The sequence below is a fragment of the Vigna radiata genome, chromosome 8 (assembly GCF_000741045.1).
Source record: "Vigna radiata var. radiata cultivar VC1973A chromosome 8, Vradiata_ver6, whole genome shotgun sequence".
Lineage (NCBI taxonomy): Eukaryota > Viridiplantae > Streptophyta > Magnoliopsida > Fabales > Fabaceae > Vigna > Vigna radiata.
Window position 1 is genome coordinate 35,859,759 of NC_028358.1, and position 144,179 is coordinate 36,003,937.

Sequence of the window (144,179 nt, forward strand, 5' to 3'; positions counted from 1 at the left end):
TTGACTTAGACGGTGCAAGACTTAAAGGTCCCATCACTGAGGTTTCATGGGGAAATTTTTGCAAGTTACGTAGTTTAGACTTGTCATCAAACCTTGAGATTGTTGGTGATGTTGAAGGACTTGTGGAGGCTTTAACAATATGTACTAACAGTAGCATAGAGAAAATAAATTTGTCCTTCAATAAACTTACAGGGAATTTACCAACCTCATTGGGTTACCTTAAAAATTTGAGAACCATTATGTTAAAGGGTAACAAATTGTCTGGTTCAATCCCTTCATCCATTGGAAATTTGTCATATTTGACATTTCTTGACCCTTCTCACAACATGATGAATGGGACTATTGCACCTAACATAGGTCAGCTCACTGAACTGGTGACACTGAAGCTTGATGGGAATTTTTGGGAAGGCTTTCTAACTGAAAACCATTTCCATAACCTCACAAAGTTGTCCACATTTTGTGTCCTCCAAAAGGGGGTCTTTAACTTTCAACATCCCACAAAACTGGGCTCCATCTTTTAATGTAGTGTATCTGAAAATTCAGGACTGTCAATTAGGCCCTGAGTTTCCTGCATGGCTCAAAACTCAAAGCAACCTAATAACCATTGTTCTTAAAAACACTGGAATATCAGATACAGTGCCAAATTGGTTTTGGGATTTCTCACCACAGATCACTACTATGGACCTCTCCTACAACCAATTGAAGGGAAGCCTTCCAAAGTCCTTACACTTTGGTGATTTTGCATATGTTAGTTTGGGGTTTAATGCCTTGGAAGGGTCAATTCCAGTTTGGTCTGGTGTGATTTTTCTTTATCTAAACAACAACTTTCTCTCTGGCTCAATTCCTTCAAATATCGGCCAAGGCATGTCACAGTTGGAAGGTTTGGATCTTTCAGGGAACTTTATAACTGGCAGCATACCTTCATCCATGAGTTTGCTAAGTGATTTGACTTTACCTGATCTTTCAAACAATAGTTTATCAGGGAAAATACCTTTATATGGAGAGGGACACAAGCTAAGCCTTTTTACTATTGATCTATCACGAAACAATCTATCAGGAGGAATCCCTGCTTGGATGTGCACAACACCTTCACTTAGCATAGTTCAACTAAGCAACAATAATCTGTCTGGGGAGATTTCATCTGTGTTGCCCAATTGCCCCCATTTGTACACAATAGATCTTGGAGATAATGCATTTTTTGGATCCATAACAAAGTGGCTCGGGAATAACAGAACTTGGATAGATGAGCTGAGACTACAAGGCAATGCACTCACTGGAAACATCCCTGAAAGTTTGTGCCAACTACCATATCTTCATCTTCTTGATCTTTCACGCAATAACTTATCAGGCCATATCCCTCCATGCTTAGGCAACATGACAGGTTTCAAAGAACCAAGGGATCATATTGGCCTCCCCCCAGATTCTGTAGTGTACTCCGAGCACATGGATTTGTATGTGAAAGGAAGATCAATCGAATACACATCACAGATGCATGTTATAAATCTTATTGATCTTTCCTGCAACCATCTATCTGGGGAGATCCCACACTCACTGACAGAACTCTCATGCTTAGTTTCCTTGAACCTGTCTTGGAACCAATTAACTGGAGGCATTTCAACAAACATTGGAGCGCTACATCAATTGGAAAGCCTTGACCTTTCCAACAACAATCTCTCAGGTCCAATACCTCCAAATATGGCTTCCTTGACTTTCTTGGGACATTTGAACTTGTCCTATAACAACTTGTCTGGTGAAATACCAACAACAAATCAGTTCCATACTTTGATAGATCCCTCCATCTATGAGGGCAATCCACACCTTTGTGGGACACCTCTGTCTGTTAAGTGCTCAGAGCATGTTGATGAAAACACCACAGCTAATGACACAGATGAAGATCAAGACAGTTCCCATGATAAACTATGGTTATATTTGAGCATAGGACTTGGCTACATTGTCGGTTTTTGGGCTGTTTGTGGCAGCTTAGTGTTGAAGAAATCTTGGAGACACGCCTATTTTCAGTTTGTTGATTCCATGAAGGATTGGATTTTGCTTGCTACAATTGTGAATTGGATTAGAATTAAAAGAAAACTGAACCTAGAAAAAGATTGAGACTATCTCTCTTTTTTACCAGTGATTATTTGTAATTTGTGATTCTGGGAATGATGAATTGAAATTTTCAGGCTTGATGAAACTGAGTGTGATAATTTTTTACTTAACTAAATTTGTTCACCAAAAACATTTGATCATGTATGTTATGAATGTCTTTCAACGTTAACTCAGCTAATATGATCTTAAGATTCTCCCATGGAAGATTTAAAATTTAAGCACCATCACATTCGCTGAATAACGAAATCAGGATTAGGTTTTGCATCATATTTAGTAAAAATATTTAGATCATTACTTTCTAAACTTAAATTTGGTGGTGATTATTTTTTAATTAGCAATAAATTTATGAAAATTAAGCTAATCTAATTTGTTTATTAAAAACTATCTTATTACATAACAATTCATTTTAGACAAGCAAAATAAAAGTTATATATATATATGATTACTTTTATTTTTTTTTATCATGATATTTATATAATTATATTTTTTTAATATTTGATAATAGAAAAAAGAAAACATGATTTTGACATTTAATATTAAATGCTATGATATATTTAGGAAATATTTAATTAATATTTAGAACGTATATAAAAGATAAAAATGAAATAAAAATTCTAAAAAGCATGAGAACGACTTTAAAAATAAAATAGTCAAGTCAAACTTAAACTTAACCAATCGCGTTCAGTACCATGTATGTTTGATTATTCATCTTGCCTTTCAAACTTTTCTTAAATAACAAATAACACAAATTTCCAAAATCTAGAAGTGCCAATAAATGCATATACATGAACCACATAAAATATTATATTCATGGAAGATGTGAATGTGTTGGGTTTCTGGGCAAAAGCCCATTAGAAAGATTGAATATTTGCAAATGAAATTAATATTTATAAATATTTATTATTTTTATATAATAAGGATTTTAATATTTATTTATAAATAAAATAAATACAGATATAGTATTATTTGTATCTACATGTATTTATTTCTTACGAATAATTAAATTAAAAATTAATTTATATTTTATCAAATTAAATTAAATTATAATGTTAAATGTAAATTTTCCATTTAACTTTTCAAGTCAATGGTGAGACATGTTGTCCCCCGAGATGGTTAATGTTCGTTTCTGGTCAAAATTAGTAAAGAAATATGCAGATTTCTGTACCCAATTTTTCATACTTTAGTAAACATATATGTGAAACACTGCTTTTCTGATAACATAAGAAGATATTATTTAAGGATCACTTGGTAGATCAATACGTACAAAAAAGTTTAAAATTTATTTTATAAAATTGATTCAAATAAATACATTTAATACAAGTCTAACTGAAAGAAGATGAGTAAATATAAAAGTTTTTGTACCGTCGGATGACCATGGTAATAAGCCATACCAAACAAGTCGGATGACCATAAAAGACAGGAAGCAATTAAATAGAGAATGAATGTGACAGAATCAATAAGCGAGGCCAAGGCCGAGTGGTTAGGAATAGAAACATTAAACTATAATGGATAAACAAAATTTTTCTACAAAAATTAAGGTAATTGATAATTAGAGATAGTCTAGATTAAGGTTTCACTAATATCAAGCTTATATCAAAAACTATAAATATAAGTTAAAGATAAAAGGTGAGTGATCACATTTACTATACATTTAATGTCATTGCTCTGAACTTCCATACTGACAATTTATTAACTTAAGCATCATAGAACCTTTCACATCTTAACAAAGATTAATTACATATTTTATCAATACTCTAAAAGTAATACTCAGTAATCACTCCATACATACCCTTATTTCCATTAACAATTTTTTCTTAAATTAGGAGTTTCTCTTCAATTTTCGAAAATAATATCTCAGTACTATTTTAATTATTAGTTACAACAATGAACCACATATTGCTGTTTTCCATCATAAAGGAACATCAATAATTTAGTTGTAAAATTTTGAATAGGACAGATCACAATCAGTCAATTTGGAAAGGAAGGAGTGTTCAAGAGATAAGGCCTAATATTAGATAATTATTCAAAGGAGTTAGAGGACATATTTTGGTAAGCTATTTTTACAATTTCCTTTACTAGTTAAACATTCGTTTAATCCTATAAACCATGTTTGATAAATATTTACACTTTGTAACATTTTTTATACATTATTTAACAAAAAATTCTTAAATCTCAGGTTCTAGTTGTTTATATTCAATTTTTTATCATTACTATCATATAAAAATGATTTATTTATCATTTTATTACATATTTTTATTCTAATTGTGTCTTTAAGTATTCATTTTGAGTGATTTTTCATTTTAAATTTTACCGTTTTTTAAATTCAATTATTTTCTATAAAAAAAACAAAGAAGATTTTCCATTTTGATGTACACTTTTTTATTCCAAATTTGTCCTTAAATATATTTTTAAGTGATTCTTTTTCAAATTTAATTGTTTTTTTAATTAATCAATTTTTAAACTAAAATAAATTTTTATAATAAAAAATCATCTATGAAATAGATAAAAATTATTTTTATTTAAATGACATTTTATTACACACACACACACATATATATATATATATATATATATATATATATATTATAAATAAAAATGATTATAGTTTAAAAGTAATTAAATTTTAAAATTATATTTATTCCTCAATATATTTCATTGATAAAATTAAGGTATATTTGATAGAAAATATTATTTAAAATTTCATATATTTGTAGACTATTTTACTAAATGATTTGTCAATTGATTAATTAAAATAAAATTAATAGCTCCTGTAATCTCATTGTAATAAGGTTAGGATTCTATATCAGATTTCGGTCTTCCAATATAATAAATAAATATATCATTTTTTTTCAATATTAATATTTTAAATTGAAGATAATATTTCAATATTTTATACAAAAAGGTTAATGACTATTTCTATCGAATCATTTATGACGAAAACAACAAAAGCAGTAATTTGGATTGGTACAGTTTTGTAGAAATATTACAAAACCTACAAACATAATTATAGCATATTGTGTTCCACGATCAACACTGTTAAATTTAAGTATGGCAGACAAATATGTAACATGATGGCGAAGGGTTCATGCATTTCCCCCACAAATTTGTACCAAAAACTTTAAATTAGAAACAGATTCCGTTTCATTCGTGAGAAAACCATATCATGTTTTTTAAAAATTGAAAAAAAAAACACAAAGAAGAATCACATTATATTTTAACTCTTTTTTTCTTGTGAAAACATACTGTTATTTCTAATATTTTATCACTACAAAAAAATAATATATTACTAGCAAATTATTATGTATAGTTAATGATTTATTAGTAAAACATATTTATGGTTTGAAGTGCAGAATGAGTTTCTATAAATAAATCTATAGTTGTCGGTAATGAACTTTGTTACGTACGGGTGAATATATCTGTCAGTAATATCATCGATAAACATTATCAATCATTACTGATGAACAATGATTGTTGATAAGTTCTTCGTGTTTATAAAATTAAAACCTGGTTTCCCTCTCTCACAACCTCTCCTAATTATGTACAAAAGATTATGTATCTTAATATATGTTTGATTGTCTGATTGTTTGAACGTGGATTGTTTATGATTTTGTACTGGTCTAATGATTAAAGTGCGATAGACAAAATACAAATTGTATTGAACTCTACTTAGAACTTACTGACAAGTATATCCTTCAGTAATTACCAATGAATATATTTACCGGTAATTACTGACGATCTATATCTTTCGATAATGATTACCGATAACAAAATTACAACAAATATTTGATCGTTGGTAAATCGTCAGAAATAAACTATTATGAACAGATATTGGTTGTTATTGGTTGTTATCAATGTATTTTGCCTATGAGTATTTTGTGTTTTTTTAGTGTGCCAAATATACATTCAAACAGACATCAACTTTAAATTATTCCCATAAAATAAATTGATTTCTAAGATAGAAATTTACTTATATATATATATATATATATATATATATATATATATATATATATATATATATATATATATATATATATATATATATATAAACATATATACTTAAAACGTGATATTAAATATTTATGATGATCTAATATTAATAGTTTCATTATCAAAAGAATAATTAAGTAAATGATAAATTTTGTAAAAATATATAAATTTATGATGGTCAAATATAATGTGAATTAATAATTCTAACAAATAATAAATTTTATTAAAATAGATTTTACCATAATTTTCACATCATATTAAATAATAAATTTAAGCTTAATTCATTCCTGAGTGTATAATGTGAAATTTAGATTCATTCAAATCCATTTGATATTATCTTTAATGAACTTAAAATATGGAACCTTTTGTCCTTTTTTAGGTTTATAGTTAGAAGATGATCCATCTTTTTCAACACACTTTACTAAGAGGTAATTAATAATGGTCCATAGTTTTTGAATATCCTTATTGGAGTGGTTCATGAATCCTACAACAAAACCTAGTGGGATGACAAAAGTAAAGGGTGACGTGTTTGATCGATCGGTACATGAGTAGTTACAATGTATTCATACCTTTTATAATCTTTTTTTTTTTTTATGGAATCAAAGTGTAAGTAGGAGGTATGAGATTCCTTAATAAGTTTATTTTGTTATAAATTAATGACGAATTTTTGTAAGTGGCATAATGATGATAAAAAGCACTGTTAAGAGTTGAACACAAAATCATATTGCTAAACCCAAATTGCTCTCAAATTAATGACAAATAGTTTGTAGCTACTTTAAGGAAAAACATATGACTAGTGTTTTAGAAGCTATATTAACGTAATAGACATATTTTAGGTGTCTGTCATACATTAGCATATGTGTTGTTGAAAAAGTCATACAAATGTACTCTTAAATAAAGACAGGGATAAGAACTTCTACTTAATTTTGACTCCATTACACGTTTTGTTTTACCGATGCTTGCTTTTGGATAAAACAAAAATTAAGTAACTCAATTAGTTTAACCTTTACTTAAATTATTTTTGTATTCATATCTATGTAGGAATAATTTAATTCCGGTAAAAGTAGATTTTAAGTCTAACTCCACCCCACAAAATCAACTTATAAAATAAGATTTACACTCACTCATATACTATGATTTGGTCTTATTTCTAGTCGTGAAACTTTCAACATTTAATTTTACCAAAATTTAATGAATATGATATCTTCAACACATATCTTTATACTAAATTATGCACATCTTATGTTTTAATATTAAATTAGAAAAAGAATTTAAATTTAATTTATCTTCATAAAATTAACTTGTAAAATTGTTCTTAATTATATATTTTAATTTGGTTGGCTTTATGCACCCTTATACAATCTCTAACAAAACTTTTTTTCTTTTTTTAACTGTTTTGTTTTACGTTGAATATATATAGATAGATAAATAGATAAATATTTATTTATTGTTTTTATCCATGTAAATTATTGTTTTTGACTTTTAGTCTGTATCTTAAAAAACAAAGAATAAATATTTGACAAGCCTAGAATAAAATATAAACACTATAAAACTTAAAAATTATGGGAATTAAAAAGCATGTATATTTTATTCATATAAATATATTTAAACCCTAAATATACAATAGAATTGTATTGCATTTGCCGTCACTTATGTTAAGCTTTGAAAATTTGAAATGTCTCGTCAAGAGATAAGCCACAGATCTTTATCTTATTTCAATGAACTACACAAACTGCAAGAGCATTTTTAATATTAATCTGTTCTTGATTATCATGGTGAGGTACAAACCAAGGCATAGGAATTAAGAATCATGGTTGATGTGGGAAAAGTTGACAGCTAACTAAAGCAACATCATATGCATCACCTTCTGTCCTGTTTATTATACTAAGCAATTCAGTTTGTGGCACACATCACATTCTTTCCTGGTCACAACCATGTGCATGACTTATAAAGTAATTGAGAAAACAGTTGTACAATTGGAGGAACCTATTGTAAATGGTTTAAAGTGTTACTAAAAGTTACATGGAGAGTGAAAGATGCCTAGAATCTGTCTCACATAGAAAAAAAAAATGGTGTTACTTCCTTAGAGTGGTCATGCCATGTGGCATCAACAAATGGGGTGTCTTCAAATTAGAGCAATGAATCACAAGCTTGTGCAGTTTTAATCATTATAGGTTCAAATATGGAAGTGCTGTTCTAAGCATTAGCTTCTGCTACATTTTCATTGGCATTATCTATCGGGTTAAATATGTTTTTAGTCCCTATACTTTGGGGCGATTTTGGTTTTAGTCCATTTTCAAATTATGGTATAATTTAGTCCTTTCAACTTTAGAAAACTCTGGTTTTAGTCTTTGTTACCAATTTTTTTTAACTTTATTTGTTGTTTCAAACACGTTTCATTATAGCATTTGGATTGTTTACACTGTTTGACACATTTTTGCTTCAATGTTAACTAAGAAACGTGCTTGAAACAACAAATGAAGTTAAAAAAAATTGGTAAAAAAGACTAAAACCAGAGTTTTCTAAAGTTGAAGGACTAAATTGTACTATAGTTTGAAAATGGACTAAAACCAAAATCGTCGCAAAGTATAGGGACTAAAAACATATTTAACCCATATCTATCTACCTTATAAACCGTTTTCAGTGTCTTTATGCCATTCTCTAAAGACACCAAAGTGTTTGATGAAAATAAAAACTCAAAAAGTTCATACTTTGCTGTGCTCACACATTTGAGTGTTTTTGTTTAATGCTATAGACCTGAAAAAGGTAGCACTGACTTCATAAAAATAACACAGGATATTGAAATTAAATCCTTCATAAATATAGTATTCGTGTACATGATAACATAGATAATGAACCTTTATTTGCACCAAAAGGGAAAACAACAAGAAGAACAGATGATAAACCTTTGTTAATCAATTGCACCGCCAAACTTTCCAAACTTAGTGCATTTTTAAGGAGGAAAAGTAGTGCAGTTTGTCATCTGACTTAGTGGTTAGAAACTAAATTTCATTTTTTCTAAAATATAAAATTATTACTTTTTGTACTTAAACTTTCATTTAGATGTGATTAGAGATTTGATTTTTACTCTCTAGATGAATAGGATATATGTAACAGCATTTGTTTAGGAATATCTCTGGTGTGTATGAAATGTATCAGTGACAAAAAACAAATTGTAATTGGTTCATTGGATTTCTGCATTAAATTACATCAGCACAGTCAAGAGAAGAATATAGCATGTGGGTGTTCAACAAAATCACATGATTAGAGAGAAAAGAATAATACCAGATATAATGACAAACAATGAACATGAAGGTCTTAAATTAAGGAAGCTGTTGTCATCAAACGAATGTCAATTCTCAATACTTTGCACCCTGTATGACAGCTGATCCAAAAAGCTTGAGCTGTCTGATTCCTATTGGTTGTGAAGGAAAAGCAGGTTATATAATGCAACAATAAATTGTAAGTAAAAAATGAAATCCCCATAAAGAAATACACCTGATTGAAGCCACAACATATTCCTAATGAAAAAAAGTAGGTTACTTTTATTGTTTATAATAATAAGCCTTAACTGATACCTGCCAATGTGAGGTGTGCCTTAGTCCTCAGGAAATGTATTTAGTGGAGTGCATGGATTTTAATCATTTCTATCTGTCAGTGTTCTATCTCAGATTTACTGTCTGAAGGATCTATATGAAGGGTACATTTCCAAAGAAGGAAATCTTCACTGAAAAGAAATTTTCAACTTGTTTGCAGGAAATGGCAACAGGATCAAAGTTTTTGGACAATGCAATGATAGGGGGTTCTCACTCTCTCACTTCCTATAACCATCTTCATGTGTTAAGAAGTGGGGCAAACTCATCAATAACATCATCTCAACATCTTCTTTCATGTTCAAATTCTACTTCAATGAAAGAAGAGGTACCTTTAGCCACATGGATTAGCCATATCCCTGCAAAATACAATGGCCCTCAAGACATAAAAAATGTTAGAGAGAAAAACCAATCCAATTCTATCTTCCCAGCCTCAGACACAAAAAACAGCTCCATTCCTCTAAATCTTTTGGAAACTCTCCCACCATTGACTATGGCACCATGTTTTGATGAGCCTGTTGCTTCCTTGGCCTCTTCTTCTGCCCCACCCAATTTTCCAAACTTGACTTTGGTTTTGCAGGAACCCTCCATGGTGTACTCATCATCATCATCAAATATGAAAAGTGGTGAAGTCATGTCTGTAACTTCTAACCCCACCTATCAAGTTCCTCACTTTGGGCAAAACCAGCATCAAGCAGGTAGTGATGCACACAAAACGAACAAGAATCTGAAGTCTTTCAACGAGAATTGGTTGAGTAGCACTAGGACTCAGCCTATGAAGTATGGTGGAAGAGGCAAGCTGTTTAAAGGTGTGAGGCAGAGACACTGGGGGAAATGGGTTGCTGAGATTAGATTACCAAGAAACAGGACAAGGGTTTGGCTAGGGACTTTTGACACAGCTGAAGATGCTGCCATTGCATATGACACAGCAGCATACATACTGAGAGGAGAATATGCACAGTTGAACTTCCCAGATCTCAAGCATGTAATCCAGGCCAATTCTCTGAATGGAACCACTGCAGCACTTGTGGAAGCAAAACTACAAGCAATATCTCAAGGTGTTTCTTCTCACAGGAAGCCTACTGACTCACCAGCAGGCTTAAGCAACAAGCACACTGATGAGAATGGCAAATTGAAAAGTACAAATGACAAGAATTCAACCATGAAAGAGTGGCAGTTTGATAATACTGAGAAAAGCAAAAGTATACACCATGAGATATCAGATATGGAAACTGTTCAGTTAAGTAGAATGCCCTCCTTAGACATGGACAGCATTTGGGATGAACTTTTGGTCTCTAATTCATGACCACTTTTTTTTTTTTTTTTTTTTTTTTTTTTTTTTTTTTTTTTTTTTTTTTTTCTACTTTGGAAGCATACATATATAATAGCCCTTGTTTTATCTCAATTATGTTTCTCATTTGTACCACAACTTCAGCGTTAAACTCATTACTTCATTCTACATGATGCAGTTTAAATACCACACTGGATCATCAGGTAATATTTTCCTGTAATGATCTATAGAGATGTATTGAAGTATACTCCTGAATACCCTTTGTTCATGGCCAAATAGAGACAGAATTTTAAGTTATGCTAGAATATTTTGCTTCTGAACAAATCATAGGTTTAGTTCAAAGGCTGTTTATAAAACATATAGTCAACGTTGAAAACTGTGCTGATTGTAATTTTGAAGAAATATTCAACTGTATTTCTCTCTCGCATAGATTTATAGGCAAAAGAATAACACAGAAGCCAATATATAACCTTATTCTTCTGTGCTTGAAAGCTTGAATACAAGGTAAAATATACCAACACTCTGTCTCCTTAACATATTACTGCAATATTGATATATACAACACTGTAACACCAAGATTGACCAATAAGGATTCATTACAGTAGCCGTTTTGCATTATGCTTTAACTAAATTAAATTGTATTTTATTTATGTAATGGACTGTTGGGTTTGGGGAAGAGGGAGAGGAATTCTAACAAAGGAAAAAAAATAATTTGATATTGAAGAAGATGACATATTTGAAACTGGAAAATTATGATTCCCTAAATTTCATTCTTTTTTCTGAATTTATAAATCAAACAAGAAGATAAGGTCCCATATAAGTCATGAGAAAAAGTTATACATCATAGAATATTGTTTTGCTGATTGCTTATGCATAAACAACCTTATTGTTACATAGTGAAAGATAACCATAAACAAGATTTCTGATCATAGAACATAATCTGCAGGCTGAAGAGATTTAACCCTCATACCACATGTATCTAAAGTGCAAGGGATGTGCATATTACATTATCTAGATAGAAATAATTCACCCATTGCACATCACACCATCCAAGTCAGCATCATGCACTTAAAGCCTTAGCTTGCTCAAGTCTAGAACTCACTGCATCCCAAGAAACAAGTTTATCCATGAACACTGATATATAATCAGGGCGCCGGTTCTGGAAAGATGACAAAAAATCATAGTTAAATCTATCTGTTGAACACATTTCTCACTAATAATTGCATGAGAAATGCTAGCAACACTGTTTACACTCTTTTTGGTTGGTGAAAAATTCACTTGATCTCATTTCCAAAATGGTATATCTTATGTCTAAATCACTGAGATTCAGGTGAATTTCAGCCAATAGAAAGAATGTACTGGAAACAGAATGTTGGTAGTTTTTCTCTTAGATATATGAAATGGTTTGAGCAACACAGCACCTGAAAATCAAGGTAGTAAGCATGCTGCACAAAAATGGGAAAAAAGATTACACAGTTAGCAATTTGTTATTGATGACTGTTACAAAGCTTGTGTGTGCAAGTTGTTTCATCAGTAAGAAACAGAAAGCTAATTTGCTTAATATATACCTCCCAAACATCAATGGTAAGAAGTGGCTGCAAGAAATTAAGATGAAATTACATCAGAATTTATCAGGGAAATGACCCTCATCAAACCAAACTATCATTCATATTTTAGGATAAACAATGAACAATGAATAATGAACAATAACATTATAACTAGTCCTTGCTACTTACATAATAACCTCCCCAGACAAGGGGATTCACAGCATTGGGACTCTTGATCACCACTAGCTTGTTGTCCTCATCAGCTGAAGGAGGATTTGCAGCATTTTCCCCATCAAGTTTGCTTGCTCTATCTATATTTCATCAACAAAAATGAATGAACAAGAAGGGTATGTGAATGTGACTTGCTTATAATCAGAAAGTAACATGGAATAAGCTTTTTGATTAGTTAAAAATAACTGTAGTAAAGTAATATTTAGAAATGATTTCATTCTAAAGGGATGATTTTAACTCACATGCAAGCCAGGCCCATCCTGAACCGAATTGTGTTGCAGCAGCAGCCTTAAACTCATCAAGGAATTTTTCAAATGAACCAAAGTCTCTTTCAATCAGTTCTAGAAGTTCCCCAGATGGTTTTCCCCCTCCACCTGGTTTCATGCACTCCCAGAAGAAGTCATGGTTCCATACCTGCAGTATGCATTACAAGATTAATTTCCAACAAAGACATGGTTTTGAAACATGAATGGTACTAGATTCTGGTTACAAGAATGCATGCATGCCTGTGCTGCATTGTTGAAAGCTGGAAGAATGTCACCCTTATTGTATGAAGTGACTATAATCTCTTCCAGTGTCTTCCCATCAAGCTCTGTCCCAGCAACTTGTTTTTTCAGATTTTCCACATAAGTCCTGTGGTGCTTCCCCCAGTGAAACTCAAGTGTCTGCTGGCTCATCACAGGCTCCAAACCATTCTGAAAGATTTCATTTATCACAATGTTTTACAAAATAGGATCAAGTGGTTACTAAATTTTCCCAGTAGAAGAGCCTTGTGTCATTTTGAGAATCATCATCTATATGTGTGTGTTTAATCAGATTATAGCATAGGGTCAAATCACTTAGTCCACATAATGAGCAGAATATAAAACTAATCAAAGTAACTTAGTCCATGCATATATTGAGATGCCTCTGTATGAATCCTTTCATTTTTTAAAGTTTCTTTATTAAATTAGACTAACCAAAGTTTCAAAGAATAATATATGAAAAATATAAAAGCTAATGCAATTCTAACTTGTAAAGCATGCAAACTTAAGGTCTTTTTACCAGTGGATATGGTGGCGGCTTCAGTTCAAACTTTGCATTGACTTTTGGACCCTGCAGTGTACAACATGCTTTCTTAAATAAAAAGTACATGAAATACAATACGTGAAATACACACACGATATGCCTCAAGATAAAAGCCATTTCTTCTTGTAACTCCATAAAATACACAATATAAATTTCTGTATTTTAGATTGTACAGAATACAAAACAAAAAAAAATACATTAATTATATAATCTGAAATGTAATAATTATATTTCGAAAATTGGATTCTGAATTATACACTCAAGAATATAAAATCGAAAATAAATTTTAAAATATACCTTCTAAAATGTAAAGTTTATATTTTAGATAAGAATTTATGAGGGTTCAGGAAGATATTTCTGAAAGAAACTGCCAAAAATTAGGAGGAAAAATTAAGTTAATGGGCCAATAAACAAGCCCAACCCATACCATGCTTTCTTGGGTTTTGTTTAGATTGCCTGAATGGTTCTATTTACACTCCTTTTCTTCTATTTACACTTCCAACCTTTTTTTTATGATTTTTAAAATACTAAAAATACTTTTTCCCTCTCCCCTTCTCCCCTTTTCTTCTCTTTCCAACAATTCTCTTCTTATCCAATCTCATAAACTCTTCCAAAACCTTCTTCCCCTGTTTTCTACTATTCCCACCCCTCCCTTTGCCAGTTTCACTCCCATTTTCCCTCTATTCTTTTTAGCTCATCCAAATGTCTCAAAACCTTATTATTTCCTAAGCACATCAAATGCATTTCATAAATTAATCTCTGAAATTTATGTAATTTATTTTGGAAATAAACTTTCTATACTTTTTGATAAGCTCACAGTCAGAATAACCCTATAACTATTTCACTGAGTAATCTTTTAAAGCTATACATGCAAAAAAGTAAACATGTGCTCAATTTTAAAACGATATGATCAACGGTGAAATACTTTCATTCTAAAAACAAGTTAAAAGTAAAATTTAAAATGATTTTTTTATTGATTATTTACTATTTCAAGTAGATTTGAGTTGATCTGACTTAAATCAAACATACACAAAAAAAGAAAAGCATTTTAAGGTAAACTTTAGAATCTTATGTGAAGTAAACACATTAACATAACTAAAAACTACAAAATTTTTTGTTTTCAGAAACTGAACATATGATGATGATAGATTTACTATAACTTTAACATCTTGTTGAAGTAGCTGAATTAGAGTGTACATTAATAACATATACTAAACAGATTTTTGAAGTATTTTTGGTGATGAGAAGCATTAATATATACCTCTTTGAAAAGAAGATTGATGGCAGTCACATTTTGTAACCCTGCAAAGCAAACACGAATTAGCAGATGAAAAAACAGAAATTAAGATTGAAAATAGAACAGCAAAAGTTTGTGAAGAAAGAAGAACCCAATGAGGCCATGGTTTCTGAGGCGTGTGGCAAGAGTGAGGCTTTAGGATAAAGGTCAACCTTTTATTTAATTTGCAAACCAAAATAGAACTCAAAAATATGTGTTAGTACAATTCGAATGTTGTAGTACACTGATGTTCTGCTGGTAGTACCAGAAACAAAATGCTCCAGTACTATGATTATCTTCTATTTATCTACTATCTATTACTTACAAAGAAAAAAGAGTTAATAGTAAATTATAAATTTTAACAATATTGGGATTTCTCTTTGTCATGATAAATTAATAAATATTTAATCAATGCAAAGTATCGTTATGTGTGTTTCCACAGATAACCATTTAAATCTCATTAATTACTTCTTTGTAGTTGTCAACTAGAGAGATATGATATCAAAGCAATTACTTATTTTGGGATAAAAAAGGTAAAACCATCCTAATCTTAAATATTACTTATTTAATTAAGACAATAATAAAACAATATCTTCACATATTTTTTACTCTAATCAAAACCTTCACATTGAGAAGGAAGGATAATAATAGGTTCCCATACTTACACTCATTTAACCTACTTTTATAATAAAAATAATGGGTGTAAAAATGTATCAAAATATTTTTTTCTAATTCTCAACATATATATTAGTCTGTGTAAGTGTACACTTGTAACATTTACAGTATATATTAAAAGAAGGATACTGTTACTTTCCCTTTATATATATTATTTTCGGTTCTCTTAGAGTCATTTTAATTTTTAATGTATACTATATATTCCTGTAATTAAATACTTTTGTTTTTTATAGCCATTATTTCTTAAGAAATAGGGTTTCAAAAAGTTTGGATATGATTCTGTTGTTTAAATTTTTTATTTACTTTTATCTTAATCATATTTGTCTTTACGTCTTTTCAATTTAAAATGATGATATATATATATAATATATATATATATATATATATATATATATATATAATTATACTTACTATATATAGATTATCTTATTTAAAATTAAATTCATTAGGACAGTACATGAATATTTTTTATAATTTATGAATAACCTAAAACTAATTATATATTAAAAAGATCAAATTAAATAATTATTTTACTATTTTTAATCTTGATGAAAGTTTGATAATTTAAAATCACTTATTATTTTTTTTATTATATAATGGTTATTTAACTAAATACATTGTAAAATATTGTTATGTATATAATTGATTTAAATAAACTTACATGCAAAAGCATATAAATATTAGAGTGATAAAGAAAAAGAATGTAAAAATAATATCATAAAAAATATTTTGTTAATATTCGTAAAAGGTTTAGAAAAATAATATCACGAGGAGAAGATAGATTACCCTTTTTCTTCTTGGTTTTCAAAACTTAGACATAACATTTTCATGAGGGATGAATATGGTACTGTTGTTAAAACAACATGAATTTGAATATTTTTAGTATGCTCAAACAAACGTGTTCATGTACAAAGTATGCTTCAAACTAAGCAAAACTTCGACCTTTTTCTTCATCAATCAATATCACAAAATAACATTCAAAAGAGAAATTTTAGTAACAGTCCTTATATGCTAAAATATGCAGCAACCATAACAGCAATATAAACAAACTGAAGTGCATTCCTTGCACAATGATTGAGAGTTCCAGCTGAAAGATGTGTGCTTTTCTTTGATGAAGGAGAGTTTGGAAGTGTGACAGTGTTTTCATCAGATCCAGCCACAGCCTTAGGTGCTATAGTTGGAGCAATTAATTTGTCATCATCATCTTCAACATGAACATGAAGTTTCATTCCTCCAAGACAATACAATTTGTTTCCACTTACAAAATATCTGTCTCCACCTTTTCTCAATGGCACTGTTGTGTTACCATTCCCATATGTTGCCAAAACATTGCTGGTGTTACATGTCTCAAAGTTTTCTTTTGTAACCTCTTCTACACTTTGGCCTGATGAATACTGAAAAACTGTAAAAATCAAATAAAGTCATCAGCTTGGTGAATATTTCAGCTCTACAAGAAGTATCTGCATAAGTTGAATATACCAGTATATCAAAATATCATGATGTAGCCATTATATAGGATGTATTAGTGTAAATAATTCAAATACATGATCTTTATATATAAGCTTATAAAGAAGTGTTAAGTACTTACCAAGAACATCTCCTACTTTGAACTTTTTATCAGTAATCCATGTATCAAGATTTGTGCTAATGTCCCAACCAGAGCTATCTCCAACAGTGTAAGTAGTGGCTGAGCATGTGAAGGTGATAGTTGCAAAACAAAAGAGGAGAGAACAATAGAGCAAAAGTAACTTTTCCATGTTGATAAGGAGTTTTAACTATTTGGACCATAATAGGGTTCTTATATATATATACTTGGAGTTTGATAACCTACCAAGTAAAATGACTAAATTAAATATAAGAAAAATATTTTAAAAAATAGAATAAGAAGAAAATAGTAGTTGCTTCTATGTTGCAACTTTGGAATGTGCATTTCATTAAGTTGGTGTGGAGAGAAGGGGTTGTGTGGTAGCTGACAGTGGTTAAACCATATTAAACTGCCATCAAGCTAAGTCATGGTACAATTAGATTATGTTTTTCTCCCTTTATTTTTTATTTTTTTCATTCAAAACCTTTTAATATTAGGAATAGTGCTTTTAGAAGTGGTCAAGAAAATTAATTAGAGTAAAAAAGTATTTTAAAATGAAATACTAAACAAAATTTATCTTTTTTTAATTTTTATTTTCTTAGTTTGATTTGTTTAAATATGATTATGGTGTGTTTATTTAAGACTTAACAGAGTGGAATACTCAAAATATTATTGGGAAAGTTGTTGTATTGATTTCTACCTTCCTGACAACATTTTTCTGCTAATTATTGGTGTAACCATTGCACCACTTTGAGAGATTTTTTTTTCTTGTGGTGGTAAAAGTTTTCTACTGAATAACATAGATTATTATATACTACATGATATAATTTATGTTAATTTTTCTTTTGTAATTGTGGCATGTAATGAAAGATGAATAAAAAATAAATAAAAATATATATTATCATATGAATTGTTGCTCAAATAACATGCACCATAGATAAAAATATTTTTCAACAAATAGTTCAATTTTGTCCCTTATCTTTTTTAATATGATTTTAGCCTTTTAATGTAAAAATAAATTGTTTTTTATTTCGAATTCTAATTACATGAAAAATAGACGCCGTCTCGTATTTGATTAGTTGGCTCACTTTTATTTTTGGGCCTCTAAACCACTACAGCCCACCTACAGGAAAATTACTTTTCGGTTAAAGCTTTCTGCAGCCACTCAAATTTCACCTCTCACCCCCTCAAAACTTCCGGAAAATGTTTTCTCCCAAAAGGAGGAGGCGAATGATTTTTTATTTTTTTTTCCAAGAATTGTTTATTGTGTTCCAAAAACGACATTCCAGAATAGATAAGAAAAGTGATGGGGTGTAAGAAGAAAATGATAGGATGCAAAAAAGTAATTATCGTACTTTTTAATCTTTTACGGGCTAGCTTCTTTAAATTGAGTCTGCTGTGTTAGGGCTCCATAATTTTGATCCACGTACTTGTAAAATTTTATATTTTAGATTGTACAATATATCATATAAATTTTTTATATTTCAGGTTATGTATTCTCAAATATAAAATAAAAAAATGTTTTGAACTAAATAATTTAGAATATAATTATATTTTAGATTATATAATTTAAAATAAACAATAAAAAATTATTTTAAATTATAAAATTCTAAAACACAAAAGTTTAGTTGGGAGCATGAAGAAGAAATATATGAAGATGCTAAAATAAGCTGCTGGCTGAGTTATTTAATTTGATGTACTGTATGGTTAATACTAAGTGAATCTGAAATCTTACAACTCATCGTGATGTGTGTTTGTTGTTCTATCGTCCATCTTCAAGTGGTTCCAAAATCTGGTTATGCAAATCATAGAACCTAGAAATTCTTTAAAACATGGACTACATAAAAATATATCTATTAAGCTTTCAATCTCTCGAGTTACGTTTGATTTCCCACAGCCCAATAAAGCAGCAAGGGCAACCTCAGATTCTCGAGGCTCTTAAGATTTGCTGTCTGGAAGTTGTAATAGCCTTCCGCAACCGTAAACGCGTAGTTACAAGGATTGAAGTCACGTACGGTGGAGTTGTTGCTTATACTCCAACTTTGCATTGCAAAACTATACACTCCATCGGGAACACTGATTTGGCAACAACATCCGTTTCTGATTTCACCAACACCCTCTTGTTGTAACATGTTTTCTGCTGCTATCTCGTAACCGATGAATACTCCAACCGTGTCACAACCAATTATCTCAGTGTGGATCTTATTACCTACAAAATCTCAAGAAGGTAGAAAAAAAAGTCAAAGAGTTTTGGAGTAACAAGATTGAAACTAATGCATTATGTCTATAGAGTTTTTGGAGTGTGGAATATTCAGTTAATGTTTTGTTTTAAGGTAGATAAGAATGAAATATGATGGTTTACCAGATAATGATATTTTAACGATTATTTTTTAACAACAACGTGTTATCATTTTATTGGTCTGTTTGAATTTATTTTAAAAAAATATTTGAAACGGACTAATCACAAACTGACATGTATACATGATCAAAAAATTATCAAAAAAGAGTTGTTAAAGAAATTTTTTTCTTAAAAAAAAAAAAACGAATGTGAGAAAAGTGGGTGATGAAGTAATTGGCTTTCCCTTGCTTAGTCAAGAATTACTTAGTTGATGTAAGTGACGCTGAATTAAGCATTTTTTAAGTTAAATAAATAAATTTAAGATTAATAATAAAATGAATGAAATTACGAGAATAAGTTTTACTGAAAAACTAAGCATTATTATAGAACGAATTAGTTAACTACTTTTATTTAAGTAATTTTGACTTTTTTTTGGTCAGTTTTAGAATTGGTTTCTAATTAATTATATTTTATTTTAATATTTAAAAGTTTCCGATGAACTTGATATACAAATATTTTAAAGAAAATAAAAGTAGAGAAGAATTTGAAGAATCTTATAAATCGTGAGGAGATCAAGATTTAAAAAGCAAAAATTCAATGTTTCTAAGTGATTATTTTACACAATTGTGAGGTTAGGATTTAATTCAGTGAAATTTAATGGTTCAGTGAATAAAATTTGAAAACGATAAACTTTCTGATAAATAGTAAGTAGAATAATATATTCAACAAGCATAATCCTAATATTCTGATCTCAATTTTGAAAATTTTAAACTTAATTTAATTCTACAAATAAAATTAAAAGTTTGTATTCGTGTATATATATAAATATATATAAATTAGTTTTATTTATAATTGATATAAGACATTTTACTATAAAAAAAGAAAAAAGAAAGATTCTCAAGTAAATAAAATTCCGTAGAAGATGATACATCATGTCTATAATTTCTTGATGTTGAATTTCATAAAAAAAGACAGGTATTTTTGAAATTACGAAAAGGAATATATGGGTCTAATTGCAAATAAATATATATAACTACAAACTAGAACACTTTTTTTTACATTTCATGATGATTAATTCCCAATAATGTTGTCAATGTATATATAGCAAGTTTATAAGTAACAAAATAAAAAAAAAAAAACTTGCGTTTATTTTGATTAACATTAGGAAATAATTGCAAGAATTAAAGAATATTACGTGAGTGGTTTGGATACATGTTAAATTGACTAAGTTATAAACTTAAAACTATATTATTAACTAAAGATTCTTTGGATTTATTAAATCTTTTCCAGCACCAAAATCTTTGGTGGAAGCTTCTTCAGCACTCACAATAGGTAAGAAACCCATTTGAGTTCCATCGCTATCGCTTTCAATTTCTCCTTCAAGACTTAATCCTTCAATTCTTGCTCCAAGAGGATCTCCAAGACCTCCTGCATCTGTTAATAATAATAATAATAAAAAGAAGAAAAAGACTTATTAGTAAAAAATAAATAAGAAGTAAATGCCATATTATTTTCTTAAAATATAACAAATATAATCAAAAGAAAACATATACTACATTTATCACAAATAGTATCGTCGTGTAATAGTGCTATATATGCTGAAAAAATTGTTAGGGCCAATTTTGAATATGTTTTTCTTTATTAATTAAAATTTATTGAAGATACGTTTAAGAAATTAGGTTAAAACCATTTAGGCGTCCCTATTTTGGTAAAGTATTGTCCCCTTATTTAAAACCTTCCAAATTGAGTCTTTATAAGTGCTAATTTCAAACAAATTAGTTCCTGTCGTTAAAATTCGTTAACGGTGTTAAACTTGTGCAGAGGTGGGTAGATGAGTGATTAAAATTCTCCTTTTAAGGTGTTAAAATTGTGCAGAGGTGTTAAAATTGTGCAGAGGAGAATGGGAAAAATTTGAACACCTCTACACAATTTTAATACTTCTGCACAATTTTAACACCTCAAAAGGAGAATTTTAACCACGTCATCTACCCACCTCTGCACAATTTTAACACCGTTAACGAATTTTAACGGCTGGGGCTAATTTGTTTGAAATTAGCACTTATAAGAACTCAATTGGGAAAGTTTAAAAGAAGGAAACTAAATTGGGAATACCTTACGAAAATAAGAACGCCTAGATGGTTTTAACCAATAAATTAAGATGATGAGAAATGAAATAGGAAGAAAGAAGAGGTAAGATTTACCTGGATTTGAGAAGAGCCAAAGAATGAGGGCACAAGCAATTAGAACAAAAGGGATGAGATGAACTGCATTTTCTGCAAGTTTGACACGTGCCCTCTCTTTCTTTGCCAAGTCTGCAATGGGATCATAAGTAGGCAAATGGGTTCCATCGAACATAGAATAAGATGATCTGTGTCCTGAAGAGGAACCACTCGTCGCATGTTTGAAGTAGTCATCAGAAAACCTGTTCCAGCTTGCAGACCTATGCATCTTACTTTTGATTAATTACTTTTCCAAATCTACAAAATTTACTCAGTGAAGACCACAAAGGGTCATAAATTCTTACATCATAATTTTAATCATAAAAATTATAAAGAAACTGACACTACGAGAATGAAGCCACTTACAATGTGTTCGCTAATCTTTGCTCTCTCTTCCACTATTACACCCTTTTACCAATTCAAAATCACCATATTTATTGCCTCTTCCCAACAAACCCATTAATTTATCTCAATTTCTCTTTCTCGATTTAGACTATTTATATAATATATGTTTAATAATTTCATCATTTTCTTATTACAAATTTATCATTTTACTAGCTTGAAATAGTTTGTTAGGTTTGGCAAAGAAACATCAATTTTCTAATAAAGAATTCTTGGAAAGGAAAATGATATGATAACTTAATTTTTTTTTATGCAATACAAGTGTCACAGTTATGCTCTTTTGTTTATTATTTTACAAGCTGTGTCGGCATGTTAACCTAGATTGTTTTGTTTTATTTCGTTTGTTGCTTTCTGTTTCATTGTTTTTCAGTGAAGTTGAACACTTGCGGCTGTCTTGCCGAGTTGTCAATGATCGTGGATTACAAATTGAAAAACTAGCACTGAAACATAAGTAGGGAGTAGTGACCAAATGAATGGGTAGCACCATTGATATTTTGTACAACTTGAACATAATTTTACACAACCAACCTTCGTACAAAAACCAATCATATGTGCTCCCTATCTACCAAAAACATCATTAGAGTGACCATATCCCAACAAAAACTATTTCGATTTAGTCATTGTTCTGGATTATAAGTTGAAAAGTCAACACTGAAACGTAAGTGGGGAGTAATAGTTGGACTTTTTGTACAACCTGAACATAATTTTATACAACCAGCCTTCATACAAAAACCAACGATATGTGCTTCTTATACTAGTGCAAAAACAAAGTATAATGTCATGTATTTAATGTCCAATCACTGAATAGCCAACGTTAAAAATGATCGGTGACATTTTTGTAAATAAATGCAATTATTAAACGTCGTTTATGATTGTAATTTGATGTAAAATTATATAAATCGTCGAATGCCCGAGGGTTAGACGTTAAAATGTTAGTGAGTTCAATAAAATTTTGAGCGGGAGATTGAAAATTCATTCACTTTATCTTAGTGCGTGAGACACTCTTCTCTTCTCAAACTTTTCTCGAACGAAGTTTGACGACTATAACAGATAATCTTTCTTTCATTTGATACAAATGCATGTTATAGTTAACTACTTTATGTATGATTTTTGTTTGTTTTGACCGATTATTTTCGTGTTATTGTCCTTCATAGGTGCATTTTGCTTTCTCTCTCATCAGTGACGACACTTTATTCCGATGAACCCACCTTTTAAAGGTTAGTTTTTGTTTTAATTTTGAAGAACTTATTTGTTGAACTTGTTTGTTGTTTTTTTTGTTGAACTTGTTTATTATTGTTGTTTGGTTGAACTTATTTGTGTTTGTTGTTTGATTGAACTGATTTGTTTTTGTTAATTGATTGAACTTGTTTGTTGCTGGTCATTGTTGTTTGTTGTTGATACTACATTACACGTTCATAGTTCATGCTTTATAAAATACAAAAAATTGAAATTTGTTGCTTTTATGCTTTTCAGGTCTCATAGAGTTGTAAAAAGGGATCACAATTAATTAAAAAAAAAATTGATTAACGTCGTATATTTGACAAAATTTGACATTAAGTTAACGTCGTATATTGACAAAATTCAACATTAATTTAACGTCGAATTTTTTAAAATTTCACATCAATTTAACGTCTCCTGATATGACGTCATTTGCGAATTCGCCGTTAAAAACCCAAAATATTCGACGTTGTATGCGGTTTTTGTACTAGTGCTATCTACCACGAACATCATGGCAATTACCATATCCCAACAAAGATTGCTTTAATTTGGTCACTGTTGTGGATTAAAAATTGAGAAACCAACATTCAAACTCAAGTGAGGAGTAATGACCAAATAAGTGGGTAACAACGTTGAACATTTTGTACAACCTAAACATAATTTTATACAACCAACCTTCATTCAATAACCAACGATATGTGCTTTGATCATTGTTGTGGATTAAATGTTATGTGTTTTCAGTCTTTAAGAAGTTTGCGTTAATGGTTGAAAAACAAAGTGGAAATCTAAATATTCATAAGTGGAGAGTACATATCAAGGGAGTTCAAAAACTACTATAAAAATAATGGAATTCAACACGAAATAACAGCACCATATACTCCACAACGCAATGGTTTTGCTGAAAGAAGAAATGGAAATATACTTGACATGGCAAGGAGTATGAGAAAACATAAAAATTACCACACGCGTTGGGGAGAAGTTGCCCCACCAAAAAGCTAAGAGATAAAGTCCTAGAAGAGGTATGGTCTGAAAAAAAAACCAGTGATGAATCATTTGAAGATTTTTGGTTCATTTGCTACAAACATTACCAACAATGGAAAGAACTAAATTGTAAGATAAAAGTGAGACCATGATATTTGTAAGATACCATTCGACTAGAGCTTATAGATTATACAATCCTAGAATGAAGGATATTTGTATAAGCAAAGATGTTGTGATGAACGAAGCTAAAATGTGAGATTGGTCAGGTAAAGAAGATGGTTCAAAACATAATGTCTTAATAACATTCAAAGGTGAGGAAGAGAAATCAAGTGATAAGTATAATGGGATTGGATAAACTGATAATGCAGTGCAACCTACACAGTCACAAGCATAGAAAACGACTAGATAAACAACTATGCTAACGTCATAGGTGGATTTTGAAATGTTTCCGGATAATGAGTAACTGATGAAGGTGATTTGGTACATGTTGAATTATTAGCAATGATTGAAAACCTGTTAATCATGAAGAGGCATTAAAGCATGATTTATGGAGAATTGCAATGTTAGAAGAAACGAAGGTTATTAATAAGAGTCCAACTTGGGTACTAACCGAGTTACCTTTGAATAAGACATCTAATGATGTTAAATGTGTGTTTAAGCTGAAACTTAATCCAAATGTGAAACCATTTCCAAATGAAAAGTATGACTATTTGTCAGAGGTTTTATGTAGAAACAGGGTTTGGACTATATAGAAGTATTTGTTTATATGGCTATGATTGAGACCGAGGTTTTCTATAGAAACAAGGTTTGGACTATATAGAAGTATTTGTTTATGTGGCTAGGATTGAAATCGTAAGGCTAGTTGTGATGTTTGCAAATTGTAGAAGGTGGTCTCTATTCCAATTAGATGTAAAGTCTACATTTCTGAACGCTGCTTGGAGGTCCATGTCACCCAACCCTTTAGAATTTAGATTAAAAGGTGTGAAAACAAGGAGTATAGGTTACAAAAGGAATTATATGGCATGAAGCACACACCAAAAGCCTGAAATAAAGTGATGAACTCATGCTATAAGGTATAAGTTTCTGAAATGTCTAGTGGAACATGAAATATATATAAAACTCCAAGATGATGCAAATCTACTTTTAATGTACATTTATGTGGATGACTTATGGATAACAAGGAGCAATATCTCAATAATTGAGAAATTTAAAGACTTGTTGATGCTTGAATTCGAAATGACTGATGGAAAGTTGAGATATTTTCTTGGACTTGAGTTCGTTGAATCCAACAAAGGAATTATTCTCCACTAAAAGAAATATACAGAGATCTTAAAGAAATTTAATATGGAAATCTACAAGGCAACAAGAACTCTAGTAGAGGCAAAAATTACTTCTTAAGAATCTAATGAAGAAGTTGACATCATCCTATACAAACAAATGGTTGGATCACTCAGTTACCTAAGTAACAACAAGCTTGTCTACAAAAAAGATACAAAGATATGTGAAAGGAACATTAGATTTTGGTGTGTTGTTTCATACAATTAGCCAGATGTCAGACGAATTGGTTGATTGGTTAGATTTTGATTGGTGTGGTAATGGTAGTGATAGAAGAAGCACTAGTTTCTAGTTCAAGTTTATGGGAGCACTAATCTCTTGGTGTAGTAAAAAGTAACTGATTGTTGCATTATCTACATGTGAAATAGAATATATAGTTGGTTCCTCTGCTATGTGGCTTGATTCCATCTTGACAACAATGAAAGTGTTGAAATTAAAAGACTCATTCAACTTCTTGTTGATAATAAATCAACAATAAGTTTGGCTAATAACCCCGTGTCACTTGGGATGAGCAAAGATATAAAGAACAAATTTCATTTTCTATAGAAAATAAAGTTAACAATAGAAAACTAAAGCTAATTTATTGTCCTACTCAACTACAATAGTTTCATGCTTTTACAAAGCCCTTAAAGAACAAATGTGGAAGTTTGAGGGTTGAGTTAAGCACAATTATATTTAATAGGAAGAAAGAAATTACAATTATTTAAATATTGAATAAAAATATCAAATAATAATTAATAAATATTAAATAGTGATAAAACAATTAAATGTGTGTCTCAAAGATAAGTTACCAAACTATGGATAAAAAATATTAATATATATTATCTAAGAAATTAAAAGTTTAAACGAAAATGAATACAAAAATGAGCATGAGTATTTGTACAAAAGATATGTAAACTCATTTTTGTCTTGTACCTAATTTAAATAATTAAATATTATTTGTATTCATATCTAATTAATACAAAATTATCTGTATACGTAAACTCATTTTTGTCCTGTACCTAATTTAAATAATCGAATATTATTTGAATTCATATTTAATTAATGCAAAATTATCTGTCAAGACGAAAATATATAAACTCATTTTTGTCCAGTACCTAATTTAAATAATCAAATATTATTTATATTCATACCTAATTAATGCAAAATTATCTGTCAAAATTGAAACCCATTCGGATAATACATGAATTTTTTTTATCATATTTTCAAATTAAAAGGTATTTCATTTCACTTATTATTGTCTAAATTATTAAACTATGAAACACACTATTTCATCAATAACAATAATTAAAAAACTAATATATAATATATAATACCTGAGAACCCATCTCTCCCACCACTGAATTTCTTTCACTCTCTTCCATCTTCATTTTCACAAATCTCCCCTTCTTCAGGTACATGATCTATCACTCCCAATTCCATTCTCATATGTTCTTCATTTACTTTTCTCACTTTTGTTCAATTCACACACCTCTTGCACTCATGAGGGGCATGTTATTTGAATTATAAGAAACACTACTTATTTTCAAAAAAATATATTTTTTTAGGTAAACTCACAATCTATAGATTTAAAGGAATTATTTATGGAATGGAATAGNAATATATAGGCAATGTGTCTAATATTGAAATTTAGGTATTTGAATTGTTTTTCATAGTTTACTTTAAACCCTAAGTCTTGCAAAATGGAGATTTTTTGTATAATTTCTTGTTTTTTATTATTGATGTTTAGATTAATTAGAAAATAATGTGGTTTCTCCACTGATTCTGATGATAGTTGAAAGGATTGATTTTCATATATATTCGATTTCCAAAAATAATATTTTTGAATTGATTTCCNGAGGTTGTCTTAAATAGAGTTAAGCGAAACATGAAAGCATATAAATTTTTTTCTATTTTATATATATCACTTTCACGTGTATGGGTTGAGACAACTCCAATTTTTTTTAAATATATTTATTCTTGTTGATAAAAAAAAGAGTTTTAGAAAAAGTAATGAATTTTAAACATCTTGTTATGATACCTAAAGTATTCCAAAAAATACAATCAATTCTCCTCATATAATTTTCACAAAATGAGTTCACATAAAATTATCTCAGAAATATGTGGAAATTCTCAATATGTGTTGCTATATTGATCTGTTTGATGCACTCATATATTTCTGTTCCTTAATTTTTGCAAAATTCTATAGAAAATGTATCCTGCATAGTTTAAAGCGTATGGAATAAAAATAGGCTGACAAAGGTTAGAATCAAAGCCAATAAACATCAAATAATGATACTTACTTTACATAAAATGTTTTTCCTCCACCAATCATTTCGATTTAAAAGCTCTGAATAAGTATGATATAACAAATCGAACTAGATTGTCAAACTAGCTTTTCCAGCTAATATGTTAATTTATTAAACTAATTTGTTGAACTAGTTTGTGGAATTAATTTGAAGAATTTCTCCAACTAATTTACTGAACTTACTAATTTTATTTTTTCTTGATTTTATAATTCTTTTTTTTTCTCTCATTTTGTTTTGAGTTTCTTCTGATTTTTTTGTTATTAATTAAAGATATTTTAGTAATATAATTAGAACAAAACCAACATTATTTCATTTGTACGAGATTTAATTGGCTAAATTGTAGATAGGTAAAATTTCATTGTTCTAATTACTTTTGTTATGAGTTTTCAATTTATATATATATTATGTTAATCTTTCAGTGTAGATTATGTTATATTTGATTTTCTTTTAATTTTTACCTTAGACACTTGTTTTTATGTAAAACTTTGTCATTCATTTACTTTGTTTATTATATTCTTACTAATTCTATGTAACTTATAACCAATTTATTTTTTTCAGGTAGCGGATTTTTTGAGATTGGCCAGTTTAACTAGGAGTTTCTTCAAACCTTTTGTAAGTTTTCATCTATCATATTATAAATATCAGGACGTGTTTGATAGGTGCAATTGCCTGCTCCAACTTATTTGTTAGTTTAATATATTTAAATTGTTCTCACATTTAAAATGGTGTTGTTCCCGTACATTAATTTTGTACAAATCAGTGTAGAAAGTTATAAATGACAAAAACAAATCATGAAAAAAATAAATAATTTGAATTATTTTTATGATTTTCTTCTTACCAGTAAAAAAAAATGACTTACAAAGGTATAGGAAGTGCCTAAATTCATTTACATAATTTAGAATGGAACTATAAAGTTGAAAGAGATATTGAAAAGAAAAGTGAAGCACAAAAATCTCTCATCCTTGCCTATAACCATCAAAACATCTAAACACAATCAAGTAAAGAATTGTTCTATTATCTCATTTTTATTTTTATTTGATGTGAAATCTCCAACATTCATGTTGATAAATGAAGATATCAAATATGTGATTAGATATTTATAAGTGGTTTAATAAGAGTATGATAATAGAGATATAATAATTTTAAAAGATTTGTTTATGATAGACTTTAAATGACTTTGATACTATTTTAATAAGTAAGTTTACACTTAATTCAATCTTATAAAACTAATTTATAAGCTAAAATTTGCATTCTACTTAAATAGTATAAAAGGTGATATTAATCCATGTAGAACACAGATCACTATCCATCTATTTACATCCAACAAAGAGCAAATCAATTTCTAAATAATATTTGAGACATGAGAGAACATGAGAAAATGAATTGTTTCCAACAAGGGTATTTCAACTTTGAGGGATCCAATGTAATATTTCTCCTCTTCAAGTTGTCTTTAGTTGAAAGTTTGGTATGCATAAACCTGAAAAGAAAGAGAGAGATACATTTGAAGTTTGAAGGTACCTTGATACTATAGAATACGGTTGTTGGTGTAGTTATGAATATGAAAATCATATATTAAATAATATACTCCTTCCTTTGATATTGTTATTGTTTGTGATGTTCCTTGCATGAGTTGATTACCTAATTCTTTCCCACTCATATAGGGTTTGGTATTGTTGGTGTACTTCTGAATAGGCAAATGATATTAATTATACTCTCGATTATTCTCATTTCCAAGTTCTATTGTTTGTTACTTCCTCTTTTGATAATGTTGTTGAAATCTCACACATGAATTGTTTAACTAATTGTTTTTCTCATTTATTGAAACTTTAACTCTCAGTCATCTTTCTATAGTCTCTCACTATTTGTTGCAATGCATTTGTTAAGATTCTTAGTGTAAGTTTGAATCCACATAAGTAAAAACTATGCAAGAAAAAAATACTTCTAAACTGATTATTTCAAAGTTTTAGATTTTAAAAATAATATTTTGATAAAGATTTCCAAACTGATTATCTCATGACAGACCTAACATCCTTCACATCAGTGTATATCATATTTTACCTTAGTAATATTATTTTAGATAAATTATGGAAAAAGAAAAAAAAGTGAGATTTCTTTTGAGTTTCTCTAGTAGTTTTTTGTTTTCTTTTTTTGTAATAAAATGTGTATTATTTATTAATTTTATTCTAGTTAAACTAGTATTATGTGTTTTATAAAATTTTGCAATATTTTTTAAAAAAATATCATAAATAATCTTTTGTCCATTTTGATGATTAGATTTGCAAACTATATGATCCCGGGATGAATTATTTATAAATTTATTATCAAAGGTTTAAAGTGATGAGATTCTAACACTAGGTTGTCCAAGTTAACTTTTATGTAAAAATATATGTATTTACAAGGATTCAGCGAGAAAAACTTGAATGAGTATTTTTACTACATAAGATAGAGATCGTACGGTAACAATTTTATTTTCATTTCTTATATATGATTTGAGTAATCTTATTACTTTTATTAAACATGTTTATTATTTTTTTATAAAAATTAGAATTTTTTTCTTAAATTGTATTTATATATAGTCGAAAGTTTGAAGTTTAAAAATAAGTGTGATAGTAGGATTTTTTTTTATCATTTTGGTTTAATTTAACGACATTACAAAAATGGTGTAGATTTTAAAAAAAATTAATTTGAACAAATCATGGTATAACTTCAAAAGGAAAAAAAATCATATGTTAAAGTGATTTTACTGAGAATGAACGTCGTATGATGATTTTTGTCACAAAAATTGTCATAAATTTGAGAGGACTTGCTTAAACTCATATTTTATTTTATTTATTTTTTTTTAAAAAAAACTTACACTAATTTTGTAATTTCATAATGAAATCATCAGACCATATTGGTAAAAAAGTCTTGATAGTAACGTTCCAATCAGGGGGACCTGCATCCTAGGTATTTTGATGTTTCACTTGGTTGTGTTCTTCACCTTAGATAGGTTTTGATGATTTCTTACACCATTTTCTGTGTAGGTTTGCTGCTTTCGATAATTTTCTATATTTCGAGTTTGGGATAAATGTTAGATCTTAATGAGACTCCTCCAGAAGAAATGCAAGGAGGAGCTTCTGAAAGGTAAGTAGTTCCTGCAGTTTTGCACCAACCTCAAAAGTGATACAACATAAGAAATGCTGACATCTGTTTACTTATGTAGATATTCAAGAAGCAGAAATCAACCAGACGCTGAATATATCTGGACCAATTTATCAGAAGAGCAGAAGCTTGTTGCATTAAACAGTTTCAATGTTTATTGCAAGCCTTTAGTAATCTACAACGAAATCCAGTCTCGCGTACTCCTTCTACCATTTTTCATTATATTTATTTTATAAGTTTCTCATGTTTGGTAGATTTTTTTATGTGAAGATAATACTATTGTCTGTTTTATTCTAATGATATACATATCTGTTTATAGCCAAGATTCCTTCAGAGATGCTTGTACCACAACAGAAAGGCTAAGCACAAGAAGAGGTAAAATTATGTTTAATACATGCTATGTATAAGCTCATGTGATAATACTGCAACAAACTCATATTGTTCATCTCTTATCTTTTGATATTTCTCTTTTGAAACATTCAATCAATTACAAATGGTTTCTATTGAATGTTGAGTCAGCTCCATACAATACAATTACAATATAGTTCATCCTTAGTGTTTGACATAAAAGGTACATTTTGTTCTTTTTTAAGTCTTTCTTTCTTTATGAAATAGATGTCAATCATGTTCAACCATTTCTTTGGAGTTTGATTCAAAGCATAGAGTTTTCTTTTGCTTATAAGCCTTATATTCGTGGTCTTTAATTAACCATAAAGTCATTAAGTTGTTTAACATAAATTTCTTCTTTCAATTCACTAATGGAAAATTAAAACTTGTTGTATTTGGATAATTAATTTAGAAAACTAAGTCATTTATATGAAGAATTTATAATTCTTTATGCTAAAATAACTTGTTTTGGATAAAATAATTAATTAAAAAAAAATTCAAATTTAAATAATTTTGAAAAGTATTTCAAATGTATAAAACAAAAGAATTTCAAATACTAAAAAATTATAAGAGATTTGAAATTTCACTTACTTTCTTTCAATTTCCACTCCAATCACGAAAGTGTTGAGTATAATAAACTCAAACTAAAAGTCCAATGAGTCAATTTGAGTTGAAGATTCAATCAAATAAATTAATCAAAACTAAGTCTCAATTTCTTAGAATTATTGAAATCCCTCATCCAAATATAAGGTAATAATATTTAAACATGATACATGAAAAGCCTCGTCAAAATTCTTAAAATAAAACTCACACGCACACTCTGATATTTTCGTGAAAATGAGTCTTTTTCGATGTCTTGTTCAATGTTTGATTCTCATCATCTGCAGGTTCATTATACTCATCTTCTACTATGTCATATACATCTCGGAATCAAAGAAGAACCTTCATATGCAAAGATCAATTGTCGTAATTGGTCTTCTCCGACAATTGTGGCACACTCATTTCCGTTGACTACCTTTATCATCTCTAAAAAAACAAGCACTTACTTTTCTCTCACAGTGTTTGGCTCTCACCCACTTTTTTTTTTCTTTCTTGGTACTCAAACCATAAAGCTCTGATACCATTTCATAACAGAACGTGACCCACACAAATAATTTGACTCTTCAATTCACCAGGGTACTTTTTCATTAAATCTTGATAACCTTTAAATAGGTGCAAATAGGATCTCCGGCCAAGTACAAATAATAAAAACTCACAACAATAGAATATCAACTAACTTTATTTTATCTTTATCAAAATCAAACTAAATATTACTAAACCCAAAACTAATAAAATAATAAATCTCTAAAAATCCTAACAAAACTTCCCATTAACGGTGCGCCTCCAGAACCCGATCAAAGTCTTCAACCATGAGCTTTGATAGGTCCTTCGACTCCTTGACGATGCACACAAAACTCTTGAAATCATCTATCACAACTCGGCTGGCAGTCAACGACTTTCCATTTCTGCTGAGTTGATCTACCACTTTCTCCTTCATATTTTCAAACTCTCCCTTTCAGAGTTTGAAGTTGGTCTTGCTTAACACAGTTGTCCCATGTACGCGTCTTTTGAAGATGCATCTTTCCCTATCTTCTCACCGTTGTGGACTCGTCTACAATCTCATAGAACTTGTCCTTCACTCGTATCTTTTTCTCTACAAAAAACTGGGTCTATTCTTCGTATTCCGTGGGTTCTCGTTTCCCACACATCCAATATCAATTGCAGACTCCAATCACCATAGTTGACTCACTTTGCCAACTGAACCATTTGTAAGATTATCCATTTCTTACTCTCTCTTTTTTACTCTCTTTTTCGGACACTTAGGCTCTTCCCGCTCTGTTTTCTCTCTCTCAGTATTTGACTCTCCCCTCTCTCCTTTTTTCTCTCTCTCGGTATTTGACTCTTCCCTCTCTCCTTTTTTCCTCTCTCGGTATTTGACTCTCCCCTTTCTCCTTTTTTCTCTCTCGGTATTTGACTTTTCCCTCTCTCCTTTTTTTCCTCTCTCGGTATTTGACTCTTCCCTCTCTCCTTTTTTTTGGGTAAAGCATAAAGGCTCTGATATCACTTTGTTAAAATAAAACTCACATGCACACTCTGATATTTTCATGAAAATGAGCTTTTTCAATGCAACAATATGATTCAATGTCCGATTCTCATCATCTATGGGTTCATTGTACCCGTCTTCCACTATGTCCCATACATCTTGGGATCCAAGAAGAACCTTCATCTGCAAAGACCAATTATCATAATTGGTCATCTCTGACAATTGTGACACACTCATTCCGTTGACTACCTTTGTCATCTCTAAAAAAACAAGAACTTACTTTTCCCTCACAGTATTTGACTCTCCCCCTCTCAGCATAAAGCTCATTTTGTAACAGAGAGTGACCTACACAAATAATTTGACTCTTTAATGACCAGGGTACTTTTTCATTAAATCTTGACTACCTTTAAATAGGTGCAAATAGAGCCTTGAACCATCAACCAGGATATTTTTTCATTAAACCTTGACAACCTTTAAATAGGTGCAAATAGAGTCTTGAACCAGATACAAATAATAAAAACTAACAATAGAATATCAATTAACTTTATTTTATCTTAATCAAAATCAAACCAAATATTACTAACCCCAAAGCAAATAAAATAATAAATCTCTAAAATTTAGTTTATCCTATTGTGAATACTTTTCACAAGTCATTTTTTACTCTATTGGATTCAATAATTTAAATTATCACTATAAGAAAATCTCCAAATAGTAATCAATTTTAATCACAAAATGTAATTAGTAATTATAGTGACTAATTTAGATATCACTTTATAAATTAAAAACTATTAATAACTAAAATAGTTTCTAAATTAGTTTTCATAATGAATTGATTTTTAAATTGGTCCTAACACTAATTGTCAAGATTTGAACTACTAAAAGAATTTATTTTTAAATTGGTAAGTATATTCCCGAAACTTTTTCTTTTAAATAAAAAATTTTGCTCTCCCAATTATCACATCAAACAAAATTTTTGCTCCAAAAGTTAACAATGCTTAATTTTCATCTAATTTCAACCATCGTAACCAATTATTATTTGAAAATATATATATTATTTGATGCTAACAAGGTATATCATTTGAAAATATAGGATTCTAATGACAGTAAAACTGTCGTGGAAAGTATAAGAAATTCGATCTCTTTTTCCTTATGTGCATCTGTCTGGGAAGGCTGTTGGATCCAAACGAGCAACACAGAGGGGTAGGAACAGTGCCTCTTATTAATCATTTTCTGTTTCTTACATTAAGAATTTCTCTTAACATTTGTAATATTTTTTGTTTTTGACTTTCGAAAGGAAGCAAAGTATGATGTTCATCCGATATTTGAAGGTCCAACTGGAATTAATTGGAATGGAATTAATCATGTCCGAGTAAATTTTATGCTTCCTCATATCGAAAAGTTAGCTGTGGAAACTAATTATGACAAATATTTTCTCTTCATTCTTGCTTCTGGTATGCATATCATTGCTTATATCATCAGTTTCCATATGATGGTAGCTCCATTTTTCACTAAACTCCCTTTTATTATAACCATTTTTTTATAGTGAAAAACCCAATTTTATTGTCTACAGTCAATGCAAGCACGTTGACTTCGGAGGTGGCTTCCAATGAATGTGAGATACATGCTTCAGTTGTTAACTATTGCTTTTTCAAAATAAATCTCATCTTGTAAAATCCTTAATACTCATTCACTACTTTTTCCATTCACCTTATGATGATTTTGTTTTTCCAAAATAAATTTCATCTTATTTATATATACATGTTCATATATTTTGCTTCTGTTTTTGACAGCATCTGGTGGAGAGAAATGCGTTTATGGAAAAGTATCTCTGAAATTTCTTTACAAGATTTTGAATATATCTCCAGATTCTCCTTTGCAATATGGAACTGAGATTCAATTTAGCACTGAACTTCGTTCTTGTAATTTGAAGGTATGATAAGCTATTGCATTTGCATCTGCTTGCTTGATGATTGGTGTTTTGGTTCTTTCTTTTTCTTGTAGTTAAATATATGCTATTCATGAAAATTGGTTTTGTCCAATTTCAGGCTTTTCATCTCTTTTTTAGTGTTTACAATTGTGATAGATGCAGTATTCAAACCTTTTTTTTATGTTACAGTATTGGTTGAAACATTATACTCGAACAACAAGCAGCACCATCTCTATTAGAGATTCCAATAATTCAGAGATAGAGGTTTATTATAGCAAAATTTGATGCATATAAACATCATAAGAATTGAATTTCTTTAATGGAGAAGTTGAATTGATTGTTGTTGTTATGGTTTTGAAAGGGTATATCAAAGAAACTTGAAATCTCAGCTGGTTTTGAAGAATTTGGAGCAGCTATGGAAGCAGCTTCTGGTAGGACACAGGAGAGGAGAGAAGAGTCATCTTTGTCTTCTTTCTTACCTCATTTCACTTGGTAAATTTCATTATACAAAATGTCTATAAAAGTATTAAATTCTTTTTTTTATAGTATTAAATTCTTATTTATTTATTTTAGAAGTAGTGACTGAACTTTGTTGTAATTTCTGGTAAGTAAATTTGGTTTACATTTTAACATGGAATTGCTTGCATGGTTCAGGTCACCAGGAATTGTCTCATTTTATTACAGGTACGACATCTTAGCTTCTTTGTATCTGACACGATAATTTTACTCAAGTTTTCCATAGGGATGTTTTCTATTTTTTTTTTAATATTGTTATCAAATATTATTAGACATTACTATATATAAAATGTTAGCATTCAAATTCTCAAAATTTCAATCAACATCTATCATCACAAGAGGAATCATAAAAGAAGAAAAAGAAATGGAAAATAATGAGCCAACATAAGGAGTCAAACCAATTCTATTTCAAAGTGGATAAGAACACCTATCTACAACATTATAATTGAGGTAAAAACTCAAAGCAAAAATATATCTTCATCATGCTGCTACTTAAGGAGGTAATACACACAAAGGGATTATTGAAAGCTTAATACATCAAAGAAAAATTACATTTTAATAATAGTTTATTTTTTTTGGAAATCTCTCTGTTAAGAATAATTGCATTTAAGTTAATATATAACACATCCGGAATTCCCAAAAACAAATTATGTATTTTCCTCTGTACTGGTGAAGAAAGATCTTGTTGGGTGCTCCACAATTCTTCAGATACTACCATCTTCATTTACCTTAACTTATTTGAAGAATTTAAACAATAGAAGAAGTATTTTTTGTTCTAATATTATTATAACAAATAATTAATTATATTTATGATAATTTGTTATATTTTTGTGTTTTTTTTTTCTGAACAGTTTTGCACATTTTATTATTATAATTGTCTAATTTGTTATACTTAGATGATTTACATATAATACTTTTGTCTTTTTTTTTTTGTAATAATTATCCTGCATGAAAATAACTTTAAACATGTCAATGAATTTATTAGACAATTCTATCTTCCACCAACATAGTTGATGTACATTTTTTCTTATTATCAAACTTATTTTGCTTATCTTTGGGTTAGAATATAATTCTAATGAAAATTACTTAGATCATCTTAAAATATTTAATTGAATTTTTTATAAAAATTAGAAGACCAAAATAAGATTTTAGTTTTTTCTTTTCTTTTTTACTAATAGGAGGAAGGGTAATTATTCTGCTATGTCTGTTTTAATTATTTTTTTTTCTAAAAATCATTTCAGGTATTACCATAACATGTTGCACAGGGTCGAAGGTAAGTTTAATATTATTCTTACTCTTTGTCTTGCTTATTCAGTAGATTTTTTCCATATTGACGTGGCCAAAAGAAGTTAAACTATGTTAGAAATAATGTTTAACGGTAAAAAAAACAAAAACTAATTATTTTATTCAAATATTTATAATTTATGACATAACCATCTGTTGATTTGATTAGAATAATTAATTAATACATTATAGCAATTAATTTTATATTAATTAACTTAGAAGTTTTGATTGCTGAGAATTTCACCTGTGCAATCTGTTTGGTACAATGTATAAACTATAAGGTTAAGACTTTTGATTACTGCTTCAAAACCCTAAATTTATCGATTGATAATATTAATCTGTTGTTAATTTTTCTGCCGAACTACTGTTTTAGAGCTTAAAAATCCATTTAAGATTATCGCACCCGATATTTAGATTTGAATTTTCGGTAAGTAATGTCGAAAACTCGGGCTAGTTTTAGGATGACGAAGTTACAATAAGCCACGGTTTTTAAAGAATGAATAACTTTGTAGGGATAAGAGGAATTTCCATCGGTATATGTGTCTGTGAAGAACAAAAACTGGTGGCGAGAGATTCGAACAATTTCTCCTTAAATTTTTATAAATCCGTATAATTATTGGCACACATCTATACTTTATATGAAGTTTTATGAGAATTTAGGGTTTGATCCTCAAATTGATTATTTAATTTTCCTCCAAATTAATGCAGTTGATTGATTCAAAAGTTGATACTTTTATGTACTGGTAAGCTATTTTAATTCTGACCCCTCATATAGATTCGTGTGGTATGAAGTAAAATGGTGAACTAACAGTATGTTTATTAAGTGTCAAAAAACCAAGGAGTCGAAAGCTGAAAACTTCATCTCATAGAAAAAATGATACAGATCCGGTGGTGCTAGACGTGGAACTACGTGGTATTGTTGTGAATGCTGAGCTAATGAAGAACATGGGTATGTATGAGTGGACGTGAGACTTTCAACTATTTCTATCAGTTAATTTACTTGGTGATGCAATTTATGTTCTACCTAGTTGTAGAACACTCACGTTAATATTGCAATGTAAAGAGTGGATCACATACTCAAATGTAACTGTTTTATATGCTACTCCAGGTATGTCCCTACCAATACATGTTTTTGATGATGGATCAAATACAATACAACAAGACCAGCTCAAGGAGGTTTCAAATAATGTAGTGTTAGAAGTTGAGCAGGAGCAAGTTTCAAATGCAGTATCCGATCCGTTTCAGTGTTGTGTCTCATCAGTGTCTAATCATGATGAGACACGTGGAGTGCAGGAAGTTGATCATGATGAGACACATGGAATGCAGGAAGTTGATAATGAAGAGATTTCAAATGCAATTATGGTGTATACTGGTGAAGATTGTGTCCCTGCAATTTCTGACCATGATAATGGGGCACTTGCTGTGCTAGAAGACGATGTTTCAAATGCAACTATTTTGCATACTAACGAAGATCATGTCTCAACAGTTTCCGAGCATGATAATAGGGTAGATGCTATGCAACAAGATATTGTGCAACAAGATGCTGTGCAACAAGATGCTGTGCAACAAGATGAGGTTTCAAATGCAATAATTATACATCCTATTCCGGATTTTGTTCCATATGTACCCTTGAATAAAGGTACAAGTTCAATGCAACAAGCTGAGGAGAAAGAGAAGTTACTAAGTGAACGCTATGACCCAGATATGTAAGTGTGATTTTTTTGGAATTTATAAGTAATTACTTATTAAAATGTTATTAACTAAATCAAGCATTACTTTTATTATATTATAAAAGATAGTTGTATACAAGAAAAATTGAACCATAGTTTTTACTTTACGGTAGTGCTTAAATAAAAGTCGTCATTTATCATGTTCTACTATAATCTTGATATAAGGAACAAATATCATAATGGATATAAGTTTTGACATCATTATTTTTCAAAACATTTCAGGCTTGCTCGGTGGAAGAAGCGAACGTTTTATCATTCACACACATACCAGGTGATGAATAATGACATTTTTTTATACTTTTTTTTATATAGATTTATGCCTACTTTTACTTATTTATGCCTATTTTTTGGGGACACAAAGGCTATGGATCTTGAAGAAGTGGTAAAGGATGAAGATAGTGAGGATGAAATTAATGAGGACGCTCGAGTGATTGAAGATAGAAGAGTATGTACAATTAAACAAATTATTTTCTGTTTTCAGTTTCTGCAATTTCATCTTTATCTCTAAACAACAAAATCAGTTATGTTTTGAGGAATCATTAATTGAGAAAATTGATATACAGAAACTTGAGCTTCTTGATCTTACTGAGAATCAGAAGCGGTTCATTACTATGTGGAACTTATTTGTTAAGAAACATCGGTAAGTTGTTCTTATTTTGATTCAAGGTGTTTACTTTTTCTTGGATTTATTCTGAACATCACTAACAACAATTAAAATGCATATATTCTATGCTGAATGTTTGAACTTGTTGCTGTGTAATTAATTTTGTTCTTGTGGCAGTGTGCTGGTAGATGGCCATGTGAATTGGGCATATGAAGCTTTCACAAAATATCATTGTGCTTAGTTTGTCAATTCCATCCCATTAAACTGGTAACTACCATCATTTCTATGTTTTTCATGTTCTAATTTTTTTACCTAATTTTTCATTTTTAATAATTTTGTAAGCCTTGTATATCTTTCGAAATAATCTCTATTTTTGTGGGAATAGAGCTTCCTAAACAATTTTTGTCTTCATATATTTTGATTTCCATATAATATATATTATTCCATTTTGACACTTTTTGTGGTCTTGTATCATTTGNACGTGTAAAGATCTGCAAATAATTANGAAATGAATGATTTGCAGGTCATGGAGATTGTTTATGATAAAACTATATGATTATGGTCTTCTAAAGCCAAAGACTGTGATTACATGCTATGCCATTCTCAAACAATACAGGGAACAGAAATAAGATCCAAAAGTTAAGGCCTTTCCTAACCCTTTTCTCAAAATAAAAGAAACAAATGACAGAAAAAAACTTCTGTGTTGTGTTACTACCTTCAAACTTTTAATTGCTCTCTTTGTTGTATTATTACTACCTTTCAACTTTCAATTGCTCCCTTTGTTGTGTGGAGCTGAAGAAATTTGCAAGCTACCAATTTCATATTTTCTATTTAATTCTGTTACAGTTTGAAATATTATAATTATAGAGCAGGGATTCTCCTCACATTTTCAATTCATGATTCAAATTTAGTACATTTACAGTTTGTTTGGACTATATGTTGAACACAACTTTTAATTTCATGACTGAGATTCTACTATTTTTAGAAAAGTAACTTCAAAAATGCAAAATAATGTATCTTGATTTAGCCTATGATTCTCCGTCTCTTATCTTGGATAAGTTTTCACGTCTCTTACATCATTTATGTGTATTTTTCGTTAAAATTAAGTTATCATCGTCAAACTGTACTTGATTGAAACTATTCTCCAATTTTATATACCCATCTCTTTGGAGATACATATTCCATTAGCTATTCCAACATTACAAGCTTTTTCAACAAACACATGCTTAGAAGTTTTTTTAGAAAAATTATATATATACATATATATATATATATATATATATATATATATATATATTTATATATATAGATTGTATATTTTGTATAAACTTAAAGAAGAATTAATTCAATCACAAATCGTTTTCCAAAGAACATGAAATTGAAATTTAACAAATAATCCTTGTAAGAACTATACAAAAGGGGTTTGTAAAACAAAAACAATAAAGAAGATAAAGATCAATAAAAGATTGAAGAATAAAATAGGTCCATTTCTTATTTTTTTTCTCCAATAATCCTCATAATCTCATCATGTGAGCAAAAATCTACGCTTGAAGTAGTTGATTTCAATGCGTTTTCAAAATAGGATTGATCATTGGTTATTTACAAATTATTATTTAATTAATTATTATCTTAGATTTTCAAATTAATCAATGTAATTTCTCAACTAATTTGTTAGTCTTCTTACTCTTAACCAAAGTACATTTTCAATTAAAAGTAATAACTTTATACATTAATCATAATAAATTTAATCAAAGTACATATTCAGTTAAATATTACTATGCCTAATCATGTCATTCTTTTGTCTCTTATATCAAGTAAAAAACTAATTAACCAAAGTACATTATTGATTAATTTTTGTTAAAATTTTTATCACTAATTAATTCACATGAGAGTTTCTAACTTTAATTAAAGTAAATTCTCAATTAAAAATAAAAACCCTTTGATTGATATGTTATAGATTTATACCATGCTAATTTGCTATAATGTAAGGTTCATTACTTTTACTTCATTAAGAAGAAAAAGATATAGACAAAAATAAATCACAACAAAAATAAAAAAGAACAAACGTATTTATTCATCTAATCTTAGAATCCATTTAAGAAATTACAGCAGAATAAACTCTCAAGACTTAAAACTCCATGGAATGTTGAAATAACATGAAAATAGAATAAAAGAGGATAAAGAACGTGAGAGAAGAAAAATGACGGAATTTGAACCCCCAAAGGGTTCCTAAGCTCCTAATATGTTTCAAGCTCCTTACCACTGGTGCCAGGGACAACCCACCTCCACCAAAACAACAAGAAGAAGAAAATGAAAACAAAGTCAAGGTTCGTTAGAGGTTGCGGGTTTTGTCTACCGTTCCATTTTTCTTCATCATAAACTTTGCAGCAATAATAAATCTAGGAAGATCTGATATCTCTTTTTCCCTCACTGTGACGACATATGATTGAACCACATTAAATAAAGTTTTCTCTTTGGAGTTCTGGATACTTTAATTCTTCATCCCTACTGATTTTTGGAACTGGGTGACTTTCCTTGTCCCATTTCCTTCACTGTTTTTTGGATACTTCAATTCTTCATCCCCACTTCATCCCCACTTAAAATGATGAATCCTAACTTAGATTTCAATTTTCACAAACTTTTTCTTTTTGTTTTTTAATTATATATTCCATTAACCTACTCTGCATATGCCATGTAATTTAACATAATGATCACATATTAAATATATGTCACGTCAAGCTGACAACTCAGGAGAAACTTAACCCCGTTAATCTAATTTAACCAGAGGGAGCTAATTGCTTCAATTTTTCACTTTTAGGAGCCCAATTGGTGAAAAAAAAAAAAGAAATTGACCTATTTTGTTCTTTAATCTTTTATTGATCTTTATCTTCTTTAATGTTTTTGTTTTATTAACCTTTTTTGTATAGTTTTTATAAGAATTAATTTGTGAAAAATCAATTTTGTATTCCTTAGGAGACGATTTGTGATTAAATTGACACTTTTTATTTTGTTGACTACTATTTTAACAATACTAAACTTGTTATAGTTTAATAGTACTAATTTGATCGTATTAACGACAATATTATAAAAAGCAAATGCAAATCTTCAATATGGAGGAACCAAATATAAGATCATAACAATAACTTAAAATATAATTTCAATAAAATAAGCATAAGTATAAACGGCAAAATAATAAATATTTCAAAATTTTAAAGATATAAAAATAATTAATCATTTCATTTTCAATATTTTTTTTAAGATTAAGTTTTAAAGTGTCAAATTTAAAATTCAAAATATATGGTAATAAAGTTTTAAATTCTTAAGAGTTATAAAAACAAAGTAATAAAATTTGAATTTAAAATTAAAAAAAAAAACTGTAAAATGATTATCCTTTTTAAATAAACTATTTTAATGTCTTAATCATTTTTACATATTTTTGACATTTAAAAAGTTTGTATTTATAATGAGAACAAATCTTGACCATTCTTAATTATATAATAATATATTATAATATATATATATATATATATATATATATATATATATATATATATATATAATAACATTCAATAATATATAATAATAATAGTAATAATAATAATAAATAAAATATGATTTAGAACAATAAATAAATAAATGAATAATGATTAAAAATATCACATTTTTCAATTTACTCAATCTAATTGTATTTTGAAACAAAATCAATTATTAAACTATTGATACTATTCAGAATATTTTATTTTAAGGAAAACATTATAAATAAGAGTTTGAAATATAAAATTGTGTTAAAACATGATGATTTCATTAAACAAGTCCACAAAATGTTTTGTAGTTTTAGATCAAAATGTTTTGTATACATCTTTATATGTATCAAGAGAAACTTACATTTACTTTTCCTTTTCTTACTTTTTCTAAGACTTATATACTTTCTTTAGCTGAAAATTGTTTTTAACCATTCTCACGACCCATTTCGAAAAACAAATTTGATTCATTTTGAGATAATTAAAACAACTATATTGAACCATGGTAACTAATTTTTTAATGAGATTATAAAAATGCACACCTCTAAAATATATCAACTAAACTAATTTTACAATGAGATTATAAAAATGTACAATTCAAAAATAGTTTAGAATTTATGATTCCAAGTTTATGATTTAGGGTTTAAGATTTATTTTCAAATTCTTTATTATAATTTGAGGGAATTATTGTAATATGTTGTATTATGCGTCAAACTTTTCTTTTTTATTTAAAATATGTTATTTTAAGTTTATTGTTTAAGTTCATACAAAATATACAATCTATGGTGTCAAATAAATATATATATGCAATTTTTTTAAAAAAAACTTCTAAGCATGTGTTTGTTGGAAAATGCTTGCAATAATATGTATCTCAAAAGAGATGGGTACATAAAATTGGAGTATAGTTTGACGATGATAACTAACTTTTAACAAAAAAATACAAATAAATGGTGTAAGAGACATGATAACTTATCGAATATGTGAGGAAAATGGGTGAGAAACATTTAAATGATAAGAAACGGAGAATCATAGGCTAAATCAAGATACATTATTTTGCATTTTTGAAGTTACTTTTCTAAAAATAGTAGAATCATGAATCTCAGTCATGAAATTAAAAGTTGTGTTCAACATATAGTCCAAACAAACTGTAAATGTACTAAATTTGAATCATTGAATTGAAAATGTGAGCCTGAGAATCCCTGCTCTATAATTATAATGTTTCACACTGTAACATAAATAAATAGAAAATATGAAACTGGTAGCTTGCAAATTTCTTCAGCTCCACACAACAAAGGGAGGAATTGAAAGTTGAAAGGTAGTAATAATACAACAAAGAGAGCAATTAAAAGTTTGAAGGTAGTAACACAACACAGAAGTTTTTTTTCTGTCATTTGTTTCTTTTATTTTGAGAAAAGGGTTAGGAAAGGCCTTAACTTTTGGATCTTATTTCTGTTCCCTGTATTGTTTGAGAATGGCATAGCATGTAATCACAGTCTTTGGCTTTAGAAGACCATAATCATATAGTTTTATCATAAACAATCTCCATGACCTGCAAATCATTCATTTCNTAATTATTTGCAGATCTTTACACGTNCAAATGATACAAGACCACAAAAAGTGTCAAAATGGAATAATATATATTATATGGAAATCAAAATATATGAAGACAAAAATTGTTTAGGAAGCTCTATTCTCACAAAAATAGAGATTATTTCGAAAGATATACAAGGCTTACAAAATTATTAAAAATGCAAAATTAGGTAAAAAAATTAGAACATGAAAAAGATAGAAATGATGGTAGTTACCAGTTTAATGGGATGGAATTGACAAACTCAGCACAATGATATTTTGTGAAAGCTTCATATGCCCAATTCACATGGCCATCTATCAGCACACTGCCACAAGAACAAAATTAATTACAGATAGCAGAAAGTAGAAATCTAAACAGCAACAAGTTCAAACATTCAGTATAGAATATATGCATTTTAATTGTTGTTAATGATGTTCAGAATAAACCCAAGAAAAAGTAAACACCTTGAATCAAAATAAGAACAACTTACCGATGTTTCTTAACAAATGAGTTCCACATAGTTATGAACCGCTTCTGATTCTCAGTAAGACCAAGAAGCTCAAGTTTCTGCATATCAATTTTCTCAATTAATGATTCCTCAAAACATAATTGATTTTGTTGTTTAGAGATAAAGAAGATGAAACTGCAGAAACTGAAAACAGAAAATAACTTGTTTAATTGTACATACTCTTCTATCTTCAATCACTCGAGCGCCCTCATTAATTTCATCCTCACTGTCTTCATCCTTTACCACTTCTTCAATATCCATAGCCTTTGTGTCCCCAAAAAAATAGGCATAAATAAGGAAAACTAGGCATAAATCTATATAAAAAGAAGTATAAAAATAATGTCATTATTCATCACCTGGAATGTGTGAGAATGATAAAATGTTCGCTTCTTCCACCGAGCAAGCCTGAAATGTTTTGAAAAATAATGATGTCAAAACCTATATCTATTATGATATTTGTTCCTGATATCAAGATTATAGTAGAACATGATAGATGACAACTTTTATTTAAGCACTACGTAAAGTAAAAACTATGGTCCATTTTTTTCTTATATACAACTGTCTTTTATAATATAATAACAGTAATGCTTGATTTAGTTAATAACATTTTAACAAGTAATTACTTATAAATTCTAAAAAAATCATACTTACATATCTGGGTCATAGCGTTCACTCAGTAACTTCTCTTTCTCCTCAGCTTGTTGTACTGAACTTGTACCTTCATCCGTAGGTACATATGGAACAAAATCCGGAATAGGATGTAAAATTATTGCATTTGAAACCTCATCTTGTTGTACAGTATCATGTTGCACAACATCTATCCCATTATCATGCTCGGAAACTGGAAAGACATGATCCTCATTAGTAGGCAAAATAGTTGCATTTGAAACATCGTCTTCTACCACAGCAAGTTTCCCATTATCATGGTCAGAAATTGCTGGGATACAATCTTCACCAGTATACACCACAATTGCATTTGAAATCTCTTCATTATCAACTTCCTGCACTCCATGTGTCTCATCATGATCAACTTCCTGCACTCCACGTATCTCATCATGATCAGACACTAATGAGACACAACACTGAGGCGGATCAGAAACAATAGACATAACATTTGAAACTTGCTCCTGCTCAACTTCTAACACTACATTATTTGAAACCTCCTCGGACTGGTCTTGTTGTATTGCATTTGATCCATTATCAGAAACAAATATTGGGTGGGAAATATCTGGAGTATGATATAAAACAGTTGCATTTTAGTATGTGATCCACTCTTTAAATTGCAATATTAATGTGTTTTCTACAACTAGGTAGAACATAAATTGCATCACCAAGTAAAATAATTGATAGAAATAGTTGAAATTATCAGATTGACTAGTACATACCCATGTTCTCCGTTAGCTGAGGATTTGCAACAATACCAATACGTAGTTCCACGTCTACCACCACTGGATCAGTATCATTTCTTCCATGAGATGAAGTTTTCAGCTTTCTGCTCTTTGGTTTTTTTATACTTCAAAAACATACTGTTAGTTCAGCATTTTACTTCATACCACACGAATCTATACGAGGGGTCATAATTAAAATAGCTTACCAGTACATAAAAGTATCAACTTTTGGATCAATCAACTGCATCAATTTGAAGGGAAATTAACTAATCAATTTGAGGATCAAACCCTAAATTCTCATAAAACTTCATATAAAGTATAGATGTATAACAATAGTTATACAGATTTATAAAAATTTAAAGAGAAATTGTTCGAACCTCTCGCCACCAGTTTTCGTTCTTCACAGACACATATACCGATAGAAATTCCTCTGATTCCTGCAAAGTTATTCATTCTTAAAACCATGGCTTACTGTAACTTCATCATCCTAAAGCTAGTCCAAGTTTTCAAAATTACTTACCGAAAATTCAAACCTAAATATCGGGTGTGATAACCTTAGGTGGATTTTTAAGCTCTGAAACAGCAGTTTGGCAGAAAAATTAACAACAGATTATAATATTATCAATTTATAAATTTAGGGTTTTGAAGCAGTAATCAAAAGTGTTAACCTTATAGTTTATACATTGTACCAAACAGATTGCACAGGTGAAATTCTCAGTAACTGCAATCAAAACTTCTACGTTAATTAATATAAAATTAATTGCTATAATGTAATTTAATAATTATTAATTAATTATTCTAATCAAATCAACAGATCGTTATATCATAATTTATAAATATTTGAATATAATCATTATTTTTTCTTTTAATCCGTTAACAATATTTCTGTCATAGTTTAACTTCTTTTGGCGACTAATATGTAAAAAATCTACTGAATGAGCTAGACAAAGAGTAAGAATAATATTAAACTTACCTTCGAGTCTGTGCAACATGTTATGGTAATACCTGAAATGATTTTTAGAAAAAAAAAATATTAAAACAGACGTAGCAGAATAATTACCCTTCCTCCTATTAGTAAAAAAGAAAAAAAAAACTAAAATCTTATTGTGGTCTTCTATTTTTTATAAAAAATTCAATTAAATATTTTAAAATGATCTAAGTCATTTTCATTATATTAATGTTAGATTTTTATTAAAATTTATATATCAAATTAATCCACTTATAAAATATAATTAATTGAATCAAATAAAAATTAAAGATTTAATATAATTTTTTATAAAAATCAAAATAAAAAAGGAATGTAACAAAAAAAATATGCAAAACAAAGAAAGAGTAAAGTAGAGAATATATAGTTCCAACTTGTCCTTATGCTAATAAGATCTAGACTTTAATTTCTAAGGTTTTTCCTTTCTTTAATTACTTGACATAATTGATTTTATTTGTCTTCCTAGTTCCATTATTAAAGATAATAGACTTGCTATTATTATTTACATTCTTGAGATTATTTAGAATTCTAAGAATTATGAGAAGACAATTTATACTTAATAATATATTAATTAACAGAGAACTTTAGAAATGTAAACCCAAAGATAAGCAAAATAAGTTTCATCAGAAAAAAAAAAAATACATCATCTTAAGAATGTTGATGAAAGATAGAATTGTCTAATAATATGTCTACTTTAAATTTATTTTGATGTTTGTTTGATTCTAGGATAATCATTAAAAAAAAGAAAAAAAGAAGCAAAAGTTGTATATGTAAATCATCTATCTATATAACAAATTAAACATTATTAGAACAAAAAAATACTCCTACTGTTCAAATTCTTGGAATAAGTTAAGTTAATGAAGATGGTGCTACCTGAGGAGTGGAGCACCGACAATGGGATCTTTCTTCACAAGCCGAGAGAAAATTACATAATTTGTTTTTGAGAATTCGGAATGTGTTATATATTAACTTAAATGCAATTATTCTTAACATAGAGATTGCTAGAAAAATAAAGTATTATTAAAATGTAATTTTTTCTTTGATGTATTAGGCTTTCTATAATCCCTTTAGTGTGTATTACCTACTGAAATATTTTAAGGAAGATATATTTTTGCTTTGAGTTTTTACCTCAATTATAAATTCAAATTTTGGTAGGGTTCGTTGAAAACTCCTAAAATTTAGGTTTCGTTAATGTTCTAGAGATAGGTGTACGTTATCCACTTTGAAATAGATTTGGTTTGACTCCATATGTGTTATATATAGTAATGTCTAATAAGATTTTATAACAATATTAAAAAAAAATAGAAAATATCCCTATGGAAAAATTGAGTGAAATTATGGTGTCAGATACAAAGAAATTAAGACGTCTTACCTGTAATAAAATGAGACAATTCCTGGTGACCTGAACCATGCAAGCAATTCCATGTTAAAATGTAAACCAAATTTACTTACCAGAAATTACAACAAAGTTCAGTCACTACTTCTAAAATAAATAAATAAGAATTTAATACTATAAAAAAAAGAATTTAATACTTTTATAGACATTTTGTATAATAAAATTTACCAAGTGAAATGAAGTAAGAAAGAAGACAAAGATGACTCTTCTCTCCTTTCCTGTGTCCTACCAGAAGCTGCTTCCATAGCTGCTCCAAATTCTTCAAAACCAGCTGAGATTTCAAGTTTCTTTGATATACCCTTTCAAAATCATGACAACAACAATCAATTCAACTTCTCCATTAAAAAAATTCAATTCTTATGATGTTTATATGCGTTAAATTTTGCTATAATAAACCTCTACCTCTGAATCATTAGAATCTTTAATAGAGATGGTGCTGCTTGTTGTTCGAGTATAATGTTTCAACCAATACTGTAACATGAAAAAAAGGTTTGAATACTATATCTATCACAATTGTAAAGCACTAAAGAAGAGATGAAAAGCCTGAAATTGGACAAAACCAGTTTTCATGAATAGCATATATTTAACTACAAGAAAAAGAAAGAACCAAAACACCAATCATCAAGCAAGCAGATGCAAATGCAATAGCTTATCATACCTTCAAATTACAAGAACGAAGTTCAGTGCTAAATTGAATCTCAGTTCGATATTGCAAAGGAGAATCTGGAGATATATTCAAAATCTTGTAAAGAAATTTCAGAGACACTTTTCCATAAAAGCATTTCTCTCCACCAGATGCTGTCAAACACAGAAGAAAAATATATGAACATGTATATATAAATTAGATGAAATTTATTTTGGAAAAACAAAATCATCATAAGGTGAATGGAAAAAGTAGTGAATGAGTATTAAGGATTTTACAAGATGAGATTTATTTTGGAAAAGCAAAAGTTAACAACTGAAGCATGTATCTCACATTCATTAGAAGCCACCTCCGAAGTCAACGTGCTTGCATTGACTGTAGACAATGAAATTGGGTTTTTCGCTGTAAAAAAAATGGTTATAAAAGAGAGTTTAGTGAAAAATGGAGCTACCATCATATGGAAACTGATGATATAAGCAATGATATGCATACCAGAAGCGAGAATGAAGAGAAAATATTTGTCATAATTAGTTTCCACAGCTAACTTTTCGATATGAGGAAGCATAAAGTTTACTCGGACATGATTAATTCCATTCCAATCAATTCCAGTTGGACCTTCAAATGTGAATATCCGACGAACATCATACTTTTCTTCCTTTTGAAAGTCAAAAACAAAAAATATTACAAATGCTAATAGAATAAGGCATTAAACAGTATGAAATTCTTAATGTAAGAAACAGAAAATGATTAATAAGAGGCACTGTTCCTACCCCTGTGTGTTCCTCGTTTGGATCCAACAGCCTTCCCAGACAGATACACATGGGAAAAAGAGATTGAACTTCTTCTACTTTCCACGACAGCAAAACTGTCATTAGAATCCTATATTTTCAAAAGATATATATACCTTGTTAGTATCAAATAATATAGATATTTTCAAATAATAATTGGTTATTATGGTTGAAATTAGATGAAAATTAAGCATTGTTAACTTTTCGAGCAAAAATTTTCTTTGATATGATAATTGGGAGAGAGAAATTTTTTTATTTAAAAGGAAAAGTTTAGGAAATATACTTACCAGTTTAAAAATAAACTTTTAATAGTTCAAATCTTGATAACTACTGTTTGGACCAATTTAAAAATCAATTCATTATACAAACTAATTTTAGAAAATATTTTAGTCACTAATAATTTTTAATTTATAAAGTGATATCTAAATTAGTCATTATAATAACGACTTACTTTTTGTGATTAAAATTGATTACTATTTAGAGATTTTCTTGTAGTTATAATTTAAATAATTGAATGCAATAGAGTAAAAAATGACTTGCTGTAAAGAGTATTCACAATACTTTTTTTTGGTGATTTTTAGGAGGCTTTTATGTATATGTTTAAATATTATTATCTTATATTTTGTGAGGGATTTCAATAATTCTTAGAAACTGAGACTCGAGTCTTGATTAATTGATTTGAGTGGACATTTAACTCAAATTGATTAGATGGGATTTTCACTTTGAGTCGATTATACTCGACTTTCATGAATGGAGTGGGAGTTGAAAAAAAAAAGTAAAATTTCAATTTTTCTTATAATTTTTTTAGTATTTAAAATTTTTTATTTTATTCATTTGAAATACTTTTCAAAATTCTTTAAATTTATTTATTATTTTAATTATTTTATCTAAACAAGTCATTTTAGTATAAAGAATTATAAATTCTTCAGATAAATGACTTAGTTTTTTAAATTACTTCATCCAAATACAATATTAAACTTTTAATTTCCCTTACAACTTAAAATGGATGAAATTATTTCCATTGGATATGTTATTTTTCATTAGTGAATTGAAAGAAGAAATTTATGTTAAACAACTTAATGACTTTGTGGTTAATTAAAGACCACGAATATAAGGCTTATAAGCAAAAGAAAACTCTATGCTTTGAATCAAACTCCAAAGACATGGTAGAACATGATTGACACCTATTTCATAAAGAAAGAAAGACTTAAAAAAGAACAAAATGTACCTTTTATGTCAAACACTAAGGATGAACTATATTGTAATTGCATTGTATGGAGATGAGTCAACATTCAATAGAAACCATTTGTAATTGATTGAATGTTTCAAAAGAGAAATATCAAAAGATATGAGATAAACAATGAGTTTGTTGCAGTATTATCACATGAGCTTATACATAGCATGTATTAAACATAATTTTACCTCTTCTTGTGCTTAGCCTTTCTGTTGTGGTACAAGCATCTCTGAAGGAATCTTGGCTATAAACAAATATGTATATCATTAGAATAAAACAGAGAATAGTATTATCTTCACATAAAAAAATCTACGAGACATGAGAAACTTATGAAATAAAAGTTCCAAATAATAAAATAAATATAATGAAAAATGTTAGAAGGAGTACGCGAGACTGGATTTCGTTGTAGATTACTAAAGGCTGGCAATAAACATTGAAACTGTTTGATGCAACAAGCTTCTGCTCTTCTGATAAATTGGTCCAAATATATTCAGCGTCTGGTTGATTTCTGCTTCTTGAATATCTACATGGGTAAACAAATGTCAGCATTTCTTATGTTGCATCACTTTTGAGGTTGGTGCAAAACTGCAAGAACTACTTACCTTTCAGAAGCTCCACCTTGCATTTCTTCTGGAGGAGTCTCATTAAGATCTAACATTTATCCCAAACTCGAAATATGGAAAATTATCGAAAGCAGCAAACCTACGCAGAAAATGGTTCAAGAAATCATCAAAACCTATCTAAAGTGAAGAACACAACCAAGTGAAACGTCAAAATACCTAGGATGCAGGTCCCCCTGATTGGAACGTTACTATCAAGACATTTTTACCAATATGGTCTGATGATTTCATTATGAAATTACAAAATTAGTGTAAGTTTTTTTTTAAAAAAAAAATTAAAATAAAATCTGAGTTTAAGCAAGTCCTGTCAAGTTTATGACAATTTTTGTGACAAAAGTCATCATACGACGTTCATTCTCAGTAAAATCACTTTAACATAACATGATTTTTTTTCCTTTTGAAGTTATACCATGATCTGTTCAAATTATTTTTTTTTAAAAGTTACACCATTTTTGTAATGTCGTTAAATTAAACCAAAATGATAAAAAAAAATCCTACTATCACACTTATTTTTAACCTTCAAACTTTCTACTATATATAAATACAATTTAAGAAAAAAAATCTAATTTTTATAAAAAAAATAATAAACATGTTTAATAGAAGTAATAAGATTACTCAAATCCATATATAAGAAATGAAAAAAAAAATTGTCACCGTACGATCTCTATCTTATGTAGTAAAAATACTCATTCAAGTTTTTCTTTTCATTCATCATCTCCTTATATACTTAAAATAAGGTCATTCATATATTGATTTACTCGCTGAATCCATGTAAATATACATATTTTTTTACATGAAGATTAACTTCGACAACTTAGTGTTAGAATCTCATCACTTTAAACCTTTTATAATAAATTTATAAATAATTCTTCCCGGGATCATATAGTTTGCAAATCTAATCATCAAAATGGACAAAAGATTATTTATGATATTTTTATAAATAATATTGCAAAATTTTATAAAACACAAAATACTAGTTTAACTTAAATAAAATTAAGAAATAATACACATTTTATCTCATTACAAAAAAACAAAAAACTACTACAAAAGAAATTTAACTTTTTTTTCTTTTTCCATAATTTATCTAAAATAATATTATTAAGAGAAAAATAGGATATACACTCATGTGAAGGATGTTAGGTCTATCTTGATATGTGAGTCTAAACAAACAAGGGATTCACAATACTCTTTATCCAAAACATTAGAATAATAGGTTAATGGATCTTCAATGTTATATGGTGTTTTCTTTTTTTTCATTTCTATTCAATGTGAGACTTAGACTCATTTGAAATCCTAACAAAGGAATCATTTGATTCTACACTAACAAGTTATAAATAAATTGTATGAAGAATCAAAATATTATTTTTAAAATCTAAAACTTTGAAATAATCAGTTTAGAAGTATTTTTTTCTTGCATAGTTTTTACTTATGTCGGTTCAAACTTACACTAAGAATCCTAACAAATGCATTGCAACAAACAGTGATAAGAGACTATAGAAAGAAGACTGAGAGTGAAAGTTTCAATAAATGAGAAAAACAATTAGTTAAACAATTCATGTGTGAGGTTTCAACAATATTATCAAAAGATGAAGTAACAAACAATAGAACTTGAAAATGAGAATAATCGAGAGTATAATTAATATCATTTTTGCCTATTCAGAAGTACACCAACAATACCAAACCCTATATGAGTGGGAAAGAATTAGGTAATCAACTCATGCAAGGAACATCACAAACAATAACAATATCAAAGGAAGGAGTATATTATTTAATATATGATTTTCATATTCATAACTACACCAACAACCATATTCTATAGTATCAAGGTACCTTCAAACTTCAAATGTATCTTTCTCTTTCTTTTCAGCTTTATACATACCAAACTTTCAACTAAAGACAACTTGAAGAGGATAAATATTACATTGGATCCCTCAAAGTTGAAATACCCTTGTTGGAAACAATTCATTTTCTCATGTTCTCTCATGTCTCAAAATTATTTAGAAATTGATTTGCTCTTTGTTGGATGTAAATAGATGGATAGTGATCTGTGTTCTACATGGATTAATATCACCTTTTATACTATTTAAGTAGAATGCAAATTTTAGCTTATAAATTAGTTTTATAAGATTGAATTAAGTGTAAACTTACTTATTAAAATAGTATCAAAGTCATTTAAAGTCTATCATAAACAAATCTTTTAAAATTATTATATCATACTCTTATTAAACCACTTATAAATATCTAATCACATATTTGATATCTTCATTTATCAACATGAATGTTGGAGATTTCAAATCAAATAAAAATAAAAATGAGATAATGAAACAATTCTTTACTTGATTGTGTTTAGATGTTTTGATGGTTATAGGCAAGGATGAGAGATTTTTGTGCTTCAATTTTCTTTTCAATATCTCTTTCAACTTTATAGTTCCATTCTAAATTATGTAAATGAATTTAGGCACTTCCTATACCTTTGTAAGTCATTTTTTTTTTACTGGTAAGAAGAAAATCATAAAAATAATTCAAATTATTTATTTTTTTCATGATTTGTTTTTGTCATTTATAACTTTCTACACTGATTTGTACAAAATTAATGTACGGGAACAACACCATTTTAAATGTGAGAAGAAACAATTTAAATATATTAAACTAACAAATAAGTTTGAGCAGGCAATTGCACTTATCAAACACGTCCTGATATTTATAATATGATAGATGAAAACTTACAAAAGGTTTGAAGAAACTCCTAGTTAAACTGGCCAATCTCAAAAAATCCGCTACCTGAAAAAAAAAAAATTGGTTATAAGTTACATAGAATTAGTAAGAATATAATAAACAAAGTAAATGAATGACAAACTTGTACATAAGAACAAGTGTGTAAGGTATAAATTAAAAGAAAATCAAATATAACATAATCTACACTGAAAGATTAACATAATATATATATATATATATATATATATATATATATATATATAAATTGAAAACTCATAACAAAAGTAATTAGAACAATGAAATTTTACCTATCTACAATTTAGCCAATTAGATCTCGTACAAATGAAATAATGTTGGTTTTGTTCTAATTATATTACTAAAATATCTTTAATTAATAACAAAAAAATGCAGAAGAAACTCAAAACAAAATGAGAGAAAAAAAAAAGAATTATAAAATCAAGAAAAAATAAAATTAGTAAGTTCAGTAAATTAGTTGGAGAAATTCTTCAAATTAATTCCAGAAACTAGTTCAACAAATTAGTTTAATAAGTTAACATATTAGCTGGACAAGCTAGTTTGACAATCTAGTTGGATTTGTTATATCATATTTATTCAGAGCTTTTAAATCGAAATGATTGGTGGAGGAAAAACATTTTATGTAAAGTAAGTATCATTATTTGATGTTTATTGGCTTTGGTTCTAACCTTTGTCAGCCTATTTTTATTCCATACGCTTTAAACTATGCACGATACATTTTCTATAGAATTTTGCAAAAATTAAGGAACAGAAATATATGAGTGCATCAAACAGATCAATATAGCAACACATATTGAGAATTTCCACATATTGCTGAGATAATTTTATGTGAACTCATTTTGTGAAAATTATATGAGGAGAATTCATTGTATTTTTTGGAATACTTTAGGTATCATAACAAGATGTTTAAAATTCATTACTTTTTCTAAAACTTTTTTTTTTTTTTATCTACAAGAATAAATATATTTAAAAAAATTTGGAGTTGTCTCAACCCATACACGTGAAAGTGATATATATAAAATAGAAAAAAATTTATATGCTTTCATGTTTCGCTTAACTCTATTTAAGACAACCTCNGGAAATCAATTCAAAAATATTATTTTTGGAAATCGAATATATATGAAAATCAATCCTTTCAACTATCATCAGAATCAGTGGAGAAACCACATTATTTTCTAATTAATCTAAACATCAATAATAAAAAACAAGAAATTATACAAAAAATCTCCATTTTGCAAGACTTAGGGTTTAAAGTAAACTATGAAAAACAATTCAAATACCTAAATTTCAATATTAGACACATTGCCTATATATTNCTATTCCATTCCATAAATAATTCCTTTAAATCTATAGATTGTGAGTTTACCTAAAAAAATATATTTTTTTGAAAATAAGTAGTGTTTCTTATAATTCAAATAACACGCCCCTCATGAGTGCAAGAGGTGTGTGAATTGAACAAAAGTGAGAAAAGTAAAAGAAGAACATATGAGAATGGAATTGGGAGTGATAGATCATGTACCTGCAGAAGGGGAGATTTGTGAAAATGAAGATGGAAGAGAGTGAAAGAAATTCAGAGGTGGGAGAGAGGGGTTCTTAGGTATTACATATTACATATTATATATATATATATATATATATATATATATATATATATATATATATATATATATATATATATATATATATATATATATATATTTATAATGGTTTAATAATTTAGATAATAATAAGTGAAATGAAATATCTTTTAATTTTGACAGATAATTTTACATTAAATAATTATGAATATAATTAATATTTGATTATTTAAATTAGGTACAGGATAAAAATGAGTTTAGATGTGTAACTCATTTTTTTTAATGTTTAATGTAGTTTTTTATTTCATAATTTATGTTCAATTTAATTAATTAACAATGTAGATCTCATGTAAAAAAAAAACAGAATGAGTTGTCACACAATAATGCTTACAGTGGCTGACTCACATCATGATCTTGACCCATCATCATCATCTTCTCCAAATTAAAAATCCTAATTTTTGTAGGTTTTTGTGATTTAATGGAAATTGATTTGGGGGTTTCGTTCCTTACAGATATTTTGCGTCATCAATGGAGGTTGAACAAGTTCAATGGTGGTGTGATTTGGGATTTTACAGGTTTTCATAAAAGAGACGCGATTTCACGAATTGGGGATTCATCGTGAATTAGGTTTTTGTGATTTGTGTTGATGATGGTGCACGAGAAAGATGATATAGGTTATGCAACCTATTACGATGAAGGATCTCTGTTTCAATTTAGGAGTTAAACGCGATTTGCACGAATTAGGGTTTGGTTCAAAAAGATTTGTGGTTGTTGCGCGAACTAGGGTTAATGTTCGAAGCAGAGTTGGGAATTCTAGATTTTCTGCAAATTCAATGGTCATCTGGCGACGTGGAGAAGATGTGGCCTGAGTGTGGAGCACAACTGCATGCTAATGAAAGGATAATTAGGATTTCTGATTTAGGGAAGATGGTGATGATGTGGGAAATACGAGATAAGTCATTCCACATTTTTTTTTTGCCTTGAATCTACAGCCTCGGGGGTCAAATTAAACATAAATTACAAAATTAGGAACTACGTTGAACATTAAAAAAAAAGAGTTCCACATCAATAAAGTTGACGAAAATAGGGATCAACAATTATATTAAGTCTAAAAATTATAAAAAAAAATTAAATTCTAATACTTATAAAAAAACATTGGAGTTGGTTTCACTTTATCACAAAGATACTATATAAAACATTTTCATTTTCTAAATTAGGATTAAATGAAATATTGTGATTAAATATATAAAAAAAACATAATATAATAAAATCACAAGTATTATCTAGATATTTAAAATTTTAGAGTTCACATATACTTATTTATTGTATTTGTTTTAGGTTCAAAACACTTTTTTATTAATTATTTTTTAACAATTGATTTAATGATTTTTTATTTATTTATTGTTTTATGTGATTTTTATATTTTTAAAAATTTTTCGTTAAATTAATATTAGTGATATTAATATAATTATATTTGACAATTCTAAAAAGAAAAATCTATGGATTGGTCTTACTCATAGAATTTTAGAGATATTTGATTTTGTAGACTTTTCTAATAAAAATATCTTTTGACTTTGTGGGCTTTTTTTATCTCAAACCACATGGGTCAGGCTAAATTTCTTTGTTGGAGTTTATTTGACAGTATAGTTGAAACTGAGGGTGCGAGAAGAGATTGATGAAGAGTGTGTGAGCATTCGTATTATGTTTTGTTGTTTTTGCTGTATAGATTTTAAGCTTGGGATGAGATAGGCAGAAGAGGGAAGGATACAGTGAAAGAGAGAAAGTAAATATAAAAATAAATAAATCATTTTACAACTTTATGTAAAAATAAAAATGTGAAAATACATAAGGAATGTACCTTCTAAACAACACGTAATTCCATTGCTTGAACTATGTGATATGAAGATCCACTTGAATAAAAAATATTATCATGGAATATAATATATAAATAGAATATTTTTTTTTTATTATAAGTGTAGAAGTTGGTGAAAACATTTGATACATTTTAATGAAAGAAGATAGAGAAAATTAGGATTACGAGTAAAAGCGGAAAAATTTTCACGGGTGTGTAAATTGGTTGGTTGCCATTATTAAATTGGGTATGAGACAATGAAGCTTTTAACAGTGTTATAGCAAATGTAAGGGTAAGCCTATCATAATCATAATAATGATGGAAAAGATTTATATCTACTTGATAAAGACATGGCAAGAAATAGATATGGGAATAAAATAGAAAGAAGAGAATTACATGGAAGGTTTCTTGTTTCCGAAAATTAAAAAAAAAAAAAGACTAAAAGAAATCAAACAACATTAAAATATTGGCTACCTAGATATCTTTTCACAACAACTTTAATTATTGATGATTGAATATGCATGGCCCATTCTTAAATTGTTTTTCATTTTATATTTTATAGTTGGTCAGGAATCAAAATATTTGAGGTCACATAGGGATGACAAACAAACTCATATATATGGATATCTGCGGATAAAATCTGTTACGGGTATTTAATATTTGTGGATATCTCTTACCTACGGGTAGCGGGTAGCGGATATTTTAATACTCACTTGTTAGCAGGTCGAGTTCGGGTATCACACTATCGGTATCCGTGGGTACCCGTTTACCCAGAAAAATAAAATTATAATTTTATCTATTAGGTTTTTTTTTCTAACTTTTTAATTAGGTTTTCTCTGCTTTAAAATTGGGCCAAAGCCCAAATCCTTTTTAGGGTTTCTAAATTTAGGTTTTCCTACTCCTCGTCGTCATCGTTCCTCTTCTGACTACACAATCTACAAACAATAACCAAAACGAATACTATTACAACCGCTTCAGCCCTTCCATGGCCATTATAATTGTCATCCTCATCGCCACTGTCTTTCTCATGGACTTCTTCTCTATCTACATCTGTCACTGCAGCCGACTCCCCCTCTGCAAGCATCCACAACCTCACCGGAGCCACCTCCCGCTCGCGTCATGGCCTCGACCAGGCAATCATCGACACTTTCCCCACTCTCGAGTACTTCGTGGTGAAGATCCACAAGCTTGGAAAGGGGACGTGTTTGCGGAGTGCATCGGCGAGGCGCACACGACGGTGATGACTGAGTCTACGGCGACTGTGGAGGTGATGCGATTCATGGTGGCCACTGAAAGGGGAGATGATGCTCGCAATTTTGTTGATCAAAGAAGATGGAGGCAGAACATGATTTTGGGATTTTCCCTACAATTAGGGTTCATAGATTTGGGGCTTTCTGTGGTGAGAGGCTAATGACTCGATGATTATGTTTTCTCTTGCAGGTTTCGAATGTTCTGATGGAGATTCGAGCTCGCAATTTTGTTGATTGAAGAAGATGGAGGCAGAACACGATTTTGGGGTTTTTCTTCAATTAGAGTTCATAGATTTAGGGCTTTCTGTGGTGAGAGGCTAATGACTTGGTGATTATGTTTTCTCTTGCAGGTTTTGAATGTTCTGATGGAGATTCGAGCTCTGGGTTGAGGGTTATTGTTCAAGTTGTGAAAAGAAGCAGTTGGCTGCGTAAAAGATGGAAAGGAAAAAGAGAACCCTAATAGAAAGGTTTGGGCTTGGCCCATCTTAAAGATTATGAAAGAAAACCTAAAAAGAAAGTTTGGACCTTGTCCATTTTAAAAAATTGTAGGTTGAAACGGGTATCCAACGGGTATCTGCGGGTTGAAAAATATCCGCGGATTTTTTTTATGCGGGTATCCGGCGAGTAGCGGGGCGAGTACGGGTACACTTTTTTACGTACGGGTTGGGTTCGGATATCACACTATCTGACCCAAACCCGACTCATTGCCATCCCTACACACACATCCACCATTGGTGACAAGTTTGTAGTAGACATAGATAAACTGGAACATTTTCAAAAAAATGGAATATAATAGGAATCCCATGTTGTCATGCACTGATTGCCATAACATTTTTAAATACCAATGGAGAAGATTACATCCCACATTGGTTTATGAGGTCAACATACGAAGAAACATACATTTCAATGGTACACCTTGTGAACGGTCCTCATTTATGGCAAATGACTTCAAATCTTGATGTTTTGCCTCCACCTAAAAGGGTGTTGCCTAAAAGACCAAAAAAAAAAGACTAGAGTCTTGGGAGCTAAAAAAGGATGAAACACAACTAAGATAAGGTGGAACCCGTAAGAGATGTGAGATATGTAGACAACTTGGACATAAAAGAACTAGTTGTCCACAAGCAATTCAAACAAAATAGCAGCCAACTCCAACACCAATTTAGAAGTCATGAAACATTATTAATATACATATTGGTGTCTATTTTGGAAACCATATAAATTAAAACTTCAATATGTATTATGCACTTTATTTTGGTAGGACCTTACTATATTGTTTTATGTTTTTTGTTGAAGAGCAATGTTCTCTGTTGAACGTATATTGACATGAATATTGTTAGAAGTGTCAGAGCTATGGTTAGAGCCTATCCTAGCGATATTTGTTGGGCATATTGTTCCACCTGCTATTGGACTGTTATTGGATCATCCATTAATATCTAGTCTCACGCTCGAGATGTATATACCTCGGCGTGATGAGGGGTGTTGGAAGTCCCACATCGACTAGAGATAAGGCCAATTTATAATATATAAGTGGGGTGCAGACCTCACCTTACAAGTCGGTTTTGTGGGGTTGAGTTAGGCCTAAAACCCACTTCTAACAAATATCATGTGCATTTAAAAGCACAATTTTTTTATTTCAATGTATTGAAATTAATATCACTTTTATTGAAAGCAAAATTTTTGATTTTATTATATATTGAATCTAATTTAAAGCATAATATCACTTGTATCATCAATATCACTTATATTGTATATTGTATACTCAAATTAGAATTTCAGATTTTTCATTCATGTACTAACATCACATTACAATAACATCACATATACCTAACTTGGTGATGACAACATGTCACTAATACAACCCTTCAAGGAATTTTAAACAAAATACAAACAAGGATGATGTTAGTCAACCTCATAAAATATAACATCCATATTAACAATTTTTCCCATTGCTGAGAAACCATAACTGCTTTTTCTAGACTATCAATCTTTCTCCTTTGCCTAGCAATAGTTGTATCCCTTTCATCCACATTATCTTCGTTGCGCCATTTAAAACAATTGCATCCTTGAAATTTTTCATTTCGACTCCGTTGTTCAAAAAGTCCAACCATAATAAACATTTCATTAACCATCAAATAAATTTATCACAAATGAAAAAGTAAAACCACACAACAATCCTTGTAATTAGGGCAACTCCAAAATTGTTTTCCCTCGTTCTTAATTGTTGTTGTCACTCTCAAGACAACAACCTAACCACAATGGCATATTTGTGTTTCAACAAATTCTCTGGATGAACCACCACGAGAGGTACCCCATGAGTAAGACGAACAACATTGATTCAGTGACATTGTCACTTCCTAAGCCAACGTGCAAGGATAAACAAGACTTCGTGAAGCTACCCCAAACCAAAGAGCAGGCAACACTTCTTCAACAAACTTCCAACGAAAGAAGAAGACTTCGTCAACCAACTCACAAGGAGAAAAGAACACTTCGTGAATCGAGACCCACCGCACAACTCGCAATATTCCATTTCACTTGAAGTTCAAACTTTACTTAGGACAACTACCCATAAGCTCTTCCTTTGTAAGCACATGTCAAGAACACCTTTGCATAATAAATTTAAAATTCCTTCCAAATGTGTTTTGCCACGTTACCATACTCTTTTGTCATATCACCACACAATTAACTTCATTCTTGCAAAATTAACAGAATTGATTTGATTAATGTGCATTATATAAACTGTGGATGAAGTTGATACTTTTTTAGAAGTAGAATTCAAATTGACAGGCTATACTGAAAGATCAAAAGAACAATTAAACAAATTCTAAACTTCTTTAAATATGGAAAAGATAAAGATGAATTTTATTTCAAAACTAGTAATAAGATAATAAAATTTGTATCTATTATTCTTTCTTATAAAATTAACTTGATAAAATATGCATTCATTTTTATATTGATTTTATTTTAATTAATGTCAAATTTTCTTAAAGAAATTTTATATTCTTAATTTTATCATATTTTGAATTAAAAAAAAAAAAGTGTTAGCTTTGTTATTTGTAATGTTGATGCTGTCAAATGGTGATAGGATTGCATGGACCTCAGTTTTGGCATTAACAATTTGTAGATTTCATGTCCAATTATTTATAATTTTTCTACCTTTTTATTTTAATTTGAAAGCATGATAATACATTGAATAGTATATTTTATATAAATTCTTATTCTCAACCGGTAAGAAGAGAAAATGTGTTGAATTAGAAGTGGTTGCAACTAAGGGTTACGTTTGCAGAATTATTAGAACCACACGTTTCAACAACCCAATGGAGTGATCCTCAAACCCAACATAGCAGAGTCATCAATAAATATACCAAAAGAGTACCACCTGATCAAACAACGCTATCAGTGAAAAACACAACACAAACATGGCTACTCAATTTGTCAACCACGACCACCTTCATGTTGTTATGTTCCCATTTCTTGCATTTGGTCACATAAGCCCTTTTGTTCAGTTATCCAACAAGTTATTCTCTCATGGTGTTCGTATCACTTTCTTGTCAGCTGAGTCCAACATTCCCAGAATCAGATCAACCCTTAATCTGGATCCAGCCATCAATATTATCTCACTGCAGTTCCCAAATGGGGTAAGCAGCACTGCTGATTTGCCTCCTCACTTGGCTGCAAATCTTGTACATGCCATCGACCTTACTCAGCCTCAGGTGAAGTCTCTTCTGTTGGAACTCAAACCCCACTACATTTTCTTCGACTTTGCACAACACTGGCTCCCAAAAATCGCTTCTGAACTCGGCATCAAATCTGTTCATTTCTCTGTCTACTCTGCCATTTCTGATTCTTACATTACTGTGCCTTCCAGATTCTCCAATGTTGAGGGAAGAAACATCACTTTTGAGAATCTCAAAACCCCTCCACCTGGGTATCCTCAAAACTCCCATGTTTCCCTCAAAGCCTTTGAGGCCATGGACTTCATGTTCCTCTTTAACAGATTTGGTGAGAACCTCACTGGTTATGAGAGAGTCTTGCAAAGCCTTGGTGAGTGTTCGTTCATAGTGTTTAAAACTTGCAAGGAATTTGAAGGACCCTATTTAGAGTACATGGAAAGGCAATTTAGAAAACCAGTTTTGCTATCTGGCCCACTTGTCCCTGAGCCATCAATGGATGTGCTTGAGGAAAAGTGGTCCAAATGGTTAGATACTTTCCCTGCCAAATCTGTCATATTATGCTCATTTGGTAGTGAGACTTTTCTGAATGATGATCAGATCAAAGAACTAGCCAGTGGATTGGAACTCAGCGGCTTACCTTTCATTTTGGTTCTAAATTTCCCATCTGATCTTTCAGCTGAATCTGAGTTGGAGAGAACACTGCCAAAAGGGTTCTTGGAAAGAGTGAAAGAAAGGGGAGTGGTGCACACTGGTTGGTTTCAGCAGCAACTTGTGCTGAAACACTCTAGTGTTGGCTGCTATGTATGTCACGCAGGGTTCAGTTCTGTGATAGAAGCCATGGTGAATGAGTGTCAACTTGTGCTGTTGCCTTTCAAGGGTGACCAGTTTTTCAACTCCAAGCTTGTTGCCAAGGATTTGGAGGCAGGAGTAGAAGTAAATAGGAGGGAAGAAGATGGCTACTTTCACAAAGAGGATGTACTAAAAGCATTGAAAACTATAATGTTGGAAGATGACAAAGAGCCGGGGAAACACATAAGAGAAAACCACATGAAATGGGGCAAGTTTTTATCTGATAAGGAAGTTCAGAACAAGTTCATCACAGATCTGCTTCTTCAGTTGAAGTCTATGGCTTAATCTAAGACTGAAAACAATCATTTCAAATCCTCAGATTTTCATGTATCCAATCTATTATCTGTATCAGTATGTTATTCTTATGGTTTTGCTTTCTCCGTGTAGGTTTAATTTTTTTTTCCTGTGCCAACTCCAAATAAATATGATTTGGAAAATCATGATGACATTTTAATAATTTTTTTTAATAAATTTTTTGACAATAAAAGACACATATTATTATTTTATTAGTTTGTTTAAATTTTTTTAAAAAATATATTTAAAACAAACAAACAAATTAAAACATATATTATATTATCAAAAGATTTAAAAAATAAAAATTGTTAAAAAAAATTTCCGGAAGTAACGAGTAAAGGATGATATATTAAATTCTACTCCTGTCAACTTTTTTAGGTGATAGAAAGTAGGTACAGTTAATAAAGATAAAGAAAAGTAATAACTTTAGCAAAAATATTTTAACACCATTTTTTACACTATTTTGACAATGTACACGTGTCAAAATGTGATTGGACGATTTCAAATTAAAAAAGTTGAGGCAAGGATATATTTGAAAGAGAAAAATCAAAGTTTGTTTTTTAATTTAAAATCGTCCAATCATATTTTGACACGTGTACAGTATCAAAATGTTGTGAAAAAATAGTGTTAAAATATCATTTTCCATAACTTTATGATGTTAGGTTATTGATTTTTAAATGTAGAACGGTGTGAATAATAAATGAGACTCTTGTCTCTCGTGTTTTCCTATTCTAATTTCTCCTGCTCCTCACCACAGGGAACCCAGACCCAAACAAAACCAGTTCAAACTCTGTTAGATGTTTTAATGTATGGAGTTCTTCAATACCATGTTGTTAGAGCCTTGGATCTTCATAGCTACAACTTTATCTACATTATCATTACCTTTTATAGATATTATTCGTATTAAAACATTTACATATATCAATTCTTTTTTTCACATATTTGCAGGCTATTTTTGATATCCAAATCCATCTTTTCTTTCTACACCCCATTATTACCAACTACACTCCATATTAACGGAAAAAGATTAAAATAACCTTCCTCACTGTATCACGTGAGTGTTGTAGCTGTGCCATCACTGTAGTACCTCCATTCTCCCTTACAATATTTGAAAGGAAGAAAAGGGAGTGCTCGTTCTAGAAAAAAAAAAATTGTTTCAATAAGGCTGAGACGTAAGAAGAAAAATGGGTTGCAGGAAGATATAGAGTGTACATTGGACTTAAATAGCAAATTAAAGTGTAATTTTTACCTCTATATTTAAATTCTCTGTGGCTTTCTAAATTTGTATAATATTTTTGTTGGGTTTAATTGAGATTATATTATAATTTTGTGCTTCCCACCAATTTTTAGCTTCCACCTTTTAAAAGTTAGTTTATGACTTTTGCGTTCTTTATCATAATTTCTTCACGCACCCCTACAAATTTTCAAAATGAGGATTTTACCTTCTAAAAAAGTGGTTTTTGGAATATATATTCCGGAAGAACAGGTTTTTTAAAATTTTCGGAACGAATCTTTCAGAATAAAGTTTTTGAAATCAGATTTTTTAAATACATTATGGAAAAAGCTTTTTTGAATATAATTTTCGGAACAAATTTTCCAAAATGCATATAATATCTTCTGGAACAATTTTTTGGAACACTCTTGGATAAAATACGTTTCAAAAAAAAAAACTTCTCGGAATATATACAATACTTTCCGAAAAGAACTTTCTAAGACAAGTTTTATTTTTATTTTTATTGCATTTTCTCTTCTTCCTATTTTTTTCTGCAGCTGCGGTGATGGTGGAAGCGGCAACAGTGGTGTGGTGTAGTTGTTGGAGGGTATTTGAGTCTTCTCCTATTATTGTGGGGTGTGTAAGAAGCAATAGCCTTAGTTTAATATAATACTTTTGGATATCTTGTTGGCCCATGTCCAAGTGGTATAAATATGATTTTTAAATGAAAGAATTTGGGGATGAACTCGATATTAACTTTCAGTAAGTAAAATAACTTGAATTCTCGTCATATTTGTATTGAGATATAAATTTTAATAAAAAAAAATTGTATTATTGCTTATTGTAATCATACTTGTTACTTTTATGGTTGTAGTGTTCCTCTTTTATCTTTCTCAACTTAATTCAATTTTTTTTTTTCATTCATATTTCTTAAGAATTTAATATATTGAAATTATTATTGGTGCAAATTTGATCACAATTCTTTTCTTGTTATTTTCATGTAAATTATTATATATATATATATATATAAGATAAAAAACTTTTTGGTATCAAAAGTAAATCTGTAAAGACTTAACTCCAAAAAGACAATTTCTTATTTATATGTATGTGTTAAACCTTCCTATGTCTCCTCGATAAATCTTCTCTATTCTCACAACTTTTACTTCATGGAAGCTTACCAAAATTTCAATAGTGTACCTAGATATTTATCTATCAGTAATTCATATATACACTTTTAACTATCATCCTTTAAACTATTTTCTTTGTTATTGTTCGACATATCTGCTGGAATTTTCCATTGTTTGTTGCTTACTTAACCTTGTATGAAGAAATAGAACTATGTTTCTTTGAGAACTGTTGAATTGAACTTCACTTAGCCATAACTAAAGGTTTTAGATAAGAAACCTTTGCATTAACTTATTTAACTGACAAAAAAAAACATGGTACTGAGTCCTACACTGACTTATTTTTCATGACATACATGAGTTGAAGTTGTGACAGTTGCAGTGCAGTCTCTTCTTCTCTTCCTGCCAGAAGTGTTGGGTTCTGGATGAGACCTTCCAGCCTCCAAAGGGAAATTCAATACAGCCTTCTGACCCCTCATTCTGAAGGCAGCACAATCATAAGCTTTAGCAGCATCAATTTCACTGTCATACGTACCTAGCCACACCCTGCTCCCTTTCCTTTTGGGGTCACGGATTTCTGCAGCAAACTTCCCCCATGGTCTTCTCCTCACTCCTCTGTAACGCCTTGCCTCATAACAACATGTTACTTCCTTTTTCACTGGCACAATTGGATCTGCCAGATCAGAATTCTTGAGTGGACTTTTAGCAATGGAGTTTTGGATATTATGATGAGAACTGAGATCTGTCAGTTCTTTGTCTGCTTCAAAATCAAAGTATTCTAGAAACCTGCAGCAGTTGCTTTGTTCTGAAGAGTTTGAATCCAAATCAAGTTCTGATGAGGAGTCTTCAACTTTTACAGGGATGAGGTTAGTGAGAAACGGGTCCGAAATATCTCCCAAGAGATATTGGCGCATCAGTTTCAGAGTTGAAATTTCTTCTTCTGTGGCCATCTTTAAGAAACAAGAACTATTGAACAGGATTGGTTTATTTGGGATGTATAAAAAGATAGAAACTATATATATATATATAGAGAGAGAGAGAAGAGAGAATTTGTGACTGAAAAAAGGGTCCCTATGGATACATCAGAATTGATTATGTAGTTAATGCGAATGGAGACTTACACGGTTTTCACTCTGGAAGTACATAATCTTATCCAAATTAATGATCTTTCTATTTGGGTACCCCACATTGAAGCAACAAAATTATTATTGGTTAGATGCTCAAGTTGGTCTTTGGCAGTTAGCAATACAGCTGTTTTGTACAAAGAGCAAATAAATCAAGTAAACCAATAGGGAGAAGAAACTTGACAACTTGTATGCACAGAGTCAAAAACTTGATTTTGATTTGTTTCTTGCTGATTAGTATACACTGGATTGCAAGCTAGAAAAAAGGCTGCTGCTTTAAATATATGATTCAACTTGTAACAAGACGATTAAGGACATTAATTTTGATATTTTAGACAAATCACATCAGAACGTTGAAGTATTGTCTTCCACGTATACTTTATACACTTGCGCAGTGGTTTAGCTAAAACCACCATAGCAGAAGATAGGTTATAGGTATTATCTCTAAATCTACTGATATAATTTAGTTTTCTGCAAGCGTCCTGCAACTGTACCACAGTCCAATAGTCAAAAGTCAACAGCCCCAAAATCCTTTTTTTTTATCAATTCATTTTTTTCTGATTAAAAGAAAAGAAGTAAACCAGGAATTTCACTTTTTGAACATAAGACTGACACTCTTCAACTATATCATCAATCTGATGTATGTTTAAGTGTAAAAGTATACTTACCTTGATTAACACAAGCAGGCTCGTAAATCACTTGCATTCAAAAGGATAATTAAAGAATGATGTTTTATTGTTTTTCTTACGAGTACGCCTAATGAAGCACTTCCATTCAAATTAATGATAAACATACCTTCCTATTTCACTTTATACTCGCTTTATGTTACCAACTTTGTAAACTATTCTTATTTTTTATTTTGAAAAATTGATTCAATATTTACTTTCTATGTATCTGGATGGGAGTTTCCCATCTTTCTCACTTAGTTGCTTCTTTCTAGTTTTAGGGTATATTTTAATCAATCATTGAAAATAAACATGACCTTTTAATTTTAACTTAATTTTCAATTATAAAATTAAAGTAAAAACTATTGATTATTTAATATAAATTAAACTTATTCCTGACTTAATGCTATACATGAATTTTATTTATTTATTTAAGATGTATTAAAATGAGTGAAAAAAAAATCTAGGACTTTAAGCATCACCTAGAAAATTCTTATTATTCATACAAACAATAATAAATTAAAAAGTTGTTCTTATCCATCAAATAATCGTTAAAACAATGAATGAAATATAAAAGTTAGACATACATTTATGTAAAAGTTTGACAGTGACCAAAAGAAAAGAAGGTATTTAGAAGTAGAAATTTCTTACGGTTACGCCACCACCCCTAACACCCTAATCCTGTCTAAAAGTTATTCAATTCTATTTTTCAACACGCCCACTTCCCTATTATAAAAGGCAGTATCAGCTACCATATGTTACTGCATCATCCAAACATAAATCTGATCACAGAAATAGGAACGTAGAAGATAATTAAAATGTGATCAGCTCCTATTTTTCATTCATTTTTCTCTATTTTCTTCTATCAAATACATTTCATTTTTAGTTTATTTCTCGTTACCTTTATTTTTTTTCTTAGGTCCATTCAGAGACTTCAAATATTTACATGGATTAAAAAATCCCAGATCCATAGCATATTATAGCATTTTAAAGATAAATAAAACAAAAGGCTAACATGAGACTTTTTATTTTTATTTAATTTGTAAACACATTCTAGACACGTAAAGTATTCGTGATTTGAGCAGAGGTGTAGCGGAACTTGTGTGGTGACCTGTATAAATTTATTAAGATTTGATTCTGATTTTCAACATGTCCATTTTCCAGTTAAGAAAATGAATAGGGAGTATCATCCCCCGTATGCTAAATAAATGCTAATGCATCATCTGACAAAGCAATTCACAGAAATAAATTAATATCGATAAACCTGGATAGAGGAAATAATTATGTAGTATTAGTTCGTGACCTCTTTGTCAACTTTTTCTTTATCAGAAGCAACGAAACCTGGTTGATTCGTTGATAAAAGAAGTCTAGCCCACATCCTATCACTCAGCCTGACCGTTTTCTGCCTCTCAGTCACACGCTGCAACAAGATGTTCGGTGATCAGCTGGTGGTATATTACACAATGCAAGGAAAAACAAGCAAAATCATAATATGAGAAACGATGTAGAACAAAATCTCCGACAAAGTTACACACCTAACAGAAACGACTAGTTGTATGGAGAAATTATCAAATAATAAGTGTTTTTTCACTGAAGATATCCAATTATAAAAAGCAAACAAAAATGCAGCATCTTGTAAGGGCTTCAGTTTTATATTTGTGGTCAGATCGCGCAGGTAATTTCCGTGGAAAAATTATTTCCAGGGTTCAAATTTAAGAAATTTCATCAACGTCCTGGAACATTCATATATAAAAAAAAAAAAAAAAAAAAAAAAAAAAAAAAAAACTGAATATTTTTGTGCCTGGCTGGCTGGAAAGCAAGCTTTCTTTTCTTCATCTCATCTTTTCTAATAGTTACTACTAGTTATACCAGTTCAATTTTTTTGCCAAAGAAAAAAGTCTCTATAAAGACTAATGTATGGTCTTTTCCTTAATGAATGTAAGAATGAATCACTATTTTTATGTTTTGTTTTTTTTTTTTTGTAGAAGATTGCTGAAGGGAAAGAAACATGGCATGTCGTTAGGGGAGAATCCAGGTGGACGTTAGGAAAGCTTATTCAACAATAAGAATAAATAATTGATTATTCTAACGTGGGTACAAGGTTTCATCCATTAGGAATTGTTGGTCTTTTGGATGATGAGTATGAATGCCGAGTCTGGACGGCATAGAATTCATTCAATGGCTCAATTTAATAGCCATTCCAATATATTACTCTATTCCACAACCCTTGATGTTTTAGTTTAGAAAGGTTTTCTTTTCAATTGTAGTGTGTAAAAACTGATAACCTAGTGAATAAAACAACACAAGATATTTGAGTAGAACATCTATTAGTAATTAATAGAATATATAATTGTATCAGAAAATAACAAAGCAAACAAAGATACTAAAAGATTAAGCGTAACCCAATCTTTTGCAAATGAGAGTAATTTACTTGAATTGAATATACACGAGTTAATGAAATAAACCACTCACAGCAATTGGGATATAAGCATGTCTACCGTTCACAGGCCCAACTGTGAAGCCAGTGAATCCAGCCATAGCTCCATGGACAGCACCATGAGCAAGGAGAGTGCAGTAAATGTTGTCTGAGGCATTACTTGGAATAGCTCGAATCATGTACGTTGGATCTATACGAAAGTAACAAACGAGTTTTATAAGGAATATATCAAATTTCAAGATTTCAAGTAGAGCAAGCTGCTCCAAGATTAAATGATTTTAAATAAATTAGCGAATAATTACTATATCTCTAGAAGAAAAAGGTTAAAAAATGAAATAAATTTTTTCGTACACTTAAATTAACTTACTCACGAGTTAAAAACAAGAATTTAGAGAAACCATAAGTAGGACTTCTACAAATTAGCTTATAAGTTACTTAATTTCTTTTGTTCTTATTTTTCTGTTCTATAAATAATAACGGAATTTTGTGTAAACAAAGTCTATAATGTTCTTAAAATTATTCTTGAATCCCTCTTTATATATACATACATACATATATATATATATATATATATATATATATATATATATATATATATAACATTAATCTTATAGCTTGCTGAATGAAATGAATGAGTTAAAATTTTTGTCATGATCTGCTGCAAATAAATGTAATGTATATCCATTAGATGAGTCAAATTGCCCAATTGAAGTAGATTCCAGATCTTTTTCACCAATGAAAGTTTACAGGAGCCAGGCTGAAGGATACACCAAAACACACCAAAAATACAACTTTCGACACCTTTTCTTTGTTTAGTCTTTTAGAACCAACTAAGTTGTACGGTCACATTTACTTTCCATATGATACAATACAGTAGCATGTAAAATAGGCAAATATTTAGATCTACTGGATAAGGCATTTGAAGGACATTTCTTCCAAAGATTAACTCATCAAGATATTTGTTAGAGGCAGGCAACCTTCATTAAAATAAATAAAAAATATTCTTGAGAAACTAAACAAAATACCTATATATTTCATATTCACTGCCATCTTTCGAAACATTGTGAAATGATTCTGCAATAAAAAATGTCAATAAAGAGATGGTGAATAACTTAAAAGATGATAAATCCCAGTTTCTGCACTCTACAACGCTCAGCTCAGCCATTTTTGACAGTCGCTCCATAGGTAGTCCTTTCCAGTCTTAAGATGACCATAATAAGGTGGCTTTCAAACAAAGAATAAAGAATAATCAGAAAACTATAGTGCTGAACTAAATTAAGAAGTTAGGATGGGATAGTTGTAAAGTCCACATCAACGAATTTCCAATCTCGGCAATCTCTCTCAGTGTTATGATTAAAAGGAGAGGAAACATAACGTCAAAATGAAACAAGAAAGTTACAGATGACTGTAATTGATATTTAACATCCGTCTTCTAGCAAGTTAACTGGTCCTATCGGCATAAATCAGATTCTGAAAAGAAATGCAGGACTTTCTTTTGAGTGGATGTTTTTTCTATGGTCATAAGTTCTAAACTCAACTCAACTATCAAAAAGATATCCAATTTTATGCAGTCTCAAGTCCAGTCAATTTAAAGGTGTACATGATACAACTTATACACATCTTCGAATATTATACATCTATAACAGACACATAAATACAAATAAAGGAAAGATAATGCAACATACTTTGATCTTATCAGATAACCATGGACCAACATCAAGAAGTAGCTTGTTTCCCGATGCATCAGTTTTACCTGCATCATGCCCTTCTGCAGTAACATATTCCTGACCTGCTCCTTCGGCTACCACAATAACTAAATGTCCATTTTCTTTTAGCCTTTCTTCAATAAACTCAAAAAGCCCACCTCTTCCTTCCAAATAAAAGGGAGACTCTGGAATCAAGCAGCAATCCTGTAATGACTCCAGCTATTATCGGCATTTCATTTCCCCTCTTAATAATGTTCAAATAAAAATCTATCAAGTCAAATAAGAGTTTCATGATGGGTGAAGTGTCATCTACCAAGAAAATGAATTTTTAAAACATAAATATCTATTGAAATAAAAAGCACTTCACAGTCAACATGGAAAGTCTTGGAATCTAGGTTTGGACATAAGCTATCTATACAAAACCAATTTGTAACGTAAGAATAAGCTCTATTTAAGTTATATCTCTAGGGAATGTGAGAATAAATCACTCTTCTTGATGTTGAAATTTAAGCAACCCCCCAAAAAAAAGACCGCCACTAAGGCAGGCCAGGTGGTAGCCACGATTAAGGCAGCTTTCCAATGGATAATAGGTGCTATCTAAACAGCTTATTGTCCAGTCCATTCCTGGTCCAGACCAATGGGCTGATGTTCTGACAACTTTTTTCTCTTATTCAGGTCCAAGCTCACAGTGGTTGATCTAACTCAAGAATACTAAGCACATAGAATACTAACGGAAGAATTTATACTAACTCACTTCAAGACTTTGGAGGATGATGATTGATAGCGTTCTATATGCTTTAAGTGGCCAGTTGGAAGAAACTGTGAGTCATTCTTCAGGGTTGCAAGTAGAGTGTGGAGTATTTGTGATAAATGGATTGGAGTAAGTTTTGTAAATCATAATTTACCAGAACAATACAACTTAACCGCCGGATCCAATTAGATCAATTTAGATGGCTTTGAGGCATATAAAGATTTCTTGAGCAGACACGTCTTTCTTTTATATCCACCCGAAACAAAACCAAAAGTTCATCAAGTCACATTAAAATTTTTTATTGCAACTTCACTTTATGTGTTTCTTTGATCCTTCCTTTTTCTTTTAAGGCTCATGGACACTCCAGCTTCAGGCTTGGTAAAATCTAAATCAGTAACCCCAGCTTCAGGGTGGGGAAAAATCAAAAGTTGTTTGATTTGTCTAAAGTACAAAGCAGACGCTCCACTATGTACACAAAATAGAATAGTTATATCTAAAGATATTCTAATATTATAATTACCGCAAGACAATATATTATTAAACTATTTACTATATTCCAACATTCTTGTAGTCCTCCTCCTACCCCATTTACCATGGATTTGGATCCTCTTCAATTGACATTTTGTTTAATAAATTTTAACAATTTATTATTTAATATGTATGGTTGAAATAAAAACTAACTAACCCATTATACCACCAAAATAGGCATCCTTGTTCCTCATTCTAGTTATAATTGGTTTTTATTTTAACGGTTAGATTTAGTAATAAATATAATAAATAGTTAAGATCTACTAAACAAATTTCTCCTATTAGCACTAAACAGGAGAGTCTAAATGCCTCGCCAATGTTTTTTTTTTGTCAGCAGTGTGCAGATAGTGTTTGTCCTCTGTACTATCTTTCACAACATTGTACTGCTATCCAAATTTACTGAATATAAATACAAAGATCACACCCACATAGGGTACACTTAAAAAATATCCCTTTATTAAGTCTTAAAGTTTATGATGTATCAGACTAATTTGTAGCATGACAAAAAGAAACAATAATGAAATAGAAATACACTACCAAAAGAATCAGTTCAAATGTGACCATCACTGATAACTGCTGACATTAGATAAATGTCTTACCACATCTCGACTTGCCTGTGTTGCATACATTGCAATGAAACCTGCATATGGAACCTTGTAAAGTTCTAATAACAACATTTCACTCATAGATAAAAGCTCCCATTTTCTGTCATTTCATTGAATTAAATTATTTAGAAAATTTGAATTGCAATACAAAAAGGAGAGGCAAAAACAGAACATAACATTTCTGTAATACTACTATTTACCACTGTATCTGCCCATCAGCTTCACAATTCCAACTCCATTCTCAACACTTTCAACCTCCACATGTGCAGCATCAATAGCTCTCTGGGCTTCTTCCACAGCAGTTTCAAATCCAAAAGATTTGTCTATCACCTAGATCCAAAAACACAAACAAGCAGAATAACATAACAAATGCTTCCTCTAAGTATATTTATTTTAATAAAAATTGTAGTATGTGGACAAAAAGTTGACAAACAAATATAATATCTCCAAGTCAAGACACATGGTTGCACACACACCTACAGAAACCTGAACAGACAGAACAGATACCATTAAAAGTAGAGTTTCATATATAAACAACTAGATACAATCACTGGTTTCCTGAAGAATTTGTCTTTTTCTATGATCTTGGTAGATGGTTGGAAGACTTGCCCAGTTGGAAAGCCGTTCTATGATGTCTTTGCCAGGAGTTTTGGGTTGTAACATGTTCAAATAATTATTCTATAAATCAAACTACAAGAATATTTCACTAATGGCCTAAAAATCTCCATGTAAGTATAAATTCAGAATATATCATGGGCTAAGAACTTACAGCAATATCATTATCAATTGTTTTCGGAATCCCAGCCACAGCTACTTGAAGACCACGCCTTATAACTTCCTTCATAAAAAAGATGATTATATTACATTATTCCATAAAGATAACTACATAAATGAGGGAACGGATTCAGTGTAGTGACAGTACCACAGCAGAGGATCTTAGCCTTTTATTAATATAACAATTTTATTATAAAATAATAAAATAGTAACAGGAGGAAGATAAGACCTGACAATCTCATTTTTTTTCACTGCACGAAATCCAATAACTGTTTTCGTGAAAGTAACCTATTACCTCATAGATAAGTGAAGCTCCTTTCTGCGTACCATCACCCCCAATAATGTATACCTAACATAGAAAGATCAAATCATCTTTGGTTCAGACATCGTGTCCAAATTTGATAGAAAATTTAAAATATTTTTAACAAGTATGCACCTGATTTATTCCCCTATCCTCAATGTTGTCTACTATCTTGTGGGTATCATGTCCTCCACGAGATGTTCGAAGAAAGGTGCCACCTCGTTTATGGATATCGTTAACCAGTTTAGGAGTCAACATCAAGGTATTTTTTGAATAGAACCCTTTATATCCTCCCTAAATCAGTTTCAAAATTAAAGTGGTGACAATAAGAATCAAATGAAAGATCATAAAAGAAAAATGCTAAGTTGCTAACAATGCCCAAAGGGCATGGGTTAATGAAACAAAAAATAGTAAGTATTTACTATTTATTACTCCCTTTCCTTCTTGTAAGAATCAAACTAGATTTTTTTTCATGATCTTTTTGTAAGAAATCAATCTAGAATGTTCCTACATTAACCTCTTAACAAAATATCCCTAATTATGAGTCAGTTCTCATACATAGTAGTAGACAGAAAACATTAGTCTTAGGCTTTTCTAAGGCCAAGGAATCAAACTTCACTTCTTCATATGCAATAAACATATTACTAACCAGAGACATTAGAAGAATTACAGCCAGTATATTATAGGAAAAACGAATAATAGCATGTCTCATTGATGTTAGGGAAAATTTTAGAAAAAAAAAATGCCTTTGTGGTAAATTTGATGCTAGTAATTTGGTTAATTACTTTATTCTTATGAATTAGTTAGTTTATTAGGAATTATAAAAATGACTGGATGGAGCATATTGAAAATATAAATTCAATTCATAGTTGACATTAAGTAATTAAAATCATTTAAGAAGGAGGAATCAATGCTTTAGCTAGACCACCCTTAAAAAACTGCAAAGCTAAGCTAAGAGTGGTAATAATATTTTAAAACTCAAATAATAAGACTGTTGAAATTACAATTACAATACCAAACTTAAAAGTTGGAAAAGTATAAATTATTTCCCACCTCATTCACTTTAAACATTATTTTCTTGTAATACTAGAATTCAGGAAAAAAAAAAAAAAAAAAAAAAAAAAAAAAAAAAGACAGGCTGATTAGAAATTCCCTAGGCTAGTTATCGAAAAGAGACATTTCCACAATGCTAAGTAGAGAAGCTAATTTATTGCTTAACCATCTGGAACTAACTTTCATTATCCCAGCTAAGCACACATAAAATAACTTATTTCTCCGGGTCCCTTAACCTTTATAATGATGGTAAAATTACTTACATATTGTTGTAACCAGTACTCTTCTTAAAGCTCAAACAGATTACTCCAAAGTTTCCAAGCTACCTAACTTATGACATAAATGGTTTAAGGAAACCGTTAGGCAGATACTTCACTTAAATAATGGTGTATTTGATGAATTTTTAGTGTGGTCATTCAGTTTAGAAAATTACCTCAGATCAAATTAAAGGCTTTTGGTGTATTTAGTTGAAGCAGAATGCATGCATGCGTTCATCTTAAAGGACACCTCCTTGCCACTAGATTGCTAACGGGAACAATATTCAACTGCATTTATGTTTATGGTTTTCTCTTTGGTTAACACCCTAATTAAATTTTTTAGATAAGAATACTTTTTGTTGAACTTGTTTTTGGTTCCTATATTAAATTCATGAATTAGCCATCCAACTTTTGAAAATATGTTTGAATTTAGTCATTCTTGATACTTAAACTTAAAATCTAGTGGCAGTTTTTTTATCGCTGCAAAATTAAAGGAATGACTAAATTTACATGTTTTATAATTTGAGGACTAATCAGTAATTTTAAAAGTACATGGATTAAAACATATTTTTCTCAGCTCATATTATTTTATATAACTGGTTTTTAAGTTTTTTGATTTTGGAGGATGTTTATTATAACCTGATTGTATTCTCAATCTTTTTCTAGATATTAGAGTTTACATACAACGGAAAGGAGAGAGAGAGTTTAATCAAGATATTTTTTTTTTTATATTTCATTGCAATTTGAATATGCTACAACAAAGATTATAAAGCTACACAAGTAGCGGGCTCTATAAGAAACAGAAACAGTAGCAGACTGTTACAGTCTGTTGTCACACATCAGCTGGCAGTACAATATTCACGCTATATATCATTTCTTGCTCTATCAAGAAAATGGTTATACGAAAAACAAGTAAACCATAGTGTTACCCTCATCATTATTGAATTTTATAGAAAGAATATTATTAATTTAACCAAATAGTCATTAAAGTCTTTAATTAACAAAAGCATGTTATATTTCTACACACACTCAGAATATTATAATTTCTCAAGACTAACCTCAATCCCAAGTATATCATGAACACCATACATGATGTTCAAGCCGCAAACAATTTCCCTAATCACTGTATTAATTCCTGGGCATAATCCTCCACAAGTCACTATGCAAGCACGTACTTCCTCTGGCTCGAAATAAATCTAATATGAGAAGAGAAGGCATCATCAGTTTTTAAAGATTACAAATGGATAGACATTTCCAAGCTTTATACCTTCTCTCGAGGTCCCGCACGCCGAAAATGAACTCCTCTTGGACTTCCTTTTTGAATAGCAACCTGGGCATGAAACGTTATAAGAAATTTAGACAACTGCTAAAAGACGGAGGTCGATCAATCATTTATAAAGAATATAATTCCACGAACAAGCAGGGAGAGGATTGTGTCACTTACATTTTGAGCAACCACGTCTTCTGGGCTCACAAAATTTTTCCTTCAAGTGCAAAACAATTTTTATAAAAGAATCATATTAAAATAATTAAAAGAAACAAAAAGTTTGGGGACTTGAAAAATATAATCTTTGAAGTTTCAATGAAAAATCACAAACATTATTTAAAGCAAATTGCTAGAAATGGACTTACTTGACAATTGAGTAAGCTTGGCTCTTCCTCAATGGATTTGGATATGACTACAAAAGAGTAAGAAAAGCACTAAATATTAGAAATCACCGTAAAGCTAGAAAAGAAGAAAGAAATAAAAAGAAAATAGAAAGAAAACAAATAGAAAAGAAAAAAATTACCATTATTTTATTGAAAAAGAAAATGATTTACTTAACAAAGAGAAAAAGAAGGAAAAAACCCAACACTCCTCAAATATACCGAATAGCTGATATCAAACAATGTAAATTCACGGGACCATATGATTTCTCCCTCATGAGAATCTCTTCTAACTTTTTTTTAACCATGGTGGTAACACACTCCTAACTTGTTTATTCTGTAATAAAAATAACATCACAAAAATTCGATCCCTAAATTACTAAGTTAAGAGACAGAAATAGCCATAATTTGCCTCAATGATCTTTTCTATTTCTCTTCAATAAAGATTGATACTTTATATTTTATTCCACACCTATTTTAAATTATCTTTTAACTTCATTCACATTGTTTCTCTCCACTCTGCCAAACAAGGCCTAAAGCTAACTAAAATATGGAAAACTGTGATTGCATAATAGTATATTTTCATCAACAAAAATAAAAGAATAGCATAAAAACACGTGGCGTTTGTTCACTAGAATCTCACAATCAAGGACATCATCGTAACAAACTGAAAACAAGAATTGCGAAACGGCAACAGTTTTGGTGGAAAGCAAGGGAGAAACAAGTGGTACCGGCAAATCCGGAAGGAAGTTCGTGAGATGCGGAACGTCTTCGAGGACAAAACCGTCATTTTCAGATTGAGTCGAAACCTGAATGGCAGTGACGACGGCGAGCTTATTTTGGCGGGAAATCGACGACGGCTTCCGGAGAAAGGATGCCGACTTTCTGCAGAATCGCAACCGTTTCGGAACATTTGGACGGAGGGAGAATGAGAATGGAGGAAGAAGAGTTTTAGCGAGAGAAGACGAAGAAACTGAGAGATCCGTCATTGTTTCCTTCTGAATTTAACTGAATAAGTCTTCTTTTGCATTTGGATGATTATTATATATATATATATATATATATATATTGATACATTTTATATTATGATTTCAGTTAGTTGTCGTGGACGAGTACAAAACGACCTTTCTGTTTTGCTTTTAATATATAGATAAATAGAAATGTTATTTTACTCATAAATTTTCTGTCATTTGATTTATTTATTTTTTAATTACAAAAACTTATTTATTTTATAATTATATTTAAATAAATATAAATATGTGTGATTTTATCATTATTAATAAATAAATATAATTTCATTTTTCTTGAAATTAAGAATATACTTCAGGATTTAATTTAAAATTATCAGGTAGTCCAGAAAATTAGGGACAAATTTAGTCCATTATTTATGTATCTGAAAATTGTGTTCTGGTGCATGTCTATTTCATTTATATAACTAAATGTGCAATTATCTAACACGCTAGTTTAATTTAAAATACTAAATTTGTTGGATTGGGGTTGAACAAATGAGATACTCCCTTGTTCACTTGAATGGATTTAAGAGAGTAATTGAGTGGATTTAAGAGAATTTGAAGGTAATTTTTTTTTTTGTTTACTTAAGTGGATTTGAAGGTAAATAAGAGTGGATTTGGAAGTAAAGTTTGTAAAAATTAGTATAGGATTTAATTTATGTAACAGATTAAAAAAAAATTACTTCCAAATCCACTCTCACTTATCTCCAAATCTATTCAAATAAACAACAAAAAATTTATTTCCAAATCCTCTCAATCACTCTCCCCCAAATTCACTCAAGTGTAAAAAATAATTAAAATTAAGGTTAAACTTTTAATACATGTTTTCAAGAGAGAAGCCCTTGTTAAGTTCTAAAAAGAATCTAGCAATGAAAACATTTTTAAACATGGTATGTTGAGTTGCAAAGATTTTAGTAATTCAACTTTGACACAAGGTTGTTGAAAGTAAAAGAGGATTTATTAATGGTTAAAAATTGTTTATTGCCTATGGTATATAAAATAGACTTCATGACTAGGATTGATATTAATTAGTTTAGTTTCCTAAGAACGCTAGTTAAAGAATTAATTTTTTTTTTCTTTTTAATTGGAATGCATAAAAAATATTCCTTCATGATTTTTCAATGCACTCCCATATTATTTCTAATAAAAACTATTGAATTTATCTATATCTTTTAGCTTGTGTTTGGATTTGGAGATAGATTTATAAAAGTGAATGAATTTAAGGGAAAAACAAATAAAAGAGAGTAAATAAAATAATGAGAAATGAAGATAAATGAGAGAAAAAATTGTGAAAGTTTGTGAGAAATGTGACTGGTTTGATAAATCAAAAATATTTTTTAGTTAATAAAATTAGAAGAATCGATTCTGAAAGAGAGGAGAATCGATTCATTTAAATTAGTTGAAGCAAACAAAACCGGCACTCGCTCTTCCATCATCACCTGCAATACACAATTCGAACCAAACACAAGCTTAGTGTCATAACAACAATGATTAGACAGATATTATGGAGTATCCTCAAACTTTTGTTATACTATTTTAGATGGCATTTGAATCACACATCAGCATTACACCCTAAAAATCAAACAGGAAGCAGATTGCTGGTTAATATTGAATTTATCTAAGCTCCTAAAACAAGGGCCGAGATGGCCATTGAATTTTCTCAAATGCTCCCACATAGATATGCTTCATCGGCATACCTCCTTCCTCAAACCAAGCCTTTATCTCTTACAGCTGCATGAATTTTTGTATGATCTTAAACCTTGGATGCAAAAGATAATGGCCATTCACTTTTTTCACTATTGCTTCACTTCCTTATCATTATTCATCTGAACTGTATTCACTAGATTCAGGTAATAAGGGAACAGCAGCACAGCAGAATGACTCCTTGTCCTTAAGAAGTAGACAACTACCATTCGAATTCCATTTCAGGTCAGTTATGGTAAATTGTGGTAGAGGAACATGAACACAATAGGCACCAGATGGAGTCCACATATACAAGTGAGTACTTCCAGTGCAAACAACGAGGCGTGTGCATGTTGGGTCCCAAGCTGCCGCCCTTATAGGATCTTTCTGGACTAAGATTGCAGCAAGCTCCAGGTGTCGAATATCCCATATCCAAAGTATTGTAGGCATACTATCATTGCGAGTGCATATGTACTGGCTATCATTGCTCCATGACAAAATGCCTGCAACAAAAATTATTCAATCTCTTCAGTAAAGTAATACTTAATAGAAAATCATGTGATACATACTGCAGAAACCAAAGCATCATCAATGAGGAATATGAATAATGCAAAGATAGCAGTAATCATGAAAGGTTACAAATTTCCATGTACAGTCACTTGGTTAGTTTACAGCCTGATCTCAACTAGTTCCAAAAATATCAGAAAATCACATCCACATCATGAAGTTTCATTACTTCCTGTTTATTACACAAATCATGGAATGAAGAACCATAGCTTTGCTTCTATGGATTATTGAATTATTGAAAAGAAAAATCATAACTTGTGGCATCTGAAAATAAAAGATAAATAGCTTACCAATTCCTTGTTTAGGGTTAGGTTTCTCAGAAGGAGGCTTTTGGAATGGTAAATTGATAGGAACTTCCATGACCTCATACCTGACCCTAAAGGGTTCTTCAGGAGAATCTGCTTCGAGAAAGAAAAATAAAAAAGTAACAAAACAAAAGAATGTCAGTGTCATGAACCAACGACACTAAAAGCCCAAGCTGTTAAGTAAATGTAGATAAATGGTTTCAACACTTTAATTCTTTGGTCTCTTGATTAACTTATTAGACACAACCCCTTTTATGTTCATGGAGATACGCTAAGCTTTACTGAAAATTTTAAACTAAACTAATCTAAAGTTAATTGTCAGCCAATTCCGATAAGTTAACACAAGAAATGGCTAAAGAAATAACTGCTTGCAGGCAAATTACAAACCAACAATATAGTGGCAAAAGTAGCTAACTGCCAATATAAAAAAGAGACATAATGCAAAGTGATTGTGCTTACCGTCATTTCCTTGGGAAAAATCGTCACTCAAACAAAGTTCAGACATATCAAGTTGTAGGGGCTCATCTACTTCCTGCAATTTGATGAACAAGGTAAATAATTTTCTCAAACTGTGATACCATTAACGAAGGGAAGTGTCTTAAAGGAGTACTTTGAAAACAGCAGCATAACAAGGGCCACGGACTGTATAGGGGTGCATTAGCTCTGCAAATGTCTTCCAAGTTAGGTGATTCAGGACTCGCAACATCTGATCATAACTGCCCACTGCCAGAAACTGACCACAAGGAGACCAGGACACACTTTTAACTCCCAATCCACTTTCATATGCTTGATACTTGAACAGGCACCTTCCGTCTGGAGAATATATTAGCACCTGTATCAAAGAAAAGTGTCTAAGTTTTAGAAAATTGTAAATTGCAGCATAAATTTCTAACAATAATTTATAGCATAACCAGTGGGTTATACAAAAGCAATAGAGTATAATTAACACTATATTGTGATAGATTGTATGTTGCGGTATATGACATGCATGAAACTTTGATAATCAAATGCATGTACTTTAATGATGATAATAATGGAAATCTTTAATTGCAGTAATTACTCTAGCATCACCCTGTCAACTTAAGTGCAGTGGGACTAATAACCAGCTTGAGTTTGGAAACTAGAGTTTGAAACTGACTGACTGCACCAATATTACTCTAGCCAATGTACCACAGACACTCATGAGAGTTACCTGGGATGATCACTTGACCTTTAGGGACAAAAGCAAAATTTCAACTTTTCGAGGAAGAAAACCAAAGAAATATTTTCAAAAAGAAAACCAAAGAAATTTTTTTGAAGGGCCTAAAATTAAAAATCACAAATTTTACCTGGATTAAAAATATATTTAAGCCTATGTTAAATCATAATATTTCACATGTTAAGAGGGATAGAAAAGAAAAATAGAACAAATAATGGTTACCTTGTACTCAAGTGACGAATCCCATATCACTATAGCACTGTCATCAGGAGACCATTCAATATCAGCCAGATCTAGAGTGTCAACAGCAAAATTGCCCATTATTTCCCATGTGTGACAAGATAACAGATTTATATAGTCCTTGCAATCACGCCTTGTACATATTGCTGCAAATTTTCCATCTCGTGTGAAAGAAACTCCTTTGGAAGCATGCTTTGGCCACTGTAAATGCACACAAGCTGTATTTAACAATGACCAAACAGTCAAACGCAACTGGAAATCAGAAGTGGTGAGTATGTGGCGGCTATCTGGACTCCACCTCGCATATGCAATACCAGCAGGTCCTTCATCTATCTTGCAGGTCCATTCTGGTTGGGTTAGCGACCAAGCCTGTATCATTGGCTTTTTGTAGAGACCACAAAGAATATATTCTGAATCAAGGGCCCATTCAATATAGCTTATCTTGTCCAAGCACGAAAACAACTGCACAACCTGCATACACCGAAAAGAATGATTGTAAACCATGAACTGGAGGCTGATAGCTAGAATAAAGCAGCATAATCAGCAAGTTACGAGGAAATGCCCTTAACACCAAAGTGCATAACTAGAATAAATCACATCAAAACCAAGAGAATAGTCCCAAAGAAACTCTTTGAGTGTCTTTGTACCCATGTTTTTAGTATACATCATTGATAAATAATCCGCATATATTTCTTTTTTCAAGAATAAGCTTGTACTTTAATGCATTAAGTAGTTCTTAGAATGTAAGTTTAAGTCTAGTTCAATCTTACAAACCTATCGCACCTACTTCTATACTCTATTTTAGTTGTATATGTACATAACGTGTAATCTCTTACACAAACCCCAGTCTCAACAAGATATTTGTGATTGGTCGATAATGAGTCACACAATATGTTTAACAAACTTATTTTGGATAAACTCCAAACCATCTTAAAAAATGAATTTAAGTTTAACTCAACTTTATAAAAACAATTCATATGGTGAGGTTTGTACTCACTTTAATACTCAATTTTAACTATATCTCGAGACCATATGAGAGCTGTATCATTAATCAAGTCAAGAAACAACAACATATGCACTCACATCACAATTATAATTTGGAATAGAAAGAGCATATGGTAAGCACGGGTGAAGTACAGTTAGACATAACAACAATCAAGGTGAATAATTTGATTACGAGCTGACTGATTTATGTTTTTGGAAGAATGAACATTTTATTCCTCATAAACTACTAGGAAATATGGCAAACTACTATATGTGTTCCCAAATTACATTTAAACTTGTACTACCCCTTAATTCAGACGCACGGTTCATTAATTCCATCTTGGAATTTGGATCCAAAGAGCAGTAGCCATCACTATGAAGTGTTAAAAAGCTCTGGAATTTAAAGTCTCCCTACCTTCATACAATCATTTTACGGTCAAATTTAGTGTTTCTCTTCCTAAGCCTGAATTTTTCAAGACACCATTAAACTGCCTCGTGTGCCTGTAAAAATTCTGATACCGGTATGAAAATCTAAAACATCAATTTTTACGATAGCTAGTGTCTAGTTGAGTTCAAGTAAAAACTCCAACTTCTTTATACAGAAATCACCTCGTTCCACTGGATATCACCCCCTTTTATTTTCCTACAAATCTAAGTACCGAAGAAAGAACCGTCACACTTTGCCTCTAAAAGAAACCCATTACTAAAACTTCCTTACTCATCAGAAATATGCACATGCAAAACTATAAATAAAAATGTTTTTTTTTTTTTTTCATACTCGTGCATGAAACGGAATAACCAACAAACCATAAAAAAATAAAACCCCCAGATCCCGTTCTTTGCCACGAGTCCCAAGTTCCCAAAAGTTGAAATTCATAAAATGGGTCTCCGATAAGTGTCCCAAAAACCTAAGTCCCAGAAATTCAAAACTCCAAAGACTGCAGCCACAGAATAAAGACTGAAAATTGAAGCAGTGTTGTTAAAGGGGTAACAAAAAAACAAAACCTTGAAGGAAATGGTCTCCCGAATGACGAGGCGGTAATCAACGGCGACGGCGATAAAGCGAGCATTGGGAGAGAAACAACAGGGACCCGTTTGTTTGTAAGATTCAGTGAACTCCATCGATCGATTATCACCAAATGGGAAATGGGGGATTGGTTTTGCTTAAAGTTTCAACTTGGCACAGTGAAGTAGAAAAAGAAGAAAGAGGAGGAAGGTGCATAATAAGGTATGTTGCGGTGAGGGGTGAGTGGAGTTAAATCATCAAATGGTGAGTGACAGAACAGAAGAACATCGTAGGTAGATCTGGGAAAGGGAGAGAAACTGTCTTGTTGTCTTGTACCATTCGTTTGAAAGTGAGACAGACAAGATTTTAAATCCTTTTATGCAACGAACGTACCGTTAAATCATGAATCCATCTGGTGTGATGCTTTTTGTTCTTTTCCCTTGCGCTCGTGTTTGAATGGATAATTATATTCAGTCAAGTAAGCTTATTTAGAAGGGTGAAGAAGTATCTGCATTTATTTACTTTACATTTATTTAACACTAACCAAACTTATATTTTTTAAATAAAAATTAATTTAAGAACAATTTAAAAAAATAAAAAATATTAGTTTTCATTAGAGGTTGGATAGGTATAGGAAAAGTAGAAGGTTTACGTATAAAATTTTCTTATCTAAAAATAGTCTAAATTATAACTTTAGCCTTTTTTTTTATTTTTAATATGTGATTTCATTTTTCAGCTATTTCAATATTATATATATATATATATATATATATATATATATATATATATATATATATATATATATATATATATATATATGAGATCAAACTATATGAGCCAATTTTTATACAGCGTTACATTTCCAGTAACTTTAATTAGAAAGTGAAATTTCTTATTTTAAGTGTTGGATTATAATTTCATATGTCTAATTTTATTAAAATCGACCAATAACAAAAGATGATCAAATAGTGAAAGTATTAATTGTATAATATTAGTGAAAGAAATTTTCAATATAATGATAAGTTTTAAAAACATATAATTTAATCATAAAATATTGAAAACACGACATTTAACATAATTATATTTGTGATGCGTATAAAGGTATGATAGTATTAGTGGTTTTATTAAAAATAGAACGTTGCAATATTTTAATATTAAAATGTTAAGTTATATAAATGTTTTAATAATTGAAATTCATTTTTATGAAACTCTCATTTTTTTACAATCAAATTATGTAAATTATATTTTCTCTTTTTTAGCTTATCTCACTTGTTCTTCATCATTTCTATGATTAAGAATTGTAGTTGTAATAATTGTGAGGAGCTTTACGCAACCACTCCATCAAAAAGTCAAAGTAATTGCGTTTTTGTGCTCTTTTTTATGTTTTAAGTCCTGGAGTTGTGTATGGTTTTAGAACAATGCATGTTATATGATTGATAAACTTAGAGATTTATTATTTTATTAGTTTTGAGTTTAGTAATATTTGGTTTGATTTTGATAAAAATAAACTAAAGTTAGTTGATAATTTATTGTCAGTTTTTATTATTTGTACTTGGTCCAAGATTCTATTTACACCTATTTAAAGGTTGTCAAGGTTTAATGAAAAAGCATCCCAATGGATTGAAGAGTCCAATTATTTGTGTGGGTCACTTTCTGATTACAAAATGGTATCAGAGAGTTGGGAGAGTTTGAGTGTCCTAAAAAAAGAAAAAAAAAAAGAGAGAGTGAGAGATGGTTAATCTTGCAAACAATGTTTTCCTGATTCGGTTGACAAAGTGAGTCAACTACGGTAATTGGAGTATGCAGTTGATGGTTCTTCTTGGATCCCAACTTTTGAGGTGTTATAGAGTGTGGGAAATGAGAGCCCACGGAGTTCGAAGAGCAGAACCAGTTTTTGTGGTGAAAAAGACCTGAGTGAAGGACGGGTTCTACGAGATTGTAGACGAGTCCACAATAGTGAGAAGATAGCGAAAGATGCATCTTCAAAAGACGCGTACAAGGGACAAATGTGTTAGGCAAGATCGGGTTCAAACTATGAAAGGGAGAGTTTGAAAATTTGAAAGAGAAAGTGGCAAATCAACTCGGCCCGAAATGGAGAGTCGTTGTCTACCAGCCGAGTTGTGGAGAAGAGTTTGAAATCATTGACAAATGATTTTGAGAGTTTTGTGTGCATCGTCAAGGAGTTGAAGGACCTATCAAAGCTCATGGTTGAAGGCTTTGATCTGGTTATGGAGGCTCACCGATAATAGAGATTTTAGTCACTAGTTCAAGTGTTTAAAGAAAAGTTTCATCTGAAGGGGAGAAGTTTGGAACACTCGAGGCCTAGACAATCCTAGGAGCAAAGGTCGAGAAGAATAAGGATAAGAGGTCTAGGTCGAAAATAAAGGATGAAAATTTTAAGTTTATGACGGAGTTTTGTTATAATAAACTTAAATTTTAGAGATTTATTATTTTATTAGTTTTTGGTTTATTAATATTTGGTTTGATTTTGATAAAGATAAAATAAAGTTAGTTGATATTTTATTGTGAGTTTTTATTATTTGTACTTGGCCCAAGACCCTATTTGCACATATTTAAAGGTTGTCAAGGTTTGATGAAAAAGCACCCTAGAGTCAAATTATTTGTGTGGGTCACATTCTGTTTACATCAAAGTTACTCTTAGTGACTCTTTGTTGCTTTTTGATCTTAATGGTAAACTTAGAAATCTAATTAAGGTTTATGTTATTTGTCTAGAGGATCTCATGTTATTTGGTATTCTAGGAAATATTTGTTTGGAGAGAAAAGTCTTTGTATTAGGGTAGAGAAACTAATTCAGATTAATTTTCATTTTTCAATTTGGTGTTAATGTTGCTATAGATGCTGTGAAATTAAGATTGCATGTGTTGATTGATTGATTCTATATGTTAATTGTGGTAAATGAGTTGAAATACATGCAATGAGTTTGGTTTGTAATTGTTGTTGTTTTGACTGAATTATTTGGTTTACTTATGAAATATTGATTTAAGAAAAACATGAAGCTTTTTTTGTTAGGGTGGTGTTGTCCAAAATTTGAAATTTGTTGAATGCGGTGTTTCTTGAATTGAAAGAATTGGTGATTGAGGAATAAGTTGTGAATTGAATTGGTGATTGAAATGCTTGGATGAGTTAATTGGTGTACATTTTCAAAATATTGAAAGTCTTGTATGTGACATGCATGAGATGCTTTGGCTTGTTTAGTATTACAAGAAGTTGCAGAATTTTTGGGTCCACGTGTTTTATTCATAATTACAATCCTAGTATCAATAAGTTATCTCTTGGATCACATAAATGTTTATTTTTAGGATTTTCTCGATTCCAAAAAGGACATAAATGTTTTTCTCCTTCTCTTAATCACTAATTTATTTCTGCAGATGTCACTTCAATGAATTTTCTTTTTACTTTAAGGGTTTGTCTTCTTCTGATGAGTCTCCATCTATTGTTGTTAATATTCTTGTTATTTGTGATCCTCATATTGTGCATAGTCCACCTCCTCCACCACCCTTTCAAGTTTGTAGTAAAAAAACATTGTTTCCAATAACCACCAAGTGACTCACTTCAAGTGCCGACTATTTCTCTCTCTTCCTACTCCTGTAACTGAGTTTGACCTCCCAATTGCTCTCCATAAAAGTATATGTCCTACTCGTAATCCCTCTCCACATTATAATGCTTTGAGTTATCATAAATTATCTTAACCCTTTTATACCTACCTTAGCCCATTCTAATTGGCGTTAGTCAATACTAGATGAACTAAATGTTCTTTACAATAGTGGAACTTGGGAGCTCATCCAATTACCATATGGTAAATCTGTTGTTAGTTACAAGTGGATTTTTCCTATCAAAGTTGGTCCCGATGGTAGTATTGACCGCTTCACAGCTTGACTTGTGGCAAAAAGGTTATAGACAAAGTTTTGGATTGGATTATGGTGACACTTTTTTTCTAGTGGTAAAAATGACTTTTGTTCATTTATTTGTAGGCACGGTTGTTCTTCAACAATAATCTCTTTATTAATTGGAAGTCAAAAATGTTTTCCTTAATGGAGATTTATAGGAAGAAATTTATAAGGAGCAACCTACCGGGTTTCTCAAGAGAGTCTTCTAGATTGGTATGTCATTTTCACAACTCTTTATATGGCATAGGCCAATTTCCTAGGGCTTGTATTGGAAAATTTTGTAGTGTTGTTCAACAATTTAGTATGACTCGAAGTGAGGCAGATCATTCAGTCTTTTACTATCATTCAAGTGTTTGATGTGTCTATTTGATAGTATATGTCGATGACATTGTTTTTACAGGCAGTGACCACCATGACATCTCCTAGATGAAACAACACCTTTGCCACCATTTTCAAACCAAAATATCTTGCAAACACAAATATTTATTAGGTATTGAGGTAACACAATTCAACAAATTATATCTTAATATGCATTGGATATTTTGGAGGAAACTGAGTTGTAAATTCAAAATTTTTTGGCACACCCATAGATCCTAATACCAAACTTCTACCAAATCAAGGGAAGCCTATTTCAAATCCTAAGTAGTATAGAAGATTAGTTAGTAAATTAAATTACTTTACTATTACTCGTCTTGACATTTCCTTTGTAGTCAGTACGGTGTGCCAATTTTTCAATTCTCCCTGTGAAGATCATTGGAATACAATCATCTGTATGTTAAAGTACATCAAAGGATCTATTGGAAAATGTTTGTTATATGGTTCCAATAACCGCACCAAAGTTGTCTGCTATTCAGATGCTGATTGGGCAATATCTCCTTCTGATAGAAAATCTATTTTCGGGTATTGTATCTCCATTGGTGGTAACTTGACCTCTTGGAAGAGTAAGAAACAAAGTGTTGTGGCAAGATCTAGTGCAGAAGTAGAATATAAAGCTATGACATCAACTACTTGAGAACTTGTTCAATTTAAATAATTGCTTAAAGAATTACAATTTGAATATATCACTCAAATGACACTTTTATATATATATATATATATATATATATATATATATATATATATATATATATATATATATATATGACAATCAAACTACTTTTCGTATTAGTTCTAATCATGTCTTTCATAAGAGGACCAAACATATTGAGATTGATTGTCATTTAATTTGAGATAATATTGTATCTAGATATATCAAGTTTGAATTCATCAACTCAAATGATCAGTTAACATATATTTTCACTAAATTTTTATAGAAAATGAGAATTGATTATATTTATAACAAATTTGATATATATGAATTATACACACTAACTTAAGAAAAAGTGTTACATTTTATGTTAATTAGGAAAACGCCGTTCTTATGTGTGAGTATGAATTGTTAGAGATGAATTGTTATTGACCCTCCCTTATTGGAAAACTATATATATTTTTTAATAATGTATCGTTAAGATGCATGAAGTGTTTATGTGATGGTCTAGGGCTTAATACTTAACGTATAAAAGTTTAGTTATTAGTGTAAATTTATTAAATCGGAATGTTAATATGAAATTGTTTTATATAAGGATGAAGATAACTTTGACTAAATAGAAGTTAAAGTTGTTTGATCGAAGAAAGTGAGTCGAAAAATAATTCTTAAAAATAACGAATCACATTTTAGTTTTCTTCTATCAAATACTTTTCATTTTTTATATATTTGTTTTAAACATGTTGTAAAATAATTGATTCATATACATTTTTGTTTTTTGTAGGAAAGGGTATAGTTGAAAAAAGATTATTCCCATTGTACGTATAAATATTACCAATGAGATATCTTTTGTTGAAGAAAATTCAAACATGTCACATACATTAATTATAGATTGTGTAGTCTGGTTTGATATGCTGATATGCATTTTTTTTTTGTTATTTAAGAAAAATGACAGTATGTATATATATAAATTATAATAAAAAAACACATTTTCGACCGTTCTTCTAAAATATTATTGCCATTATGCTAATTGAACATGTATTGTTTTGTATTGTTTAATTCGTTGCTCAAAAATAGCTTCTCATGTGAAAGTTATAATTTTTCACATGAATTGAAAAATGTTAAAACTGGTAAAAAAGAATTTGGAAATAGATTTTAAACGTAAAATAAATAAACTTGTTTCTCGAAAGGTTATTATAGTGTATGTTAAATAGAATTTTGTTAGAAAACATGGAAAACTTACCTGTCATAAATTATGTTAAAACTATTCTTTTATTTAAAAAAAAAATTGCAGTAAGAGTCAATACTTTATCTTTTCTTAGAAAGGTTTTGGGTGAAAATAAATTAAACTATTCATCAAGGGGTCTAAGTTAGTTTGTTGAAAAATGTTACAGGTGAGTTTAATCATATCAGTTTAAAGTGTAGTTGTAAACAGTAACAAGCCTGTAATGTAATTCAAAGACAAAAATCCAACCCAAAATCTTATTATTTATTATTTACAAAGGAATTAAAACTAAAGAGACGAGGAGTTATTGAGTTTTAACTACCAGGAAAGACAGATCAAGCTATACACCTATCCTCCTAAGTAATGATGAAGCTACAAATTGACAAAGATTGAATCTACACTTCTGTCATCACTTCATAAAACTGCAAGTGTCACTGCCATAAGGTATTATATACTGATTCATTGATTGATTAGTTGTAGATTTTTACAGGCTTCTCAATTGCGTGACGGTTCTGGAATTTTGAGAAGTGATCGTTGTAGACAGCTGGAACCTGCACATGAAATTATTTCCAGTCACTTGTATGCAGCCGGTGTTGCATTTGGATATCCAGTGCAAATGGGATAATTTCTTTTCTCTTCAATTGTATTATCAAAAGTTGTAGATATAAATGTAAAAATAAAATTCATCTATGAATGTTTCAGTGAGAGAAAAGATATATCATGGAGCTATAGGAACTAAAGACAAGACTCGTCTCCGTATTAAAGATTAAAATTATCTTATACCGTTTATTTTAGAAGATGTCTAATTCTATTTTAAGTATTGAATAATGGTAGAATGACACACAAAGGCAAAATATCATAAAATAGTAAATTTTTATAATTTTTTAAAAATAAAGAAAATAAAAAATAAGAAAGTATGGTGTCAAATAAATATAAAAAATTTATGGGTATCAAAGTGTCATTTCTTTTAAGTATTATTCACAAAACACCTGAAGATACCGCCATAATAACAATTTTGCACTGGCAACTAGCTTAATCCTATCAAAAGTTCCAGTCATTGGCATATGTGTCAAGTCACAAGATTGGCTCAACTTTTCCTCATGTTCATAATGAACTATTTATTACACAATTTCATTCACTCACCTTGCATCTTGTTTAACATTCTTATTAATATCCCCGTCATTTTGCAAAATGGATCCATGGAACATGTGATTTAATGTGACCCTTTGTTTCACTTTACTCGATCTTACATTGCATATACCTTGGGTACATCTATATTGTTGAAACCGTATGATTCTAAACTTCCTATCTACTTAATTTGAGAATTAGCTCCTCTAACCTCATCAACTAGCACTAATTCAGAGACAAAAGATGAGCTTGAGGTATGTCTCTCCAATTTGCCCAGCAAGTATGTCCAATACTAAAGTGTAAAAGTTATATATGTTAGAGTTTAAGGGTGAGACTGAAAGTAATTTTAGAACATATAGCTTGCCTTCTTCCGTGCACTTTTCTCTATTATATTTTCTAGATTGCTCTCACAGTGTAACTAACTGAACTATTCTCAGATAAGTCTAATTCTATGTTGTATATATTCTTAGAGGATAGAGGTAACAGAATATACTCAAGTAACCACGCATAGAAGTAATAACTTTTTCTTTTTGTATATAAATTGTATATATTTTATTGTTTTAACTACCCTAAATTTTGAATGACTGCGTGCTAGATCCACATTTTGGTTTCTTTTTAAGACTTAATGCATATACCATCTACACAGCTATATTGGGCAATCTCCCAAAAGACAGAAAGAAGCCATTCCCCAACATTTACCTGGTTAACTGCGTAAGACCTTTTTGGAGCATTGTCAGTGTGTTCCAGTCCAAGATATTGCTCCCAAGAACCAAAAATATCCCTTCTCTAAACAAACAAACAATTCAAATTTGTATTAACTTAATCATGTAGAAATCAAACAATATGCCTAAACAAATTCCATTGACAGCCTCAAACTCGTACTTCACAACCAAAATGAAAAATCACATAAGAGAATATTGACAGACCTGAAACCGAGCACAGACAATATCAGAATCTTGTAGGTATTCAGGACGACCATGTAACACAAATGCAAACTTCCACTGGAAAGACAAACAACATGGGAAAAAATACATCAATCATGAAATAAAACCTTGTTAACTCTACATGCAGAGAAGTAATTGAAGCAGGATGGTAGTTTAACTACAAGAAGAAAAACAAATCGAACTTTGTACATATGCGTTAATGTCCCAAAAAAGTTGACCAAGCTTAAAAATGCCAAAAATAAAATAACACATTCATACATACGCTTGAAAACTCCGCATCTGAAACTTGAAGCTTTTTCTGTATCCGCAATTTGACATCAGCTAATATCTCACCCCCCCGGATAACAAATAGAAAAGGATCCCCAAAATTCTGAATTTTCTGCAAATTCCACAAGTTTCAATCCACCCACACAGAATCGAGAAAAAAAGTGTTTGTAAAAAAAATGTATCAAAGCAGAAATATGATTCAATTACGGAAAAAAATTATATTTGGACGGAAAAAGCAGTGAGAAATTATAATAATACCAGATATTTGATCTTACCAAATACTTATGAGAAGTGTCTTCAAAGAAATGATAAACATGAATCAACAGATCAAGAGGACCGAGATTTCTCTCTTCTTCAGGAATCTTCAATATTACAAAAGAATATTATATTCGGAACAAGAAACCAAAATGAAGAGGAATCATGCACTAAAGAATTAACAGCATGCTACAATAACAAAAGGACATAATTACAAATTTACAGTCAATCCTGCATAGTTGTGCAGTGTGGCTGATAACAAACTAACAAGGGAGGATTGTGACAGTGGCATGACTACTATACTTTGTGGACTATTACAATACAAAATGAAAACTGAACTCTGTGGACTTTAGAAAATAGAATTAATGGAATTGCAAAAGCTTAAACATCAATGAAATCTAAAGTATGGGTAAAGTTTTCTAATTTCTTAAAACGCTTGTAAGGTAAATCTATCTTGACACAAGTCACAGCTAATTTTTTTTTAATGTAAAATAAGAAAATCAAAATGATGAAGAAAAGGTAACTCTTAAAATTTCTGAAATAAATATTAGAAAGGCTGTTACTTGCATTTCTGTTTCAAAACCACCACCGGTGTTATTATCTGGGCAAAGAGATGCCAATCTTGGTCCAAGAACTTAATCCAAAATGGACTCTGATAGTTAGAACAATGAAATCCTTTTAGACTGATTTTTTGTTATCTTATGATGAAATACCTATTATGAAACATAAAAGGCTTGGCTCAACCTAGAGCAAAGAGAATAGTTAATAATATGTCTTCTTCATAAACCAGATTTTCATCTTGTGGCTGAACCTCTTATATAGATTCATATCACTCTTCAGTTTTGGGAATCCTTACATCTTAAGTTCTTTGTACAAAACAAAAAGATCTTCCCTCTTATGGGTGTTACAGTGGTAAAGATATTAATTCAGCCATCCTTAGTTCTTCTACACAACAAGTTTCTCTTTCTTTTAAGCATGTCTTATAGGATATTTGTGTGTCAGCTATTTAGCTAGAAGAAATTTGTGGCAAGTTCTCTCTAATCTCTCAGATTTCAGCTCCATGGTCCTTTATAGGTGATTTTACTGTTGTGCCTGGCTGTCATCAATATAGAGGTAAATTTTATCCATCTCCCTTGGGTTGTAGGGGATTCCAGGATTGCTCTGATCAGAATTCTTTCAATCCGACAAATGGTCACACTAGGGATTTTTGGACTAAATAAGAAGGATGCGTGCCCATGCTTCTACTTTTCTTTTTTCTTTAATTTATTTCGAGCTTTAACAACTGCCGCTTATTGTTTTTCATGATTAAATTAGACAACTAAATTACAGTGGTTAAAAACCACCCAAATTGCAAATTCAAAAACTACCATATATCACGTCTCTAACAATGTCTCCAAAGAGGGGCTAAAAGACAGATTCTGAACTGCAGGAACTAGAGAGACAAATTTTAATTTGAGGGACAAAACGACCCAAATTTGGGAGACTAAAATCGTATTTAAACTTAAATTTATTATCTTAATATTAAAGAGATTATGACCAGGAAGGTTTTTCATGGGCAAATGTAAAAGGCCGTAGATATTCAAGGAAAAGGACCATAATTTACTCAAACATGACAATCATGCAACATCCCAATCCTTTTGTTTACAAATACATGTCACATGTCTACACATTTTTCATTATCAACACATTCTCTTCAAACAAGTGAAGGATGACAACTAAAACAATGTCTCTCGCATCCAAAATAGTATCTCCCTGATTGAGATGTTGTATTTGAATACTAATTATAAAAATAAATATAACAAAGGTATCTTTACCTCCTCTGCTCTTAACTTCCAATATTCATCACTAATATTCTCAACTGTCTCACTCGGCAAGAAAATCTGCAAAAGGTTTATTAGTTTTACAGCTATCCAGTTTGAAACTTCTTCATAAATAAAGCAGCACTTAACAAATGTCAAACAAAATTATTAGTTTTTACACCTAAAAAACAAAACAACTTATATGCCAATAAATTTTCCTTATCCTGCATATAAATTGCTTCGAAATGGATATTTCAGTCAAACTTCATCCTCATTAATATTGAGAAATATCAGTAATGTGAAATCTTAATTTCAAAACAAAATGATTGACAAGCCAGTAATTAATAGGATAATAGTATTATACAAATTTTGATAACAACTGTCAACAATAAGGCTACATTGCATTAGTGCAAATGAGTGATACAGATCAATTGATTTTTCCCCTCGTTGCATTGAATGCCAACAAAATTAGTCAACTCAAGGAAATCATGCTTGTAAGACTAGCATTTGAACAAAGAAAACAAAAGTGTATGATTCAGTACCTTGTATATCTTGTGATAGAAAACTTCAAGCAATCTTAGTTGTGCATCAGGATGAGATAAATCCACCTATTTGTCAACATAATATTAATTCCATTACATTTCATATAGCATAAAATACAAGAGGTCGACAAATACTCCAAAGGAATGCAATGGGAAAATACAAATCAGTGTTTGCTTCAAATAGACAAGAGGATAGTTAAATCCAGTCAATAACAACAATATGAACTAATCTAAAGGACAATGACAGCGTTTTATTAGATAAAGGAAACACCCTTCTCGCACTATCAAACAATCTCTCATCACAAGGACAATAAGGCTATCTTAGTTCAGTAAACAAGGTGTATCAAGTATACGAGGTGTATCAAAGATATTGTCTAACTTAGGAATTCAGTAAATTATTTTTAAATTAGATTCTGAGAATTTAAATCTTCTTATTTTCCATCAGAACCATACCCTATTATACATAGACCAGAATTGTCCTCAATCTCAAGAGTCAAATTCTTTCTCAAACGATAAGTTCATTCCTCTCTCAACCAGAATTATATTTGATAAACTGAATATTGCGGTTGTGGGTTGACCATCTTGCATGAACCCAAAACCTCCATGGTTGCTGGGTGTTCCTTCCATCTTATTCCACCACTTCACCATCCACAGGGATGACTTCCTCTTAGTCTTCAAGCCAATTTTCTAAGGTTGAGTTAGATTAATCCCACTTTGCAAGATAGTATTAGAGTTTATCATAGATCCCTTAAAAGGGTCACTTACCACGTTAATCAAGCCAATTGGATGTGAGAGGTGTATTGGGAAGTCAAACATCACAGAGATAGTACCAAAATACAACATATAGGTGGGAACAATCATACATACCAGTTTTGTAGGGTTGATTAGGTTAAACCTACTCTGCAAGATTACCCAAACGAAAATGTGTTTGCTCCTCTTCCCTACAACCGAAAAGATTGTCTCCCCCTTGAAAGATCGTTTTCAAACATTGGACAATCCATTGCATCAGTACATCTCCGTCTCAACCTTTTCTCCTAATCACTAGATCATCCCACTTTTGATTCTTAACCCCAAATGTCAACTTGTTGTTCCCTTTAAGTATCCAACTTGTTACCAAGATTTTTGTCGCCTACATTGGAGATGTTCACAAGTATGAACACCAAGAATTGAAGCCCAACCAATTTAAATACTTTAGTTGGGTAATTTGAGCATTTAGATCAAACTAAACATAAGTCAATCAAACTCAATGCTCATTAGGTTGAATACTGTTGTATTAAGAATAGTATGCTACACATGTCAGTAATAGAATTTTTAATATTTTTTAAATTAAGTAAACTCTTATGAGTTTACAACTTGAATCTACAAATTTAGTTTTAGTTAACTATTAAGTTTCACAACCTTCACACTCATTATGAAATCAAAATAGTTGAACGGGGCATAATATATCTTTAAGTCACAGTAAAAAAAGCAGCTTACACGATAATATATCAATTTCAATTATATTGTTTACCTTTGACTTAATATCATTCAGTACATCTTCCACTGTACTCTGTTTTGGTAATCTAACAGTAGAAAGGACCACCTGAGAAATTATAACTCTCGTTAGATGTATAAATCTTAATATAACACAGTTTATTGAAAAAGGAGAATAAAACCCCTAAAAATACTCACTTCATCCTTCATAGCAACATGGAAAGCAATTTTAAGAGTTTTTATGCATTGCAATTCTGGCAGAGGGATATCCAATATTTCATAGTACAGTATATCAGAAATCTACAAAAAAACAAAAACAAAAGAAGATAATTCATGATACCAGGAGCACAAGTAAAACAGACAGCCATTTGGAAGTCTTGCAAATTGCAAGGATTTTAAATTATTTTTATCTAGAATGATTTGGATTTGCAATAATACCTGATTGAGGTGAATCAGCATGTGAGACAAATTTTCAACTCCTTGATACTTTATAGGCTGTGCTTTAGGTTGTTGGGAGTAGCAGTTGTGAGACGTAAGTCTGATTTTAGAAGAATCACTCAAGCCAAGATGTTGAGCAACCTTCATAACAACATCATCGTATGTGTGAAGCTTTGACCTAGATAATCACAGAATGTATACGTATCAACAAATATAATTTAATTGCAAGAAAGGTCCACCCACAAAACTTGATCACGGAAAAAAGGTCACAATCAAATCAAGGTTGCATGGTAATTTGTGCGAACAATTTTTTTTAACTAGGACATGAAACTAAATATTAATTAATATACAAAATTAGTTGCATGTACAAATGAAACTTACAGCTCAAGACTGAATTCATCCACTTTGGGTTTCTCCAAAAATCGGAAGCGGACAACCTGAAAATCAATGAATGTTGTGTATTGAAAAGGAATTGAAACAATACACCACAGAAAACTAGTTCCAAAACCCAAAGTTATTTTTGCAATATTATTCCATTTTTTCAATATTTTTTTTAAGAAATCATATACGCAAGTAACTTTCAAATTCACTTAAATATGCAGCAGAAATAATCTAACCATCTGCAAAGAAAGATCACCCAGTCAATATCAAGATTACATAGAACAACAAAGTCAACCAATCTGTTCTGAACAATTATCAAAGATCCCCAAAGTACGCCAATATATGATAGTGTACAATTCAAATACCACCATGTGGCAAAATTCTATAAAGAACTCAGTAAACAGAGTCTGTCAAAGAAAGTATTGAATTATGAGGAACACAAGCTTTCAAAATTATACTTTCTAACATCAGTGGTGGATTTATCACCAGCCGCCATAACATGGTGCTAGCAATGCAGATTTCCATGGCTGTCCATCGTGGCTGCTTTGGAGATTGCAGAATGATGCTGTTGAGCAGTCATGGGGAAAATCATGCCCCAGTCCCACATTGCAGGCCCACACCTCTTTAGAAAGGAAGAAGTATTGGTTAGAGCAATCTGACCTAGACCTGAGGCAAAATCCGGATGCAACTTGTTCCGCTCGAGCCTACAGCCTTTTCCATCACCATCACCCACTGCCGGACCACCACCTATCCCCCTTCTCACAGCACAATCCCCTGGCCCAAACTACAAGGTTCTCACTTTTTTTTCTTCTTTCTCGTTTCTTATCTTTCTTTTCTTCTCAATACTCCTCTAAAACTGAAACCCCTCAACATCTATAAGAAAGGCTGTTCAATTACGTTGGATTTTGCTCTGAACTTATTGTTATTTAAATTTCTAAACTTGCTATTACTATTAATTGTTATCATAGTTTTCCTTATTTTTGCATTGTAATTATAGTTCTGCATTTTCTATTCATCTGTAAGTATATATTGTACTTTTTTTTTTTGTTTGCTATGCTTTCCCCATAACCTGTAATGACTTAAATATATCTCGGAGAAGGATTAAATACAAGTCAAACTCAAAAACGAAAAACAGAGAAGTAAATGGAAATTTTATTTCTTATGTATACATGTATCACAATACATCATGCCTACTTATAGTACTACTACAAAAGTTAACATCTCAGTAACTATCTAACTAATATGCCACACTATTGAAATATCTACAATAGAATAAAGCTTCAATCATGAGTTAAATTTAACTTATGCATCATAAGCTAAAATCAACATTTTTAAAGAAGTTATAATTAGACAACTTTTTTTAAGGTTTTATTTATGGGAAAAGCTCAATCAATCATTTTACCTTCTAATTTTCTTTTCCTACATGTATTTGTTGAAAAGTTTATCCAAACAGTGCAAATGCATTCAGCCACATTCTAGTTTTCAAGGAAAAAAAAGTTTCCTATTTTTTGTTTCAAATCACTGGCAAATTTGCCCGTTTAAACAAAGTTACTAAAATAGTAATGGTACATATGCTTTGGCTAATACTAAATAATAATAATAATAGGGGGAGCTTGATTCCTGCATAGCATTTCACTAATTTAAGGGCTATAAACCTAAGAGGTTGCACATAACAAGCGCAAGAGAAAAAATTCCATTATTTCTGGTAACCGGTTTTGGGCCCAAATGGAACTAATAACTACAACAGTGTCAGCCCCTGAAAATGACATGTGGAAGGGAGGAGACAGATGTATGTATTTGAGTGGACCGAGTGGCTTTCAGGGGCAGTATATATATATATATATATATATATATATATATATATATATATATATGAAGTTTTCAAATTTTCATGCCATTATCTCTGCATGCATCCATTCTCTCCAAAACTTCTCTCTTCCTTCTCTCTAAAATTCCCCTCCTTCTCTCTACAAATTCTCACTTTCTTCATCTAATCATCAATCAGGCTGTGCCTGAGCTTTCCTGGTGACAAGAGCTTCTCTTTTCACCGATCAAGTTACTGTTTTGGAATTGGTAAGATAAATTCTCTTGTCCTTTGAAGTTTCAGCATTTTCTGTTACATACAAGCACTGTTCAACTTGCATGTGTTCATCGACTATACTTCTGAGTCTAATTCTTAGTTCTGGGTTGGATGGATGGTGTTTTCTCACCCATCCAAAGATTTGTAGGCAGTGTTTGGGCATGTGGGATAGCCAATTCAGTGAGAGGTCTTCCTTCGGTTCGGCCTAAGAGGTAAGGGAAGCTAGCTAATTTAATTACTTGGCTTTTGATGTATGCAAATGTTGATTGATGATGATACATGTGTGTAAAAGTGAATGATTTGTTATTTGGTGCTGTTGGTATGGAATATTGATGATTGTGTTTAGGATGATTGTGTTTTTGCTTAATCTTGGTTCAGTGGCCGAGTGAAATTGGAAGGAAGTGTGGTAGTTGAAAAGGGGAATTTGTGTTCGGTTTGAGTTTGGTCTATATGGGAAATCTGGGTCAGTTATTTAAGACTTGTTAGAATCCTTAAGTCACTCAAATTGTACTAAAAACTAGGAAATTTGGATCTCGATCATTGAGTTCATGATTCTGCAGAATTGACTCTCAATTTCTGTGATGAAACTCTCTTAATGATATTAGAAAGACTTTGATATTCTTAATTAATGAGTAGGGAAGTATATGATATAAGTTTAGTGGATTAGAAGTTGAGAGATTGTAGTGAAATTGGTAAGGATTGGTGTTGATCATAATTATGCAGTCATTCTGCAAAATTATGCAGTTCGCTGAGGGTCCTTAATTAACCGCTCGGCATTTCTCTGGTGTTCGGTCTTAACTGAGCTCTGCTATTGTGGATTCTCAGTTAATGAGCGATCGGTCTTGAGCTAATATTCAATTGAATATAGCGTTCGGTTTATTCATAGCCCTTAGTCTTAACTGTGTTCGGTCTATTATAGGCCTTATTTGTTTATGATCGCTCGGTCATGTACGGTTTAGGTAGTGCTTGGTCATGGACTAGCACTCAGTCTCTTCCTAGTACTCAGTCTTGCACTGGTATTCGGTTCTAATAATGTTCGGCCTAAGCTAATATTGTTTGGCCTAATTCAATAGTATTCGGCATAAGCCAATAGTGTTCGGCCTAAGCCCATAATGTTCGTTCTAATTCATAGGTGTTCGGTATAAGGTTCAATTGTTCGGCTCATGCTTGAGTCTTACTCTCTACATGACCGTTCGGTCATGTTCGCATATAGGGAGTGTTCTCCCGTTCGGTCATATTCATATATATAGGGAATGTTCTCTCGTTCGGTCTTATCCATAGGGTATGGTGATCTCTTTCTTTTGGTCTTGTTCAAGGGTGGGATTTGTTTTACTGTTTTATGTGATTTATATTTAAACATGTTATGGATGAGTATGTATGATGGTATGATAATTTTAATGTAATGAGATAGTGTGCTAAGAAAGAGAATTCCAAGGAGGAATGTTTCGATGGTTGGTTTCAATGTGGTATAAGTATGAATATGGATAGGCTAAGCTGGCGTTCATCCTGACATTCTAATGGTCACCGAGTCTCAAGTGGTGAGAATAGCAGGAGGCCTGGTCGCGTATAGCTTGGGGTTCCAGCTAACGAACCAAACTCATGTTGTAGCTTGCGGTTTCCAGCTACAGTGAGGGATGAAGGGCTAACCTCGTGTGGCGGCTTGGGTTTCCAGCTATGGTATTCGTGAGATTTCCAGTTTACCTTTCCACGGGTGCAAGAACGGTCATAGCTACATATGCATACAATCCAGACAGTCAGTGTAAAGTGGTCAGTTATGACATGCTTGTATGATTTTTGTATATGTATGATTGTATTATAGGTTTGTCTGAATTGTATGTTAACATAGTTAATTAAATTACACTAGCTTACCCTTATTTTCCTGTCTTGTCATGCCGTTCGTTCGGTCGTCTTTGTCCTTGCAATGATCATCTTGTGGGTGTGAGCAGAGTGTGCAGAAGGTACTCAGGAGCAGGCACTAGAAGGAGAAGATTGTTTCTGTTAGATTAAGACCGTTCGGTCTTGTAATTATTCCTGTAATATCTTAGGACCGTTCGGTTTAATACATTGCTTTTATGACCGTTCGGTTTATACCTATAGTTGTATCAGCGTTAGGTTTTTGTAAAGTTTTAAATTTATGGTTATTTTAGGATAACTGTAAGTTAACTTTATTCCCTGTAACTTTTCTATTTTATTGTAAATGTAAAGAATTTTAAGTATAGTTTTCAGCTATATTTTTGAGATGTTACAAACAGCACAGAGCTTTGGACAAGATATGCAAGGATCGAAGAGGAAGGGAAAAGTGGAAGATGGCAGACATGTATACCATAGATTTTTCCTTGCTTCCTCTATATGTTTTACCTCCTTGAATGTTGCTTAGTTTTACAAAATTGGCTTAAAATTTTTTATATGAAATAAACTTCTGTCATCAAGGCAAGGATGCAGCCTGACTACAATACTTTTATTCTCAGAATCAAGTATGTTGAGTATTGCAGTAAATGCTGTCAGATGGCATTGTTTAGCGTCTAATCCTAACAGGTAGCTATGGTTAACTGACTGCCAGACTAAGGCAAGGATGCAGCCTGACTACAATACTTTTATTCTCAGAATCAAGTATATTGAGTATTGCAGTAAATGCTGTCAGATGGCATTGTTTAGCGTCTAATCCTAACAGGTAGCTATGGTTAACTGACTGCCAGACTGGCAGTACTGAGTTATATACTATTGTACCCTAACCAAGATGGAAATCTAATAAAAACTCTGTCCCAGCAAGTCTTCACCCACTCTCCATTCAATTTTAAGATTTTCTATTCAATTCTAAAATCAGAAGAAATGTATGCGCTTAGTTTTACCAATACCCGGCCTTCAAATACCCGGCCAATGTTTCAATGTTGCGTTTATTACTTTCTAGATCAGCAGATTCAATAAAAAAAAACTTGACAAGAAGTGAATTTTCAAGCTATCTGTGCAAACTTGAAAAATGGATGAAGGTCACAGCATTATACTTATCAAGCATAATTTTTGCAGTTAGAAGACAATATTTAAATTGAGGATTCAAAATTTCAGAATTTATAAAAAGTTATAAATTTTATTTAAAATTTCAAACCTGTCGGTTATGCACATATTCCAAGAACGAATAAACGTTGCTGGAACTGCAAAGCTGCTCACCACTTCCAGGTTTGGGGAATTTCTGGTAGCAAATAATATCACCATCCTCAAGCTGCCAAAAACAGATGGAAGCAGAAGTTGAAATAAAGTAGGTGCCCTAATACAATACAGTTTAGGATGGAGATGATTGTTTGTAATAAACCGCCAAGGCAAATACTTATAATTCACTTGACTAAAAAATCTACAGTTAATCACATAATTTATACCTGATTGTCACGATAAGTCTTATTCCTGTCAACATGTTCACACATGACACGAGGTTCAAATTTAATTTCCTGGATGAGGACAAAAGAATGAAAACATACTTACTCTTCCTTTAGATTGCAATCACGAGAAATAATGATGCTTGAAATGCAGATCAGCTAACCTCAAATAGTTCAATTTCTTCATCAACAGCAAATCCTGCCATTCGTTTTAGTGTAGACAATATATCCAATGGCTTCCCACTACCTTTGACATAAAGACTCCCAACATACCTGAGAAAATAAGAAAATGCATTAGAGTAACTAAATGTAGCCTCACTCTAAAATGTAATAGCAAGAGCAAGTACCGCAGCTTTTCCTGAGAGGGATCATAAACTTTAAAGAATAGCAACAAATCTTCTTTTGTCTTCACAGGAGGAGGACAAAACCCAAAACCCTAATTCATTATGCAGAAAATAAATAACAAATCCATGTCAACTAAAAGTCACTACCAACAATCGAGAACTAAGGTGAAAACTAAAAGAAACAACAGTACCGGATTTATTCCAAATTCCAAAAATAATGTCAGCTCTGCATTATTTCCATTAATGGAAACATCTGTCAACTCTCCAACCTATAAATGATCAGAAAAAAAAATCATATTCTCGAGTTAGCAGTTCAAACAATGAAACTTCACTCCTACTCTCCATCCCGCCTATTTTAGTTTTATTTTAGGCTAGCGTGTAACAAAAAAGTAAGCAATCAATATTTGCCTAAAGCAGCAGTAGAATACACTTCTTAGTTCAAATATTTTTTTTTTTTTGCAAATTGATATTGTCAAAATTCAAAGGGAGGACAACTAATCTGCCAGGCAGAGCAAATATGACACTGTAATTCAAAATCTGCCTCCATAAATATATACTTGGGAACATATGAAAACAAGGGAACATCCAGAATATTATTTCTCCACATATATATACTTGTAATAAGTGCCGGCAGGAAACAGTATTATGATTAGACAGGGCAGCCTATGATGTTCCGTGAATATTTAGTAGGATCAAGAAATAAAAAATTTAAAAATAAAAACACATGATTAAGGTTAAGGTATAATGTAATATAACATAATATAGACAGACATAAGTATACATTTTAGGGACACGGCATAGGAATTTGGGTGAAGAACTCACCAACCGAGTTTCCTCACTAGACGTCAATGGTCTATTTAGCCGGTATGTATAATTTTGCCGCCTTGCCCATAGCCAAAATCGTTGACATGGGACAGGTATATGAAACTCTCTAGCAACTTCTTCCTGATAAAGACTTCATTGTCAGAAATATAAGAAATTCAAGAATTAAGTTCTGTTTCAGCAGATATCAAATGAATTACAGATCAGTAAATATGAGTACACAGCCTGTAAAACAAAAATGACTATTTAAGCAGTAATGAATTATTGAAAAACACCTAAGATAAGCTTTTCACTCATTCAGCTTCAAATGGAAATCCTATTGGACGTCATTTTCCCACCTAACTCCAACCTTAATTCAATCATCTTTGCCAGGGTGACATGGAATAGTGGGTGGTTCGACTGAGTCCTTACTCGTACTTAACTTCAACTGATGGTGGCTGGGTGACAGGATTCAATTGGAGCTGATTAGGTTTTGATCTGGGCGAGTGCTTTTTGGTTGTTTTCACTGCAGCTGTGTTTTAGTGCTTTTGTTGTATTTGGAAGGTTGAAGATATTTCAGAATTTTAATAAAGACACGACAAGGAAAGTAAGCGGACAAGGATTAGGTATTTTTTAGAGTACAAAAACTCCAAAAAAAAAAAAAAAAATAGCANATGATGAAGGCAATAGGTAAGAATGCAAAGAGCCGCCAAATACCTATGCAAGACAATACATAACAGAGAATGGCAATCACTTCATAGGAAAAACCCAAATGATAAACCAAAAACTAATTCTTATGTGCAAGCAAACATTGGGGGCACAGAAAACCCCATTTGTATACGGTCAACCAACTGCCACAATAGGTCTCTGGTAAGGTAGCCATCACCGAGACTAAAAGATACCAATGATCTAAAAGAAACAAATCCTCAAAAAATAAATATGCAACAGGCATAAGAGAAACCCTACCGAAAAGCTCAGCAAGAAAAATGAAGAAAATAATGAAACATTTTCCAATTGAAAATAATTTGAAAGGAAAAAATTCTTGCAAAAATGAAATAGATGGAGAATTGAAGGCCAAACATGAATAATTTTTATGTGCAAACAAAATGACAAAATTATTAATAGTTCATACCTTAACCAACATAAATGGCATTTGTTTTTTAATGCGAAAACTCCATACTTTATCATGATCAACTAGATCAAAGAATATATCCTTTCCAATCTGTGCACACATATCTTCCTCACGTGCAATCTAGATTCAATAAATAGTATCATTGAACCAGTTCTTAGAACCCATGCATATCAGAGAAAACATATAAAGATAGAACTAAACTTAGATGGGAGGGAAAACTAGATTTGTAACCTTTATGGTGGTGTACAAATGAGCCTCTGCCTTTTCTTTCCTCTTCTTCTCTTTTTCTTCTTGTTCTTTCTTTAATCTAGCCTAAAATATAATTTAAAAGTGAAAAATTTTTGCATCAGAGAAATATAACATAAGTAATATGACATCAATGAGTCAAACATCTTACTCTTAGGTGTTGGGCAATGTCCTTCTCATCCATGTTACAAATTATCTTATCCTTTTCACTGTCACGAATATAAACAAGCATATATGCATTCGAGTACTTTGTAAATTTGATGGGAGAGTTGTTGAACCCAGGGTTGATATGAGGTAACTATAGAAAAGAAGAAAAATAAAAATAAAAAATAAAAAAATTGTGACGACAATGTTAAAAGAAAAATGACAAAATCAGTATCCAAGAATAGATGATAAAGTGATCAAGGCAATAGTATTAAGTATTACCTCTTCTTCGCCACCATACTGGTCTTCTATTGCCCTCTTTGAATCTTCTCTTGTTACCCGTTCATCATCAAATTTAAACCTGAAACAAGAAAGTTATGTACGCTTTCAAATAAGAAATCAGTAAGAAATAATGAAAAAAGAAGAAAGGATATGACTACCATGCCTACAGGTATCACAACACAAACATATATATATACCAACCATTTAGCTCAATGAAAACCAGCACAAAATGTTAAGCATGACAATATAAGGGTGTAAACTCTCAATGCTAGCTATACCTAGTGTGGTAGGAACTTTTCATCGAACATGGTACAAAGCAATACTAATATACAATGGACAAAGGAAAACTAAAAAAAGTTAGCAATTCTTAAGGACCCAACAAATCATCTTCAGGATCATCCATTAATAGCTCTAAAACACCAAAAAAAAAAAAAAAAAAAAAAAAAAAAAAAAACTAGGAAAAAAGCCTCCTTTTGTTCGCACACAAATCCTGAAATACTGAATCGGGGAAGCTAGTGAAAAGGTAACACTTTTGTGCTTATTAGTTAAAACAAAAAATATAAAAGTATATTGTCTCAAACCAAACAGAACTCAATTACTCACCACTGATCTGATAGAGTTGGCCTAATATAAGCATAATAGTGTCCTCCATGAACCCCACCACTGTGAACCAAAACACTGAAAACAAAAGTGATGATGCAGACAAGACCCATAAGTATATGATTAAATAAATGAAAAAAATCACAATTAATAAAAGATATAGGGCAGTGTCATCAATCCAATTCTAAATCCATAATTAATTTTCCTATCAATTTTCGTCATAAAAACAATAATTCATTAAGATGAACAGAAAAAATTGGAAAGAGCTGAGGATAAATAGTCATGCATAACAAAAAAGATGTATACATACAAAATAAAGAGAACAAAAAAATTAAAAGAAGCTATAATCCTTGAGATAAATCTCTTTGTAAAGACCATGTATTTAGCATAAAGCAAATCACCATTGTACCATATGTTGACAAATATAATCCAATTTTTATCTTCAAAAGATAGACAAATGAATTTCAATTAGTCCACGACCATCTTACCGTGTATAAGGGTACACTCTTCTCTCACAATGAATTCCATTTTCCGCAGTTAACCTCAAAATACTATAAATAGATTCCAGAGGAAAATAACTAAATATCCTAAAATTTAAGGTGCATAAGATTGTAATAATACAATCTTGTTAGTCTACTAGTAACTTGACTTAAAATGGCCAGTCAAATGTATAACCATTAACAAGTCAAAATTGTAAACCCTATACAGCTTCTTACCTCAAAATTAAGCCAGTTTGAGTCGGATCAAGCAGCATCAAAATATACTTAACCTTTTAACTCATTATGTTGTGGACCCAACAATCACCAACCAATTTATTTAATACAATTACAAGATCAAAGAAATACAGAAAAGTCATGCCAATTACAAATATATAACGATAACTGTACAGCTACAGTATATAATATTCTACTATATTAAAGACTTCTTGTGAACAGTGATAGACTTACAGTGGATTCTAAAAAAACAATAATTGAGAAAACCTCAGTCTACAGATGTAGCACAGTGTCCTTTAATTCAAATTTCCCATCTTCTCTAAGACTCTTAAAGTGGAATTGTTGCTAAATGCAGACTGTTAAGTATTTCGACCATAAGTCACCACTGTGCTATACATGGCTAATTCCTAATCACTTGATTTACTATGACCATATGGCAAAAAAGGTCAGTGCAAAGATATGGGATTTAGGGTGTGTTTGAGTAAATGTCTTAATTAAGTGCTTACTGAATAAATTATTATCATAAAAGCACTTGTAAAACTTGTTTTCATAATTGAGGGGAAAATGGAGTTAAAATGTTATTGTATGAGTTGTTTTAAGTTTTTTGAACATCATCTACTATTTTCATAAGTTGCCCTGGACTTGCACAATTGTTATGTCATGAGAAAAGCCCTGTCAATAAGTTCTTTCAAATTCACCCATAGTGATTCTGTTTTTCACTTTCACGGTATAGGAGTGACTAAAATGTAAACAGCGTTCAGTGTAAAAAAGTTGCACTTCACTTTGAAACTTCCCACATTTTTACCATACCAATTAAATTGAAGTGATTTTTATGCCAACACTGAAGTACATGGAATATGTCATTGAACAGAACTTCAGCCAATTAAAATTTGAAGATGTAGAAATACCAATACCTGTGAAGAGTATAAAGGTTGCGAATGCTTCTATTTGCTTTAGGAGATAGATACTTGCCATTGTCCCTATCAAGATCTAGTTGCATGGGGAACTCATAGTAGTCATTGATCTGTTGGAGATCAAGTTGATGGTCACTCTTAAAGGTGCATTTAAATAAAAAGAAAACTTAGAAGTACAATAAAATCTGGGGAGTAGGGGATCACCATACATGGTATACAAGGGAAAAAAATTTAACAATTTACAAATGACCATCAACATCCAAGACAACATCAATTACATATTTTCCTTCAAGTAGATGATACGTAATTGGTAATTACATCATCATAGTATGTACAGAACAGAGGTAACCCAAAAGATTATTATTGACTAAGTGGGTAAGAAAAAACATTCTATCCTACTCTTACCTAACCCAGCTCTCCCACCAAACAGATTATTTATAAACTAATGGGAAGGATGGGATAAGGTGACTAACTTTTTAGCTCACCAAGCAATACTACATTGAAATAGGAAAGATAGTTTATTCTCTTCTATCCCCTTGTCCTCACCACCAAAATCGTCATGATGCCAAAGAAAGGAGAATTTAATTTTAACCTTTTTCATAAAATGGGAAGAGGGGAATTAAAAAAATATGATCAAGGAGAGGGAAAAAAACCATGGGGGAGAGGCTTCCTCCCTGGAGAGACCCTTTGAAGAAGAAATGGAGACTCATCAGACCGTGAAAACATAAAAGTCTCTAATGCCATAGGATTTACATATAGTTTTTCTACCTAAGCTAGGACATCATTGATGCTTGTTTTTGGATTAAAACTGAAATAGAGAAATAGTTGTTTGGATGGATAGAAACATGGAAAAAATGGAGAAAAAAATTAGAACAACCACAACAAGAAAACTTTATCCTACTTAAGTGTGAACAAATATTAAACATAATAAAAATCCCAGCTAAGAACATACTCCTTGGGCATGATAGAAATAAAAAATATAAACCATTATCAGCATAGATTAGTTCATTGTCTAGGAATTAAGTCTATCAAGACTTAATCAAGTTTTAACTATTTTGGAAATTTGGATATTTTTAATTGAGTCCCTGTTAAAAATTTATTTTCTATTGAGTACTCAAAATATTTTTTATTTTCATCCAACAACCCTGCAGTTTGATTTTGCTGTCAACGAACTAGGATCACCTGGTAATTACTGCCATCTTCCCGTCTCCAACTCGCTCAACTTGCACCTTTACTCTCCAATTAGTCAATCAACTTGTTTATGAACAAAATTTTTTAATAGGGACTCAAATTAAAATACTCAAATTTATTTGGTACTTAAAACTTAATTAAACTTAGTATCAATATAATTTCTTTTGTTGAGATCATCCATAAAGAGAACAATTTATTAAGGGGAAATTTCTATATGTTTCTATATAACACATGATTTTAAATCTCCTTCGAAGCTATGACAGGTAAAACTTACATTGAAACATACAAATACATCAAAAAAAGGAAAAGAATTCATTCTAATTCTATTCAATGCAGACAAGTAAAAAATTACATTGAAACATACAAATATATAAATAGAAAACGAAAGAATTCAATATGATTCTATTTATTGCTGACCTTTACCATGGAATCTCGCATAAAATCATATTCAAACCGTTTTAGTTGCAGCTGAAGAACAGGTGGAAAATCAACGAACAAAACACCCTTCCTAGCCTCCTGGGTGATTGAACGTAACAATAATGAAGAAAAATACCAAAATTAACAATATAAAAGAAATAGCTTTACAACAAAGCACATGAAAGAAAAAATAATTCCGCAGGTTCCTACCATTATGCCATCATGAAAAGCTTAGATGTACAGAGTATCACCTCCGTACAAGTAAAAGTTGGAAAAGATTTCTATTGCTCTCCATATCTTCGCTAAATGTATCTTTCACTCACAACACAAGTAGAAATTTTTTCTAAAATTCTCCTTTTCTTCACACGGGTTGTTTATTTTATTTTATTTCATTATTTTATTTTTAAATTATAAAAATTAGAATAAAAAATAAAAGAATTTGTTCATCAATTATAAATTTTTTTATCCATACAAGAATTTAAATGTATCCTTACGTGATGTTATCCACGGCCTTCTTTATTTATTTAATATATTAAAGAACCCCAGAAGTTTCTTTCAAAATAAATACTTTTCACTTGCATTTCCTAGTTAACAAAACAAATATATTTTATATTTCTGCAAAGCAAAACTTAAAGAAAATAAAGGAAAAAGTTAAACAAAAAAGAGTGAGGCTCATACAAAAAATAAGAATCAACCAACGAGATCTAAACAAAAAACAAGGTAAGAAATTCAGTTTGACAACCAAAATAAAAAAGCACTTGGATTTAGATTTTACCTGTAAACCGTGCCACTCAGCATGATACTTGTTATCACCTTCAAGCTGTTCTACTTCAACATATTTGTCAAAAGAATCATATACGTTCTGACATCCTTTGACATCAAGCTGAAGATCTGGGATAAAAAAGAAAGTTATGATTCCATAAGATATAAGAACATGGATTTATGCAATACACAGCAAGCTCATAAATTGTATACCATAGAATGATTCTTCTCTCATTGATTTGTAATCAACATTGATGCAATCAATATAGTTCATGTGGTGGCCTTCAAACAGCTGCTGTATGGTGCCTTCAACAACAGTTCCCTGAACCAGAAGCAAATCTGAATACAATTCTCTCCTTAACAAGAGAAATACAAATTCAAACATTGCTGCAAGTAGTTGTTGCCAAGAAAAAATAGATTACCTTCATTTTGTTTTCTAACTTTTCACAAAGAACTCTATTAAGTTCTTGGACATCATGCTGCAAGAATGAATCATGTGTATCCCATCCGAATGACTTGGTTAACTCTTTTGTAGATACACTAGTGTCATTATGCTGCAGTTTGTAGAATAAGCTCTGCAATGCTAGAGGAATGCTCCTTGATGGCATGTCATGCTCAGTTGTAGGCATGTGGTACAAAGCCTGTTAATAATAATAATAATAATAATAATAATAATAATAATAATAATAGTTCATGTAAGATGCTTAGTTTTGTATGAATAAACATGATCAACTTTCGTATACAAGAGCTTCCACGGTTTACTGACTAACCTTTCTAAAGTAAGGAATGTGATACAGTGTCTGAAGAAGTGAATTCATGTAACAAGTAGCTCCTTGATTTTTCAGTCCAACATAACCAGTTTCCTTTTTTGAGTCATGTGACCAGTAATCAAGAACCTTACGAATAGCAACATCAGCTTCAACTATGCATGTATCATTAACACAATAACCTCGACTAGGATCACATAATTCAGCAAGAGGCATGAAATTAGTGAAACCCCAGTCACTCTCACGGGCATTAAATAGATGCTGTGATTCTGCCATATGCAAAAAAAGATAAAAATAAAAATAAAAATAAAAAAATCAATCCTTTCCTTTAATAAAAGAGAAAAACATCACAGAGGAGATAAGGTATCACTCAAAATCAAAGATAAGAAAATAGCTCAAAAACAACCATTCAAAAAGCCATCAGACAAGAAAACTACATTAAAGAAACAAGCAGAACATCAATGACTAAACATAAGCATGAGGAGAGACTATTGGGGAAAGACATTATAACTGCAAACAGATTGGAACCAATTCAACTTGGAAAGCCTGCTCAACGGAAGAAGAAAGCTGTAGTCTTTAAAGGGACCATTGAGACAACATGTCAAGTGATAGGTTCTTTTAATCAAGAACCTATAGAAAGCACATAGTACACGCACCCCAACACACAACTCAGAACTGTATAATCCCTGTATACTGCCCAACAATCAAGAATACAGGATACAATTGGTTCAGAGAGCTTAACCTCCTCCTACAAGACCAGATAGTTCCTGACAAAACAAATGAATTCACTAACTACTCACAACTACAACTAATCTCCCTTTATATACACGATCCCCTCAACCGATCCTCCTAACAGCATTGGCAGTTAGGTTCTGTAACTGCTCTTCTCCTATTATATACCAGTAGTTTCCTAACAATACCACCCTCCTCCGAAACAACCTTGTCCCCAAGGTTGAAGTCAGGGTACTGTTCCTGAAATTCAGCCGGCAATTCCCTCCAATCTCAGTCAATGTTGAAGAAGAAAGACCAAGCAACGAGTTCTCCTGCATAGGTTTGAAAGAGAACCTTCCAAGGAACTTAGCCACGCAGCCACCATGGAGACCGAAATTATTTTTGAGACAATTGTTGATGTACATGCAAATAACATAAACAACAATATTAGCAACCCCAAACATAGGAACCAGCCATGATGTCCAATGGGTATCAGCTTTGTAAAAAAGCTCATGCTCAGTGTAGTTTTCCTCTGTTTTGTTGTTCTTGGTTCTCCCACCACCAGTCTCAAGATCTATTCTGACCTTGATTATTTTTCTCTCGATTAAACCCAGTTTCCAAGTCTCAATTTTTTTTCTGTAATGATGCTTTATATCACAAAGTGGAGGCAAACTTTCTCTCTCCCGGAACACAAGGTAGTGCACCTGCTCTGAGCTCCACTTTCTGCTGTTCGGTCAAATCACCTGTCACCTCACTACTGGTCCCCTGCTCCACTACCTCCAGCTCCCAGATTAATATCCATGAGTCAGCATCCAGCATCTTCATCAAGGCCTTAGGTTCCACCAGCTAGCAGCATAAAGCTAGTTCCCCCTTTATCACCACTTTATCACCACCCACTACATATTTCATGGACATTTCTCTCCAATTCAACACGACCTCTCCTAATTTGGCCAACCAGGTGATACCCAGGATGACTTCGACTCCTCTAAGCTCAAACACATAAAATTCTTCCTCGACGGTGGTATTCCCCAAACGTATCCTCACTCTCTCGCAACGTAACGTCCGCTCGTCGTTCTTCTGTGTCCATCACCGAGGCTCACGGTGTATTGGGACGTCTCGGTCACCGGCAGCTTCAATTCGTCCATCACTCTCCGGCTGATGAAATTGTGGCTGGCCCCACTATCAATGAGGACCACCACCTTCCGTTCTCCGATTACTCCTGTTAGTTTCATGGTTTTTGGAGTTGTCAGCCCCTCCACCGAACACGCCAACAGTTCTAAGGGTTTCGCTTCCTCAACTGGGTATTCGGTCGACTCTTCCTCCTCATCCTCCGCCAGAAGCATAACGTGTAAACTCTCCTCCGAACACCGATGGCCTGGTGCAAACGGACCCCCGCACCAAAAACAGCGGCCTTCTTCCCGCACTGTTCGGTTTCTGTTGTCCTGACTGTTCGATCTGTGACTAGCCTCTTGTTGGAGTGCAAACAAAGTCCCACATGGAGTGAAAGAAGGACTGGTCAAGGGTTTATATACACATAGATATCTCCAATGGTAAGAGGCCTTTTGGAGTGGTATCAAAAGCAAAGCCGTGAGGGTTTGGCCCAAAGCGGACAATGTCTTACCATGTGTGGAGTTCTATGTGTGTGTCGTACCTCCCCCCAACAGTGGTATCAGAGCCCATGGTTCGGGTCTGGTGACCGGGCTCAGACGAGTACGTCCCCCCATGATCAGGCAAGCCAGGCAGGAGGCCAGTGGCGCCGGAGGAATCATGAGAGGTGGGGAGAGCTAGAAAAGCTCATTGTGACCATGGATCGTGAAAGAGGGCAAATGAGAAATGCTCCGTGTTGACCATGGTGTACTCGAATGAAAGAGACAAGACTTCCGCAGTGAGGGAGGAAGGTGACCATAGTCCTTTGTTTGAGGGAGGATGTTGGAGTGCAAACAAAGTCCCACATGGAGTGAAAGAAGGACTGGTCAAGGTTTTATATACACATAGATATCTCCAATGGTAAGAGGCCTTTTGGAGTGGTACCAAAAGCAAAGTCGTGAGGGCTTGGCCCAAAGCGGACAATGTCTTACCATGTGTGGAGTTCTATGTGTGTGTCGTACCTCCCCCCAACACCTCTGACCCATCCATACCGTTCGGCCTTCCCTACCGTTCGGTCTTCCCATACCGTTCGGTCCTCCACTCTCTACCCACAGCTGCTCATCCGCCACCTTCTTCGTTCGGACCTCTAAAATCTTGGGGTCTTGTACAAACTCGTCCACCGCCCGCTTCCGTTTGAATGTCGTCGATCGCTCACCGACTGTTCCGAACCTTATTACCATGGCTTCCTTCAAACCATCCCAAGAACGATTCTTGGCTTTCTCCTTCCAGACTCTGACCTAGAAACCCGCACTGCCCTACATGCTCATGCACGCGAGTCGCACTTTCTCGCACTTTCTCCTCCTCCGCTGCTCCTCGAAGTTCGAAAAATATCTCTGCGTGATGGATCCCGTTCAGGGGATCGATCCCCTCGAAGATGGGTAGCGTCACCTGTTTCCGCCACTGTTTCTGCCCCTCTGGTTGATTTCCGACCCCTCTTCCTCCTCTCCCCGCCGCTAATTCTTATTAAGAGAGCTGTCATCGAATTGCCCGTCGTGGTGGTTCGTCTGCGTCCCAAGTACCCTCACTATCTGCTGCACGTCCCGTCGTATCGCAGCGGTTTCAGCCTTAATCCCTTCTACCGTAATTTCAAGATTCTTCAACCTTCCCTCTGTGTTGCTCGCCATTTCCGTCAACCCCCCTTTCGATCCGGCAGGTCGGACCAAATGATAGGTTCTTTTAATCAAGAACCTATAGAAAGCACACAGTACACGCACCCCAACACACAACTCAGAACTGTATAACTTCTGTATATTGCCCAACAATCAAGAATACAAGATACAATTGGTTCAGAGAGCTTAACCTCCCCTTACAGGACCAGATAGTTCCTGACAAAACAAATGAATTCACTAACTACTCACAACTACAACTAATCTCCCTTTATATACACGATTCCCTCAACCGACCCTCCTAACAGTCTTGGCAGTTAGGTTGTGTAACTGCTCTTCTCCTATTATATACCAGTAGTTTCCTAACATCAAGCCACTGTGAGATCTTAACACAGAATCCTCATAACTAGGACTAGACATCTCGGGTGAAGTTTGCAAGATTGCACATTTGTGAGTGACCTCACATCAGTACTCTAGTTTTAAAATATATAATATAACAATTTAAAAAATATCAATTATTAATTGATATTATGACTAATAAAATTCAAAATGATTAATAATATGAGAACTGGACAGTTGCAACACACGGGTATAAAATCTAGTTTGTAATAAACCATGGAATATCATTCAAATTCTCAGCAGAAACAATCCCAATTTATGTCCTATCAGAATTTAGGTCTCAACTATAACTTGATCTTAGAATATTTACATATACAAAAAAAAACAACAAAAAACAATAACATAGAACTATTTTAAGCTTTAGCAGCATCTAGGAACCACCTTTGTTTCCTAAAGTATTGTTGTACAGACAAGAAACATAACTTGTATTCAGGAATTGTCTCCATTAAATTCAATACATTCAATACACTGTGCACAAAAGAATATGCCACAGCTTCTGATTTGGGCATATGAAACACCAAATCTACACTCAAATGAGGCAAATTCAATTCCTCCATTTCTGAATCCACGTAATAAAGAGAATACATTTTTGTGAGACACCTGTCAGAGAAATTACCTTTTCTGAAAGAGTATTGAGTATTGAATTGATTAACAACAGTCAAGCAAAACTGGGCAAATCTGCTCCATCCAGGAGCCAACGTCATTGAATCAGCAACATCTAGATACAGTGATAAATGATCAACACTATTCCCCTTTGGAAATAAGAGTATCTTCCTGCTCATTGCAAATAATGTCAGTCAGTGCCACCATTCACAATGTGCAAAGTTAACTACCATTAGTAACAAAAGAACACACGAAAAAATTCCACTCACCATTTATGACCCCCAACATAGAAAACTTCAGAATATATTTTCTTAGCAAGCGTTGAAAAATTCTTAATAGTCCATGTGAACCTCCCTGATAACAGACTATCCCCAGTTTGTGCTTCAGCAGAACTCCAGTTTTCTGTTGGAACAATTAAAGAAAAACAACAGAATAAATCAAATCATTGATCAACTATGCCACCATTAAAATAATTAAATCCTTACTGATTTCTTTACATAAAATTCCCTGAATATCTGAAGGTCATCAAGCAACAAAGCAACAAGAATGAAAAAATATTGATGCTAATTGCTCACTTCACCAATCAAATATGTCAATACAATGCAGAGAACAAAACATTTAGAACTAATTACCCACTTCCACGATCAAGCAGATCCACGTATAAACAAAATGGTGGAAAGAATCTGGAAAGTTTAAAAAATTACCCACCTCCCAATCAATCAAGACCACAACCCCGATGACAAAAAATCTAGAGCTCCAATTGCACACTACCCCAATCAAACACTCCATGCAATGCAATGCAGAGGAGAGATTCTTAAAAGTAGGGACAAACTTCCAAAGTTATAGAGAACAAGTAGCACTAGGACTGGGTGGAGCTTCATTCCAAGCCCGATATAGAAGCAATTCTTAAACTTCCTACCAACATGCAAGCCTCAACAAGAACGGAATCATTGTTTACACAAGAAAACTCAGAATTATATACCAAATTGAAACATTGATTCTAAATTCTTTTGCAATTAACATAAATATCTAAATATCATTTAAACACGACCCCTCTTCTTCTCGTACTACTAACTTTTCAACCCGCAAACTACAATTCACATTTGCAGAATTAAAAAGGAAAATCAAATAGCGATAACAAGTTCCGCTGCATTCCACACTCCGCACACACCGGTAGTGGACACAACATCATCATTATCAACAACAACATGATCATTAACAGCATAGTAATTTTTTCTACCTTCCATCTCAGGAGCATCTGAAACTACACCTTCCACCTCGGGAGCATCTGAAACTATACCTTCCATCTCGGGAGCATCTGAAACTATACCTTCCACCACGGGAGCATCTGAAATAGGATCCGTCATCACTTCGTCCGGCTGCAGCACCACATCACCAAAGAACAACAGTGTCAGAAACATCAACCAAGAATAAAAAAGGAATCCAACAACTAAGCAAAAGAACAATCCAAACAAAAAACCGGCAGTAGAGTTCAATTGAGAAGAAAAAACAATTCCTATCAATGATTGTCATTGAATTCATATCGACGACATAAAGAAAAGCAAACAGAGTTTTGATTATCACGTCTAGTGGCAGAGGCGGCATTGTTGTGGGCTGGCGGTTACACTTGAATGAACAGAGAAAACAGAGTGCGACACTGAAAAATCAAAACCTCACTGAATAATAGCGGAGTGTGAGGCTAAACAGTTATAAATATAGAGAGAAAGGGTACAAAAAAGCAAATGACGTATATTGATTGATACAACGGACTTGTTACTTGCGTTAGTCAAGTCTTTATCAGTACCATGATTATCATATCAGGGATAATTTGGGAATATTAATATATCAAACATCCTATGTGTATTTTTGTCATTTCAAAATTTAATTTTTTATGTTTTAATTAAATATTTGTTATTTCATTTTTTTATTGATGTTAAATTAATTCGTCATTTTATTTATTTGATTTAATTAAGTTTAAGGTTTTTTTATAGGTGTGAAAACTTTTATTCTTGAATTTTATAATATATTGAGCATTTAAAAAATATATATTATTAAATAATAATTAATTTTTCTGTTGATTGGTTTTTAAAGATGTTGCAGTTATTTTGTTCTAGTATTGTAGTTTCATGATTTTATAATTTTATTGTTAAATAATTTTATATTTACAATTTTTTAATTTTATCATTATAATTATATTACTTTTGTAATTTTTTAAAGTTATAGAATTATAAAATTATCGGTTAGTTTTTTTGTTAGGTTATTTTTCGTGACATGGTGAGCATATGAGATTTCATCATATTGTGCATGTATAAATATATTATATAGTACGTGAAAAGTAATTTAATGTATGTATAAATATATTATACAGTGTGTAATCATAGTCCTTTTTTTAATTTTGATTGTCTAACTTCTTATAAGAAACTTTACTTAAAAGAATGTAAGATATATAAGTTATAAGACACACTTTACTTAAAGGAATGTAATTACATCCTGGATATAAATGTATATCTCACTGTAAGATAAAATAATCACTAAATATAAAATAATAACCACATGTCTTTTCACTATTATATTGTTATATTATAAGGTCTATTATTAATTTAAAATTCAATAATACTTTGTTATTTAAAGTTAGACAATACTGTGATTTAAAAAAAAAATTAATAATAAAAATTATTTTATATATCAATATTTTTTTAATTTATAAAATAGCTATAAATTAGTCAATATAATGGTTGGTTTTTTTTATATAAATTATTTATTATTTAATTATTTTGTTCTAGTCCTAAAATTATAAAAGGTTAAATATTGAAAAATAAAAGTGAAAAAGAGATAAAATGTTTAATAATTTATTACCACTTTATCAAAAGTAAGTTGAAGTAGTAAAAAGTAGGCTTAAATGTTGTCGAATGTAATTTTTGTTCAATTTAATCCTTTTTGCAAATGTATTTAAATCGTTTTGTTTTTTGATACTAATTTTGGTACTTATTTTTGTTAGTTGTATACAAAGTGGCTCTCTTATTCTTAAATTGTTCAAAGCGACTCATGTTTCGTAATAATGAAGTTCGGTCTTTTTTGCTAGCTAGGTGATTAAAACCGCTAAGGGTATAATGTCAATTTTAGCCAATATTAAATGAGTTATCAATTTTGGACACGTGGTAAGTTATAATTGTTTTTGTAAAATTGTTGTTCAATCATCATCCTCCACCACGAGACCTTCGTGCAGCCATGGATGCAAGCTGCAACCAAAACCCAAATCACGAAAAGCAAAACCCCAATCACAATCTTCACCATCGCGAAAAACCCTAATTGCAAACCTTAAAACCCCAAATTAGTAGAACCACATCTTCCTCCGTCAACCATCCTTGCGCCATCACAAAAAAACCTAGTCGTTAATGATTTGTGAATTCGAGTCACTTAAACCCCCAATCTCACTCTGTAGCACAATGCCTCCATGGAACCAGCAAAAACATCTCAATCACAAAAGAAGAAGATCAATTTGCGATTTTGGTCTCGCGATTTTAGGGGTTCTTCGCGATCAGGGTTATGGACGAATTGAGAATTTTTGTTTCTTTGTGGTTTTAGGGATTTGATGTAGAGGTTTGGTTTGACGAAGGAGTGCAAGAAGGGATTTCTCGACTTGGACGAAGGTGGTCTACGGTGGTGTTTTAGGTGGTGTTGTGTTTCTGGTTTGCAAGTTGTGGTCGTGGATGTTTCGCGATGGAGCTCGCAGTAAAAGGAATGATGATGGTTTATGGGTGTGAGGTTGGACGTTGGTGGTGTAAGGATGACAACGACAAAGGTGGTGGCTGGTGAAGATGGTAGGTGACGGTGGGAGGAGAAAGCAAGGGGAATTAGGGTTTTTAGTGGAAGAGGATGAAGATGTGAAAAGATGCAGTGGAGAGGTCATTCACTGTTGGCTATGGTGGACATTACACGGTTAGCGTTTTTAACGCCATCAGTAAAAAGGACCAACTTTCCATTTTTACAAAACATGAGACCACTTTGAAAAACTTAAAAAATAGAAGAACCACTTTGAACATAACTAACAAAATTAACGACCAAAATTGACATTAAGCCTCTTTTCTACATTAACTCAAAAATAGCTTTGCATATTGTGGTTTGCCTTGCTTATGCCATTGAAGAATAAGTTGAAAGATATGGTACTTATTAACTAGTCATTTTCAATATAAATTCTGTATATTAATCCAATATAAAACTTATGGAATAACAAAATTAGTGCTATCAAAATAGGTAATTCGGTCTCATCTGATCTGACCTATCATGGGTTGGTCATTTAGTGGATCAGCCCAACCTGATTCACTTATTAGCTAGCCACAAAAAATTTGAACCCGCTCCGGCCCATCACAGATTGAGGGACTAAACAAGTTGACTCACTGACAATTACAAGTTTTTTTTTTAAATTGAAAAAAAGTAGATTCTTTTTAATTAAAATTTAAATAAATTTCATCGATAATTTTTGTGTCACTTATTCATTTATAAGATTAGAATAGATAAATCCATAATATATTTTCTCTCTTGAAACATCATCTTTTTTATCTCCATTTACAATATAATAAAAAAAGTGTTAACTAATAATATTGAAACACAAAATATTAAATAATTAAATCAAATTAGGTATCAACCCGGATAAATCGAATTCTAAGTAAATCGAATTGAAAATTAACCTATATAAAAAAATTATATTTTTTTTCAAATTTAACCCGACTTAAATATGTTATGGATCAAATTGACTCATAGATTTTAACTTACTTTACCAGCACTAAACGAAATGATAATATTTGTTAAAATGATTATTATTTTACAAAATGTTAATACATAAGTCATATTTATTATACTTATTTTTCAAAATGTATTGTTTACTTTTTATGCTATCATTTTCTTAAAAAAAAATTTATGAATACGCTGAATATAAAAACGCTGGAGTTCCTAAAAGTTATAAAAGCATTTCACAACACCAACTTTATGCATTTTAAAAATTTTTTAACTACAAATCTTAGTCTTTTTTTTTTTTAATTCAAATATGTTTATATTATATAGATATTATAGATATACGTTGTGAAAACCTGGTCTAAGAACGGTGGTTATGTTTAAAATATGATACCAGAGTATTGTAACAATAAAAAATTGAAACTAGAGATAAATTTTCGGTAAATTAAAACCACCATCTTTTTATATTTTTTTTTAAACTTTTATTTTATATTTTTTTAGATTTTTCATTTTATTTAATACTGTAAAATTACTAAATAAAACATTATAAATGTGATAACCAACCAAAGAACCCAGCATATGACTACTATATTAGAGTCGTTCAGAAAAGATATACTGAATATAGATAGTCACATATTTACACTAATAAAAATAACACACATTTAAACTTGAAAAAACTTCATTTATCTCCTATGAATAGCACAGACATAATCAAAACACACCATTACAATCATTGGTCACCAAAGACTCTTAAAGAAAGTTCAAACCCAACATGCAAACTAAGACAATACAAATGCACAAACTAAAAAAAACTAGGACAATACAAATGCACAAACTAAAAAAAAAAACAAAAAATCAACTTACTATAATATAAAAACTGATCACATAAAAATATATAGCTCACTTTGAGATCTCCCAAATGATATCTAATATTCAAATAGTCAAATAAAGAATTAAAAATTTTAAAAAAATGTGAGAAAACTATAAAGAAATGAATTTTAAAACCTATTTTTTAGATCTTACAATTTTCATTGTAAGATAAATAAATAAAAAAATAAGCGTAACATTAAATGTCTAATTTTAGTTTGAATTTGATATTACTTGTATTTGCTTCCTCCGATAAAAACATCCAATATTAAAAACTAACCCACCAAACAAATTTGGCAACCACTAGTGATGAAAAGCATTGCAGAAATGGATTTCACACAAAAGTAGAGGAATTCAATTGAATCTATTGAACTGAAATCATATATTACTTTTAGAATAAACTTTCTTGAATGCATCAATACTTATTAAGAAACAGATATTGACTGACGAAATTTACTTTTATCTATGTAAATTATTTTGTTATTTTCTGCTTTAAATTCTATAATTAATTTTTTAAAATTTAATTAACTACCTATAATAAAATTATGAAAAATATTTATTTTATATTTATTTTTTAAAAATAATTATGATAAAAATTAATTCTTTTTACCATTAATAAAAAAAATAGTGGATACATATTCTCAATAGTCATCCATAAATCTAATAGCACCTGCAAAATTTTCCGGAAAACTCTCATCAAACATTTTAGAATAAATTTTAAACTCATTCTAAAATAATAAATCTTATTATATATGGGTGGTTCACATCAAACAATCTATAGTATTTAAAAATTAATTTCAAACTATGAAAAAAACGGTTCCAAAATTCTTATTTCGGAATAGTTTTTCTGAAATATTGGAGTGTTTAAAATTCAAAAGCTTTTAATGCATTCGGGATCATATTTTCTGGAAAAAAATAAAAATAAAACCATAAGTATTTTTTAAGGTACTTTTCTTCATCCTTGTAACAGAAAGGTGTGTAATTAAAGCAAGCACAATAATGCAAAAGGTATTTTTTTTTTCAGATTATTAACAAATTCTGGGCTAAATCCACAAATATCTTTATCTTTATATAATAACCATAAAGCGTAAAAAGTGTTGCATCGAAATAAATTAATAATTTGCTGCTATCGAAACAAACCACTTTGATAGTTTTTAAAACAAATAATCTATTTTTATTAGAAAAACAAGTACACAATTTTCAATAGCCAAAATTTAGTTTTTAATCAATTTTAATATTATTTTTATTCAAGTATATATATATATATATATATATATATATATATATATATATATTGTACTTGCGTTCTTGCAAATAGAGAAATCCCACTAAAGAAAATATTAAAATTGGTAAATAAAAATAGCAGCAAGAATGAATTGTAAAAATTGCAAAATGAGCCATTTCTTCTTGCACCCCATATTTGCAATCCGCACCTTCAAAAATTTTGGAATTTCCAAATTTACATTTTTCTAATTAAATTCGGTATTGGTAGTTTTGGTGTTGGAGTGTTGGTATATATTTGTAAAGGAAAAAGTCTCTTCTTAACAATTCTTTTTTGACAACATATAGTTTGTGATTGGTCCGTTTCAAATATTTTTTTAGAATAAATTCAAACAGACCAATAAAATGGTGACACGTGTTTAATTGAAAATATTTTCAAAAATTGTTAAAAAAGAATTATTAAAATATCATTATCCATTTGTAAAAGTTGTGTCGTGCTTGGTGGTCGTCGCTTGTGCATAGAAGATTTTCGCAAATCGTGTTCTTTAATTTAAGATTTCCAGTTTTAGTTTTAGATCGTGTAATATAGAAACTTTATAAATTATACAATTGAAAATGTTAAATATAAATCAATTTGATATCCCTTTAACCTAAAACCAACCCAGATCATTATGCATCTCATACTATAAGAAATCCACCAGATAAGAAAAAAGTTAACATTTTCTTAGCATTATAATTGAAACTCATGAAATCATACTAATTTAGAAAAAGGCAAGAAATGCACAAGAAAGGGAGAGTTAGAAATAGGAAGCATCTAGTTTGTATTATCATGTGACAGTGACACCTCGAAAATGGCTTCTTCACTAACTAAAAGAGGAAAAGAGTGAAAAGTGGAAGAGTAATTTTGGCCATTTACGAGATGTTGCTGGTTTGATCTATTCTAAAGCTAAGAGAATTGTTTGTTTCACTACTTCAACCATGTCAAGTTAAAACCGAAAGGCCAAGGTGTGTCACAGTAATACGTGACTAATCACATATTGTTAATAATTTAAGGATATAATATACCACATTATTATACACGAACCTTAACCTTTGAACAATATAATAATATTATGTTCCTTGGTCCAAATGCCGGCAGGCACAGCTGCTTCAAACTTTGTACAACTTGTATATCGATCATGTATACACGCAAATAGTCTTCTCTGAACTTTCCTCTTGTTCTCGTTGGAACCTTTCTTCCCTACATGGCTTGAACATGTTGGCACATTCCTCGTGTCCATCTCACAGACGCTTCTTCTTTCATCAAAACTCAAGTCAAAGCCTATTGTCAAATACTTTTTGTTTCATCAGAATTTGAGTTGTTGTGCCACCACGAACGAACACGTGCTAGCTTCCTCTCTGTGCCCTACCATTATCTGCTAGAGCCTTGCCATAACCCCATCTGTCATTTCCCAGCTGGAGAATTTTCAGTGTGGTTGAAGAAAAGAAGGGAAAGAGGAACTACAGTCAAAGGTGTGATATATTTGGAAATTTTTTATCTGGGGTTATCATGATCAGGGTTATTCATGCTTAAATTCTTGTTCCGTTTTAGATGTTGACTTGATATGTTATTGTTTTTTGAGTCTTATTCAAAGTGGTGGGTTAAGTCTGTTCGGCAGATGTACTTTTCTGCAGTTTGCTTAATTGGTCAACTTACATGCACAAATGTATATTTCTTGATGGGATATTCAGTAGGGTATGACAGAATTACTTGATTCAAAAGGATTGTAGAAATGCTAAACGTTTTTCTTCATCATTTTCCGTGAGGGATTCCTCATTCATGTCATGTACTCGTTACTTATTGATTTAGAAATACCGGTTGAGGCTTATTCTGAATCCTAGTGTATCCAAATGATGGCTTATTCTGAACATTGACTTCGCCTTTATAGGCTCTTTGCTTTATATCCGTTGTTTTTCCTGAAATTGTTTGGTTGTAACATGAAATCTTATTTGACTATTCTTTTACTTTCTAACTGTCATCGAATTATGGATTTGGTTACTTATGTTAATTTGAATTGCTTCTGATAAAATTCCATTTAAGCTTTCTCTGTTGTGACTGCACCTGACAGATGGCAGGGAACTTCAGATTCACAATGGATCAGAAGGACATTGTTAGATTATTGACTACAACTATAGATAGTTTCATTCAAGATAGGTTAATCAACAAAGAGCAACGAGCCCAGCACAAAGAACAGTGTGCAGAGAGGTTAGCAGCTGAAGAAGGAAGTTGTGATAAGGACAGTGAGGTGGAATACTCTGATCAAGCAGTATTAGCAAATCTGGATTGGGGTATTGAAGCCCTTGAAGAAGCTATCAATACATATAACATGGAAACTAAGCTTGCTAGGCTAGATTATTCAGAGAAGATGTTACAAGTGTGTGCAATGTTGAATCCTAAGCAAAAGACTGCTGGAGTGCCAAACTACTACCTCTCAGCTTGGGCACATCTAAATCTATCCTATTTATGGAAGTTGAGGAACAGCATTCAAAATTGTGTTCTCCATGCTCTTGAGATGTTCATTGTTGACCCCTTTTTTTCACGGATTGATTTTGCTCCTGAACTCTGGACGAACCTGTTTCTTCCACACATGAGCTCAATTGTGGGTTGGTATTCTGAGGAGAGACATAGGCTTATGATGGAAGTGATACCAGACTCGAGTGATTTGTCCTTTACAGCTGATTTTGATCGGTTTTTCAACGAGTCTTTGGTATTTTCTATGAGGCCACATCAGTTAGACAAATTGCAAAAGCTGGAGCAGCTTTATGCAGAATCATTGGATGAAAACACACGGCTATACGCAAAATATTATAAAGATTGCATGAATTCTGATTCCACTTCAGGCAAGAAGGCAGCTCCTATGTTGCCTATTGCTGAGCCACCAAGGACTCCTTTGCATGAGTTGAGTCGGTCTGTTCCTGATTTTGTAAAATTTGGCCCTATCTTGCCCAAGAGTGCGGGGTTCTCTTTGACAACAAGATCTAAAGATGTTGTAAATGAAACAAACAGGTTCGGTTTTAATTTCTTTGAATCTGTGTTCACGTGTCTGTTTGTTTTGCAAATTCAGTACCAAAAAGATTGTTATATTGATAAACTATTTAGCTAAAGAGAATTTTTACAGTTTATATCATTTGAGCCTCATAATATATTTTCTTTCTGGATGTTAAATTTCAGCACAGAGAATTCAACTTCCAGCCAATCAAAGGTTGAGAAATCATCCATATGGGCTGCTAAGGTAATGCAAAGATATATATATATATATATATATATATATATATATATATATATATATATATGTATGTATATGCTAGCTGCTAATAATATAGTTCTTGTCTGTAGATTTAGATTTTAGAGTGAGATTATGTATAGGCCTTATGATAAATTATCACATGCAGGAAAGCATCATTGAGGAGAATGAGAATGAAAATGATTCAGATTCTGAGCTTGATGATGGTTCAGTGGATTCAGATAGAAGAAACAATATTTTATCACCAGGAATGAAGATGGCCAAGGATGAGGATATTGAACTAAAGGCGCCTCTATCAAACCATAAGAATAAGATTCATTCTCCTGATATCTTCTCTCCCTTGGATTCCCCAAAAGCAGGTCCAAATAATTCGTCAACAAATCCTGATACAAACAATAAGAGAGAACCCAAGTATCTTCGCTTACTGTCTACTCGTTTGAGGGACTCAACTACTTCTGACTCTTTATCATCATCATCTCTAGAAATGAGCACGGATCATATGTTGAACTCTGACACAGAAATAAGGGTATACACTAGAATAGTAAATTCCCCTTGTTATTTAATACAATGTTTGCTCAAATGTGTAACGGTTCTTTGGAATGTAGGGCTTGAAGAATATAAAGAGGAAAAACAATAACCAAACACCAAGTATGAATCATGACAGTGGGAATAGCCTAGGACTAAATGACAGGTAATCACCATTTTTTGCATTTATGATATATTCTATGATGTTCTTGTGCTAGTGTTTGGGTTTGTGTCGAGTAAAAACATGATTTTCACTCCCATTGTTGAAATGTCTTTGAGTTTGCAGTTCCCTTTGTGAAAGTGACGAGGAAAATCAAAGCTTCACTATGTTGCCTAAGTTAGAGAAGCTGACAATTGGACCAAAACCACCAAAAGATTTTGTTTGCCCAATCACAGGTCAGATATTTTGTGATCCTGTGACCCTTGAAACAGGCCAGACTTATGAAAGAAAAGCAATTCAAGAATGGCTCAGAACAGGTAACACGACATGCCCCATCACGCGGCAGCCTCTGTCTGCAAATATATTGCCCAAAACAAACTATGTTTTGAAGAGATTGATAACGTCATGGAAAGAACAGAATCCAGAACTGGCGCATGAACTCTCGAATTCTAACACTCCAAGGGGTTCTTCCTGTTCTCCATCTGCAAAAGACTTTCAAATGCTCTCCATTACACATAGAGCAACTGATTCACCAGGACTGAAGAGCAAAGAAAATTATACCAGACAAAGGAGCAACAGATTTATGCGAGTTTCTGTTGCAACATCTCCAACTAGTGTGCTATCTCAAGCTGCAGTTGAAACAATTTTGAATTCCTTGAAACCTTACGTTTCAAGTCTTTCTACCTCAGACAACTTGCAAGAATGTGAAGAAGCAGTGATGGAAATAGCAAGATTATGGAAAGATTCAAAGACAGATCCTCAGATTCATGGCTATTTATCAAAGCCAGCAATCATAAGTGGTTTGGTTGAAATACTTTCAGCTTCTATGAGTAGAGTAGTTTTGAGAACATCAATTTATATACTCTCTGAGTTGATATTTTTAGATGAAAGTGTTGGAGAAACACTTAACAGTGTTGATTCTGATTTTGATTGCTTGGCTGCTCTGCTTAAGAACGGTTTAGCTGAGGCTGCTCTTCTTATTTACCAACTAAGGCCAGTTTTTGCTCAGCTTTTGGCACATGATCTTGTACCATCTCTTGTGCAAGTTATTCAGAATGAAAATGAGGCTTCAAATGATTTTCAGTTAGTAATAGACCCCAAAGATGCTGCCATAGCAATACTTGAGCAGATTTTAATAGGAGGGGATGAATATAGCAGGTCCCTTAATGCTTTGAGTGTTATTTCTGAAAATGGAATTCCATCCTTAGCAAAGTATCTAGAGAGGATGGAGGGAAGGAGGTCTGTTGTTTCCATACTTTTGTGTTGTATGCAAGCTGAAAAGGGTTGCAAGAGTTTGATAGCCAACAGAATTGAATTGTCTCCTGTGCTTGAATTATTTCACGCTGGAAATGACAGTGTGCGAGGCATCTGCGTGGAGTTTCTCTCAGAACTGGTTCAATTGAATAGGTAAGTGTTTATCACAAGCCAAGTCTTATTTTCTATTCTGCTATTTACTCTCAGACCAAAATGCCATTGTTTTAATCATGTTCAATACTTTTTATGTGTATAACTATTAACTAGAGTTCAGTCCCTAGATTCCATCCCTTAGAAAATAATAGAAACATGTTATCGTGCTTTTAGAAGCATCACAACTATGTTCACACTAAACTGGGAAATTAAAGCAACATAATTGCATTTTTAACACAAGATGGTAAATCATCATATTAGTACTATGAAAATGACTATTTAACCAAATTATTTTTTACATCATTACAGAAGGACAGTCTGCAACCAGATATTACAAACAATCAAGGATGAAGGAGCATTTAGTACGATGCATACGTTTCTTGTATATCTTCAGATGGCTCCAATGGAGCATCAACTTGCTGTTGCTAGCCTTCTTCTTCAGATTGATCTTCTGGTTAGCCTTTCGAGATTAATTCTTGTTACTAAGATGTGATTTCCCTGTTTCCTTACTATATTTATTTTTCTGTCAAATCTTCAGGTTGAGCCACGGAAAATGAGCATTTACAGGGAAGAAGCGATAGAGATACTTATAGAAGCACTTTGGCAAAAGGATTTCTCAAATACTCAAATGAAGGCTCTAGATGCTTTACTGTTTCTTATTGGACAAGTAACCACCACTGGAAAGTCATACACTGAAGCTTGGTTGCTCAAGATTGCAGGATTTGATCAACCTTACAATGCTTTACTTAAGGCTGGGCAGTTGGGACAGTATGACAACGATTCAATGGAAACAATGGTTTGGGGCTACGTGGCATTGATTTATGTTTGGGTTCTATTGATAATTGGTTTCTCTCCATCCTAACAGATTTTTATTATGTAGGAGGATGAAAAAAATGCTATGAACTCTTGGCAGAAAAGGGTAGCCTTTGTGCTTTGCAACCATGAAAATGGTTCAATATTTCAAGCTTTGGAAGAATGCCTAAGGAGTAATTCTTTAAAGATGGCAAAATCTTGCCTTGTTCTTGTGGCATGGCTCACACACATGCTCTCTACTCTTCCTGATACCGGCATAAAGGATGTTGCTCGCAAATCTTTGCTTGATGAACTTATAAATATCCTGCAATCATCTAAGAACCTAGAGGAGATGATATTGGCTAGCCTAGCCTTGAAAAGCTTCCTTAGTGATCCAAGTACGTTTATCTAGTATCAGTCGTGGACTTATATATTAGTTCTATACAAAGGATTACTAAATGGAAATGGTCAATGTTTCAGTTACTCAAGAAGCACTTGGAGCTTATGCTAAGAGAATCTATAGAACCATGAGGAAGCTGAAGAGATATTCAACAGTAGCAGTTGATATTATGAAGACCTTACTAAACTTAAACTCTGTTGATGTGGTGAGTTGAATGTAATCTGGAATATAATTCAGTTCAGTTTGTTTAATATATCTGTTTAGAGAAATAACTATTTTTATTATCTATTTTATAGACAGAGTTGTGGAGTTGTAAGGAAGTTGTTGAGTTAGATTTGAGTTCAAATGGCGAGGTCCTTTCTTTGCATTACATGAATGGTCAGGTCTTGAGTGGACACTCTGATGGAACTATCAAGGTAGATTGTCCTAACAACTAGAAACAGTGTGGTTGTGCTCCTATGTCTCACTATTTGTCTTAACAGTGCCACTTGGTATCGTCTTACTAGGTATGGGATGCAAGAAAGAGAATACCAAGAGTGATTCAAGAAACCCGAGAGCACACAAAAGCTGTAACATCGCTATGTTCTTCAGATGATAGACTATACAGCGGTTCCTTAGACAAAACCATTCGGGTAATCTATCTTATCATCGCAAGAAAAATTGCTCTGATACTTGGTTAGCAATATTTTATTTTGTTGCACCCACGAATTACAAATGTAGTTAAGATTTGAGGTGATGAGTTGCTCTTTGTCTGACATGTTCACATCTTTCATCATTACTTGATTTCAAACTTGTTGATAAGCAGCTAAGAATAAATAAAGATACAATTACACACTGCACTATCATATGAGAATTGAAAAAAATAAAGCACCATTTCTCTTGGCAAGGGATAAACTGTCTATCCGAAACTAGATTGTGAGTGAAGTTTACTAGAATAAGTGAACATAAATGAATGCCCTTGACATAATAAAAGCTCTGAATTTGTTATAGTATTGAAAACTGTAAAAGAGAGATGTGATTAACATCTTGCATGAACAGATTTGGATGATTAACTACATAATGCATCTTTTTGTTGACCCTAGCTTAGTTATAGTATCGAATATGCACCACTAATGATGCTGCTGATGTACAGGTTTGGACAATCAAACCAGATGAAATTAAATGTATAGATGTTCATGATGTAAAGGAGCCGGTGTATGAGCTGACAGCCAATGCCAAATTGGCATGCTATGTATCTCAAGGAAGTGGAGTTAAGGCAAGCCTAATAATATGTTTCTTGAACAGCTCAAATTGAAATGTAGTTCCCTCACAAGATAAAATTTAAAAAATTAGAGATGTTACAGGTTTTCAAGTGGTCAGAGGCTCCAAAGCTCATCAATTTCAACAAATATGTGAAATGCCTAGCTGTTGGTGGGGACAAACTGTATTGTGGCTGCTCTGGTTACAGCATCCAGGTAAGAACTTCTTTCAGTACTTCATATTCTAGTGGTGTCTTTACCTGAAACAAACCAACCAACAAAGAAAGCTTAAGCATTGACATCAATGTGCTGTTTTCTTCTACAAAGCAAACCACTTTTGCTACACATGAAAAAAACTTCTCTAGAATCTATTTCCCATCTTAAATATTGTGGGGGTGAATAATTGCAGGAGGTTGACTTATCCAAAAATACATCAAACTCATTCTTCTCTGGAACAAGAAAGTTGTTGGGAAAACAAACCATATACTCCCTTCGAGTTCATGATGATCTCCTCTTTGCTTGTGGTTCTTCAGTTGATGCGACTGCAGGAAAGGTAAATGCCAATTCTATAGTTCTGTGTCACCAAAGTTGTGTTATGGCCATTCATTATAGACATGCACCCTTGCTTGCTGCACTTACTTTTCCATCAATTGATGTCAGATATTTTCACTTTCCTCCAAAATGGTGGTGGGGTCACTCTCAACTGGACTTGACATCCATCGCATAGCCATTAACAGTGACTTCATATTTGCTGGTACAAAATTTGGCACCATTGAGGTTTGGCTGAAAGATAAGCTCACCCGGGTTGCTTCAATCAAAATGGCTGGTGGTCACACAAAGATCACATCTTTAGTATCAGATGCAGATGGTATGATGCTTTTTGTTGGTTCTTCTGATGGCAAGATCCAGGTTAGGCCATGATCACTAGAACAATCATGAGATATCATAAAAATAAAGTTGCTTCTTTCCTGCTAACCCTTTCCCTTCATGGATTCTTGCTGCAGGTTTGGGCTTTGGATTAAGCACGGTCAATGAACAAGTATAATATCCCTTTTTCCAAATGTAAATCAATTGTTGATGAGTTTTTTCTATTTGGGATCCTAACTGATTCTATAGGTTGGCTAGTTAAAAATGAGTTTTTGTTAGATTATACCATCCAAATAAGATATTCTACATCCATGGTCCATGTACAAAAATTGGATTGAATTACAGTAAGTAAAACATCACCTTCCACAACACAAGCATCTCTTTGTTAATACAACCATGAAACCAAAATGAGACATTTTTTAAGTTCTTTTATTTAATCTTTCATATTGTATTTGGTTGGATATTCGTTTTTCTGATTTGGTTGCGGAGCCAAGATCACCATGCCATCTTAGAAGGGTAAACCATTTGTACATTATTTAATACATGTTAAAGATTTCACGTGTGATCTAGTAATTCATGCGCTAACCTTTTGGGAAACTACAATCACAATAATTTGAACTTTATAAGTGTAGTTTCACGTATTATATTAGTAAGTATGGAGATGTAAAAAAAGAACTCATCAGTTTTGGATTGCAACACATGAAATTTTAGCGGTTGCTTTTAGAGAAAACCACAAAAATTTCCCCAAGAACATTTTCCATTGACAAATTTGTGAAGCCGCTTCCAGTCTCTAAGTAGTTGAGAGCTTGATCGAGCATTCCAGCATGGCTGCATGCTGCTAAAACACCCACAATAACCATTTTTAAAGGAGGACCACAATAAATATTTTTAAACCAACACGAGGACCACAATAAACATTTTTAAACCAATATGAAGACTACAATGAATTTTATTTGTAGAAGTCATCAGATATTTGCCAGCTAGCAGTTTTGCCGTTAGCAGAATTAACGCCGTTAGCAAAAAAAGACGCACAGTTTTTGCAAAAAGTAGGACTTTAGTGAATTTTTTAATAGAGGGAGGACCACTTTGAACAAACCCTCCGAAAAGAGGAACCAAAATAGGTATTAAACCTTTTTTTTTTTTTACAACATTTTAACATTATCTCCGTGTCATTATGTGATTGGTCTAGAATTACTTTACTATCAATAATAATAATCATAAACACGATCAATCACATAATGACACGTGATATTAATATATTGTCAAAAAATATCAATCACATAATGACACATAATATTAAAATATTGTCAAAAAATATTATTTTCAAAGTATGTTATCCTAATTTAAAGAGCACTTGACAACTCAAGATTTCTAAAAGAAAATGAATAGTGACTTCAACTCTACCAAATTACGTTTCATTGGAATGGATTTTATTTTAGTATAAAAAAAAAATTAGAAAGATAAAATTATTCAATGATAACTTTATAAAAAAAAAAAACTTTAACCAATGAGGTATCGATCGTTTCTATATTAAATATTACTAGTGAACACACATTTTTTACGATAATACAAATTAATAAAAGTATTATTATTGTTATCATTATGATTATAAAATTAAATATAAATAATTTTTATAATTTCATTGTAAATAATATTTAGTTATTTTGTACATAATTTTTAAACTAAAAAAATTATAAAATTTTAAAAAAAAGTCAACTAAAAAAATAGTTAAATTTTAAAAAATAATCATGTAATATGGATTTATATACAGCTGTTGGTCAAAAGCATTTTTTGTGGGTCAGATGAGTGCTTTTTGGATTTATTGATGGAGTCCACTAACTTATTTGATAAATGTTTTGATTCAAGACGAAGGAATCAATAGAAAAATCAAATTCTTTATCATACAACAGATCTGACTCAATTATTTGATAGAATGAATGAAATTGACATTTCTTAAAATTATATGTTTTGATTCAAACTAATAGTGTATCGTGTATCTCTTCCTTTTCCAGTCAAGATAAAAGAAATAAAATTCAATAAAAAATAAAATTAATAAAATAATTATTTTAATTTAGAAAATATTCATTTAAAAGATAAACTTGAAAAAAAATTATGAACACTAAATAGGGAAATCTATGGTTAATGTGTTGAAATAAATGCTGATAAATTAGTTTATTTGATTTCGGTTTAAATTATATTTACAAATCTCAAACCAACTTCTATCTTTTTTGTGAAATATTGTTTCAAGTGTCTATCAAATTTTCTTAACAAATTTGATCTAAAACTTTAGTTGAACTCTTTAACTCCATACAAAAAAAGGGTGAAAAGATTAGTCCCTGGTTTTAGTCTATAAATTTATGACTATCTAGATAAAAAAAAATTGATTTACTTTTAAAAGCACAAATTAATCTATAACTTTTACAAATAAAGTTAATTCTTAAAAAAAAATATAATTCAATATCAACTAAACGTGAAACACTACCTTCTACATTCTAATGAAAACAATTCCTCAACGAAACACATAGAAAAAGTGACTGTGGAACTTCTTATTCATTCAATAATTTTTTTATAAGTTAAGCTAAATTTTATAATTTCTACAACATTCAAATAATTTAAATTAATTTCATTTTATACTAATTATTTTTTAAAATGTTTATTTAAGTAATATAATCAATTTAAAATTTCTCATAGTTATATATTTCTAATACTATCAAATACAATAAAATTATGCTATTTCAGGTGACAGGTTCCTCAAAGAAGTGAACATGACAGAGCTTACCAAAAATTGTCAAAATATCCACTTTATATCAGACATGATTATATAATTTGGTCTGAATTTTTACAACACCGTTTAATCAAGACCAAAACACTCAACCTTCAATTTTGAAACTTTAGAAGATGAAATGAAATTTTGAATACCTCAATCACTGACTTTGAAAGTTCATGTAAAACCTTCATTTTATCTTGCAAAGTTTCAAAATTGATTGAGGATTAAAAATGATAACTCATAAGAAGCTGGTTCAGATTAAAATAGAAGCAGTATAACACAGTATAATTTAATCCTCTCTTAAAATAGAGGTTTGTAATTTATCCCAAAAAGTTATATACCAATCTAAATGTTGGAAAGATGCAGATCTGAGTGTTAGTACCCTGTAGGCTGTGACTAGTGAATTTATTATGTATGAATGAATGCCACTATAAATCAAAATACCATATTAGAAAGAAGAGAGACCTGCAAATTTTCTAAACTTCTCGTAGGTAACCCAGAACACAAATTGCCATGGGCCAAGCCTTGCCCAAGTGGGGAAAAATCCTTTCCATAATGCTCTTATTCCTTCAACTTTTACTGTCTTTACCAAGCAGTCATAAGAGCTATTATATAAATATTTCCCTTCCCTTTTGGCTGCTTGATTCATCATTCTAGTCTTCACCACATCAGCTGGACAACTTAAAGAAGTTGCAGCTAAACCTGACATGATGGAAGCTAATGTGTGGGCATAAACATTATCATCGGCTATCCTACTTCTAATTACAAATTGTTTAGCATGGTCATAACAGGCAAGTTCTCCCATGTTCACTAGGAAGGCTCTTTGGATATTAGGAAAAACACCCTTCCACAGTCCTCGAAATCCTTCAGCTCGAACAATTTTGTTCAGAGCATCAAATGGCCCCGAATACCGAGGTTGAAGACCTTGGTTCACCCTGTGGCCATCAGCTTGCATCCTCACCTTGACAAGATCGGCAGGGCTGGCTATAATCTATAACAATGAGAGCAGAAAACAGCAGAACATTGTAACTTTGAAACAAAATTAGCATTAAAGGTAATCAGTTAATTAAACCATGTGGCTAAGAGAAGTACTACTCTCAAAAACTTCCCCATGTTACTGTTGTTGGATAATATCATTGTAACATTGTAGTTTATCACAATGCTAAGAAGATAATTCTTCATTTTTATTTGACCTTTTTTATCCTTTATATCTAATGGTTACTAACCTAACTCATAAAACCATCCCATTTCAAAATTTCCGTCTCTCCTAAACGAGACAGGGTGGGTAATTCTGAACGTATCTCTCCATTAGTTCAATATATGAACCCTAAACCTTTAAGTTCTTTGGTTCAGATTGGCTGTGTTATTTCTCTTACATTTGTGGATTTGGTACTATTGACAAGCTCTAAAGCTTAGTAAGCCTAAACTTGACCAAGCTTTAAGCTTGAGGAGAGTGCAAATATAAAGGTAAACCCAGAAACTCGGAAGCATAAATAATATCTGCTCTTCATTCTCAACAACAGAATTCAAAAACAAGAAGCTGTAACTTTTCTACTTTTCCCTCCACAATGAGACTTGTATATTTTATTCTTCATGCTCAAATGAAAAGGTAAAACATTCCAATTACAAATGTTGACCGAGAGAAATACTATGATGAAATACACAACATATTTCAGACCAAACAGTTCTCACCTGAGCCATGACACCAGAGGTTCCACCGACTACAGCCTTGCCAACAATAGAGAATGAACCATTATCAGCAGAAACCACACTTCTCAGGTGCTCGTACCCAACAATTCGAATAGGCGTGTAGAACAGGTGTCTAATAATTGCTGGAGACAGGCCACTGTAAAGGCCAACAACACCTTGTTCACGAACAATGCCCAAACCTACTCGATATGCACTAGTGGGACGACTCGATGAAAGTGATTCGCCATGCAGTTGGAGTCTTGTTTTGATCAAGTCTATGGGGAAAGTCGTGGTCTCAGCCACCATAGCTGAGAACGATGTTAGTAAGACCTTTGTCTGAGCAGTATCAACTCCACCATGTTCATGGCCTGATTTCATTTGGGTACATTCAAGAAAGACCCAACTCACCAGAAGGCGGTTCAAGGATTCCAGTGACTGTCACTACAGATGAAATATTTTCACTGCAATGTTTCTTCCAACACACCGACAAGTGCTATACCTAACAAAAACCCAATCACCAACATAAATTCACATTGCATTGTCACAGCATATAAAACAATTGTTTTTCTTTCCACCAGTATTCTCCTTTTGCACAATTTTCTTTAAATATGAACACCACTTTCGCAAGAATTCTAACCTTAGTTCAACACATCCGACCTGAACCCTAAACCAAAGAAAAAAAAAAACTTACTGGTAATTCCGGTGATGGCCATAGTCAATCGGGGACTAGCAAGGACTATGAAGCCGTGAAATTGTTATCAATTCAGATCTATGAACTAAGAAAATGAACATTGCCGAGAAAGTTTGTGCATCCTCATCCATTGCAGTGAGAGATACAGAAAGCTTCTGTGTTCTAATGAAGACTTTGGGTTTCATCCTTATATACTACTAGAAATAACAATGCGATCAAGGTAAGGTTTTTAAATCAATGACCAAAACACAGAACAAACACATCTAACGTACCTATTCATCAGCAATCCACGATTAGATTCTAATTTTCCTCAGCCATTCGGAGCAGTCGATGATGACACGGTTCAGTTCTATCAGCACCCAGAAAAAAGCCCATAGATAAATGAAAGAAAATTCACGTACATGTACATGTACTTGTACATCAATAATAACTCATACATGTATACGTATTTATACCCTTATACATCTAGACATGGTACCATACACATAGTATTTGATTCTTAGCTTCTTTAACATATGCATTTTTTTACTTCAGTCTTAATTTGTTGATAGAAAAGCAATGCATACATATGGAAGTGGAATTTGGATCTTTATTTGAATAAAAATATTTTAATAGCAATTAACATTCTTAAATAAAATTACAAGAAAGCTAGTAAATTTTGTTTCTTCTTTCTCCCTTTAATATGAATAAAAACACAAATAGGACACCTACGGTGACTTTAATATTAAAAATTTGTCATGATTATTTTTATTGGATTAAGCACAAGTAATTAGTGTTTATAGGAAAAAAAATCAAAATATATATGAAAAATAAACATGAATAAAAAAAACATGATATGAAAAGATTAACATATATTTATGCAAATAAAAAGTTAATTATATCCTTTGCTTCTAAATTTAATTATTATGCATTATATATATTAAAATATTTATCTGTTTATTTATTTATCATATATAGTAATTATTAATTTTTTTTATTGAAAAAAATTGTTTTAATAACTTTTTTTTTAATATGTTTTACAAGTTATGACTTATGAATGGCTTGTTTTATATATTTTTTTAAAAAAATAAATTTAAACAGACTAATAATAACATATGTTATTTTATATAAAGTTGTTAAAAAAATTGTTAAAATATATTTTTTGGATTTACCAAGTATTTTTTCTTCTTAATGTGTATGTATATACCTTTTCTTTTGTCTCTCTCTACACCTAAAACCCTACTTTGCACTCTGCACTCTTGCTCCTTCGCTCTCCATTGCCCCCATCACTGCCATGGCGACCGAAGAGAAAGAGAAGGGATACGAAGGGGGAGCAGGAGCAGGAGGCAAATTTCGCAAACGCCCCTTCCGCGGAAGGACCCAAACGACGCCGTATGATCGCCCGCCAACCTCACTCAGAAACCCTAACAGGAACAGCAGCAACAACAATGGTTGGTTTTCCAACCTTCTGGATCCCGCTCAGAGGTTAATCACTCACAGCGTTCACTCTCTCTTCTCCTCCCTTTTCCGCAAGCGCCTTCCTCCTCCTCCTCCTCCAGGTTCCCACCATTTATTTCTTTTTGGTTGTTAGGGTTTATTGGAAGCTTCACTTGTCGGCATTGTGCCAATTACATGCAAATTATGTCGTTTTCGCTAGTGCTTCATAGGTAGAACGCTATGCTGGAGTTAGATTGTTTGACTAATATTATTGTTATTTAGATGGAATGATCTGTGAGCCAATTGAGATTTTTTTGGTTCGTGTTAAGTGTTATTCCTTGCTTATTTTACAACAAATTACCATTGACATGCATGTTATTGATTTTGTTATTTGGGCGCAGAGACGGAACCAGAAGTGAAGAACATTAGTCAGGAAGAGGCCGTCTTTGTAAGTATACATATTTCCTGTTTGTTATGGTGCCATTTGCATTACTTGGGGATTTATATCTTGTTGGGGTGTCATTTTTTATATTTTATGTCAACAAAAATGTTATGGGTTGATTGATTCATAGTTTGATTCAGATATAATTTCTAGATTCTTTTTCCAATAAAGCATTTTAATAGATGCTTACACCTCTATTTTTCCGAAGTCTTCGAGTTTGTTCAATTGTTGTGGGGTTAGGGCTTTTATTTTAAGGACCAGAATATGCATCTTTTTGCTTGTTCATATTATGCTGTAATCCAGGATATGCATAGTTAGGAGGATGATTAACAAATTAGGGCCCCTGTTAACGGTTCTTGTGTGATGTTCTCAAAGTTGTGGTTGTCAATGACATGTGGTATATGCCTTAGACACAAGGGCATATGATTGGTGGCATCACTTGTAGGCTAGAGCTTGCAAACCTTTTTTCCTGAAAAATAAATTTGTCCAGCTTAGACCAAATACCACGGTGATGAAGGGAAATACTAGCTGACATCTAAGTAATACGCACCTGGCTTTTCAAGGAGTCAATTTCTTGATTGTTTTAAACATAAAAAAAAATGTAATTTTGCAAACCAGGGGTTTTAGAGGTTTTGCCAGAAGCTATTAATTTTAGTTTATGTGAAACCAAAACATTTTTTTTTTTAAAAAGACACACAGTTAATACAACTTTTTAAATGTACCTTCTAACTGTTAAATTGTTTTCCTTTAGAGAAAGCCGAAACAAATGAACATTAAGGTTTTTAGTAGTGCTACTCATGTATTATTCCAGTAAATTGAATGATTTTGCATTATATCTGATTTTTATTCTTGTAATACTTTTGTCAAAGGGATTAAGGGAATTTGACTCGTATATATTTGGAATGATAGAAGTTGAAATCTGACAACAATGCTTTGAACTTATTTTTCATGACTGGTGTCATTGATATATCATTATGAATTTAACCACCGTTATATACTATAGAGTGTCTAAAATGTTTGAATTATCGGTAGATTTGTGCTCTAGAGAAAATGCTGCTTAATTTTCTTTTAACTAACCTGCAGGAAAATATATTTTTCCTTTTTGTAAATGTCTGCCATTCTGTAGTCTGCACTACTCAATATCTCTCCTTCAACATATGCTACTATATAGTATCCGTAGCTTAGGCAAGTTACACTGGGTAGTTATTTTTGAATTTGAAATTTTAAAACTTCTCTGTACTCTTCCAGTTCTGTAAATAATTATTAAGATTATCATTAATGAATAGTTATCAAAAGCTTCAAAGCATTCTTTTGGATTGCTAAAAACTATTTTGTATGCCGTGATATGAATTACTAGTAATAATAAACATTTTACTAGATGGGTAATTTATAATATTCACTACCAGTTCCTGTACTGTTTCTTTTATTTGGGGGTAGCACCTTTGTTATGTGATTGCCTCAATCTGTTACTGGTAATTTTTATGCTTGATACCCTCCTGATATTTTATTTCCCTCATGTATTGGGGTGGTTTACTTATATCATGAAATGACCTGCATTGTGTATGTAGAGGTATGCATGAAGTGTTTTGTATAAAATTATGAAGTAATATTGGTAAACAATTGCCTATTTCATCAAGTTGCTTGCAGTGCTTGATAATCATTTTTCATTTCTATTGACTATAAAGCATTCGAGCTGCGATGCTCTGTTTTGGTTGGCAAAATAGTTTTTAATTTTTGTTTCCATTTTGCTTTGTCATCATGTTACTTGTGAAACAGGTTGCAAGCAATTCGTCTGGCCTGCAAGAAGTTCCTGTTGGTGTAAGTGATACTCAAATTAATTGTTCTGATGAGGGTGGATTAACTGAACTTGAGAAACTATTAAAACAGAAGACTTTCAGCAGGTTTGTATTTCTTCATGTGTGTTAGAATAAATAGAAATAAGATATGTAGGACATTAATATCTGTAGCATTTGAGTGTGATTAGCCTTTGTTTGTATTCACTATTACATATTATATAGTTATTAATATGTGGGTTTGCTGTTTCAAGACACAATTACCAAAGTCTTAACATGTTGTGCCAGCACTGTCTGATAGATATTCCACATCAAGGTATTTCGTGGAGAAGTAAGGAGTATAATATATTTGCTATATGCAGTGCAGAAGTTGAATGATGGGCCGTGGCAGCTGCAAGATGTGAAATAAAATGGCTTAATAAATCACTTAAAACATTTTAAAGTAGGAGTTGTTAGGGGAGATAAAATTTATTTGTGACAACCAATCTGCTCTTCACATTTCCTCTATTCCACTTTTTCATATATTTATTGTTACTTTTGTGAAATTTTTACTAAATATGTTAATTCTTATGTTTTGTGAAGTTCATGTTGCAAACAATTTTGATTGTACTTCTTCCTGTTGTCTGTAACCAATGCGTACATTCTGATTTACTTTGATAATAGTATACCTCTTGTGATTTTTTTTCTTTGATTAAGGTCTGATATTGTCTGCTATTCCACAGATCTGAGATTGATCATTTGACAGCACTTATGCGTTCAAGAACTGTGGATGCACCTGTTAGGGAAGAAGAGAAGGGGACAGGTGTGGTTCCCTCAGAACCAGTGGTGCAAAGTGGACAAAAGGAATGTCCCAAAACACTGGCACTAGAAAATGGGATTGAAAATACTGTTGCTGTAACCCCACATGTTATTTCAAGTGTATGAGAACATGCCTTCATAGTCTTACTTTACATATATGTTTGGTTGTATTGGTGGATTGGAAATTATTGTTCTCTTTGCGCTCTATCTCACACATTGCTTTGTATTGTCGCTAGTTTCCTATTGAAGATGTTGCTTCACCTGCGGAGCTTGCAAAGTCTTACATGGGTAGCAGGCATTCCAAAGTATCCTCTTCAGTTTTAGGTGTTCAAACATCTGCATTTTGGGAGGATCCAACTCTTGTAAACAGGGAAAAGTTTCCTCTTAAATCCCCTATTATGACCATTGTGCCTAGGACTACTAAATATGCTGCAGTTCATGAAAATGGTTTTATGACCTCAAGATCTCGTAGAAGATCTGCAATATATAATATGGCTCGAACACCATATGCCAGAATTTATCCAACATCCACACTAAAGGTTTGTTTTGTTCTGAATAACATTTTGGATAATAATGTTTATAAAATCAATTTTCTGATATGGTTTCTGTTTTACAGGGTGGTGAGCATGCTGTTGAAGATGAGCCATCGTTGTCAAGTCAGTCTGCATTTAATCATGATGTGCATTCTGGATCTAAAACAGGGGTATGAGTACTTATGAGTTATAGGTCTTGTCTTACAGTGTTATATTTTAAATAGGTTAATAGATTTTTTTGCTGTGTTTTTGTTAATTTTGCAGGCAGTAAAACGTAGAAATTCAGTTTTGGATAATGATATAGGATCTGTTGGTCCTGTTCGCAGAGTTCGCCAGAAGTCAAATCTTCTATATTCTAAAGGCTCGAGCTCACTTATTTCTGGTAACTCTTTGTCCGTGGATAGGAATCAAATGGTTGTGAATGCTTCACAGCAAGGGTCTTCCATGCAGAAGCCTATTCTGCTGGATGAAGTCAAGCATAGCCATATAAAATTATCCGAAGAAAATGTGGATGGCACTATACCTAGTTTGAGCTTTCCCCCTTTGCCCTCAAAATCAAGTGAAATGGCTTCAAAAATAATGCAGCAACTAGATAAGTTGGTTTCTCCAAAAGAGAAATCATCTGAATCAAGGCTAACAATTGTGAATGATAATTCACCAACAAAGTTGTCACCTTCCATGCTAAGTGGACAGGCTCTTCAAAGCATGGAAATGGTAGATTCATCAAAATTGCTGAACAATATGCATGGTAATAGCTTAGATGGCCCATTTGGAAATTTGTCAGGTAGTGCTCAGAATCAGAAGTTAAATTCTCAGAGAGACAAGGTTGAAAATGGTCCATTGAAGCTTGTTGCTCCTACCGATGGATTACTTCCACTCATAACAACTGAAGATGCTACAAAAACAAGTAATAAAGTCTCGTCTACTGCAAAATCTGGGGATTTTTTTACGATAAAATCTGTCTCTGATCTGCCACGAAAGAAGAGGGCATTCCATATGAGTGCCCATGAGGTATGAGACCTTTTTTATAGTAATCTATTTGGCTAGTTTCTCTAGT

General features: G+C 31.5%; 14 protein-coding genes across 23 annotated transcripts in view; 6 read left to right on the forward strand and 8 right to left on the reverse strand.

Moving 5' to 3' along the window:
* Positions 1-2,173, forward strand: part of LOC106770589 (probable leucine-rich repeat receptor-like protein kinase At1g35710) — a 3,008-nt gene extending 835 nt beyond the window's left edge. The window contains exons 1-2 of the mRNA XM_014656387.2: positions 1-476; positions 544-2,173. The exon at positions 1-476 is cut by the window's left edge and continues 835 nt beyond it. Coding sequence (XP_014511873.1) covers positions 1-476; positions 544-2,109 — 2,042 coding nt within the window. The 3' untranslated portion in view covers positions 2,110-2,173. The remainder of the gene's footprint in view (positions 477-543) is intronic.
* A 7,509-nt stretch (positions 2,174-9,682) lies between these two features.
* Positions 9,683-11,018, forward strand: LOC106771677 (ethylene-responsive transcription factor ERF062). The gene has a single exon (XM_014657680.2). It carries the CDS (start codon positions 9,790-9,792, stop codon positions 10,993-10,995), a length of 1,206 nt encoding a protein of 401 aa, XP_014513166.2. The 5' UTR covers positions 9,683-9,789; the 3' UTR covers positions 10,996-11,018.
* A 746-nt stretch (positions 11,019-11,764) lies between these two features.
* Positions 11,765-15,301, reverse strand: LOC106770881 (superoxide dismutase [Fe], chloroplastic). The gene is made up of 9 exons (XM_014656720.2): positions 15,215-15,301; positions 15,088-15,128; positions 13,803-13,853; positions 13,265-13,453; positions 13,001-13,172; positions 12,717-12,838; positions 12,549-12,575; positions 12,402-12,425; positions 11,765-12,139 (listed from the first exon to the last, which is right to left on the reverse strand). The coding sequence occupies exons 1-9, from the start codon at positions 15,225-15,227 to the stop codon at positions 12,041-12,043; spliced, it is 738 nt and encodes a 245-aa protein (XP_014512206.1). The 5' UTR covers positions 15,228-15,301; the 3' UTR covers positions 11,765-12,040.
* Positions 15,302-16,619: 1,318 nt separating this feature from the next.
* On the reverse strand, positions 16,620-17,538 carry LOC106771723 (stellacyanin). The gene is made up of 2 exons (XM_014657727.2): positions 17,366-17,538; positions 16,620-17,179 (listed from the first exon to the last, which is right to left on the reverse strand). The coding sequence occupies exons 1-2, from the start codon at positions 17,532-17,534 to the stop codon at positions 16,782-16,784; spliced, it is 567 nt and encodes a 188-aa protein (XP_014513213.1). The 5' UTR covers positions 17,535-17,538; the 3' UTR covers positions 16,620-16,781.
* A 13,672-nt stretch (positions 17,539-31,210) lies between these two features.
* LOC106770591 (polycomb group protein EMBRYONIC FLOWER 2-like) lies at positions 31,211-36,177 on the forward strand. The gene is made up of 8 exons (XM_022784821.1): positions 31,211-31,266; positions 31,346-31,481; positions 31,604-31,659; positions 32,559-32,637; positions 35,049-35,205; positions 35,545-35,684; positions 35,871-35,945; positions 36,043-36,177. The coding sequence occupies exons 1-8, from the start codon at positions 31,211-31,213 to the stop codon at positions 36,175-36,177; spliced, it is 834 nt and encodes a 277-aa protein (XP_022640542.1).
* Positions 36,178-47,004: 10,827 nt separating this feature from the next.
* On the reverse strand, positions 47,005-52,506 carry LOC106770592 (polycomb group protein EMBRYONIC FLOWER 2-like). The gene is made up of 15 exons (XM_022784822.1): positions 52,451-52,506; positions 52,236-52,371; positions 52,037-52,092; positions 50,597-50,705; positions 50,319-50,481; positions 50,160-50,228; positions 49,842-49,981; positions 49,586-49,654; positions 49,352-49,482; positions 49,160-49,189; positions 47,776-47,807; positions 47,471-47,523; positions 47,323-47,376; positions 47,180-47,239; positions 47,005-47,043 (listed from the first exon to the last, which is right to left on the reverse strand). Exons 1-15 carry the CDS (start codon positions 52,504-52,506, stop codon positions 47,005-47,007), a joined length of 1,197 nt encoding a protein of 398 aa, XP_022640543.1.
* A 10,708-nt stretch (positions 52,507-63,214) lies between these two features.
* LOC106769849 (UDP-glycosyltransferase 79A6) lies at positions 63,215-64,858 on the forward strand. The gene has a single exon (XM_014655628.2). It carries the CDS (start codon positions 63,315-63,317, stop codon positions 64,701-64,703), a length of 1,389 nt encoding a protein of 462 aa, XP_014511114.1. The 5' UTR covers positions 63,215-63,314; the 3' UTR covers positions 64,704-64,858.
* Positions 64,859-67,266: 2,408 nt separating this feature from the next.
* On the reverse strand, positions 67,267-69,126 carry LOC106770980 (ethylene-responsive transcription factor ERF106). The gene has a single exon (XM_014656843.2). The coding sequence runs from the start codon at positions 67,997-67,999 to the stop codon at positions 67,388-67,390; it is 612 nt and encodes a 203-aa protein (XP_014512329.1). The 5' UTR covers positions 68,000-69,126; the 3' UTR covers positions 67,267-67,387.
* An 802-nt stretch (positions 69,127-69,928) lies between these two features.
* Positions 69,929-79,928, reverse strand: LOC106772371 (ATP-dependent 6-phosphofructokinase 4, chloroplastic). Of its 3 annotated transcripts, none has more exons than XM_014658748.2 (14): positions 79,629-79,928; positions 78,883-78,929; positions 78,695-78,734; positions 78,518-78,580; positions 78,309-78,446; positions 76,076-76,234; positions 75,935-75,988; positions 75,635-75,703; positions 75,066-75,195; positions 74,860-74,900; positions 72,961-73,185; positions 72,301-72,349; positions 71,311-71,465; positions 69,929-70,258 (listed from the first exon to the last, which is right to left on the reverse strand). In XM_014658748.2, the coding sequence occupies exons 1-14, from the start codon at positions 79,884-79,886 to the stop codon at positions 70,130-70,132; spliced, it is 1,557 nt and encodes a 518-aa protein (XP_014514234.1). In that variant the 5' UTR covers positions 79,887-79,928; the 3' UTR covers positions 69,929-70,129. The 3 variants fall into 3 exon arrangements, 2 of the variants coding, with proteins under 2 accessions (XP_014514234.1, XP_022641071.1); XM_022785350.1 differs by having other exon boundaries at positions 70,167-70,283; XR_002669332.1 differs by lacking the exon at positions 69,929-70,258 and having other exon boundaries at positions 71,390-71,465; positions 72,301-72,499.
* A 1,431-nt stretch (positions 79,929-81,359) lies between these two features.
* Positions 81,360-86,338, reverse strand: LOC106769932 (WD repeat-containing protein WRAP73). Of its 2 annotated transcripts, none has more exons than XM_014655741.2 (6): positions 85,890-86,338; positions 83,883-84,371; positions 83,073-83,294; positions 82,922-82,994; positions 82,448-82,555; positions 81,360-82,093 (listed from the first exon to the last, which is right to left on the reverse strand). In XM_014655741.2, the coding sequence occupies exons 1-6, from the start codon at positions 86,004-86,006 to the stop codon at positions 81,726-81,728; spliced, it is 1,377 nt and encodes a 458-aa protein (XP_014511227.1). In that variant the 5' UTR covers positions 86,007-86,338; the 3' UTR covers positions 81,360-81,725. The 2 variants fall into 2 exon arrangements, with proteins under 2 accessions (XP_014511227.1, XP_014511226.1); XM_014655740.2 differs by having other exon boundaries at positions 82,448-82,558.
* Positions 86,339-92,268: 5,930 nt separating this feature from the next.
* Positions 92,269-119,275, reverse strand: LOC106770746 (ubiquitin carboxyl-terminal hydrolase 12). Of its 3 annotated transcripts, none has more exons than XM_022785351.1 (32): positions 119,086-119,275; positions 118,742-118,880; positions 117,771-117,903; positions 117,515-117,672; positions 113,039-113,304; positions 112,691-112,909; positions 112,482-112,590; positions 112,282-112,397; positions 111,513-111,605; positions 109,899-110,008; positions 108,275-108,349; positions 107,672-107,750; positions 107,397-107,543; positions 107,231-107,311; positions 107,000-107,119; positions 105,889-106,011; positions 105,258-105,335; positions 105,070-105,158; positions 104,887-104,995; positions 104,726-104,794; positions 104,458-104,571; positions 99,275-99,330; positions 98,894-99,071; positions 98,654-98,755; positions 98,493-98,564; positions 96,983-97,048; positions 96,456-96,521; positions 94,662-94,748; positions 94,382-94,498; positions 94,102-94,176; positions 93,875-93,961; positions 92,269-92,598 (listed from the first exon to the last, which is right to left on the reverse strand). In XM_022785351.1, the coding sequence occupies exons 1-32, from the start codon at positions 119,104-119,106 to the stop codon at positions 92,518-92,520; spliced, it is 3,435 nt and encodes a 1,144-aa protein (XP_022641072.1). In that variant the 5' UTR covers positions 119,107-119,275; the 3' UTR covers positions 92,269-92,517. The 3 variants fall into 3 exon arrangements, with proteins under 3 accessions (XP_022641072.1, XP_014512025.1, XP_022641073.1); XM_014656539.2 differs by having other exon boundaries at positions 111,507-111,605; XM_022785352.1 differs by lacking the exon at positions 92,269-92,598 and having other exon boundaries at positions 93,876-93,961; positions 94,378-94,498; positions 111,507-111,605.
* A 6,161-nt stretch (positions 119,276-125,436) lies between these two features.
* Positions 125,437-133,437, forward strand: LOC106769880 (putative E3 ubiquitin-protein ligase LIN-1). 2 transcript variants are annotated; one of them, XM_014655667.2, is made up of 17 exons: positions 125,437-125,832; positions 126,429-127,366; positions 127,532-127,592; positions 127,753-128,130; positions 128,210-128,295; positions 128,416-129,696; positions 130,006-130,150; positions 130,235-130,492; positions 130,577-130,886; positions 130,969-131,093; positions 131,185-131,304; positions 131,395-131,520; positions 132,021-132,143; positions 132,232-132,342; positions 132,536-132,679; positions 132,787-133,035; positions 133,131-133,436. In XM_014655667.2, the coding sequence occupies exons 2-17, from the start codon at positions 126,429-126,431 to the stop codon at positions 133,146-133,148; spliced, it is 4,473 nt and encodes a 1,490-aa protein (XP_014511153.1). In that variant the 5' UTR covers positions 125,437-125,832; the 3' UTR covers positions 133,149-133,436. The 2 variants fall into 2 exon arrangements, with proteins under 2 accessions (XP_014511153.1, XP_022641074.1); XM_022785353.1 differs by lacking the exon at positions 125,437-125,832 and adding an exon at positions 125,906-126,055 and having other exon boundaries at positions 133,131-133,437.
* Positions 133,438-135,894: 2,457 nt separating this feature from the next.
* On the reverse strand, positions 135,895-138,626 carry LOC106770894 (mitochondrial uncoupling protein 3). Of its 4 annotated transcripts, none has more exons than XM_022785354.1 (4): positions 138,413-138,626; positions 138,087-138,113; positions 137,453-137,948; positions 135,895-136,751 (listed from the first exon to the last, which is right to left on the reverse strand). In XM_022785354.1, the coding sequence occupies exons 3-4, from the start codon at positions 137,825-137,827 to the stop codon at positions 136,209-136,211; spliced, it is 918 nt and encodes a 305-aa protein (XP_022641075.1). In that variant the 5' UTR covers positions 137,828-137,948; positions 138,087-138,113; positions 138,413-138,626; the 3' UTR covers positions 135,895-136,208. The 4 variants fall into 4 exon arrangements, with proteins under 4 accessions (XP_022641075.1, XP_014512223.1, XP_014512222.1 ...); XM_014656737.2 differs by lacking the exon at positions 138,087-138,113 and adding an exon at positions 138,141-138,334; XM_014656736.2 differs by lacking the exon at positions 138,087-138,113 and adding an exon at positions 138,141-138,337.
* A 707-nt stretch (positions 138,627-139,333) lies between these two features.
* Positions 139,334-144,179, forward strand: part of LOC106772168 (nuclear pore complex protein NUP1) — an 8,628-nt gene continuing 3,782 nt past the window's right edge. The window contains exons 1-7 of the mRNA XM_014658381.2: positions 139,334-139,678; positions 139,958-140,004; positions 141,775-141,899; positions 142,514-142,709; positions 142,826-143,128; positions 143,206-143,292; positions 143,387-144,133. Coding sequence (XP_014513867.1) covers positions 139,414-139,678; positions 139,958-140,004; positions 141,775-141,899; positions 142,514-142,709; positions 142,826-143,128; positions 143,206-143,292; positions 143,387-144,133 — 1,770 coding nt within the window. The 5' untranslated portion in view covers positions 139,334-139,413. The remainder of the gene's footprint in view (positions 139,679-139,957; positions 140,005-141,774; positions 141,900-142,513; positions 142,710-142,825; positions 143,129-143,205; positions 143,293-143,386; positions 144,134-144,179) is intronic.

Bases quoted from the DNA above. Each gene is read 5' to 3' on its own strand.
- LOC106771677 (XM_014657680.2), top strand. From the start codon at position 9,790: ATGAAGGGTACATTTCCAAAGAAGGAAATCTTCACTGAAAAGAAATTT.
- LOC106770881 (XM_014656720.2), bottom strand. The intron at 13,454-13,802 runs GTAAAAAGACCT...GAAATCTTTCAG, and splicing joins AGCCGCCACCATATCCACTG to AATGGTTTGGAGCCTGTGAT. The intron at 12,576-12,716 runs GTAAGTAGCAAG...AATTTCTTGCAG, and splicing joins TTGTCTGGGGAGGTTATTAT to CCACTTCTTACCATTGATGT.
- LOC106771723 (XM_014657727.2), bottom strand. From the start codon at position 17,534: ATGGAAAAGTTACTTTTGCTCTATTGTTCTCTCCTCTTTTGTTTTGCA. The intron at 17,180-17,365 runs GTAAGTACTTAA...TGATTTTTACAG, and splicing joins CAAAGTAGGAGATGTTCTTG to TTTTTCAGTATTCATCAGGC.
- LOC106770591 (XM_022784821.1), top strand. From the start codon at position 31,211: ATGTTAGATCTTAATGAGACTCCTCCAGAAGAAATGCAAGGAGGAGCT. The intron at 31,267-31,345 runs GTAAGTAGTTCC...TTACTTATGTAG, and splicing joins CAAGGAGGAGCTTCTGAAAG to ATATTCAAGAAGCAGAAATC. The intron at 35,685-35,870 runs GTATGATAAGCT...TTTATGTTACAG, and splicing joins TTCGTTCTTGTAATTTGAAG to TATTGGTTGAAACATTATAC.
- LOC106770592 (XM_022784822.1), bottom strand. From the start codon at position 52,506: ATGTTAGATCTTAATGAGACTCCTCCAGAAGAAATGCAAGGTGGAGCT. The intron at 49,655-49,841 runs GTATGATAAGCT...TTCATGTTACAG, and splicing joins TTCGTTCTTGTAATTTGAAG to TATTGGTTGAAACATTATAC. The intron at 49,483-49,585 runs GTAGAGGTTTAT...TGATTTTGAAAG, and splicing joins AAGATTCTAATGATTCAGAG to GGTATATCAAAGAAACTTGA.
- LOC106769849 (XM_014655628.2), top strand. From the start codon at position 63,315: ATGGCTACTCAATTTGTCAACCACGACCACCTTCATGTTGTTATGTTC.
- LOC106770980 (XM_014656843.2), bottom strand. From the start codon at position 67,999: ATGGCCACAGAAGAAGAAATTTCAACTCTGAAACTGATGCGCCAATAT.
- LOC106772371 (XM_014658748.2), bottom strand. From the start codon at position 79,886: ATGACGGATCTCTCAGTTTCTTCGTCTTCTCTCGCTAAAACTCTTCTT. The intron at 78,447-78,517 runs GTATAAAGCTTG...TTCTCATATTAG, and splicing joins GTGCGGGACCTCGAGAGAAG to ATTTATTTCGAGCCAGAGGA. The intron at 72,350-72,960 runs GTATGTTGCATT...TTTTTATTGCAG, and splicing joins GGTTATCTGATAAGATCAAA to AATCATTTCACAATGTTTCG.
- LOC106769932 (XM_014655740.2), bottom strand. From the start codon at position 86,006: ATGGAGTTCACTGAATCTTACAAACAAACGGGTCCCTGTTGTTTCTCT. The intron at 82,995-83,072 runs GTACTCCTTTAA...ATCAAATTGCAG, and splicing joins GTTATGCTGCTGTTTTCAAA to GAAGTAGATGAGCCCCTACA. The intron at 82,094-82,447 runs GTAAGCTATTTA...TTTTTGTTGCAG, and splicing joins TAACCCTAAACAAGGAATTG to GCATTTTGTCATGGAGCAAT.
- LOC106770746 (XM_014656539.2), bottom strand. From the start codon at position 119,106: ATGCCGCCTCTGCCACTAGAC. The intron at 104,996-105,069 runs GTACTTGCTCTT...TTATTTTCTCAG, and splicing joins CCCTCTCAGGAAAAGCTGCG to GTATGTTGGGAGTCTTTATG. The intron at 94,749-96,455 runs GTAAAGATACCT...GTAATATTGAAG, and splicing joins GGAAGTTAAGAGCAGAGGAG to ATTCCTGAAGAAGAGAGAAA.
- LOC106769880 (XM_022785353.1), top strand. From the start codon at position 126,017: ATGCACAAATGTATATTTCTTGATGGGATATTCAGTAGG. The intron at 131,305-131,394 runs GTAGATTGTCCT...TCGTCTTACTAG, and splicing joins ACTCTGATGGAACTATCAAG to GTATGGGATGCAAGAAAGAG. The intron at 131,521-132,020 runs GTAATCTATCTT...GCTGATGTACAG, and splicing joins CCTTAGACAAAACCATTCGG to GTTTGGACAATCAAACCAGA.
- LOC106770894 (XM_022785354.1), bottom strand. From the start codon at position 137,827: ATGAAATCAGGCCATGAACATGGTGGAGTTGATACTGCTCAGACAAAG. The intron at 136,752-137,452 runs GTGAGAACTGTT...TCATTGTTATAG, and splicing joins CCTCTGGTGTCATGGCTCAG to ATTATAGCCAGCCCTGCCGA.